Genomic DNA, 144,179 nt, shown 5'->3' on the forward strand with positions numbered 1-144,179 from the left:
ATATAATTCCCATACCATACAATTAACCTGTTTAAAGTGTCAGTGCTTTTTAGTATATTCACAGAGTTGTGTGACCATCACTCCAGTCAACTTTAGAACATTTTCATTACCGCAAAAAGAAATCCCCTACCCATTAGCTATCATTCCCTAATCTCGCCATTCCTCCCAGATCCAGGCAACCAGTAATCCACTTTCTATCTCTATAGATTTGCCTGTTTAGGCCATTTCATATGAATTGAGTAATAAAATATCTTTTTGTGAAAGTTTCTTTTACTTATCAAATGTTTTCAAGGTTCATCCATGCTGCAGCCTATTATCAGGGCTCTATTCCTTTTTAAGATCGAGTAATATTCTACTGTATAGATGTACTACATTTTGCTTATCCATTGCTATTTTTCCTTGATAGAGTAATTGTAAATCCAATGCTAAATAGTAAAAGCATTGTAACACCTACTACCCACCTTCATCCATATAGTGGTGTTTTGTAGCCTACTGGATATGTTGACATATGTGATTTCATTTGAACAAGAGCAATTTTATTTGGAGCTCATAAGAATCCTGGGTGGTGGGTGTTGTTTTATATTTCATAGATGAGTTCAGGGAAGTTAGAAGTTTTAGCAAAGATTACACAGCCATGCAGTAACTGGCAGAGCCAGGACTCAAACTCAGATCTTCAGAGTCAAGTCCCATGTTTTTCCTGATACAGTTGATGGGTGTGTGAAAATGTACAGTGATGAGGGTGTGAAAATTCACAGCATTAAGATACACCTTTTGTGTCTCAGAGGGAGCTGAGAGGAAATAAGAGCTCTTTTCCGTGACCTCTATTTGCCCAAAAGGCAGTCACCAGCATGTACATAACCAGAGGTAGGGGTTCTCGACTCACCAACCTCAAAGCAAATGTTTCACAGCTTCTACTGGGGTTGACCCATTCCTGAGGAAGAAAACAGTTTCTTTCTTAAGGTTCTGTGTTCATATCACCCTGGCTAAGTCTCTGTTTAAGTTTTATAGCCACACCTTTCTTAAGCAGCACGGTTGTCCAGGCCTCCTGGCGGGGATCAGTTCTTTTTTCTGTATTTAAATCCTTAGTTTAATCCCCTACGCTTTGCTGCAAAAACATACAATAGCCTGCTCCCTGAGTTGAGAGAAATGATCCTGGATTATTCCACTTTTCAGAGATGTTCTGAGAACTTCATTTTTGAAAATTAATTTTCATTTTCCCCTAAGTCCAAACCAAAATGATTTGTTAACAGTAACCATTTGTGTACCCAACTCTAGTATGTACAGATATATATACAAAATCTGGAAAACACTTTGGTAGAGGGGGAGGGAAAAGAAGAAAAGAATTTCTTAGTCCATCTCTGGATTTAAATTCAGTAAAATGAGCTAATATCTCCCCTTTTATATGAGGACAAAATCATCTCCTTTCATACTCTTCCACCCAGGAAAGACCTTTGGCTGCAAAACTCAAACCCAGCTGTGACTGGGCATAGAAGGACAGAACCGGTACCAGAGAACTATCCATTGCTCCACTTCTCTCAGAAGCTGTAGTCGACCCAGTAAAGTTCTTCACAGGCACCAGGAAGCTCAGTGGGCTGTAGCACCTTCAGAATAGCTCAATAATTAAAAGCAATACCACACAAAACATGGCAGGGATGCCAGGGATCCGCTGTGTACGTGGCCTTCAGGATGAGAAGAAAGTGGCCACAGAGAATTTGACCATCACCAGGGTGTGCTAGCTCTCAGCCATCCTCAGTCAGATTGGACCCTCACTGGTGTCATTTGCCACCAGCCTTGGGACCCTTCGGACAGATAGACTCAGAGTCCTGTGCACTAAGTTGGGACAGTGCAAGCGTAGCCAGCATTACTGTGCTGGTTGCATAGTGCCATTTCCTTTGATGAAGAGAGAAAGATTTTGATCCATTTTAAGCTCTTTTGCAAAGTCTTTTACTTTCTCCCCCTGAGAAATAATAGAGCCTTCTCCTGGTTCATCTTCAATGGTTGCTTCTGGAGAACCCCAGCAGGGCTTTGTTATGGGTTAAATTGTGTTCCCTCCAAATTCATGTTGAAGTCTTGTCCTCCATTATCACATAATGTGATCTTATTTGGAAAGAGGATCGTTGCAGATGTAATTAGTTAAGATGGGGACATTAGACCAAGATGACTGATGTCTTTATAAAAAGAAGAGTGAACACTGATATGCACACAGGGAAAATGTCATGTGAAGAAGAAGGTAGAAATCAGAGTAATCCTTCTACACACCCAGGAACACCAAAGATTGCCAACACAGCACCAGAAGCCAGGCAAAAGGCACAGAACGGAATCTGCCTCAGAGTCTTCAAAAGGAGCCAACTGTGATAACACCTTGACCTTGAGCTTCTAGCCTTTAGAATTGAGACAATAGGCACCAACTTTGTGATACGTTGCTACAGAAGCCCTCACAAACTAATACAGGCTACTTGCATTGGTTTTTGGAATTACTTCTCATCTCATAGCCTTCCCTGATGCCGCAGGGAGACCTACCTCTTTCATTGCAGCCTCACTTCAATGGGCAGGAAGGGTCCTCTCTTTCCCTTTGCAGCAGTTTCTGCCACGAAAGTGTGTGTTATTTTAAATGCAACTGTAGGGGCCTCCACACAGCTGAGAATACTAAAAAGATGTTTCCTTTTATTAAATTCACTCATGCATCTTTTTGTACTAAATTTTCAAGAAGATGAGGATATTTTCATATAGCAAATAATTGACATAATAATATAGCAAATACTTTTTTAAAGCTTAGAATGTGGCAGCCTGTTTCGCTTACATATATTAGCAACTTAATGATCACAACAATCCTATGAAGAAGATACTATTATTATCACTCCTATTATACAGGTGAGGAAATTGAGACAAGAAGAGCTTAAATGACTCCCACAAGGTCAGTAGCAGAGCCAGGGTTCAAAGCCAGGTTGCAGTCTGGCAGCAAAATCTATGCTCTGAACCACTATGCTAGATAGCATCTCATAAGCAGAACTAGTGGTATTAGTGTGGGTTTTGATTATAGCCCTTCATTTGAGGTGTCAGTAATTCCTGTCACATAGAAATTTTGCCCTGTGTCCTGAAAATGGGATGATGGCACACATGCATTCCACCCCTTGTGGGTTATTTTATGCCATTATGCCATAGGACAAGCAGAACTGGGGCTCTTGAGCATGGCTGCTTCAAAGCTGCGTAGTCCTTGCCCCCACCAAGCATTTCTGCACACATTCTCTATTTGCGAAGCATTGTTCTCAGCCTGTGCACTTTTTATATAGCTTTGTGGATGTCCTTTCTTCCTCCTAGCATTCTCAAGCTTTGAATGAACCTTTTTATAGAGGGAAAGACAACTTTTAAGATATCCCAGAATCATGATGCCATGAATTCTTCTACCCAGGAGTCTCTGCTCAGGTAACCCTGCATATGCTTGGTTTGCCTATGTAAACTTGTCACATCTGTAAACTGCTGTTAAATTAAGCCTAAAGGCCATGACTATTATAGCTATGAGTGGGCCAGTTCAATTTTGTTCTAAGTACAATTCGATGTTGGCACTAAATTCTGGTCACATGTTCTGTTTTCAAGGCTTATGGCTCATGGAGCGTGATTAGCTACTCGCAACTTGACAGAAGTATAGGGCGTATGACTTTTGGGTCCAGACTGTAAGTATTGTAGTGGCGAGAACCAAATAGTGCACTCACTCTGTACCAACTCATTTAGTTAATACTCATTACTGAGTATGTGAGTCAGGCACTGTGGGAGGCCCTGGGAATGTAATGATGAATAATACATAATGCCTGTCTTCAAGAAATTGAAAATCCGGATTAAAGACATTAAAAATCCAGCACAAAGAATTTTCTTAACCATGTGTGAGTAACATTATTATTCTGAGATATTTAAAAGGCAATCCTTAAAAAGGACTTCTATGGAAAACTGAGTTGGAGAAATCGTAAATACTATGGCCCATCTCCCCAAACCCATTCCCTCTCACCCAATTATAACACAAAAGGATCTGAAAAGTTGGCAATAAAAAAAAAATAAATAAAAAGTATTTTATTTAACACAGGTATTCCTAAAGTTATTACACTATGAATTCTCTTCCTTCAAAGAATGTTTATTAACATCTTACTTAAAATATTTACTGGAAGTTGTTTTTAATCTCAGGTGCAGGCAGTATTATGGGATATGCTAACTAGGCAGCGTTGTGCCAATCCCCTGAGGCAGGCCAAACACCACAGGAAAAGTGACCATCTGGAGAAAACTGCAATCACTGCATCATATAGGAGAATGAACCCTGGTTGAAAGAAATGGAGTAGATGCTCTCTTACCAGTTGAATGGGAGCTGGTCATTTGGTCGGGTAGTTGAAAAATTTGATGACAGTAGGGAATTCCGAAAAAAGGACATAGGCATCTTAAACACTATTTTATGTTAAAACACTAACTGTTCATTCATTTACAATTCTTTGAATGCATGTATACTTTCTTTGACTATAAGCTGGCTTTTATTATACCGTGATGCGATCCCCATAATTTCCAGTGGAGCAAGGTCATAATAATTCTAATGAACAAGTTGAATGCAGCTTCTTCCTATAGTCACAACTAGCATGAACACAGTTGGGGAAAAGAACAGCAATAAAATGAGTTTGGCAAGCATACAACTCAACTAGTGGGAGCAGAGCGTCCTGGTGTACTAGAGGGTACCCAGCTGGCCATGAGCTTTTGGTGGGCTCTGATCATCAGGTGATTTGTTTCAAAGCAATGGAAAGCATGGTTTAATCAGTTAAGCAAAAGTTTGTCAAGACAGTTTCTACTATACTGCAATAACTACTCTGGGTGAAGGATTGAGATCTTCAAAGAACATTCTCAAACATTTGAAAGTTGCTGAAGTACCTTCTAAGGAGGGTGGGTAGAATTCATTTAAACACTCTTATCTGAGTGAGGTAGGAAAATCTGAAGGCAGAAGATAATCCGTCCAACATCAAAGCTGAGAGTTGCCGTTTGCTGTCATATCTTCCGTCTTTCCCCCATATCATCCAAATAAATGTTGATTAATTATTTTTAAACAGTACTTTGAAGGAACCTCAGCCTCCTCACACTGTTAGGCTGCCTGGAATGTACAAATAACTGACTCTACTTGAAGGATTTGGTCTCAGCTTGTCAATATATACAATTTAGAACACGCTCTATGTACTTGTCTTTATGCAGATAATTGTAGTTGTGTATATTACTGAGGTTAAGAATATATGGTGTGTTTAGTTAAAAGGTGGAATAGATCCGAAACAAGTCATTTGCATGAGGTGAACTGCAGTGAAACTTTAGGTCTTTGGCTCAAATTAGAATGAAGCATTGCAGTTATAAATACAAGTGAGATAATATGGAGAAATGAAATGGAAATAGTGTCTGTCTCTCCACTCAGCCCAAGGGAAAGGGACTCCAGCAGAAACTGAAGGAGCTGTTTTCATAAAGATCTGTCAGACAACGGTGCTTCAAGGGCTACTGGAATCTCTCCAACACAGAACACAGTAATCAATACTCAGCACCCAGGGGCACAAATACTCAGCACTCAGTATCCATGTCAGTGCCCATGAGGCCAAGCAGGAAAAGAGAGAAGCCTGGTAGACCAGAGATCCAACGGTGGTGCCTGGCGAGCTAAGATTGCTCTGTGGAAATGTGTGAAACATTCTGGGGCAGGTGTAGGTGAGATTCTTTCTAGTTGCTAAGGTCTTTAATAAATAGTTGGGGCAACAAAGTCAGAGAGCTCTGAATTATTACCAATACTGTAACCCCATTTATACTCTCAGGTTGGTAGGCCATGGTGAATTGCATATAAGCACTAATAATGTATTAGTATTTTTAAATAGCATAGCCTAGCCTAGGTTGTCCCCTTAAAGGGAAAACAACTCCTGCCACTCCACAGAGGCTCTATAAAAAAATGAAGTTAATCCAGCTCTTCACCAGATATCCCAAAGAGGTGTTAGCTAGAAACAGTATAGCTCAACTCCAGGAAAAGTTGGGCTATGCTTCCAAAATGGTCTCAAGAACCAGCTCAGAAGAAAGTAAGTGACACGAAAACCTTTCCACATCTAGACAAAGTGGACTCCTTTATTTAAGGCCCAGTGGACCAAAGTACATGTATAGAAATGTGCCAGCTACCAAGGGCCAATAGAAGATATAATCTAGAATCCAAGGTTGACAGGTCCAACCTTCAAGGATGCCATGAACCAAAAGGCCTGGACCTGATGATTTAACATTGATATTGGACTGAACAATGCTCTGGGAACTGCCAGGGCCTGTGATGTCCAGAAACTGTTCTTCAAAGGGGACCTCCCAAGCACACCTACTGAAGACCAACACCTGCACAGTAAATGAATGAACTGATCATTGATAGATTAAATAAAATGTTTACATTACTAAGACATGTTTCTATTCATGTTGGACTGTTTGCTTTCTTTATATCCCTCTGAACACAAAACCTTTCTTTAATTTTTAATCTATCAGTTACATCTGGAAGGTTTTCTAAAACCTTCTAAAACCTGTATATCTAGAAAGTTATTTAAATCTTACATTTAAAAATAGCAGTCAGAACATCTTAAGTAACTTGAAAGATGGAGAGAATGTTTTTGTTGAGTGACATTTATTGAATGTCTACCATGTAATGTGTGACTGATCCTACCTCATGTGTTTACGGCCTAAATTTACCTGGGCTAGTGCCTTGGCAGATCCTGGTCCCCAAATGACTCAGCTTGTCTCTGTTAGATTAAGACAAACTCACGCTCTTTTTGGAGCATGAACAAAGAGATACAACTTCCTGCTCTCCTGTTCTGCTATGTTGAAGAAGGATTAGAGCCCTTTTTCTCCTCTTTTTTTATAATTATGCGAATGAGAAATTTTTTTAAATATAAACAAAAAAGAAAATACTGAAAAGCATTCAAATCTCAATCATACAACCAACCTTTTTAGTCCTTCTGAAGGATTTGCTCATTGTCAAGTCAACAGATGTCGAGAAGCATTTCCTGAGAACATAAAATGTTTCTGGCACAGGGCTATGTGATAAAAGGCATAGAAAAGAAATAGGAACCTTTATCTTGTTAGAGAACATAATGAAAACAAGTATAGCCAGGGACTATGACATGGTGGTGAGCCACTACCAGCAGGATGAAAAGGGAAGAGATGTGCTATTATTCATTTCATAAATAATATGCATTGAGCATCTACTATGTGCCCTCGCTATGCACATGGCTCGTGATCTTAATGAGATAATAGCAGGCAGTCATGAAAAATGACCAGTGAAATATAATCAAATATTATCTAGATGGATATGTGGATAAGGTTTAAGAGGCACAGAATGGAACACCTAAGCTTTCCTGGGGAGCCAGGAGCAGCTGATACTTAAACTGCTTCCTGAAGGAAGAGAGCAGAGTGCAGGGAGCGCTTCCTGAGAACGCAGTATATGCCTGGCATTACATGCTGAGCTCTATTCATAGATTCTCTCATTTAAATCTCACAATAGCCCTGCAAAATAAGTATTTTTCCTTTGTCTTACGGATGGAAGACTGAAACTGAGTACATTATAGAAGTTGTGAACAGTACAGCCAATAGGTGGAGTCAGCTCAAGCCCAGCAGCAGCCTGCCTCCAGGGCTGTGCTTTTGACCACTCCCGATGCCTCTGTAGGTACACACAAGCGGTGGCACTTTGTTTTCAGTCTCCTCTGCCTCCTGCTGAACCGCATTTCCTCCTCATCTTCTGCAGTCAAAAAATCACATGCTTTTGGTGCACCATCCTCTTTTTCTTCTTCTTCTTCTTCTTAACAATGTGAGAGTTCAAGGCTATAAACTACTGTAATGAGCCTCACCTCGGATTCTTCAGCCAGGTTGGCTGTGGATTACAGGTGCTCCACTGCCTATCACGAATGCGACCGAGAACTTAGATTTAAAAGAAATAAAGTTGCATTAATGCTCTCTTGAAGTTGCTTTCCTTGCCTAGGATAAAAACCCTTTTCTGAGCATTCCTTCCTTAAAACTAGATCAATTGTCCTAGCCGCCCGTCTGCTTCCCCTACTCCTGCCTGCCTGGTTTCTTTTTCTTTGCTGTCTTTGCCCTTTTCCTTTTGTTCTGAAAGCCCAAGCACTACTCCACCTTCAAGGGTTATTCAGTCCACACCCCTCGAGCTATTCCAGGTCACATGACTGACTTCTCTCAGTGCACCACTACTCAATAATACTGGCATTTTCCTGCTAGAATGGGGAAACTCTGAAGTACCTCTCCCTGAAGTCAGTGCCACCCTTTTTGTGGAGGTAGCCTTGTGTGGTAAGAAGTGAGCACACATTCGAAACAAAATGAAACATGGGACACACTCACACTCCCAGTACATAGCAGTGAGCTCTTCGGGAGGTCAAATCAGGGAGAGATCAATCTCAGCCTAAACTATGAGAGAAGGTTTCATGAGGAGGCAAAATATGAGAGAGAACTTGAAATGTCGGTATGAAATGAGGAGACACTAAAGGAATAAGATGTGAAATAACAGGCATCTGATTATATTTTTCTCTGAACAATTTACCAACTTGACATAAGAAAATGCAGAAAAGCAAGATGTTCCTCTGCTGCCATATTTCATCCTTGCCTAAGCAACAGCTGAACCCACTCAACAGTCAGAACTTCATTTTGCAAAAGGAATAAAGCCAAAGATTTCTGTTAATAATTGTTCCTAGAATAAGAGACCAGACCATTGAAATTTATATACAGTTTATAGATTTAATATTAAAGTCCTTTACAATCATATCTTTAGAATCTGATTCACTTAGGGAATATAAACATTGTTATTGGGTGAGTTTACCTCTGAATATTTTACAGGATACTAAATATGGTTTAAAAGTTCAGCTCAGGTTTACAATCAGTTAAGAAAAAAAGAAAAAAGGAAAATATGGTGTTGTGTGAAAAAGAAGAAGTAATGTACATCTTTAGAAAAAAGCTTTAGACGGCATGTATAACGATACTATTTGCATAAAATGAGATATATCGAGACATATGTGCTTGTATATACAAAAGTTATTGACTGAAGGATACACTGGAAGCTACTAACGAAGGTTGTTCTGCACAGCGTAAATAGCACGGAGCTAAAATGGAAATCATCCTCCTAGAGCCCCTTTTATTGTATACCTACTTCTCTGCTTGAATTTCTCATCACATGCTTCAATTATCAATCCTGAAAAAAAAATTTTTTTTAAATTTCAACATGTTCTCAAATACCAAACTCTTAAATGTAAGAATAGGCTCTTTGAGTTGGAAGAAAGGAGTTGAAAAGAAGACAGGCTGCAAGGAAAGAAAGGAAGCAGAAGTTGTGGCATAGGTGCTGTGCCTTGGGAATTAAGAAAACAAAACTGGTTACATTTGTCCTTGTGTTTGTAAGACATTTTCCCTGGGACTGGGGTCCCAGTTAAGAGACCACTAGAAAAATAGAGTCAATGACTGCATAGACTTTGTGAGGATAAGAAGGACTATGCGAGGATTCTGATTTCAAAGAAAATCACAATAATGTGGAAAGAAGGGGGTTCTGTTCTGTCTCCACACACATACGGGCCATTGCACTGGAAGGTACTCCAGAGGTCAAACTCACCTGCCCCAATATTTGCTATCACACAAATAGATGCATATAACTATATAACTATATCAATATTCATGTCCTAGGTCATTAACTTCATGGACTACTGCTTACCTATCAAATTTTCCCTCAGGTAATCATGAAACTTACATGAAACCGGCTGACAGGATGCTCACCTCCCCTTTAACAGGACACATCGATGTCGTTGAAGTGTGTGCATTACTGTGTGAGTATTTTAAACACTAAGTCAGGTCTTCATACAGACCAAGAATCTGGGCATTTCATCTTTACATGCCTTTTCCCTTCCCCTCATTCAAGGCCATTGAGAATGGGATGGCAATATTCTGAATTCCCATCATGCACTGCTTCATTCCTCCACACATTTTGGTTTGCCTGAAACTCTACTGAAAGACCCAGTTTTTACTTTTATAACACCGAATCCATCTTTAAACCGACATTTGCTCTGAGAAAAGCATTTCAAAAAATAAAATAGTTTACTTGCAAAGAAGTTTAATATGGGAATCCAAGTTTTAAAAAGATTACCTTAAAAACAAAACCAAGAAACTCTGAAATAACCCCCCTCCCAAAAATTAAACACACCCACATATACACATGAGATGAGCAATGTTTACAGTTAGTCTATTCATGGTGAGGAAACAGAAATTTTGCCACACTATTTTATCTACAAAGGTTGCCACCTATCTTCAGATGTGGACATTGAAATTGTCATGGACATAATTATCTTTGATGCAGTCAATAACTTTCAGGAAAGGGTCATAGATTCATTGACTATGAGGACTCTAACTAGACATGGGGAGCCTTTGGCGGGGGCCTGCTTTGGTTTATCTCAGGATGCAGAGTGCTTTTTAAAGTATTTTCTGACTAGAATACATGACTGTGATTTGCAGACTCACTCATCACAAAGGCGAGGACAGATGCCAAGTATGGCTTCTAGACATACTTAGTGTTAAGAGATAACAGGATCCATCCCAATCACCCTTTTTATGGTCTCTTGCCAACAATGTCCACACCCCATGCTATCCCATCCCCCTTCCTTCCAGAACTGTCAGCAGCAACCACAAAGAAACTACAAATCAGTAGATTTTTTTGGAAGTGTATGAAGTGGGGCAGAATATGCCAACCCAAACACTCCACTTTCACATAAGGATTATTTTGAGCTGAAGGTGACTGAGAAGAAGCAGATACAAAAAAAGCTCTCTGCCCTCCCCCATTTGCTAAAAGCAGGACATAAATTTGTAAAGGTGTCCCACTTCCCCTCTTCCAGGAAGGACAGAAGTTAATCAACAACAAAAAAAAAACACTAGACTAATTAGCCCAGAGATGGCACCAGAGGAATCTGCATAACAAACTAGGCTAACTAGCTCTTATCTTCCATTAGTTCCCCCATTTATCTGCCACCCTAGAAACTAGAAGTCCTTTTCCTTTGTCTTGTCGCTTCTCTACAAATTTATTGTTCTTTCATTAAGATGCTGTATAAGCCCAAGTTCTAATTACCCCTTTGAGTTACTCAGCACTGACTACTCCCTCATTTATGCATGCTGCACATGTTAATAAACTTCTGTTCATTATTCTCTTGTTAATTCACCTTTTTTCAGTCTAATTTATGAGGCCTCACCCAAGAACCTAGAAGGGTAGTGGGGAAAAGTTTTTCTCCTCCCCTAAATACCGAAGTTGGCTAACCATCTTCTTAAACACAGACAGATCTATTCAACTGCAATTCTCTAAATTACCCAGTCTTGGCCAGATGCCTTTCTATCACAACTCAAATATTTTATCATAACTCTTCTCCTTATTAAATGGAAATCTCTCCTGTCTTTATCTAAACCCATTTCTTTTTGTGGCATCTCTCTGGAAATTATATACTCCTGGGGAAAAATAATTTAAAGACAGTAATCAAGTTACTCTTAGCTTTCTTTTATCTTGGGAAATCTATTTCATATCCTTTTGTTGTTGTTTTTAAAATGATCGTGTTTTGTTCTTTGTTAATCTTTTCTTCTTATGTTGAGTTAATCAAAACTGAACAAAATTCTCTAACATGGATCTTACTTATACAATGTATGAAAGAACTACCACATTATTTTTATGGCTTATACTCCATTATAATACATCTCAGAATTATGCTGGCTTTTCACAACAGCACTCCTATGTAGCTTTTGTTATTATTATTTATATTCATTTGTGCCTCCCACCTCAAAAGGTTAACAAGTGTAATGGGATTGAGTGTGAAAAGTGCTCATCAGAATGCCTGGCGCATAGAGAGCACTCCAGAAATGGTGACTCTGGTTATTCTTGATACTTTGGACTAGAGAGTCAGCGAAGCATGGAGGGGGAGGAGTTGCTTGGAATGCATTGTTGAATATATTTAGGTAGTAAAGAGTCAAATATTTCTGCACCCTGCTTTAAGACAACTCATTATATGAAAATTGGAATTTATGGAAGTAATATGTGACTCAGGTGTCTGTTAGGAAGAAGACCCTCGCCCTTTATTCGAACCATCCTGCTTGCTTGGTGTCTGCTGGCCCTCTCCCAAACATTTACACTAACAGCAAACAGTAGGGACTGCAAACAATCTCCCAAGATTTTCAGTTAGATAAGTGACCTACATTTTAAAAAGATAATTCATTCTGACACCACATATTAAGAATGATTGTGCAGGATCCATATATTCTCAATTCTGAGGCAAATCCAAACAGGAGTTGTGTTTCTGATCAAGTTTGGTTCAATATCAGCCAAATCTGAGATATGACAAATAATATAACATGAAACTAAACAGCTATAAACCATTATGCATTTAAAAGAGTAGAAGTATGACCCAAGACTAATAAAAGAGGCATTAATGTATGTATACATCGATCACACAAAAGGCCCCAATGCATTATTAAATGCTCATCTACTTTTATTGTATACAACAATTATACACAACTTCATTATATCATAATTCAGGCCTAAAATGAAAGTAGTATCCAGAATAATTTAGCCGTATGCTTGTGAATCACCTTAACAATTTGTCAAATGAGCCAAGTGTCCCAGGTTTCTCTTGAAAAACTTTACAAAGAAATTTGAGAAGATCCCTTCCCCACCCCACTCTGGATAAATGGCCTGAACCAAGAGGAGACATTCACAACCTTTGAGCTTATAACAGAGCCCTGGGCTGGGCATTAACTCATAAATGTTTCAGGTTGGTTGCATTCTTTCATTTGAAAGCATTTCTTTTCTAAAGTAGTGGCTGACTCCATACTTTACCCTTTACCCTTTAGCTCCTCCTCAATCATAAAGAACCATCAGGGAGCTGCCTTGTCAAGGGAGTTCCTAGGAGACAGCTCCTGTCTTTCTCAGCCTTCACTCCTGGAAAGTGGATGTAGTGTTTGCCATCTATCAGAGCACTTCACACTTCAGTGAAAGGCAATAGAACCCATTAGATTGCCTCTTTAAACTTTACTTCATATGGTAAAAAAAATTATATGTACATATTATACATACTTATTTTTTAAATATTTGTGTGTGTGAATATATGTGTGTGTATGTATGTGTGTATATATATATATTTTTTTTAAGTGCTGCCTACCTTTTTCCTCATCATTCCTCCCACAATACCAGCATACCCCTTACAATGCCCCAGTTCCTCCTCCCCCCAGTAGCAGTCTGCCCAGATTATACCCTATCATTTTCTCTCTTCAGATTTCTAACCAGGTGTGTGACTCTAGCCTCCCCTGATACCAAATGTCCCTGCTCCAGAAGCAAATACATGGTTTTATTGTGTCTGTGCCACAGAGTAGTCAGACCTCAGATTGTCAGAAAGAAACAGTGACTCTCACTTCAACCATCCACACCATTCTCCTCCCATTTAAACATGTGAATAGCTGCTTGCTCTAGTTTGGTCTTTCCCTATGGAATAAATCTTCTCTGAGGGCCCAATCAAGACCTACTTCCCTCATAGAGCCTTTTCTGCTTAACCAGAAAAAGCTTTCAGTTTCCTCCTAGTTACCTTCATTTTTATGCACACATCCTAACCAAACAACTCATTTTATGCACACATCCTAACCAAACAATACTGTATTCATGTATAGTAGTATTTAGGAGTTAGTAGATGTTAGATACCTGACATACATTATATTTAATTCTTGCAATCCTATGAGAACTGTTATATTTAAAATGGAGATAAGTACTTCATAAGGTAGTTATGAAGATCAAATAGAGCCTGGCACATAGTTGGAGGTCAATAATTAATATTTAGTTGATGAATGAATTAACGACCTGAGATCACACAGTATTTCATAATGTGAGTTGCCTTTCCCTCTCAACCCAATACAAGATCGAATGTATAAATCCAGTAAATGGCTGTCTTTCATTTGCAGACCAGCAGCTCACCCCACCCCACTCCACTGAACTACATATTCCATTTTCTAGTGATTCCAACAGATTGAAATTTCTTCCTCCTTTAATTTAAATCTACACCCCTCCAACTTCTTCCCTAGTCCTGGCTCAGCTGCCAAGAGCCACGCAATATAGAATCAGGAGCCTGGGCCTCCATTTTCTTTACTCCACACCATCTAATTTATCCTTGGGGTGGACTCCCACAGGTAGCTAGGAAAGGTTATGCCCCTGCACATCCCACCTTCAACACAAACACGTGAAAGCGAAAAGTCTCAGAAAAATTTATTTCGAGCACATGTTAGTTTTATTTCAGACTTGCAGAACAAAAGACAGCAAAAGGAAAAGACATGTTTACAAATACAGTCTTAGAAAAGGGCTCTCAGAAATAGAAAGAAATGTCTAGGTAAGTATAGCTCAAACTTTAGTTGCTTCGGAATCTCACTTGGAGGACTTGTTAAATCGCCTAGTGTTGTAAACAGGAGTTTCCGATTCAGTAGGTCGTAGGTGGGGCCCATAACTTGCATTTCTAACCAGTTCTCAGGTGAAGAGGAGGATGCTGGTTCTGGGACCACACTTTGAGAACCAATGGTCTTGACTCCAAATAAAATTGTTTAGGCGCAAGACTGATTAATTTTACAGAGCTGTAAAGCTGCCACGCCTTTAGGCAAGTAACCCAGCTTACGCCACCGGAGTGTCCCTGCGTGTCCCTCTAACTGGAAATGCCCATCCATCTGGTTCCCTACACCGGCAAGGCCAAACGGGAGCCATCTGATTGAACAGAGTTTTTGCTTTTCAAATTGGGATGCTTTGGAGAATGAAATTTGGGAGTTGGTTGTTGCTCTCGCCCACCGCCCAGTCAGATCGACATCTTTCTCAGACCAGCCCTCAAGGCGAAGCAGCCCCGGCTAAGCTGCGCGCCGCACCTTCTCATCACCGGGGGCGCGCTCGGGGACCGACCGCGGGATTTCTAGTCCCTGGGGTGAACAGGGGTGCTCTAGCTCCCAGGCTCCGCAACGCGCACGCGCAGCAACGCTTCCGCCAGCCGATCGAGCAGCCTCCTTCCTAGCGATGACTGCGAATGGTCGTTCACACTCGTCCCTCATCCCTCAAGTCCCAGTTTTTGCCTAGTCCGGCATTGATAAATCAGATTATTCATGACAGCGGAATGCTACGAAGTTTAAATCCCTTCGAATTAAAAATAAAAAGAAAACTCTCTGCCGAAACCCGGGATCGAACCAGGGACCTTTAGATCTTCAGTCTAACGCTCTCCCAACTGAGCTATTTCGGCGTCTTTTTTTCAGTGTTTAGGAGTAAGATATTATTCAACTCTTTGCGTCCGCCCGTTCTGTCCTTTTTCAATTGTTTATGGTATTTTTTCTTTGTCAGATTGAATTGGTATATCAGAATTTTTCTGCTTTGCTTTTTACGAGCCATGAATTGTTGCATTGTATACGTTACTTTCGTCAACATGATCTGAATTTCTAATGTCATTTTCAACAACAGGGATCCTGAAGAAACCCGTGTGCAGCTGCTGGATTTGGAAGTCGGCTTGGCCTGGTCGCCCGCACTGGACGGAGCTGGGTCCAGGGTAGCCGTGGCAGCAGCGCAGCGGGGCGAGATCAGGCCCCTTTCAGCTCGCCGGTCCTCCGGATGCGGGTGCCGTCCCCCAGGGCTAGTCCCCACAATCCTGGAGTACGGTGCTCCCGTTGGCAAGCCGCCAGCCCAAGCATGGTAGGCTCTTCCCTCCAACCCGCCCCTACCTGTGACCACACACGTTGTGACGACTGTAATAAAAGAGTGGAGAAGGGCAAGGAGACTGGACTGCAGCCGCCTTGTGATCCTGGGTCCTCGAAATGGCCCCCTAACCTACCACCACTTTGCACGGAGCCAGCCAGGCACACCGCAGGAGCTCCATAAAAGCTTGGCGTGCTCATTAAGGACAATTATCCATTGCCGATACTACTTCCTACACCAGTAGACAAATGTTTCTGAAACATCCGCTACGTGCCAGACACAGACGTTCTGCAATACCCAAACATCCTTTTATTTTCTCTCCGATTAAACTGTAGTTCTCTGAAGGCAGGAATGATTATCGTTCCACCCTTTTAGCCCCTTCCTTAGAGTTTTGCATTTAAGTAGAGGCTTCACAGCCGGTTTTTAGGGATGGACTCATGCCTGCATTTGACTGGGAGGGGGAGGGGCAGCAGAGAAAGAAAAAAGATTGAATATTTGGAAGTGTTTGCAATCGCTAAGGCGCGGGGTCGTTTTCTGAGTTCTGCTGTTGTGTCAAATCCAGATAACAAAAGAACTTGGGATTTAAAAAGAGGTCATTGGCTAAGGAGGTGAAAGAGACCAGAAAGACCTTGGGGATGGATATTGATCTGTGAAAGCTTTGGAGGGCTCGGAGTGGAAGAAGGAGAAATCTGAAGCATCTGCCTTGTGCGGGTCACATGAAAAGAAAGATGAGAAAAGAGGTCTTTTACAGGCTCTCTTGTGTGTCGTAAATATAGCTACCTTTCACATTCTCAAAACACTGCAAGAAAGACTGGAACCTGGGTGACTAGGAAAATGGCAGGTAACTTTTGATGGGATTTGGGTTAGGAGCAGGGGAAGAAGAAAAGGATCTGAGGGGAAATGGAGGAAAAGGGATAGGAAAGATAAGAGAAGGAAGAACACAACTAATAAACTTCATGTTTCACAATTTAATGTGATAAGATCCTTTGTCAAATTACAAGATAATAGAAACTACATTGTAATACTGATCATTTGTCAAGTAAAGGTAGATTTCAGAATGTAAATGTTGTGATGGGGTCATGATTAACGGGTGACCACACAACCTAGTTTGCACAGGACAGTCCTTGGTGTTACATCTATTGTGTTAGACTCCTGTCAAAAAAGTATCCTAGAATGACTGGAAAGAAAACAAAGTGATCACCCAATTTATAAACTGTGGAAAAGAGCCACAGCTTGATGCTACATAATGAACCGTACTAATTTCACCATTAGTGAGAAGATTTTTAACATCAGCTCAATATTTGTTGCTATTTTAAGGAGACAGTTTCCCAGATTTAGTGTCATAGTTCCCAAACTGTGTGGCCAAGTGTCATGGGACACTGCAGTGTTGAATATTTATATTTTCGAGCAAAACACAGTGATATTGGACATCTGTGGGACACAGTACAAAGTACTAGGTAGTTCATAGTTTTAACAATAGATCACTGTACATTTCTTTCAGTGACATCATCTCTTTGTGAAGCTAGGTTTTCAGCAGTTGTGACAAAAAGCAATTGTCAGTGAAAATAAATTTGTAACAAGAAATAAGAGCAGTAGTGGCTAGTCTGCTTCCAAGGCTTGATATCTGTGCAGTACTCAACAGGTGCACACATCCCACTGGTAAGTAATGATGAATGTTTATAAATCAAATAAAAAATTTTCTTTCTATTTATATGTATATGTTTTTCTAAATACTTACAATGTTGTTGGACATAAATGCTTAATAACTTGTTTGGGCCTGAGCACTATAAAAAAACTGTTCTGTATTTCTTTTAGCCTGGGGCACTGGAAAAAATTATTGAGACACTAAGAGCATTATGAACAGAGAAAGTTTGAAAACTTTTAGCTTAGTGCCTTAGTGCTGATAACAGGAATGAAAATTATTACCGTTTAGGAGAAAATCTGGCTTTACTCAGCAAGACTGTAGTGGCAAGAAGAACCATCACAACATCCACAGAGACCATGTGCCAAGGCTAAAATGAAGTGAAAATCTATACACACATCACAGTAAGAGGCAGATGATAAAGAAGTTGGCATTCAAATGAGAAAAATACTCCATGTTGAAAAAAAGTTTTGCGTAGGCTGCAGTCCTGTCTACCAAATTAGTCCATGGATTTTGGCCAACTTTGGTCTAATTACCTATGATAACTGTGAAACTAATTATGAACAGACTTAAGAATGAAACAGCTAAAGAGACTATGTTGTATATAGTTATAACATCTAACAAATTTTTGAACTGCTGTCAACCGATAATCTGTCTTTAACTTTGTTTCTGGGACCCCAAAGCACACACATACAAAAAATAATAGCTCTTATTCAATTTGCCTCTTATTTTAATCCATATTTCTCAAAAATGTAAAAAAAAAAAAAAAGATGGGAATATATCAAAAGGACATAGGAGCCAGTTTGAAGGGGCTCCCACTGGCCAAATCTGGAACAATCTGGGCATCAAAATAAATAAGAATAATGATAGATTATTCACCCTTTGAATAAAATAAAATTCCATGACTACGATAATGAAAAGAGAGGGACATTGAGGGTTTTGGCTTATAGGCGAATGACTTGTGCCTACTGATAAATGTGAAAGGTGTGGTGGCATTGAAAGTTACCATTTTCCAAGCATCACAGTAAGGACAAGTTCAGTCAAAAATCATCAATGAATGCTAAGTCTGAGGAGAAAGTTATATAATGAGTATGATTATTGCATGGTCTCCAAATGTCTCTCTACAGATTGCTTAATAGTTCCAAGGGGGGAAATAGAGTCAATACAGTGAAGAAATTTGACAAACCTTGATCTGGTCATCAAGTTTAACATCACCAATGAAGGACATTGCGACATCACGTGACTCCCAACATGATTCCCAGGAAAAGACACAACTTGTCACTTATATAGTGGTCTAGCTAGGGATGCATAACCTGAATTTAATCATGAGGCAACATTAAACAATTCAAAATAAAGGTTATTCTAGTAAATGAATGGCCTTTTTCTCAAAATAGTTAAGGTCATGACAGCAAATTGCTGAAGAACTGTTCCACATGGAAGGAGGCTCGAGATAGGATAACTAAGTGTAATATGTTATCCTGGACTGGTTGCTATTCAGGAAGGTAAATGCTTTAAAAAATATTATTAGAACAATTGAAGAAATTGGAATATGGGCTTACATAAAAATGTCATGTCAGTGTTACATTTCCTGAAGTAAAAGTATCATGTCAGTGTTACATTTCCGGAAGCTGGCAACCATAGTTAGTTAAGAAAATATTGTTATTTTTAGGAAATACATACTGAAGTAGAGAGATAATCATATCTGCAATCTATTCTCAAGTGGTTCAGAAAAATAAAATGTGTGCAAATACACACAGAGAGAGACAGAGTATGAAAAAAATAAATGAAGAAAAAGTTTTAAAAGTTGGCTAATCTAGGTAAGATATATGGAACTTCTCTGTACCATTTTATGTAACTTATAAAAATTGGAAAGTTAGAATTTAAAAAATATTATTTTTAATGGCATGTTCTTCTGGAGCCAGACAACATCAGCTGGAATCAAAGTTATGCTAGAGATGGAAGAGAACTTAGGGTTTATTTAGCCTGATTTGCAAATTTTACATATCAGGAACCTGAGACCCAGAGATGCTATAAATAACTTAAGGTTACTATCTTAGTCTGCTTGGTCTGCCATAACAAAGTACCACAAATGTTGGAAGGAGAGGAGGGCAGTGCTTAAAGAACAAAAATTTATTTTCTCACGGTTTGGAGGTTGGGAAGTCCAACATCAAGGTGCCAGCCTATTAGGTTCCTTGTAAGAGCTCTCTCCCTGGCTTGCAGATGGCTGTCTTCTCACCGTCTGCTCACATGGTCTTTCCCTGGTGCATGTGTATGGAAAGATCTTTCTCTCTCTCTCTTCTTCTTCTTATAAAGCCACCAATTCTATCAGATTAGTACCCTATCCTTTTGACTTCCTTAACCGTAATTACCTCCTAAAATTCCTATCTCCCAATACAGTCACATTGGGATTTAGGGCTTCAATATATGAATGAGGTGAGGAGAGAATGACACAATTCAGTCCATAGCAGTTACACAATTAATTTGGTGCCGAACTGCTAATCTATAGAACATATTCTTTAGCTTGCACCAAATGCTATATGTATATAGATAGATAGATGTAGATATAGATATAGATATAATATTTTTAAAAATATATATATTTTAAAGAAAGACCTTATTTCAATTAAAAATTGGCATGAGAGTCTAAATCCATAACTGGAATCTGGTGTCAGGGCCCAGCTTTTTCTTGTAGATTCTTTTTTTATGGGCATATCTATGCATTTTGAAGTTCTCTGTGTGTAGAAACTAATACCTTTGCTTGATGGATATAAAACAATTTCTCTAAAGTTACATATTAAAGTTGTAACTTAGGGGAGAAGTATAAAAAAGTTAATAGATTGCCAAATCATCAGTGTGCTGAATTGATCCAAAAGAAGTTAATTTATTTAGAGCCATTAAACCACAAGTCAATAAAGACCTTATTGTTTTTTGTTTTTGTTGAGTCACATACATCAATATAAAGCCTCTGGGTATACTTACCAGGCCAGAAACAATTAAGTAAATTATACTCAAGAACAACCTACTGAGTTTTTCATATATTCTAATACAATCCTCCCACATCCATCAGGCAAATGCCTAACTAACCATGTGAATTTTGCACAATGGCCTGAAGGCCAAAAAACTTAGATTCCAGAGACTGAGTTTCAGAGGTGTGTGTACTCTTTAAATACCTATCAGCGTAATTACTTGCCTCTCTTTTATGATGAAGTGGGCCAGCCTCCCAACTGCATCCCTGCCCATCTCCGCCCCACCCCTATCCAGCGATTATGGGATAAGACTGGATTATTCATACAAAGAAAGAATACAAAATAAATTTAACACAAGAGTTTCCTCTTTAAATTCCAGAAACAAGAAATAAATTAGTCTTTTCCTTTGCTCCAGTGGAGATACACAAGATGGTGTAAATGACCAGTGGCTCAGAAAAGGCCAGGACACAGAAACACCTGTGCTATTTGGCCCTGAGTCCCCTCCAACCTCCCAGGATCCTCAAATTCTTGACTGTCCACTGCTTTCATCCACTTCTCTAGTCTTGTTTCCTTGTATGTTTAACACCCCCAATTCCATGTCCCAGCAATGGCCAATTCCTGACCCCCTTCACTTTTACTCAGGAGCCTTGGCGACAAGTCAGCTCTCCTTTACCCTTCCTCCCTGCCTTCCTTGCACACACAGCTCAGAGTTTTTCTAGAGGATTTTAGTGGGTGGATGGGATGAGGTGAGAGGAAGAAGTAGTGGAGCTTTGCTACTTCCTGTGACCAGGACTCAGGCAGGATTCCGCAGTGTGAGGCAGACGCCTCATCAGACTCGCTCTCCTTTGTCCTGCAGTTGGAACTGTCAGAGCACATTTCCAAGGCTCTCCTAAATCAAGGCGACAGAAGCAGGGCCCTGACCTCGAAATCCACTACTCTCATTCCGGCCCATTCCCATCATTAGCGATTGGAAAAGCTGACTACATCTAGTTTTCCCCAAACACATAGGTTTCGTCTAATTCAGAAGGGGCTGCAGCTCCATCCCATTATTCTACATGTGTCACATTGATAGTCCAGCGTCCAATTGTTCCCTGATAGGCAGGTAGACGAGCCCTATTCAGAATGCACATATTACCCTCTTAATAAGGAGTGCTTTGCATTGGGAATGACTAATGATTCCCTGCTTGCCCCAGAGGAATGCAAAAAATAAAATCGAAGTGTTGTTCCTTATCTCAACCAGAAGTAAACACATCTAATCACATAGGTGCTTATGTAATAATTAAAATGACCTCAGAGCAGCTGAGACACTGGCCTCTACACGATGTATGAGTCAATGAAAGGCCAGATTTCCAATGTCACACAGCTACTTAGAGACAATGGGGGGACTAGAATTTAGGAGTCAGCTCTCAGGCCAGAGCTGTCACAGTGCACCATGCTTGTCTCTGTATTAGATCAGCCTTATGAAAATACAACAGTTGCTTAAATATGTGATCTACATGCATTTTGAGAACCTTGGGTTTTGAGGCAATGGTTTTCTTGACCACACTCAGCACTGAATCTTGCTGCTTGCACTAACCTGACTCATTCTCCCAGCACATGAAGAAACTTTATGCCAATGCTGCTCTTGAGGCCTACTTAATTTCAATTCACTTCCTCCTAATAAAAATCTGGGTTTAGAAGTGGACCTGCTAGGAATCATTTATATTTCCATAAAAATAGAGTCCTTCAACCCATTTTTATGGGTCTCTTGGTGTTCTGTGACATAACGTGTATAATGTCACCTACGAAGGCTTCTTGCCAAAAAATGTTTGACCTGAAACCACTCTAGCCTTTAAGTAGAGCTAATTTCCAGTTCATATGAAATTTTATAAATGGAAAAATAAGTTAGGTGGCACCATGAAGAAATAACTAGACAAATCCAAACTGAAACACTCTAAGACATCTAGCCGGCTGTCCTCAAAATATCAATGTCATGGGAAAAAATAAGAACATTAAAAAGATGAGGAGACAGCTCTATATTTAAGAGACTAGAAAGACATAACCAAAAGTAATGTGTGGGCCCTTATTAGATCCTGGTACAGAAAAAAATTAAAAAGCTATATAAATAAGAGACTTTTGGGGATATAGGGCAGAGAAATCTGTTTTCCCTCTACCCATTTTATGTTTCTTGGCTACGGCCCTGTAAATTAGAGTGACAAAAGACAGATTAGCAAGAGAAAAACAATGAGAAGTTTATTAACATGTGCATGAACATACATGTGAAAGTTCTTAGTGATGATAACTCAATGTGAGTGGTTAGAACTTGGACTTATATGGCATCTTACGAAAGAACAATAAATTTGTAGAGAAGTGACAGGACAAAGGAAAAACACTAAGTTTCGAGGGTGACAAATTGTGGGAAGATAAACTTTTGGAGAAACTAATGATGGATAAGGGCTAGTTAGTAAAGTTTGTTACATAGATTCCTGTTGTGAGCTGTGTACAATTGTCTCTGGTGATTAACTTATGTCCATCCTGGTAGAGAAGAGAGGGAAGACACCTTTACAAATTTATCTCTTGCTTTTAGGCAAATGGGGAAGGGTAGAGAGCTTTTCTTGTATCTTCTCAATTGCCTTCAGCTCAAAATAATCCTTATGCCCGAGTGGCATGTTTTGGGTGCCATATTCTGCTAGCTTTCAGGGAAACATGGAGAAACTTAAATATGTATATTAAGAAATGACGATCGGTTTTCTTAAGTATGAAAATGGTATTATAGTTATGTAGGAGAATGCTTTGGTTTTTAGGAGATTTATGCTGAAGTATTTCATGTTGAAGTGTCATGATGTCTACAATTTACTTTCAAGTGTCTCAAACATACGCATGGACACACATACACAAGTTAAATTAATATAGCAAAATGTTAATAATTGTTGAATCTATATAAAAAATTAAAGAGAAATATTAGTCTTACCTTACAGATTCTAGAAATTTCTGTAGTTTAATGTAATTTTTTATTAATGATTGAAGAACTTTGTTTCCTATCAATGTTTTTAGGCATCAGAATATGACTAGAGATACATTTTGTGAGACTAGAGAGGCTCTTCCCCAAATTCATAATAGGTCTAAGTAGTCTCTTTGTCCATCCATTGCTAAGGTTTGTCCTGTATATCCTAAAACCATATTTTTGGAATTGCCAAATCAGGTCATGTGGTCTGACAAAGGATTTTTTTCTTTCTTTTTTTAATCACATGAAAGCCTTACAAAGTGATAAAACCAAAATATGTGTAGATATGTTTTTTTGCTAGTTTAATATGTAATGAACCATCTTTATTGAAAAATGACAATTAAATGAAATTATACTGTTTCAAGAAGATTTGGAACACAATTTCCATACCTTGTAGTCAATTCCAGTATGATTTGCACCAAAACCTTTCTTTAACATTACAAGGTCAACTTAATAATCTATCATGACATATGTTGGGGATAAAAATGCCTTCCTTGTCTTTTATTCTTAACTTTAATTTCCTTTTTGAATCAGGCTTTTAGTTCTGACCTTCACAATTACTAAGGAAAATCAGATTGCAGTAATTAGAATATTGCAGAAACACCATCTAAAACTATAGTTTGATTAGTCCATTAACTTAAGCAACCACAATTTTAACTCCTGAGAATTTTAAACTGATTTAATTTTAGCTATGGGTTACACTTTTTAATGATAGCTGAAAAAATTTGCAGTGTAAATCGGAGACAGCATACTTATTTAGAATGTTACAAAGGCAAAAGGAAAACCTGCAGAGGAGCAGGTTAATTTTAGGGAAATGTGTATTTTATAAATATTAACACATAGACTTTTCACTTGATATGTGACATCCAAATAAGCTATAATGAACATTTTACTGTGGAGGCTTTTTTGTGAGCAAAGAAAAATTGCTTTATATCTTCACTTAAGTTTATTCTATTTTTTCTTTTTTAATGTGAAAGGCAGAACTGCAGAACCATTAATCAAAGTTTTTAAATTTGCTAGAAATAGAAAGATGTTTCTCAGGGGCTTATTTGGCCAATTTTATTTAATATTTCTCATCTCTGTAAGTTTTATTCAGCATTTTAACCTGAAAATGTGCTTTCCTTCCTCTCTCACCCATATAGTTGGTTCTCACAACTATTTTCATTAAGAGAGCAATGTTTTCATTCCAAGTCAATAATGAGGGATTAAGCAAAGTATAGAGCTGTTATTAGAACAGACATTTATTTCACTGGAGGGCTTTCCAGTGGTTTAGAGCCAAGAAATGGAGACCATGAATTAGAGTTGCTTCTTTTGCTTCTCAAAACTGACCTAATTAAGTCAGGATGATGAAATTGGGGAGTCTTACTTTCTGAATTCAGATAGAAAGATTATGTTGGTAAAATAGAATATTTTCCACCGTTAGATAAAACTTGTCTTTTTGAGAGCGTGTCAATTAAAGCACGGTAACTATAGCTATAAATACAACAGTGTTAGAAATATTATTAAAGCTAAGACAAGATCAAAGAACAATTATTCAATAAAGTTTCTATGAATAAGCACCAAAGTGAGGATTAAAGATCAGTCCTTCTAAACACCACCACCACATAAGTGAAATCATTAGCAAGCACAAGATTTGCAAAACTGGTTTACCTGTTTCTTAAAGTGTTAGGTTCAAGGAAGAAAGTGTGCTTTATGTGGTTAGCAGTGTATGAAAAAGTAAAGGGTTCTGCCTGGGGTGGGGTGGAGAGCAGATGTGTATGTAGAGAGAAACACAGAGTGGAACTGAGAGAGACAAAAAGACAGAGACAAAGAATATGCTCCTTTAAAACTTCACCAACAGAGATGTGAGCGTCCAAAACCTGGGATACAGAGATGATTACACTTCCAGGAGCAAGAAGTCTAGTGGGCCACACAAACCTATAAACAGATGAATCATATGAGTAAAGTATGATGGTGATATAGCAGGCAAAATCTCAACATCTGCAGGTGAGGCCAACTTTGGTGAGTAGGTGACATTTGAGTTCTGTTCTGAAGGCTGACCAGGAGTTCTTCAGACAAAGAAGAAGGTGCATGTCTGCTCTGGCGGAACAGACAGCTGTCCAAAGGCACAGGGCCCTTAAAGGGCCTGGAAGGGCCTGGCGTCCTGAGGAGGCCAGGGTGCCTGTGTGTGAGGGCAGCTGTGGATGGAGCTGAAAGGAAAGAGGAAGCCTGGGTATGGGTCACCCTTTGAAGTCTGAAGCATTAGACAATGGGAACCAAAATATATTTTCTATGTCAAAGAGTGGTTTGATTTATAAAAAGACAAGTCTGGGGAAGTGTGAAAAAAAAAGTCTGAGTGGAGAGGGTCTGGAGGCAGGGAAACCAGTGGAAAGGTGTCACAATAAGTATTAAGGCAGTGGCAATAACAGCTGAAGAAGAAATGCCAGCATTCAGAGATGGTTAAGAAGGAATCCATAGGATTTAGTAATAGACACAGGCAGGAAGTGAAAGAAGAGTCGACAATGGCATCAAAGCTGCTGACTTTGGAAAGGGTGGACAATGATATCCTTTCTCAAGAGTAAGAATACAGGAAGCATAATAATTTGGGGCTGTGGAGGAGATGAATTCTGTTATGTATCTGTAAAAGTTGAGGTATCTTCTGGAATCTGGATGGGTGGTCCCACTATGCAATAGGCACCCTGAGTCTAGAATCTAGAAAGAAAAGTTAGATGCTGGAATATGAAATGTGGGTGTCATGGTCTTCATGAGGATGGGAGGTGAGGATACAGAAATGAATGAGATCACCAAGAGAGAGCTCACGAGTGAGTGAGGAGGCTGACGCAGGAATGCTGGGAACATCATCACTTAAGGCAGTGATTCTCAACAGGAGCAGCTTTGCTCCCCAGGGACATTTGGAAAGTCTGGAGGCATTTTTGGTTGTCATAACTGGGGGAGCGGGTAGAGGCCAGGGATGCTGTTAAACTGTCTCAATGCACGGGACAGCCCCCTACAACCAAGAATTACCCAGCACAAAATGTCACTTTGGGAGTAAGCAAAAAAATAAGAAGCCAGCAAGGAAGAGAAAGGGGAAAAAGTGATGAGTGAGATGGGACAGAGTAGTGCTGCTGAAGGCAAGAGAAGAAAGCATTTTAACAAATGGGGCGTGACGGGGCTGAGGAACGAGGGAGAAAATTGGCCTTTGGCTTTTGCATTTAGGAGATTATGAATGACAGTGGTGAAAACAGACCTGGGGAAGTGTGTAAATTAATGGGACAGAAGTCAAGTTATAACAAGGTACTGAGACATCAGGAGATGAAGACATTGGATACTGAATGGGGACACTCTCTCAAGAGTTTGTTGGTAAATAGATGAGAGAGACAAGAGAAGTAAGGCATAATAATTCTGTGTTTAGGGCAAGGAGATTCCTGTTTTCTTCATTTTTTTCTTGTGAAATAAAACTAAACTAACATTTATTGAACATGTATTATTTATGCACTGTCTGAATGTTTTACATACATTCATTTATTTAAAATTCGCAACAACTACTACTTCCATTTTACAAAGGAGAATGTTAAGCTCCCGTTGGAGAACAGTGAAGATCATGAGGCAGGAAGTGGCAAACTGGGCTTTGAACTTGAAGTGTTGGGAGGCTCTCCTAAACTTGGGAGTGAATCATGTTTGCTCCGTGCAGATGCTGCTGCTGCCCAGCCCAGTGGCTCAAAGGCAGACTCCAAAGTTGGAGATATTAGACACAGTAGCCTTACAACATTGACTAACCCCAGTCCTCATTTTTTATTCATTCCCAGCAGAAGGCTAACAAAATACTAGTTCACTCTAGCTCTCCATTCTAGGTTTAGAAAGGTGGATTTACACTCCCCAAAGAACTCACAAGCTGCATGATTGATTCCTTGCTCAATCTGTCCAAGCAGGAAACAGTCTGGCAGGAAGTCTGTCTGGATGTGGTTGTCACCTTAGCTGAACCCTTCCGGCATTTCGTCCGTCAGTCAGGGAATGGTGGAAAATCACAGGACTCAGGGTCTAGGTATCTAGAATTTTGTGAGCTTGAGCACATTTGCTCAAGGGGTAAGTCAAGAATTTTCAAAGGTGAACACCGGTTTTCACATTGGCTCTGGCCCAGCAAATACAAAGGTGAGCACCGGTTTTTATCATTACATCATTTCACCTCCTTCTACAATAGTAGCGGGAGAATGGACTGAGAATGAGTGAGACCAGAATAGAGTCAGGGATTTAACACCATGATAAAAAAATTGAGATCTCCTTCCCTGTGACATATAAAAAGGAGCTAAGCAGGAACAGAGGAAAGCATTGCTTACAGTTTAAAGGGCCCATCTGCTTATCTCGGTGGTACCAATATATAAAACATTGAAGTTTTCTTCAGCGATATTGTAAAATATATGTACAAAATTAGAGAAAGTTTAGGTTCATTTAAGATTAGGCTAGGTAAGGATAGTGTTCAGAACATAGTCAATAATATAGAATGAATGAATGAATAAATGAAGCAGCAAGAGAGCAAGTAGCAGAATTAAGAGTACTGAGAAAAAGTTTATACTAGTTTGGACCACTGGGGTCCAGACTGAGTTAGGAAGAATAGTAAAACCAATTTGAGGATAATGAGAAATAGACTGTCAAGGCTGATCTGATTGGGGTCCTAGGTAGAGGTAGGATTGGATGGACCCTGAAGCTCATGACAGAGGAGATGACATCAGAGTGGATGCTCCAATTATTGTTATTTTTTTTTTTAGGCAAGGCAACCCTTGGTTGACCTCACAGATTGCAAGGACCTTGTCAGCTTACAATCTCTTATTATTTATTTTTTACACATACAGCACCCGTTCTTCCTAGGTGGTCTCCCATCCAAGTACTAACCAGGCCCGACCCTGCTTAGCTTCTAAGATCTGACGGGATCGGGCTTGCTCAGGGTGGCATGGCCGTAGACAGAGATTCTCCAATTAATGTTTGCTCATGTTGTTAAAAAGATCTGCTTCAAACACCCAGGTTGAAAAACCAAGAAGAATATAAACAGGTAGTTCAGAGAAAAAGAAACACAAGTGGCCAATAAACATACACAGAGACTTATGCTAGCTAAAGCTTCTAAAAGTACAACAAAACAATAGAATTTTTGCATCTTTCAAACTGGCAGAGATTAATGGGTCTATTAAGATCCATAACTGTTTACAGTGCAGGCAGTTTCATTTCTACCTTTCCAATTTTAAGTGCATGTGCTTTTAGCCACAGAAACAGCATTTCTGAGCATTGGTCCTTCAGAAATATGCTCACCTGTGTACAGATAGGTGTGTACAAGGATATTCAATGCAGGAGCTGTTTTAATAGTTGTAACAGGTGCCACTATAAACCACAGACTTCAGACTTGGTTGTGCCTTCACGTTGGTACTGGTAGAATTTCTGCTTTCATATTCCTCTATAACTCTTCAAAACTCTCACTTCCTACTTAGTTGCCTCCCCCACCACAAGAAGAAACTGAGGCCATGATGAATTCCTTCACTTTTCTTCCCTAAAGTCTCTACATCCAAATTCATCTTAACTCCTGCCTAGTCTAGGAGGATGAGGTGAACCCCACCCATCTAGTTCCATCTAAGCCAGTTCTTTCTTCTGGACCCCATCTCTTCAGACACTGGACCCCATTAATTATCCACCCCTAACTGTCATCGATCTTTCCTTCTCTACTGCCTAGTCTTCAGTTTAGAATAGTACATAAGTTTATTCCATGCAAAATAATAATAATAATAATAATAATAATAATAAAGCAGCTACTGAAAACTCTTCTGAAAGGAAAAAACTTGGTTTCCTCCTCTACTCTCTACTATTACCACACTCACACTTCTGGGACACCAAAATGTCTGTTTTTTCCACATTAAGCAATTCTTCAATTCTCTGAGGACACTAACTGGCTGTCCTATAATTCAATTCAATTCTGACACTATCTACCTGGAGTTACCATCAGATCCCACAAAACTATCCCGCTTTAGACATCAATCACAAGTCCAGGTTGTCACCTATGCTTCTGACCAATTGGCTATAAATTTCAGGTCCCTGTGACCCCCTCTTCAGATTCGATAATTTGCAAGAAAGGCTCACAGAACCCAGGGAAACACTTACGCTTAAGTTTGCCAGCTTATTGTAAAGGCTACAACTCAGAAACAGCCAGAGAGAAGAGATGCATAGGCAAGATATAAGAAAAGGGGTGCAGAGCTCCTATGCCTTCTCCAGGTGCACCCTCTCCAAGTGTCTACCTGTTCAACCTGGACACTCATCAAATCTCATTGTTCAAGAATTTCTGTAGGGCTTGATCTCCAGGCTCTGGGTCCGAAAGATTTTACTTTCTAACCACCTTATATTTCTGGTGACCAGCCCCATCTTGAGACTATCTAGCCATCATTAGCATGAACTCAGGTGTGATCTAAGGGGGCTCCTTATAAATAACAAAGACACTCCTATGACTCAGGAGTGCCATCCCAGGAGGCTGGGACAAAGACCAAATTTATTTCTCATACCACACCTTCCTTGACCCTGCACCCTCTTTAGGGCCGGCCCTATCTTGATTTTTCTCAGCTCCTTGAGAGACTGGTCTAAGTTCCATTTCTCCTGTTGATGTAAAATGTCCAAACCAGTAGAGAAATTTTATGAGTTATTTGAACCAAACTGATGACAATTGTCAGGAAGCAAAATATCAACAGATTGCGAAAATGCTCCAGAGAACAGCAGTTTTGCAGCTTATTTTATACGTTAGAACAAAAGGAAGAGATTTAAGGAGGGTTACATGAAATTTACTGGTGGCAGATTAAAGAGGCAAGAGAAAGCTAAGCAGGGGGCGCAGGGGGCAGAGGGCAGCGAGAATCTCTGGGATTGGATAAAAAAGCAAAATAGAGAAACATACTTCTTTTACATCAATGGGTACAGGATAGTAAATAATTAACATCTATAGCACATAGACATGGTATGTGGGGAACAAGACAATAATGAAGGATGCTGTGGTCTCTTGCTTTGGTGTAGGCAGTTGTGACTTGAGGGGGTTTGGAAAAGATTAACATTTCAGAGGTAGTTATCTTAGATGCAAAAAGACAATAGAGGGACTCACTCAAGGCAAAGAATGACCGCTGTTAAGGAAGCTACTGATCTAGGATGTGACTACCTGCAACTTTTAGTTAGGAATTTTTATGTCCAGATGACTACTCGATCTTTATCATCCAGATGCTCTCCTTCTCCCCCATACTCCACTAAGATGACTATAGAAATTTTGCCTGCATATTGCCAGATCCAACAGATGCTTTTTTAAAAGTATTTGCCTCCTTGAACTTTAGGAGGGCACCTGCTTGTTACTGCATGTTTGTTTCTCCCTTTGGCTGCTGTGGTATTATTTCCTCCTGTTCTTCTCTTCCACTTCTTTCACTCCTCTGACCATTCTTTTTTTTTCCTTTACCATTTCTTTTCTTTTTTAAAAAACCTATTTTCCCCTACATTCTCCTACAGACTTTATTTATTTATTTTATTTTTTATGCCTACAGCACCTGGTCTTCCTAGGTGGTCTCCCACCCAAGTACTAACCAGGCCCAACCATGCTTAGCTTCCAAGATCAGACAAGATCATACCACTTCTTTTTAATCTTCTCCCTGGCTCCTCTGGCTGAAACTTACACCTTGGCATTTCTCATGACTTGCCTATGAATCATGAAACCCACCATTAACCGTGGCATTTTGCGTGATCTCCTTGTGGAAATTTTAATCTACTCTCAAGGTTTTAACAGCCATTTAACTCCTAAATATGTGTCTGTAGATCTTGAACCGTGCTCACCAATCTGAGCTTCGGATTCATATGTTAGATGTCTCCACTTGGCTATCCCACAGATGTCTAAAGTTCACCTCCCAAATGTAATTTACCATTCTCTGCTCTTTCCAATGCAACATTCAAAACCTTAAAATACCATTCAAGTCAAGAAACTGCACCTCCCGTGTATAATCAGTCGAGTTCTTTAAAGAGCGCTCACAGCTGCCCCTCACACTACCTGTTTTTGTAGTGCTGTGCTTTAAGCCTTATCATCACCAGGCTGATTGACTGCAAGAGCTTCATAAGTTGGATCCCTGCAGGAGCTCAATCTTGCCTTCCTTAAATTCATCTTTCCATACTATTACAGGAATAAGCTATCAAAAACATAATTCTGCAGACAATAAAAATGGCAAAAGATCTCTTAAAGTGTAAAAACATTCATGATATATTGCTTAGTGAAAAAAAGCAGATTCTAAAAGTGTGTTCATTATGATCCCATATTGGTTTTTTAAAATGTATGCATGTGCTCCATGAAATGAAATGAAGAACAGCCATTTAACTATTAACAGGGGTCATCTTACAGTGGTAGACCATGGGTAATTTTCATTTTTTTATTGATTTAGTTTTCCAAGCTTTCTGCAATGAGTACACATTATTATTGAAATCAGGAAACAGATAAATCCTACACACCTAACAATGTTAATTTCTTCTGTAAAATCTTGAGTTAGCTCTCTGCTGGCAGGATGAAGTCCCAGCATTTTTTCATGGCAGACAAGGCCATCTATGACCTGGCTACCACATTCCTCTCTAGTCTAATTTCCCCACCTCACGTTATAGAGCAGTGCTTCTCAAACTTTAGGGTACATCAGAATCACTGTCCCCCCTTACAGAGTTTCTGATTCTGTAAGTTTGGGGTGGTACCCAGGAATTTGCATTTCTAACAACTGATGCCAATGTTGTTGGTCTGGAGATATGTTTTCAAAAATTATTGTGGTAAAATATACATAACAATAAACTTACAATGTTAACTATTTTTAAGTGTACAGTTCAGTGGCATTATATACATTCGCAATGTTGTGCAACTATCACATAATCACTTTCAGAACTTTTTCATTCATCATCCCAGACAAACTCTGTACCCATTAAACAATAACTCTCCTTTCCCTCTTCTCCCAGCCCCTGGTAAACCTCTATTCTACTTTCTATGTCTATGAATTTACCTCATATAAGTAGAATCACACCATTCCATTGTTTGTATATAACAAGTCTTATTTATCCATTCATCTGTAGATGTACCTTTGGGTTGTTTCCACCTCCTGGCCGTCGTGAATAATGCTGCTATGAATACTGGTGTACAGTATCTGTTTGAGATCCTGCTTTCCATTCTTTGGGGTATATATCTAAAAATGGAATTGCTAGATCATATGGTAATTTTATGTTTACCTTTTTGAGGATCTGCCATACTATTTTCCACAGTGGCTGTATCATTTTACATTCCAACCAGAAATGTGTGAGGGTTTCAATTTCTCCTTACCAACACTTATTTTTGTGATTCTTGAAATGATATCCTTCTTAATGGGTGTGAAGTTGTATCTCTTTAGTTTTTACTTGCATTTCCCTAACAGGCTGGGCACACATTGTGAGAACGAGTGTGCTAGAGTAATACTGATGACCAGTAGTGCCCTGAACACACAGTATTATTTACAACTTGGTACTTTCATTCTGTTATTCTCTCTGCCTGGAATTGTCCTGTTTCCTTTACTAACTCCAGTTCATCCTTTAAGACACAATTCGAATGTCATCTTCAGAAAGTCTTCTCAGAACCTCTAGGTTGGGCTAGTTGACCTCACAGAAGCGTTGAGAGGCTTAGCTCCTGCAGCACCCAGTGTTGTGAAAGGTGCGCTCAGGGGAGGGAGGAGAGAGAGGCGTTGGACTAAAAGGAAGTGATTTTGTCTAAAGTCTACCTAGGGAGCTGATGAGCCCCAAGACCATTCCCCGACGGCAAAGAGCCAGCCAAGTGGCAGCTATAGAGGTCCCACAACTTGGAATTCCCTTCAAGAGTATCTGCCTTTCAGCTGCCAAGAGTTCAGTCAATTGACAGCCTCTGCCTACAGAGCCTTCAGGATTCACTTCAGTTCCTTCTGAGCAGCCTCCAGTTCATGACTGAGTGCAAAGGGGCACCTGGCATTTCTGCCCAGTGTGAGACATTGAGGCACTGATATACTGGGTTCTAAAATGCCATTGCTGTATTCCAGCAAATATATAACACTATCAGTTTGAAGAAGTTCAATTACTTATCACTAAGACAAAGTACTAAAAATTATCTTAAAACATTATAGATTTCCCAATTTCAGAAATGTTTAATAGTGAAGAAGTATAGATCTTGGTATCAATTAAATTTGGTCATTCAGATTGGAGGACATAGGGCTCCAAGAGTTAAGTCCCAGAGAATAAAATGAAATCCACAGATTATCTGAAATAGCTGAGCATTTAGGAACTTAATGAGACCTGATAGAAAAATTAAGAATAGTACCTAAAACAGTGAAAAGAAAAATGAGACAAGTACTACTATCGAGGAAAAAATAAAATTTTATGAGACAGGAATTATAATCATAACATATCTCTTGATTTTGTAATACTATATAATTATAGTATAAATATTAACTTTATTAAAATTAAATATGGTTTTAGTTTGGGGAGTATTGGAAGAAAACGGGAAGGTGAGTTGGTATGCATGAGAGCTAAATCCTCATCTATTATTACAAGAAGCTGATAATAAAAGCAGTATAAGCATGCCATTTAAAAACATTAAAAGGAGATGTCAGAATGAGGGAAATACGATAGAGGAAAATATTAGGATATTAAGAAGAGGAAAACATCAAGGATGACTAACAGGTTCCACTTATTAAAACAGGGACCACTAGGAGCTTAGAATCATATTGAGATTTAAGTGTTCCACAGGCATCAATTTGCAAATATCAAGTAGGCAATTGAACATATGAGATTTTAAACTGGAGATCAGAAAAAGAGAGCTTGCCTAGAGATTTTTTTTTAATTGAACAAAAAACAAAAAAAAGGTTGGTAATCGAAGTCACGGGATTAGATAACATTTCTCAGGGGTATCTGACATTGGTGACTATATGGAGAATTCCTGCAGCAGAGGTGGAATGGAAGGCAGATCGCAGCAAGCTGAGTATAAAGCAGGTGAGGAAAGGGAGACATCTTTCAAAGGCATGTTGGAGACCAAAACTTCACCATAACTCAATCAACTTCTTCATTTCTAAGGTTGCTCTTAACTTTTAAGACTATTTTTTTAAAGCAGTTTTAAGTTTACCACACAACTGAGAGGGAAGTAATTTTCTATATACTCCCTCGTCCTGACACATGCATAGCCTCCTCCATTATCATCACTCGGTAGAGTATTATTATTTTTTTACCAAGGATGTACCCACATTGACACATCATAATCACCCAAAGTTGTCATTCTATGGGTTTGGAAAAATAGTATAATGACATATCCATCATTCTATTTTTATACAGAGTATTTTCACTACCCTGAAAGTCCTCTGTGCTCTATTCATCCTCCCTCCCCAACCCTGGCAACCACTGATCTTATCATCTCTAGTTTTGCCTTATCCAGAATGTCATATAATTGGAATTACACAGTATATTGCTTTTTCAAATTGGCTGCCTCCACTAAGTAATATAAATTTAAATTTCCTCTTTGTCTTTTCATGGCTTGACAGTTCATTCTTTTTAGAGCTTCATAAGTACTGTACTCTATTGTCTGGATGTACCAGTTTGTTTATCTATTAACCGACTGAAAGACATCTTGGTTGCTTCCAAGTTATGGTAATTATAAATAGAGCTGCTATAAACATCTTTGTGCAGGTTTCTGTGTGGACATATGTTTCAACTACTTTGGGTAAATACCAAGGCATATGACTGCTAGATTGTACAGTATGTTTAGTTTTGTAAAAAACTGCCAAACTGTCTTTCAAAGTGGCTGTACTATTTTGCATTCTCACTAGCAATGTATGTAAATACCTGTTGCTCTATATTCTTGTCAACATTTGGTAGGGTCAGTGTTCCAGATTTTGGCCTAATAGGTATATAGTTGTACTCCGTTGTTTTAATTTGCATTTCCCTGATGACAAATGATGTGAAGCATTAAATATTTTTATACTTTTTGCATAAAATTTTGTTTTATATGCTGGTTTTTCGTTATGTTTCTTAATGCCTGTCAAGGTCATCTTCTCAGAGTATATGTATGACAAAGTTAATCATACTGATTAAAGCTGGAAATAAAAGTGTACATAAAAATATGTGCAAGAACAAATGACGCAGAATAATGCAGAACAAATGACATGAGGTGTTTTTATTTTATCATCTACACTCAATGAACAAACTCCACCAAAGACTATTTGTTTTCAGTTGTCCCCATGTTCTGCCTGTAACTTCCTGGCCTCCCTGAGCTCTCACTGCCCCTCCCTTATGCCCACTCCCTGTCTCCATTTACTTTAGAGCTACCGCCAAGAAGCATTTTCTTCCCTACACAACTAAGCCCAGTGGAGCATTATTTCAGTTCATCTCATATTCTAGTCTTTCTGCCCCATCTGATTCATGCTATGCCCAATTCTAGCTCAATCTAACTATTTTTACACATCTCAGAATTCTGAAGTTACAGTGTTCAACTTCAGTTTGTGTTTCATTCCTGTCTGGCAAATCCTCTTACTAATTTTGGATCTGCTTATTCTTTTCCCAGTCTCCACATCCTCGGGATCCCTACTCCACTCCTCTCCCCCTCCCTCAAACACCCGAGTTAATGAACTTGCTTCCTACGTCACACAGAAAACAAGCCATCAGTCATGCACTGAAGCTAGAAAGCTGAGCATAATCTGACTCTTCCTTTCTCAACACAATATCCAATCACTGACTTTTTCAAATCATCTTAGTCTTTAGGGGAGAAAGAAATTAAAATATATATAATCAAGTACTTAAAAATTTTTTCTACAGTAAAATAAAAACACATTACTAGAAAAGCCATACTCTATATTAAATACATTAAAATATTGATTTTATAAATAAAATAATTTTAAAAGGTAAATACATGATAAAAGTTTTCTGACATGAGGTTACTTATACATAGTTCAATGATTTTGAAAATATAAAAACTATGTCTTTGAAAAAACATTTATCAATTTTACAAAATTATCAAAAGTTAAAAAGTGCTTCTATTTTCTTCCATTTTTAAAGCAATTGTAGCACAATATTACACCTTAAAAAAAAAAAAAAAGATGAATTAGGGCATAAGGCTCATCTTTTACTGCCTAAAAATAAAAACTTCAGAGACCTTCTAGGCAGTGGGAAAGGTTAGGAAGCTGACTGAGTTCAATGCCAGCAAAGCTGTCATCTGCCTAGAGCGATTACTGTCCTTGTTCTGAGGCAGGAGGCTGCTTCTTCCCAGCCCACTTCCATGGAATAGTCTTTCTATGCCTACTGGTTCCTAATTGTCAAGAGAAAAGGTTTCTGAAAGAATTTTGATATTTCAATCCTATGCCAATACTATAACTCTTCTAAAGACTGAGGCATTTTGCATTTGAATTTTATACAAAGAGTCATGAATCCAATTACAAATGAAAAGACAGACACTTCATTTGGTTACTTGATTACATATCACTTGTCGAGGTAGGTTAATTTTCTTCTTTTTCTGAAAATTGTCCTGATTAGACAAACGGTGGCTGAACTGGAAAGGGTTCTAATGCCTTTTCGACATTCTTCCAGTTGTGAAAATTCTCTCTGTACCATTCAACTGACAGAACAAACAAAAGGCAAAAATCAAAAGTAAAAAACTAAACATGAGTTAACCAAAATTTGCCAAGTTCCTGCTAAGAAAAGTCTTGCCCAGTAGCTTATCAGCGGGCCAGGGTTGCTAATGATGAAAACAATTTGATTTTGAAGTGATGAATGACATTAATTAGAAGATATTTTATCACCTGAAAATTTAGATTTAAAAATCAACAACTTTTTCTTTTTAATTTCAAAAGTGCTTCAATATTGAATTTGCTAGTGTAAGTGTTTAAGACATTCTGATTTTGAGAAATTCAGGGGGAAGGGAGATAAATCATATGCATTTGTTTTAAAGTTATAGAAAATAAGTGTCATATTCAATTCATGTAAATGTAGCAATACTGCATGTAGCCATAGTGAGACAATATAAGTTTCCTTCTGTATATATATGAAATTATGTTGCTATACTATCGGTAAAGTTCTTTTAGTTAAAAATGGTAAATTATCTTTGAAATTTGCTGTTTAATTTTCAACACAAGTATTTTGTATTTTAAGCTCTGAATCAAAACATTTTTTCTGTTTGAGTATTTTTTCTTCTCATGACTAAATTTCTAAATAGAACTTTAACATATATACACAGACTTTATATACACGTACTTTAATAAATATTTCTGTATACAGTCAGTTGGCTTTCTATTTGTTTGTTTCAATATAAAAAGACTCAAGATATTCCAAGTCTGCAACTGTCTATATTTCATCAAATCTAAGATGTCACTGATCTTAAGATGGGCTATTATTTAAGATACCACGAAGAAAGAAAAGTTGCAATAGTAATTTTAAGATACTAGTGATTGTAAAACATAACTTTCAAGGACATGAAAAGAGTAAAAACTCTGCATCTGAGAGTCAATGAAATAGGTATCTAATCAATGCTGATAAGATATAGGAAGACTGACCAAAAATTTAGTCTATGAAATTCAAGATGCTTAGGAAAAATATTACTATTGCTAGAAATATATAAATGTAACACTCTGAAAAGTAAAAATGATTCATTACAATATTCTGCTGACTTTGTAGCATTCTAAAAATAAATTACTTTTTCTTTAAATTTTTGTACCCTCACCCCCCACCACCCCAAATGACCAATTCATAACATACTTGTTTTCTTTATTCCTTCTTTCCAAGGTACTTTAGGTCTCCATCCTAAGCCATGTATTTTTTCTGACTTCATTGGATATCTCATGTCATTGGTAGGTCTTAGAAGACGAAACAGATTTTAATCAACATGGTGGATACAGATTAAAATATTAAGAGAAATAATGTGTGTCCATGAATCTTCACCATAATTCAAATTTTTCTTTAAAAAATTCTCCCCAATGATATTATAGAATATTTGTAAAATAAAGTGTAAATTTAAAAAAAATCATCTGTAATCCCAGATGCATAATCCCTTCTGCGGTTTATTCTTTTCTTATTTCAGCCACAATGTAGATATAAATGTAGTACATCATACCTAAATGTTTCATGAATGAATGAATAAATATACATAAACTTATTAAGACTCTTGTGATCCACACTCTGGGTTAGCTACTTTATATACATTATATTTAAATTTTAAAATACTTTTTTAAAGCAAGATATTTTTTTCCCTATTTCACACTTAAGGATACCTGAGCTTTAGAAAGTAATAATGGACACTTTATTCTTACGACATGTATAATTAGGAATGAATATTTTAGCAGAAAAATCAAAACAGATAAACTAGTTTCTGGTTAAGTCCATATACTTAATAATTTTATAAGTACCTAAGATTTCATAATCTTTCCCTAATGTTTTAACATATTACTCACCTATCATTAACATAATCAACCCAGCTTTCCAATTCAGACTCTGAATTAGTCTCTTTGATCTGTCAAAATGGAGAAGGCTTTTGAGTCAAATTATAAAATGAGACCAGAGAATAACAATGGTATTCAATAGCTGATTCAAAAGATAAGACTAACAACCTTTTCAAAGCAAGAAAGACAGCTAAAATGAACAGCATTTTAGTAATACTTTCTCTACTATATAACCTAAATTCTATCTGAAGCTCAGAAAGAATTACTTTGTATACTATGGCAGAAAATAATTTTTTTTGGCTTTTGGTTATTATTCAGTATGATTTTGTTATGTATAATAAGAAATATGTATTTAGTCATCATCCCAGTTCCTAGCACAGAGCTCCTAAAACTCTTGGAATTTCCTAAGTGATGAGAGATTAAGGTGTTTTTTGGATATTCATAATAAGCCCCTTTCGACCACACCAGAATTTATGTTAATGAGTGATTTTGGAAGGCCCCTAAGGATTGACAGGGGAGCCAACCATGCGATTAAAGGGATGAAACTCAGCACCCTCAAGGGAAAAAGAGACTGGAGGTTGAACTCATCATCAATGACCAATCAGTCCATCAATTGTGCTTACTGAATTAAAATCCAAGAGGACATGGTGTGGAGAGTTTCCGCTGAACACGTGGAGGTGCTGGGAGAGTGACATGCCCAGGGAGGACACAGATACTCCATGCTCCTCTCCTCCTAACTTGCCTTATGCATCTCCTCCAACTGGCTGTTCTGAGTTATAGCCTGTATAATAAACTGATGATCCAGAAAGTAAACTGTTTTCCTGAGTTCTGTAAGCCACTCTAGCAAATTACCTCTGATTTATAGCTGTTTGGTCAGAAGCACAGGTGACAATCAGGTCTTACAACTGCCATGTGAAGTAAAGGCAGTTTTGTAGGACTGATCCCTTAACTCGTGGGACCTGATGCTATCTCCAAGTAGACTGATACCAGAATTGAGTTAAATTTTAAGACACCCAGCTAGCATCTGAGGACTGCTTGGTGTGGAAAATCCACACGTTTGGAGAAAAGAGTATTCTGAGAGTAGTGTAAAGGAAAACAAAAGTTTTCCCATACACTCATTCTCCCTTGAGATTTATCATTTATGTTCACTAATACATACATACACTCATAACTAATTTATATATCATTGTTCCTTGATTCTAGGACACATAATTTTACACTTCTGAAACTGTGGTATGTCTTTTATTAGGTATGTACCTTTAATGTGCTGGATTTTTCTTCCTGAAAAGCTGTGATATAATGTCACAATGATCTATCTTAGCAAACATATGGTATATATAATTATGAATTTATTACTCATTCAACTGAATAAGCTGAAAATTGTTAATTTTGACTAAATTAGTGATTACTGTCACTAATGTAGTGACACTTTTAAAAATACTATCCTTTTACAATGTATACATACCAGTTGTATTAGTTCTTTGGCAAGCTGGAGAACTGACATTTCAAAATTGGTTCCAATGTTATAAATTTCACCTGGTTTCCCCTTTTTGAGGACAGTGAGAAATGCTTCCACTACATCAGTAGCATAAAGAAAATTTCTTGTTTGAAGCCCTGATCCGTGAATGCAGCTAAAAAGATTAAATAAAAGGGAGTCATAAAATGTAAAAAAGTAAGTTCTCCCAAGCCAGGATACAACTGGGCACAACTCCAGAGAAGCCAATTCCCATGGCGATCCTAGAAATCTCTTACTAAAAACACAAATTCTCATGACTTTTCTAAATTTTATCCATAGTTCTTCAATGATCTCCAAACCTTCTGAGGGTACTCAGTAGAAAAGTGGCAATCATGTAAATGACCATGACAGCTACTTATTAACTTTATACCTTAAATTCATTTTGAAGAAATATCTACAGTTCTATGAATTAAATAAATCCTTTGAAAAAAGTAAAGTTACATACAGATTTTATACTATAACTCAAAGTTCTAGGATAAAGCATTTAAGAACTAAAATTATAAAGATGAATTGGATTATAATTAGTTTAAGAACTATTACACTGATCGTAGAAGGAATTCTTAAATTTTTTGAGACATTCAATTCTACGGCCTTCAACTCTAAGACTTTACGATTTTCAAGAAAGACTGTCACCAACTACTATCAACATACCAGAAAAACATATGGGTACAAAGGTAAATAATAACATACCATTTCCTGTTGTGTTGTAGTAAAGATATAAATTTTGGAATAACCTAAAAGAATATTTAAATATCATTTCAGACTTAGTAAGTTTGCTCAATAATATGAATCTGAACTCATCATAAGATTAAAACATTATTGTTAAGAAATATACATATGGATATATTCCAATTCTTATTAGGAGTTCAAGAAAAAACACATATCTATATAATTTTGATAAGTAAAAACTATTAGACAGCTTCCTATTTCACAAAAACAAGTTATCTGCTAGAAAAATATGAAAATAAAACAGTATAAATAGTGGAAAAATTCAGAAAAAGTCTTCATGAACAATTTGCTTTCGTCACAAATCTCACTTTTGTCTTAGTTATTGCTTAACATATAGCACCTACTTGATAAGTGCTTGCGAAATTAATTAAAAAATAAATTCCAGTGCAATTGGATTCAAAGAAAATTTATGTTAAACAGGGTGAGATAAATTACTAAATTTATAATAAACTTGTTAAAGATATTCCAAAAATTAAGCAAAGTAGTTATTAATACCAGCAGATCATGATACGACCCTTTCCTTTGGGCAAAAAGATTAATGCAACAAGCTGCAAAGTGAAAAACCCAGTCTCTGAATTTAAGCAAAGAGAGCAATAGTTACTTAAAACTGGGCTTAATGATACAGAACCAACTACACAGGCATTTTCAGTCTTTTAACTACATTTCTTTATTTACTATTTGTACTAATTTCTGGAAGACATTCAGTCCTGCAATAAAGAGGAGTTGGGAAACCGTTAACCAGCTGACTGTAAGACAAATTTCTGTACAGGCTCCATGCATCACTCTCTAACTAGCTTTTATATTCCTGTACAGCCCGACATATTTGTCTTACTGCAAACCAGAAGTCTAAACTGCAGTGTGACAGTAGTCAAAGGAGTACTCTACAGTGCTTGAGAATCCTACAAGATACAAGGCATTTTCACATATATCACCTTAACTGGATCCTTCAAAATCCTTTTTAAGATTATTATTACTCCTCAATTTAAAGACAATGCTCAAAGAGTCTAAGGTCATGATAGCTGGTGATTATCAGGTTGAGACTTAAGCTCAAGTCTTCAGTCTCTAAACCTGATGAGATCTGCATGTGGCCTATATAGTATTTATAAATTATGTATAATTACAACATAAATTTTGGACAAATAAATGAAGAGAGATTATTTTAAATAATAAATTACAATCACTAAAACACACTGTGAATTCAGAAGTAAAAAGTACCTTTTCTGGATACTGATGTGGTCCATAAACATTACTGCTTCTTGTGATGACAACTGGAAACTTAAAAGAGTATTCGACATTTAGGTAATGGAAAGGTCCAATAATAATGATTACCTGAAGATAAGCAGTTTTAAACTATAGGCACTTTTGGCTAAATAATTCCACACACCTCAAGGATACAAGTTAAAGAATTTTTTTTTTTTTTTTTAAAGACAGGAGAGGATGGGATTCAGATAAAGGCAGAGGCTCCAAAAGGAATGAAGAAATTTTTCTTTATTGGGACAAGGGGAGGATAAATTCAGGTGTACGCAGATTTGTTAAGTTTGCTAGAAGAAAATTAAAGACATTTCCACCTGATTATTTCAGAGGCCACTTCTAGGACTCTAGGTTTGGTTAGATGTCAAACTTCAACTTGGCTTTCCCTACTGTACTAATCCTTACAAATAAAAAGTCCTACCATGAATGAAAAAAGGACGGATGCTACTGGGACACAAAAGGCAGAGAATCTTAAGCCATTCTTTGGCTTGCCTTTCTGACCCAGTCCCTAATAAGAAGCCAAATGGAGGGGATTTGAGTTGATGATTCATAGTGGGTAAGACTGCCACACTAATACTGTCCTAGCCACCTGGGGAATCTACCTCCCGATCGTGAGAACCAAGAAAGGTGAATCATGCAGAGAGGAGCACACAGCGGATAAAGGAATCTACCCTCCCTCTGTTGTTCTTCACTCGGAGGACTCCTGGGAACCAGGGTACTCCAACAGGGCTTTTCAATACAGCTGTAAGACTACCTGCTATTGAAGTAGGAAAATATATACATACAAATCATTCTATTAAATGATGAACTGAATAAGAAGTAAGTCTTATTTTGTCCACACACTATAGAAAATCATTTTTTTCAATTCTTTAATATATACTTTTCTCAATCTATGTCCTCTATTCAAAAAATGAAATGTCGCTAATGCTAACTTGGAGTTTAACACCTAAGTCCACAGAAAAATGATTCGAGAGTTTTTAAAATCAGTTCTTACTTTATATCGTTCCCAGTAAGACTGTACAAAACCCTCAGCAGCTGCCTTAGATGATGCATAAGGATTTGTAGGTTGTTTGGGTGAAGATTCGTCAAATTCCTAATTTTAAAAAGACAAATTAAAAAAATAAGTATTATGATACTTTCTACGTAGAAAAATCAGAAAACAGTACATACTTAAAATGTTAATTGCTACATTAAAAAAAAAAATCTATTAAACCCTAACTATGTGCCTAACTGGCATTTTCCTAAGCACTTTATATGTAGTAACTTCTTTAAAGTTCACAACAACTCTATAAGGCACGAAGCAGAGAGAACAGAAAGTGTAAAAGCCCTGAGACAGAAGTATGTTCAAAAGAACTACAAGAAGCTTCATGAGAGAAAAAAGAAATGGGAGATGAGGATGGAGAGTTAGAGGGAGGCCAGAACATGTGGAACCTTGAAGGCCACTGTCAAACATAATAGGTTCTGAGCAAAGTAATGTCATGATCTCACATTTTTAAAATCATTCTGGCTATTGTCACACCTGATGTAGGGTGACAAGGGTACAAAAAGTTAACCTCATAAAAACTGCAAAGAGAATTGAAAATGGTTGCTTCTCAGATATGAGATTGAGTATTAAAAAGAAGTTGTCAGTGTCTGCGTTTTCTCATAAGTTTTTTCAAGCTACTTGATTTTACCAATAATAATAATAATAACAACAACAAAACAGAATAAGGTTACTGCAAACAATGACTATGAAAAATAAAGACTGGAAATGGAGCCACCTTTTTACATAAAATGTACAATATTTACAAATGATTAAAAAAAGAGAAAAGATTTCAGTTTCTACACTAACTTCACACTCACTCCTTAACATTCCAATGAGCTTTCCTGAGTGGAAAAGAAAGGTGCGCAGGCAGTATGCTACAGCCTAACTTACATATGCTTTGGCTCATGGGAATGACATTCGTCACACATGTAAGACTAAAACAAACAGATGAGATCTGCTCTTGCAAAATATTGTCAGTCAAATTACACGTAAATCTGTACCAAGCTGTTATTGCCATTTGGGGTGGCATTATTTAATTTAATCAGAAGATACAAAAGAAAAGCATTTCAGAAAGTCTCACAAGTGTGTACAATCAGAGGATGAAATAAGCCCAGAGTAGGTTTTAATAAGACAAGTTTGTTATGTGGTCCATGGTAAGTAGGTGAAGTATACATTTTCTAAGCTTACCTTATCAAGACTGCCTCCATATACTTCGTCTGTGCTAACGTAAATAAATTTCTCCACTCTGGCTTCATGAGCAGCACTTACCAAAACATGCGTGCCATAAACATTGACATACGTAAATTCAAAGGCTCGCACAAATGAAAGATCTAAAAAAGAGAAAAAGCTATAACAATTCCACCCAAGGGACAAAACAAATACAAAACAAATGGTAGACTCAGGTTTAAGGAAAGCTCTATCCACTTCTTTTCATTTACCACAACTGCAATAGTTTTAAAACTAACATAAAACAAAAACAAACAAAAAAATAAAACACATTGCTACTTATGATTCTTTATGCCTAAATTACATAGTACGTGTAAATTCTTAGCACCTAGAAAACTATTAGTGCTAAATTTGCAAGAACCACTTTAAATTCTATAAAGGAAAAAAAATAAATGACACACCTAAATTTAAAATGCTCTAAAATTTAAAAAATTTTGAAACTTCCAGTATCTGGTAACAGAGGACTAGGCTTTTCAGCTCAACCTATTATTGCTAAAAACAACAATAAATGCTGGATAAATTATTTTAAAATAAATTCACTTTAAAGAATCAATTCTCTGTGATCTGCACATGATGGGAACTTTTCTAACTATGGCTCACAATACAGAAGTGAAAGAAAAGAAACTGATAAATTTGACTATATAAATGTTCTTGCATTATAAATGTTCTTGCATGGTTAAAAAGCAACAGAAAAAACTACAAAGTAAAAAGACAAATGACAACTGAGAAAAACATTTGAATTTATCAAAAACAAAGGAACAATATATTCAATCTATACAGAAGTTATAAAACATGAAAAAGAAATAACATTATAGTAAAATGGATAGATGACAAACAAATAGTTTAGACAAGAAATACAAAGGTCCCTAAGGTTAAGATGCTCAATCTGATTATAAGAAGGGAAATTCAAATTAAAAGCTCATAGATACCACTTCTTACCTATTAGATTGAGGAAAGATTTTTAAGAATTGACAACACATTCAGTTGGTGTGGCTATGGGAAAAAAGATACTTTATACATCGAGAGTAAGAATATAAAATGTTTATAACCCCTAAGGAAGAAATGTCTCAATATCTAGGCAAATTACATAAGCTTTTACCCTTCAACCCAGTGTGTTCCCCCAAAATTTATATTGGAGCCCTAAATCCCCAGTATCTCAGAATGTGGCTCTATTTGCCAACAGGGCCTTTAAAGAGGTGATTAAATCAAAATAAAGCCATGAGGGTGGGTCCTAGTCCAATGTGACTGGTGTCCTTAAAAGAAGAAGAAATTTAAACACAAAAAGAGACACTAAGGATGCACAGAGACCATGTAAGGTCACAATGAGAAGGTGGCCATCTATCTGCAAACCAAGGAGAGAAGCCTGAGCGGGGAAAAAAACAACCCTGCTGGTACTTTCCAGCCTCCAAAACTATGAGAGATAAATGTCTGTTGTTTAAGCCTCCCAGTCTGTGGTATTTTTTTATGGCAGTCCTAGCGAACTAATATGCCCTGCAACCCTACTTTTAGAAATCTCTCTCAACATCAACTGACAAATATACAAAAAGACACAGACACAAAGCCATCTACTACAGCACTATTCAAAAGAGCAAAACATAGGAAATAAGCCCAATTATGGTACATCCAGACAATGGAGTAGTATGTAAATAAAAAGGAATGAGGAAAATCTACATTCTGTTATTGAATGATCTCCTAGATATACTGCAGTGTATAAAAAGATGGAGAAAGATGTGTATAATAGGTGTGTATAGTAGACTACCATTTCTTTAAGAAGGGTAGTAGATTATATATCTTTTTTAAAATGGAAAGATAAACTATAAATTAAAGCATATAAAGTTATCTATCGAGGAAAAAGAAGAACACAGTGGAAAGGACAGGGATAAAAACTAGACTTCTTTAAGCCTTTTTTGATAAATTTAGCTTTAGAACTATGTACATATTTTACATAACTGGAAAACAAAATTAAATCAAAAAGAAAAAGCAATTTGAAAAATCAAAAACAGACAAATGAATCTGTGTATTTACTTGGTTATATAGCCAAGAAGAGAATAATATTTTTCAAGTTACTTTAAAACAAAATAATTTGATCATATACCCAGTGAGAAACTACTTTAAAAGGGACTTCTTTCCCCTGCAATTCTTAAAAAGATTTTCAGTTATCAAATTGCTAGAGATAATGTTGGTATTGATATTCATATATTGCTGTGTGGGGTATGATAAAGCAAATGAGCAATTATGATGGTGATATCAAGGACCTAGTTTTTCAAGGTAAGGGAAAAAAGACATAAATGTAAGGTCAATGAGGTTAAATAAAAACTGAATTTGAATAGGATATTTCAATATAAACTCATGCTATGTTTAATCTTAAATAGACAGACAAATAAATAGATTCCCTAGTTCTGTCCACTGAAAAAGAATGTCCAATCAACAGCAATGAATACTTGTAATGACTCTAAATAACCATTTCCCACCAAAAGGAGCTAGAACTCTTTAGAAAAAGGGCTGATTCCAGATTGGGGGGAAGGAAAATTGAAAATGAGACACCAGCCACACCAGAGAATAAAATGACCATCGAAGATTACTAAGGCTGTGTCACAAAGGACTTAGGAAGCAACTAGAAGAGGATCTCAATGGTCAATAGTGGGTCAACCTGAACATAAATAATGATAATAACCACAATGGATTAAAAAAATTAAATGTGTAAAAAATCTATGAATTCATAATGATACTAAAAAAAGGGATGCTACAAAACCAATTCAGTATAATAAAACCTAGTAAGTACATTTTACTTTTGGCTTTTCTGTATCAATTCAATTTCAGAGTAACTCAATAATTTATAAGAAAAACTGCTTTGATGTAGATATTCCAGCTAATAAACGAAGGATGTATATGACATAATTAGAATATCATCATGTTGCAAACCCCTAATACAAATTAATATTGACCATATAAAATAGAATAACAATTTTAGTAGAATTGAAAAAACAAAACAAGATAGACTTCAAATGCTAGATTTAAAAAGTTTGGAAAAGATAAGAGAAATTAAAGTATTTAAGATCCCTGCATTATTTGGGAAGAGGGCAAAGGTTTTGATGGACTTTAGACTTTGATAAGCTAATCATGCATGTTATAATTTCTAGGGTAACCACTGAAAGAATACAAACGAAATAGGTAGCTTCCATACTAGTAGAGGAAGAAAACAGAGTAAGAAAAGTTCCTCAATCAAGCCCTTAAAAAAGCAGACAAGGATTTTTTTTAAAAAGCAAGGAAGAACATTTTTAAAAAGAATTTTAAAAGAAACAAGCAAAGAAAACCAGAACAGGTAAGAAAAACAGAAAGCATATACATAGTAAGACAGTAGAAATAAATCCAAATATACCAATGAACTTAATCCTTAGGGTAAAAATCAAGAATGGTCAGATTGGATTAAAAAAACCAAAATCCAAACACAGGTTGTTTATAAGACACACACACAGCCAAGCCATAAAGCCAGAGAAAGGTTGAAAATAATAAGATAGAAAAAGACATATCGTAAAAATAACCAAAAGGAAGGTGACACAGCTATATTAATGTCAAACAAAATGGACTTCAAGGAAGTACACACCGCCAAGGAAAAAAAATCACTTCATAAAGATAAAAGGTTCAATTCACCAGAAATATACAAGAGATCTGAAGAACACGATCTACCAACTTAACCTGATTAACCAAATTAACCCAATGGATGTGTAAAAACAATGTACCCAACAGGTGGAGATTATAATACACATGGAACATTTACAGAAAGTGACCATATACTAAGCCAAAAAGCAAGCCGAAGCACAAATAACTGAAATCATACAGTATGTTATCTAACTAATACAATTGACCTAGAAATCAATAACAAAAAGGTAATAAGAAAATCCATACATGTTTGGAAATTAAGATATACATTTCTAAGTAACCCATGGATTGAAGGAAAGTCAATTCTTTAAAAAAGTAATGAAAATAATGCATATGAAAACTTGTGGGATTCAGATAAAACAGTATTTAGAAGTAAATTTATAGCCTAAAATGTCTACATTAGAGAAAAGCTGAAAATAAGTTACATATTATCACAAAAAGATAAAGAGACCTAAATGAAATAGAAATAAGGAAATAAACATTTAAGAGTAGCAATTCATTATGTAGAAAACAAGTGTACAATAGAAAAGATTACCAAAGTAAAAGATAATTTTTTGGAACAACAAAAAGGTGAGAGGGTTTGCCTCACTGGTATCAATAATTATTATAAAGTTACAGTAATTAAGACAGTATGGTAATGGCATAAGGATAGACAAAAAACAACAGAATGGAACCGGAGACCAGGAATAGAACTATGCAGGAATGGGAACTTGATTACAACAAAGGTGGCAATGAGGAAAAATTGAGTCTTTTCAATAAATGGTATTAGTTCAAACTAATATTAACATGGGGGAAAAATCTGGACATAAAAGGCAAATCAAAATTTTTATGAAGAGAGTATAAGAAAATATCTCCATGACCTTGGAGGAAGGAAACAGCACTAATCCTAAAGGAAAAAGGTTGATAAACTGTACTACATTGTAATTAAGAACTTAAACAGATCAAAAGAGAACATTAAGAAAGTGAAAAGGCAAATCATGGATTGAACAAAGGTAGTGGCAAAAGGCTTGAATCCAGAATATATAAAGAACTTATAAACACTGCAAGGAAAAAAATGACAACCTACCAAAAAATGGTAGAGACTTAAAACAAACTTTCTGAAGAAAATATACCAATAAGAAAAAAAGGAGAATCCAATAAACAAATACAAAGGTTTTTAACCTCATTAGTAATCAGGGAAAAATAAAACCACAAGAGAAAAACTGACAACAGCAAATGTTGTTAAGCACCTCATAACTGCCAGAAGGAGTGTTCAACTGTTTTATCCTTAACCAAGTAGAAGGATTTGCTCTATCAGATATGAAAGTAATATATTAGTCAATAAATCATGTTATCAGCACAGGTAATAATAAATAGACAAATGAAGACTCATCAAGACAGATACTCATATAAGGACACTTATATGAGTGTGGAAACTGGTAAACTTTTCCATAAGTGGTAGAGGTCCAATTGGTATTCAAATAGAAAAAAATAAAATAGGACTCCTATCTTATACTGTATATAAAAATCAATATCAGATGGATTACAAATCTCAATGTGAAAGACAAAACTATAAAGCTTTTCAAAGATAATATAAGAGATTATCTTCATGATCTTGGGGAAGGATAGAATTTCTTAAAACCCAAAAACCATTAGCCGTAACAAAGGAAAAGGTACACAAATTCAACTATACAAAAATTAAGAACATCTTGTTCATCAAAGCACACTAGGAAAAAACATAAAAAGATAAGCCGCAGAGTAGATGTTGTAATACACATAACAAAGGACTAGTATCTAGAATACATATATAAATAAAACTGCTACAAATCAATGAGGAAAAGGTAAATAATCCAATTTAAAAAAAAGAGAAGATTTCAACAGCATTTTACAAAAGAAGAAATCTAAATTACTAACACACATATAAAAGGGACAGCTTCATTAGTAATCAGAGAAATACAAATTAAAATCACAATGAGATACCACTATGCACTACTCAGACTGACAAGAATGGAAAAGTCTGACAAACTAAGCTTTAGTAAGATCTGGAGCAATAGGTCTCTTACACATCTGGAGGAGTGGAAATTGGTACAATTACTTTAGAAAATAGGTGGACATTATCTCAATGTTGAAGTGTGCGGCTCTTATGATTTTAGTTATGTACAGAGAAGAATGTATTCTTATGTGTATCAAGATATCTGTGTAAGAATGTTCATGGCAGTAGTGTTCAAAATTGTCCAAAGTGTAAAAAATCCAAATGTTCATCAAGAGTAAAATTGATGCACAAATTGTGGTATATACTTAGAATGGAGTATTTATGTCACAATGAAAAAATTACACCTACACCCAATTACATGGATGAATCTATGTGGATGAAAGGCAAAATCGAAAAACCTACATGTTATTTTATATATACATTTTTATAAAATTTAAAAACAGGCAAAACCAACCTATACTCTTTAGGGATAAATACATAGATAGTAAAACTATAGAGAAAACCAAGGAAAATTATAACTTCAAAATCGGGTTAAGACAGTAGTACTACTACTACTACTACTATAGTATGTTCAGCAATATTCTCTTTTGTTTACGTGATGGCTACATGGGTGTTCACAGTATCAGTATTCATTTAACTTTACTTCTAAATTCTTCTGTTATATTTCACAATATAAAATGTTACACAAATTATTAGAACATATTTCAGATGGTCAAAACGGTACTGATATTAACATAATGGTCAACTGTGTATCCAACAGCCAGCTTAAGAAAAACAACATAAAAAATACATTTTGAAGGTCCATCTCTCTGGAAGAAATCACTATTCTGAATTTGGTTATATTCAAAGTTTTAAGATAGTATTCAAGATTACATTTCAACCTATACTAATAAAAATGACCTAAAAAGTGCCAAGTATCTTGATGATAGAGTGGCCACAGGCTTGTTTTTCTGGTACGGCATAGTATATGCTCTTTCAAAGACATACATTAAGTACCAACTTGTTCAACCCATTACTAGACTTTGACTTAGGCTAGTCAGACCCTGGAAAAAAAAATTGCCCATTGTAACTGTAACATAAAATAATACTTACCTACATGTGTTTGTGCAGCAAAATGCAGTACTATATCTATTTTCTCTGTTTCAAAAAGCAGTTTCACAAAGTGAGAATCACATATGTCACCCTATATAAGAAGCAAACATAAATAATTAAGTTTCATTGAGTATTACCATTCATAAGAACCATTTCTGTATGAACTGTATGAACAACAAAAAATGATTAAGAATAGAATTCCTCCCACCACCAGGTTAATAGAGAATATCTTGAAAATTCAACTGAGGGGTCAAGTAAGTATAGTAATGATGGATTTCTTCAGCATCTTAGAATATAAGATATTCAATTCAAAATATTTTTTTGCAAATAAATGTCTAAAACAGTATTTTATTGAACACCAACTACTACTAAGGACTGCGCTAGCTTTTTTCCCATAATGTTCTTGCCAATCTAAGGTCACTCAGTTAACAGGAAACATTTAAAACATATTTTTAAAAGTGTGAGATAACTTTATTGAGATAACATTATTGAAACATATTTAAAGTAAGTGTAACTACTGGAATGACATTTTGAAAAACATAATCACAACTAAGTAAACTTATGAGTACTTTTGATGTTATATGTATAGTTAGTTCTAAAAATATGTATTCTTGACAATCCTTTGGTGACTTAAGGAAACACTTTCATATGGAAGAATAGAATTACAAAATGTTTACTCAGTATATTCTCTAAGATTTGTGGTTAAAAAGAGAGTTTCTAGAATCATTTTTTTAAAAAACCATAAATCGTAAGACAAATAGTTGCATTTGACATTAAAGTTTACCTTTGCAAATTAATAACTTGGCTCTCTGGTTTATACTGTGGACTCTTTTAAGAGTGGTCAGTAAGAATCAGTCTTCCATAGCCAATCAATCAACTTTCATGAGAGAAGTCTGTCTCACGGGCTGTATGGTGGGTTTTTTGGCTATTGGTGGCCTGAGTAACACCCCACTTTAAACTAATCTTTTTAAATACCAGCAAGGTCTTATTAAAGATAATTAAGACCTAAAATTCACAAACCATGTAAATTCAATCAGCTACTCATAGATCTGCTGAGCCATCAAAATCGCATGTAATGTTGTATGTGGTGTCAATCTTAAAGTAGCATTCTCTATAGAATGTGATACAACTGGAAACTAAAAGATCTTTAATTAGCATGCCTTCCAAGTTCATATTACACAAGTCTGTAAAGTAGAAAGATATAATGTCTGATTGACTAAAGAGGCACAGCAAATTTAATAATTATGAGAAACTTTCATACCTGTATAAATTTGTAGTTCTGTTTGTTACAAATGACTTCAAGATTCTTCAAGCTTGCACAGTAATCCAGCTTAAAATAAGTAAGGAGGAGGGACAGTGGAAAAACAACACAAAGAGTGATAATACCTTTTCCTATAAAATAGTGTTAGTTCTTTGTTTTTAGAGCACAAAGTTTTAAAGGTAAAAAAAAACAAAACAAAACGTAACTTTGTTACCTTTTTAAAACACACACACATAAATCATTTTTATAAACCTCTCTTTCAAAAAACTTTCCTGCCCAGATTTTCCTGCCCCTGGTGGCTAGAAATTTGTCTTTCCTTACTGAAAAGGAATTAGTGATTGAAAACAATTATACCTGTGTTACACATATTATAACTCATGACACTTTTTTTTTCCAACAATTAACTCAAATTGTTGATAAATCTGTGTACCGATGGGGGAAAACAATTACTGCCCATGATAGCAAGGCATGTAAAAATTCATAAGGCTTATGGGTTATTCCCTGACTATACATTTTTACCACTATGTTTTATGAAATGAAGATAATTGTATCTTGTGTTTAAAGTCAAAAATTCTGTGATTACCAATCATGGTTTCAGTCTCTCCAGGGACACTCCAATTATTTCAGAAAATTCTCAAAACTAAGTTAATTTAATTGCACTTTAAAATGAAAGATAAAGACATAATTTTCCATGAGGAGGCAGTTATAAAGTCAAATAATAAGATAATAAAATCAAATAAGCAGAGTATGCCAACTCCATGTAAGGTCAATAATCATAAGATTACTAAATATTAAATCTAGGGTGAAGATTTTTTTTTTTTGGTAAAAATACTACACTTAAAACCTTTATGGACTATTATAATAAGTGAAAAAGTTTCAAAAAACTTTATGTGCAATTAAATACAGCATGAACACATGACTACAAGTTGCTAAAATGACTAAATAAAAAACTAAAATATGAGCATGACAGGATTCTAATACTTTTAAAAAAATGTAAATATGTTTCAGTGCATGAAACTCATTTTTAAAACTCACCTTGTCTAGATTTATGATCATATAGTTTGGATAATCTTCTACTAAAGAGACAATCACATGAGATGCACTGTAAGAAAAAAGTATAACTTATTAGAAAATTTTTTTCCCTAAATTCTTGAATGTTACCCTAAGCTGTCAAGTATTAGGAAACTATTCAAAGATACCTTTACATTTTTACAAGAGAACAGGAATATAACCACACTAAATATATACACGCCCACACTTTCCACTAACCTTCTCAACAGTATCAATATACAAAGGCTTACACTCCTTTTACATTATGAAGAGAGAATTTACTGGTTCTAGGTATAAGAAAAAATTCATTTAACCAAATGCTATTGTCCAGGCATGCTGTGTGAGAGTAAAGCAGGATGATAAATCAATGAGTGGTGGTCAGTGCAAATGGACTGCAACTATAATGTGCCTTTTCAGAGACTGTAGGTATAATTATGTAAAATTAAGTTAGTGTGAGCATAGGACTTGTCTATGTTTATAGTAACCCTACTGCAATTGTTTTCTTGGGACAAATATTTAATGGTGTAAATCACGGGGGTCCTAGGCTACACTTAGGTTTCCAAGGTTTCCATGCTGAGTTGAATATCCACAATATAGTGGCTCCTGGGTTTCAAGAACCCTGAAGTATAACCAGAGGCATATCTCATTGAGATAATCCACCAGATTTTAGCATATACATCAAAACGTGCTTCCAGGAACAAAGGAAGCCCTTGATCAAATCATGAACTCAGTTTGTACTGCAGCCCTTTCACAGCATTTTGTAGGAGTACCCTTCCTGGACCAGAACACTAGCACCAGTACCACCTTTTTATGCCCATGCTCCTATTCTCATTAAGTGAACCTTGTCTGCCTGGTACTCCCCTCCAAGTCATTATCAGATCAGAAGAGGTGATTTAATGTGCTAATGTGCTAATGAGCTAGGGGGTTGGAGGGAGAGAGTCCCATGTTCCTCTTCTTCCACTAGACATTGGGAGAGTTTCTTGTTTGTACTCATGTATTCATCCATTCAACAATTACTGAAGACCTTTATAAAATGACGCAGACATTCTTCCAGATGCTGGTGAATAGTCCTGCCTTCATTCAGTTTACATTCTAGAGTGGGGAATCAGGCAATAGGCAAGTAAACACAAAAATGCAAAATAATTTTAGGTAGTGATAAGCGCATTAGTAGAGAGGGGGGTTATTTTAGATAGAGATAAGGCCTCTCTGAGGAGGTGATGCCTGAGTGGATAGAGTGATGAAAACAACTTAAGTAAAGGGGAAGCAACTGCGAAAACCTCAAGACAGAAGGAAGGACCCTCGTGTGGGTTAAATTTGGCAGGCACAGAAAAGCAAGGAGTAAAATGGAAGGAAATCAGAATGGAAAAGTAGTGTTTGGGCACTTGCGAGTCTTCAAGATATGGTAAAGATTTTGGATTTTATCCTACGTCTAATAGGAACCACTAGAGTAAAACTCTGAACTTTTACTTAGTAAACACTTCTGTTTGAGAAACAGACTTTAAGTGAACAAGACCGCAAACAGTGTGACCAATCAGGCTACAGAAGTAGTCTAGGCAAAAGAAAACGGTAACATGGGCTGGTGGGTGGGGATAAGACGTGGCCTTGAAGATATACTTTGAAAGTACGGAGAAAAGACTCGATGACTGAATGTGCTAAGTGTGAGAGGGAAAGAGGTATCAAACGTTTAGTACCAACGAAAGATTTTTAAGTTAGCTGAATAAATAAATGTCCTGTCATATTCCAAAAATCGTTTTTCGGCACCTATATGTACAAGAACTGTATATCGTGGTGGGGAAGGGGGTCGGATGGGTTGAGGCAGCTGGTGAGCTCACTGCAATTGTGGGAGCACTAAGAAGACTGACAGGCACATCTCAGGCCACACAGGAGAGCGGACAGTGCTTTGGGAAGAAGACGTTTTAAAGATGTCGCAGTTTCAAAGGAACCAGATCTTCGCAGGCCGGAGAAGTGAGAGAAGGTAGGATGATCCCGGTCGTGCATTAAGACCCTCCCCTTATCAGACAACCAAAGCTGGTCCCAAGTTGCCAAGGCAAGCAGAGCCGCAGGAAAAGGTTGGGGATTCTGGGGAGCCACTACTTGGCCAGCGACGCCGTTACCTACATGAAACCAGCACCCCCGGTTACGAGGACCCGCTTCACAAAGCCGCTGGGAGGACCAACTGACTCCGCAAGGTCCACAGCCGACATTTCTTAGCTCAGCAGTGCCTGGCACGGTAAAGCGCCAGGCCTGTATACGGTAGGGAAGTTCCACCGCGACTTTTTGCGACGCGTCCTCGCCCCCCCGACACGTTAACTGGGGCAGACGGAGGCGGCTTCCGGAGCGTAGCCGATTTATCCCCGCCCATTGGAGGGCTGGGCGGAGCTCTCCGGCGCGCACGCTCTGGTGGAAGGGGAACCGTGGGGTGTGTCTGGAAAAGTGCGGCGTGGAGCTCTTTCGGACAGCTGTCACCAGCATAAATAAATAAGGCTTTCCTTACGTACACAGATGGTCGGAGTTACCTTCTCATTCTTGAACTACAGTTATCTCCACAGATTACCAGTTAAACTGAGAATAACCGGGGAGTTCTCTTGTAAAGTATAGAGATGCGAGGTTGGAACTGCGAAATGACTTTTTGCTGTTGTTGTTAATATTATTATAGACAATGCAATCTGCTTGCAATCATGATAAACATGTTCCCTAGATCCTACCCTTAGATCTGTTCCTACTATTCTGCCTCTTGCTCAATATGCCCCAGCCTCTGTCCTCCTTGCTTGTCTTTGAATTAGCCTGGCATACTACTTCCCTTAGGCCTGGATGCTCTTTCCCCAGATGTCTGCCTAGTTTTTACTCTTAATTCAATTCTGAGCTTGAATGTCTCTCTATTCCTTGACTACCCAAATTAAAATAGCCAATTCTACCCCAGCCCTGCCAAACCAACTTACCCTTTATTTTTATGCACAGCAGTTATCAACATTTATGTTGAATTCCTTGTTCATTGTCTACGCTGGAGGGCAGGGGCTTTGTTTCCTGATATAATGCCCAAGTCCTAGGACCAAGCCTGGCACAGAATAAACCATCAGCAAATATTGGTGAATAAATAAATATCTAGTAGTTGTTTTTTTATCTGTGGTGACAGAGCCTAAAAATAAAAAGAATGGGAATACCCAGTATATGTAAAAGTGTCATCTGTTACATTTTGGTGGGCAAATTGGTAATATATATGCAAAGTTAAAATATACATACCCTACGATCCCCAAGTCCCATGATATATAGATAAATGCAGAAAAACACAAATATGTTCATTGCCGTTTGACTGTAATGAAAAACTGGACACAATATAAAGGTCCACTAACACCGTTGTATTTTTTTAAATACGATAGGCTGACATATAGCCTATTGACTATGATATGAGGACCAACTTTATTGTAGTGAATATAGTTTTAACTGACCAGACCCCTCCACCCTTTATCATCTACCCAACTTGACCCGCTCCAGGCAAGCCACAGGATGGGCATCTGACTCACCCTAGGCCAACTGAAGCTTCTTCCTGGTTGGAATTGGACTAAGGTTCTAGGATAGCCTGGTTGCTCTTCTTGAACTCTGAAGACCTATAAATTTAGTACTTGCTGGTAGCCATATTCATTTAAATGAACTGAGCAATCAAAAATGTGTCTTCAGTGAGAGGGAAAAACAAAGGTGATAATGAAAGAAAGACAAGAGATAGAAAAAGAGGCCTCAGCATTCAAGGCCCATGGTCTTTCTGAGTTTTGTTCAGGACCAATTTTATTCCTGTTCTAGGTTTGCAACTACCACATATATTTATAAATGCATCTCTGAAGGGATCCACCCTAAATTATTAACAAAGGTTACCTTTGGGAATCGGGTATGGGTAGAGAAAGGAAGAAATGAGGACTTACATTTTTATTTCATATACTTTTGACTGTGAATTTTTTTTCTAAGCTTCATTACTTTTTATAATTAAAATATAATACAATTTTTAAAAATCTCATAATATTAATACCTCCAGTTTATTCCTGGTCTGCCAGAGATACCAGAAAATGCTGGCTATATGATAGGAAGTGTTCCCCCAAAGTCTGTTGTGAGAACTTGCTTATATGTAACAAAAGCTGGTTGGAGAGTGAAAATAACATATACATTTATTCCTGAAATAATTTTAAGCTTCTACTCTCATGGAGACAGACATAGTCTCTGACCAGCTGGAGCTTAAGGTATAGTAGGGGATTCAGATAAATTAACAGACATGCTGATTTACAGTACCCTGGGGTAAGTGCCTGGGTAGGGAAGTTAGAGATTCTGGTTCCAGGGGCATCTAACACAGACTTGAGGTTTAAGAAAGGCTTCTAAAAGCCTTGGGGAAGAAGAGTAAAGTAGAAAAGGAAAGGTGATGTGGAGGTTGAGAAGAAGAATAAGGTAAGTACTCTAGGTAGAGGGATCTGCAAGTGCTATAGGCCAGAGGAGAGAACCTGGAGTGTTTAGCGAATTGACAGAGGCTCGGTAAGGATGGAAATGTGAGAGACTTGAAAGCCATATTCTAAAAAGTTTGTATTATGTACTAAAGGCAATCGAGAATCTTTGAAGAAAAGTCATCCAGGCAAATTGCATTTCCAAAAATTTTCTGTGGTCTACGGTAGAGATGGGCTGTGTGTAATCAATTGGAGAAAATTAAAACTGGAGACAGGTCAGTTGCCATAGGCAACGTAAAACGATGATACATACCATGATGGCCCGGATAGGATAGTGGCTGCTGTTTCCTCCCATTACCACCCAGAAGAGCCACTAATATCTTCAATAGAGTTGATTGGATGTAAGAGTGTATGGGGTCAAAGTCACTATAATTACCAGGTGTCTGGCTTGCTGGATGATGATGCAATTCAAGAATACAGGGAACCCAGGAGGAAAAAAACGGTAGGAGGTGCCGAGAGGTCATACGTTAAACTGTGGACATGTACAGTTAAGTATCTTTGAGACATTAAACTGGAAATGTCCAATAGGCTACATACGCACCTAGGGCTTTGAGGGAGTCTTTCTCTCTTCATCGGAAATGGTAACGTGTGTGTTTCTTAGTTCTTTCGGAATCCCACAAGCCTCTGGAAAGCCCTACGGGCTGGTGGCGGAGTTCCCACGCATGCTCAGTGGCACCACACGCCGGGACAAGGAGGGCAGTAATGTTTCCGTAACCTGAAGCAACAGCCTCTTGATTCTCCATAAAAAAGGCGGGAACTAGTCAACAGGCAGGGAAATGATGGGACGCACTCATGTGCACGTCCCGCCCATTTCAGTCTTTGATTGGTAGGTATCTCTGGCTCGTGGTGGAGGAGCCCGCCTTATTGGCTGTCAGTAGCCTGAGGGCGGGTCCGCGACACGGGTCCCACTCCTTCCTCCCCCGTTCCAGCTGCCGACGTGGGACTGGCAGCCGCTGGCGGTTAGGGACCGCCGTGTGGGTGCCTAGTGGCAGGTGGTGATGGGGGTGCTGCGGCTGCTGGCTGTGGCCCTCACCTGCTGCTGGTGGCCGCTGGGCGGCCAGGGTAAGACGCTGCGAGGCAGCTTCAGCAGCGCCGCGGCCCGAGACGCTCAGGGCCAGAGCATCGGCCACTTCGAGTTCCACGGTAGGTGGGGGGGCGGGGTGAAGGATGAAGGCGCGTGGGCACATCCTGGGGGCGGTGCCTCCTCCCCTTGCGTGGGGAAACTTGGAGCCAGGCGGCCGGACCGAGAATTCACCCAGCTCACCTGGATTTAATTCCAGCGTCGCCCGCAGCCCTCCTGCACCGCAGCTCACCGGAATCGTGGGATGCGTTTATTGCCAACCCCACTATTCTTGCTCCCTACACCCTTGTTAACATCCTCCCCCGCTTACTGATTGTATTCTGCACCTAAAGGACCGCCTCCTCAACCCTCCCCATATAAACATTGAACAGATGACACGTCTGCTGGCTTTTTTTGAGTCTCGAAGAAGCATCATTTGCTCACTTCTGTCTCAGCCTGATCATATATACTAAGGCACTGTAATTATTTGTGAATTTAAGCCCCAGAACGTAGATTTTCTGGGTTCGTTGTTGTTTTTTAAGATCAATTAGATAAAACCTACTTGCAGTAGAGAGGTTTTGGAAACCAAATAAAAGATCTGATTACCTAGTTGTCACTATTGCTAGAACAATTTGGTTACTCCACTACTAAAGAAGTAGGTTTACTATGGACGATAAAGCCTAGAATTAACTTGACAGAAATTCATGTAAGTGTATCCTGGAAGCGTCATAATTTGTATCCTCTCTGGCCCTTCTGAAATTAGAACTGCATTTGATTCTTACCTTATGGTCTCCCTCAAAAATCAATAATTCTTCAGTGAATGAAGTTACAATTCTTATTTTTGCTGTATGTATGTATGTATGTATGTATGTATGTATGTATGTATGTATTTTTACGCCTACAGCACCTGGTCTTCCTAGGTGGTCTCCCATCCAAGTACTAACCAGGCCTGGCCCTTTGCTGTATTTATTTACACCCTCAAAATTTTTCTTGATACATACTCTTGGTACTCTTAATTTGGCTGCTACTATATTTCAAATAATTCGTTGCCTCGTTAAGGTTAGGATCCTTTATTCATACAGTCTTTAGCATTAAAAGATGCAAGATCAGAATTTTTTTCTTAGGATTCATAGAAGATAATAGAAATGAGAAACTTTTCAGTATAGGAAAACAATCTTAAGTATTGGAAAATTACAGAATTGGTAGTTAAGAGAGGGGAACCTGAATTATTTTTTTTAATCCAAAGTTTTCAAAATAGCTTAGAAAAGGAGATTCAGCCCAGTTTTCCAATGTCCAATGTGGGATAGACCTTGGGTGAATGAAATAGAAACTCTAGAAATGGAGTTTTATTAGTATTAGGAAACTTTAGTTTCTTAATCAACTGGCTGTAACTATACTTTTGATTATTGACAGTGATAGCAATGTACTACAATAAATGGCACTGTCTGGACAACGCTTGAAAATCTAGGGTGTATGGAAGCTGTGACATGGGTTATTACTAATGTCTAGAAGCAAGGCTTAGACAATCCCAGTATTTCATGATGATTACCTGGTAAACAGAGGAGAAAAGTAATAAATCCAGATTTTTTCAAGAAAGTTTGAGGAATAGAGCATCCCAAGTATTTTAATTTCTCTCTGTGTGTATACAGACATATAAGTATTACCAGTTTTCAGTGAATTCGAATTCAGTAAAATAATACTAGAACTACACTGAAAATGAACTCTAATAATTCAGAATGTGATTTAAGATGTTAATAGGGCCTTAAAGTCACTTTTAAGACTTTTGATAATTTATAATCTAATCAATTTGTATAGGAGACTTAGACATTCTTTGATACATACTATACATTTAAATTTATTTAAAACATTTAATCAAAGTGATCATTATATTGGCAAAAATAAAAACGATGGTAAGAGAATAGAAAACCTTAAAATGAAAAATGAAAAGCAATCTCCTACTTCTCACCCAGAGTCCATTTCCATAGAGGTAACTATTTTTTTGCCATTTATTTCTGGGCCTTAAATGTAGCTGGTATTCTATAGTAGACTTACAACATATATTCTGAAAGTTCTCATGTAAAAGTCACAGATGTCAACTTTTGTGTCGGGTGTAAATGTCTACCCCAAAATTGATTTATTTAAACTTTCTTGCTATTAACTATGTTTATTTTTTACATTAAAAGTATAATTAAATAGTAACAGCCATGTTGTTAAAAAACAAAAGAAACTTAGCAGGAAATGCCTATAGATTATGAACAAATGTTAAAGACACTGGAGTGGTTGTAAAAAGAGGCAACAATTCTATTATAGTGAAGGTCCACATACAGATGTTGCTGTTCATTCAGTGGAATGTCATCAGTTATCAGCTGAAGTATAAGGAAACACCACACATTGATTTGGATAATTAATGTGCATAATCTCAATTTGCATCTGAATGGAATATTCTAATGTGATATACCTAGTTAAGTGAGAGTTAAAAGAAATTATATTCTTAAATTCCCATTTTGATAAATAGAAGTATTGAATTGTCCTACCATTGCACTTTTGTACAAGATCAAACTAGTTGATAATTTTTATTTTAATGTCCAGGTGACCATGCTCTTCTGTGTGTCAGAATCAACAACATAGCAGTTGCTGTTGGAAAAGAAGCTAAACTCTACCTGTTCCAAGCCCAGGAATGGCTAAAGCTGCAGGAAAGCAGTCATAGTTACAGTTGTAGTGAAAAATTATCCAAAGCTCAGTTGACAAGTGAGTACCTCTTTTTTTCTTTGATTATCAGATATGTTTTTTTCCTCCTTAATATTGAAATACACTGTTTACATTCCAAGATGTTTGATAACACTTTGTCTACTATGTTTTAAGCTGAAGTTTAAGGAAATGAACCTTTTCCTTGATCAAAACATACAATGCCTTTTTCCCCTTTATCATTCAAAATTTTTGAGAATATATCCAGATAATTTCCTTTACTCCAACTTCTTACCAGTGATATAATTCATACCAATATGGCAGATATATTTTGACACAGTGGCAGCATGGAATGTGATAAATTTGTCAAATGCTTATTATCTGCCAGCACTGAGCTAAGCACTAAACACAATGTATTATCTCAGTTAATTGTATAATTTAGCTCATGTAACGCTATTTTGCAACATGTTTTGGGAACACGGGACCTAGTCATATGGTGACACAATGTATCGTTTTGGATGTACCAGTCCCACATCATTTGTAAACATTTAGGTTGCCTCTAGAGAGCCTCTACTTTTATTATCCTAGTTGCCTGAATCTATTCTTCTATTCTCATTAACACTGGCACACTTATTAGGATGTTAGTTATCCAGATTGAATGCAGATCTTTTTAATATAGAGATGAAGAACATGTGCCATGCTACCCATTTTACCTCTTGTAAGTTAGTTGGTTGTCAGAGACATTAGCCATGTGAAACATCCATGAGAAAAAAATAGGAATTATTATTCTTTCCTTTTTCCCCTATATTTCCCCTGTCATGTTCTGCATATGAATGAGTCTCTGAATCTTCTTTTAGTCTAGTCAAGTAAAATACTGCCATTTCTAAATATCCAGTCTAGTCAAGTAAAATACTGCCATTTCTAAACATCTAGGAATAAACAGCATTAGCAGCTCTGATTCCCTCACAAGGTGGCTAGCCAGAATAGTAATGAGATTAGTATCCCCAATCCTGCCACTCATTGTAGGGATCTTTTATTTAGATATTTGTGATGACATTGACAATATGCAGAAGTCTGAACTAATTGATTCAGATATCAAAGAGACAGTTACGTATAGTTATTTACTTCAATCCTAAATTTCAGAACTTACCTGAGACATTTGTGCAAGTGCTCATTATCATTTATCTTTAACTTTCTATACCAATTTGCTCATGTAAGTGTTCCACATATGTATAAAAAGTTCTTGCCTGTCTAAACCCAATCCTTTTCCAGTGTTCTTTGTTTTCGTAACTTGTGCCACCATCCATCTAGGAAACAAGCTAGAAACCAGAGTCTTCTAACACTCCCCTCTTCAACCTCTCTATCTCTTTGCAATCAATAAGTTACCTCTAAATATCTTGAATTCATCTACACTTCTTCGTCTCTATCCCTACCATGTTATTCTAAGCTGCCATAATCTGTCGCCTATACTATTGCAATAGCCTTCCTCCCTGGCCACTGCAGCCATGCTAATTGCCCTCGGTAACCAGAGTGATCTTTCTGAACAGCAAGTTTGATTATGTCCCATTCACTTCCTCACCACACCCTTAAGTACTTCAGTGGTTTCCTCCTGCTCCTAGGACAAAGACAGCCATCCTTAACTTGATCAGCAAAGCCATCATAGTCTGGCCCTTGCTTACTCTCCCAACTTCATCTCACAGCATTGTTCCCCTCCCACTTCATTTAGTGCTTGTTTTATTTTCGTGCTATCCTGAGCCTTTTCACAAGCTTTTCCTTTGCTTGTTCTTCTTTTTCTCTCCTTTCCTCCTCCATCCTCTAAGTTAACTCGAGTTTTTCTAGCCTCTTGTTTTCCTCCACAGCACTTGTTATAGTTACCACTTTACATTTTATTTATTTGTTATAAAAATCAATGAGAGCAGCAGAGCTCTTTTGGTCTATTCATTCATTCATTCATTCATTCATTCACTGAGCACTTCTGTTGTTTCATGCACTATGCTAGGCACTAGTGATAAATCATGGACCAAAATGCAGAAACTATTTCAGTCCTTAACACTAGTAGGGGTGACAGGAATGAACCACATCAATGTGAATAAATGTGATATTACAATTGTGATAAGACTATGAATGTTAGTTACATGGAACTATGAGAATGAGAATTCAGGATACTGAGTGCGGAGTTAAGCCTTTTACTAAGTATTTGTAGGCTGAATTATCATAGAGCTTAATGTTTGAGGGGTTTTTTGGTTTGTAGGTAGTTTGCTTTGTATTTAGCACTTCAATGTCTTTTTCTTTCTCCAATAAAAGCTTACCAGGTAGTTTAAAGCTTAGAGCTATAGGAATCAATTTGTTTTCTTATATCACATGGTCAGTATTATACCAATACTGTATACACTTGCAAAATCATAATGTTTTTATCAGTCACGTATATCTTCAGTCAAGAACTTATATGTACAGGGAAACAGTATGGTAACAAAAGAAAGACAACAAAACTGGGAATCACTGCTAGTGACTTATAACAAAATCTTATCTTTGAGCCACACTTTACTTATCTGTACAACAAGGAAGCTGGACCAGTTTTCTCTTAAGGTTTCTGAAAATCCTAAAATCCTGTGATTCTAATTATAACTCTTTAGGACAGAGTTGCATATATATAGTGCTGTAACTTACAAAACCTCTTGCTGTTGTTTCTTCTTCTATTTTCTCTTCCTCTTCCCTACTCTCTGAGTGTAAAGGTATTCTTTGCAATTATTGGAATGGAAGATCTCAGGAAGCAGGAATTTTTGAGGAAGGAGATTGTTTTGTTAAATTTTGGGGCCTGAAATAAATTAAGTACTGGTGAGATATATATCAGTTTCTACATATTTCATCAATTCCTTTCCCAATAACAAAAGCCAAGTCTTAAGAAAAACTATTTTTTCTAACTTTTATATATTAGTTGTCTTATTTATAGTATTTTATTATTTAGGAGCTTTGGTGCATTGGAGCAAAAAGCATATCCTTAAATTCATGACAGTGTAGTAGTATCACATTTTTAAATAATTCTTTGTAGAAATAATTCTCATTTCCAGGCCATTAATGAGACTTAAGAATTAATAGCCTTTCACCTACTTAGTAATGAGTTCGCTAACTATGCCTAACACCCATATAAATCCTTTCTGCTGCCATGAACTATGAAAAGGCTAGCAGATTTGAAAAATCCTCTAGTGCCAAATGTAACTTGTGAGTATACATTCTCCCAAATTAATGTTTGAGAAATTACTTTTCAGTCTTCTTTGTCCTCATTCAGTAATGTTATAAAACATCAGCTTTAAAAAGATGATGGAAACTTTTGTAGTTTTTTACAGCAAGCAAACAAGACATTTAAAAGCACCGAAAATGATGTTTCTATGTAAGAAAAAAATTTAACGAGATTCAGAGTGATTTGCTGTCAGATTATAAGAGCTAAATATAATTTTGTATATAAAACATATTCAATAGTGTCTTTATACATCATGTGCATAGTTTTGTACATTTGATATGTTTGTAAGTCATTTAAAGGGTGTTAGTATATTATTATTGTGTGTATTTTGTTAGTAGTATTCATTTCCTTTTATAATATAATTGGACAATTATCCATTCAATGCCATTCTCTGCAATTCAAGTGTTGTTAATATTTGAGGTACTAATTACGTCAGCATAGATAATGCATGCTGTGCTGTAGTCTTGTCTCAAAAACAATGAATACACAATTTTTTCAAGAGGCTTGTTTTACAGGCCTGCCGAAAAAGGCAGCAGGACAGAAACTAAAGGCACTATTGCTTTATGAAGTACACTCTTGTTTTAAATTGATGCAAATCTGCATAATTTAAAATGAAATATTAAGAAACTATCTAGTTAATTTTTATATTTTATCTAAGGGGAAAAAGTGCAAATGATAGAACAACAACATAGCAGAGCCTTTATATAATCTAGATTAATCTAGATAATCTAGGATGTATATTTCAAAGGCCTTATATCTGAGCCACTTATTGATTATATATTGAATTTTTATTAAAAGTCTTCAAATCTTTAACAGAAATTAGAATCTTTGTTACATTTCTCTAGAAGCTGTATAGTAAAAAAAAAAAAGAAAGTATAAATGTCAGCTAAATTAAGATAGCCAAAAAAAAAAAAAAAAAAAAAAGTGCTGTGGTATTGTTGATAAAGTCATCTTGCCCAGTTTGCCTGCTATTAATGAAATTCCTAATTGTGAAGTCCAAATTTGAATTCTGACTAGATACATCTGTATCTCATTTATAAAGACAACCTATAAATAACATTTTCCAAACTTTTAATTAGGAAAATTTTCAGTCAATACAGAAAATTGAAAGTATAGTACAACCAACATATTTTGTTGCATTTGCTTTACATTTGTATGTGTGCGATTTTCATTTTTAATGGAGCTATGAAAATAAGCTGTGGGCATCATGAGCAGTTTGACCACCATATTTCAGCCTACACCTTATAAGCATAAAGACCTTATTCTCCATAATCACAATATCATATTACACCTAAGAAAATGAATAATTTCACAATGTCCTCTAAAATCTCTTTCATATGCATATTTCCACAGTTATCTCGAGACATGGCTTTTATTTATTTTAAAGTTTTTTTTCTTCCCTTGAGAAGATCTAGACTAGCGGGCTGTAGGGGCAGTCTGGAGTTGGGAATCGGGCCCATCGTAATCTTGTATTTTAAGAATATATAAGATTTTCATATACCATTTTATTTGCTCCTCACGAGAATCTGAGAGAAATAGGGCAGGTATCTTAATTTTACTACTGAAAAGCAAATTTAGAGAGGTTAAGTAATTTATTTGCTGAGTGATAAGGTTAGTAAGTAGTAGGGCTAAGACTTGCTCTTTTAACTCTTCTCTTCTTATTATACAAAGTGTTTGAGGCACTGCTCTCCTATAACTGATAGTGTTAGCAAGTATCTCTTAGGTCAGATTCATAGTTTTAAATCGAGAAGAGATCGTAGACATCCTTTAGTGTTTCTCAAAGAGGGTATTATTGGCATTTTGGAGGGATTAGGTCTTTATCGTGTGAGACTTTACCTTGGATTGCATGAGGCTTAACATACACAGCCCCTGCCAAGTATCTTCTCAACTATTGTGACAACAAAACTGTCAGTACACATTTTCAAATGCCCTGGAAGGGAACAGAATTACCCTGGATTGAGAACCACTTGTTAGTATAACCACCTTGTTTTAAAGAAAGGAAAAGGAGTATTAACCTTTATTCAGCAACTACTGTATGCCAGATACCATGCATAGTCCCTCATATAACGTAGTCCTAGCATCAGCTATTTGCTCTATTATCTTCATTTTACAGATGAAGAAAGTGAGTGTCATTGCTTATGTAACTTGCCCGAGGTCACATAGAAGGTAAGTATTGGAGTCAGCATTCAAGCACAGATCTATGTGAGGACAACACTGATGAGTCCCCTCTCCCCTGCCACTATGTAGACCTGACCCAGTATAACTCTTCTTATAATTTCTATTGTTCCACTTTCCATACCTTTTTAAAGAATTACCAATCAGAAAAAGATTTTGGAAAATGAAAATCTTTTGAAGGTGTTTGTCATAGTTTTTAGACATGATTTCCTATGTTGAATGCTCCATTTTACATTTAACTCATATAGGTAGTTTCCAAAAATGTCACTGTGATGGTTATGCAGCATTATGAATGGACTTAATGCCACAGAACTGTACTCTTGAAAATTGTTAAAATGGTAACTTTTTGTGTATTTTACTACAATGAGAAAAAATTTTAATGTCACTAACCCACTCAAAAAATCTGAAAATATTTAAAATTAAAATTCAGAGTTTCAGTGAAACCATTCTACTTTCTGGTGTTTCGTAGTACTTTTATAGTGATTCCTTTGGTTAATATATGTTTTTATCTACATTATGGTTTACAAACCATATCCCAATACTACAACAGGGTTTGGATTTCTAAGGCAACAAAAAATAAGAGCTTTCTAACTTAAAATTGATTATATGACCAAAACAATGAATACATTTGAGAATTTTGCTTTGAAAGTGCCATTTTTTTTTTCTCTTTAAAGTGACCATGAACCAGACTGAACATAATCTGACAGTGTCCCAGATTCCATATCCACAATCATGGCACATGTTTTATGCAGACAAGTATACGTGCAAAGATGACAATGAGAATTATCAGGTGGAAGATATATCATTTGAAATGATGTTACTAAACCCCGATGCTGAAGGAAATCCACTTGATCATTTTAGTGCTGGAGAATCTGGTAAGAATATCCATTAAATATATGTTCTAAATACAGAAAAAAATTTATGCATAAATGTTTTTCATATTGTTTTTAGAATATTAAAAATTAAACAAACTTATGTGTCCAACAGTAGGAAATAGTTAAATGAATCTTCCTATAGCATATTCATAGCTATACTATTAAGTTAAAAAAGACACAATTTTATATTGTATGATTTCAAGTATGTTAAAAATATAGAGAATAAACAGAAGTATAAAAATATTAACAGATTATTTCCATTTGTTGGGTGGTAGAATTATAAATAGTTTTATTTTCCTCTATAAATTTTAGATTTTTTTAATGATAACTTAGCATTATTTTTATAAACAGAAAAATGTTAGTAAGTTGAACGATCTAAATTGGCAACTCAATAATAGAGATTAGAAACTGTGCTACTTTGTATGACCATCCTTTCAGTAGGTTGTTTGAGCAAATTTAAGAATTGCCCTTATCGGAGCTTTCAACCATTTTAGGAGTGATCAGTTTATAATGCTTTCCAAAATTAGATTTACTCCCATTAAATATTTCATCAAAATTTTAGTTTGACTATGTACTATACTACTGAAGTGAGATACCTAGCCCAAAGAGAAATGAATGACTTCCTGTGATTCATGATAGGCATGCCATAAAGTATCTTAATAGATTTGTAAATTAACATGTCAGAATGAAAACTAAGATCTGTAGGCTGTCTCTCTAAGAAAAGGGATACATAAGTTCATTACTCATTTAGAAGAGTCAATCTGCTTAGAGAAAAATTCAGTCTCTTTGTATCTCATTGGCCATTGAGGTGGGTAGATAGAGCTAGGGCAGGAGTTGAGGCTACAGTATACAGTTGTTTAGTTCAAAGTGTAATTGCCACAGCTAGAAAAGCAGCTCAAGGAGCATATGTTACAGACAGTAGATCACAAGAGGTAAACTTTTTTAAAAATCCTTTGCTCTGACACACACACACACACACACACACACACACACACACACACACCTACACATAGTGTCAAAATGGGATATTAAATGTTTTAAAATAGTTAATTTTAGAAGTTTTTTCTGTAAAGGAAATGACAGAAGGGTAAGCTACTCAAGTAGTTTTTGAATGCAAATGAACTTAAAGGTTAAATTTCACTTAATGGTAGTTTAGATCAATGTAGATCGTTATTGGAAGTTAAATCAGTCCCACCATTTCTTTTATCTTTTTAAAGGATGTTGGCATTTATTTTTCATAGTTTGAAAAGGCATTGATGAAACTCATGTCTACAAATAGCATGTTGGACTAAATTGTTTATAAGGTCCCTTTTAACCATAAGACTTCATTATTTCATGTGATACTTATTTTTAGGACTGGTCAAGGCTCAATAAGAAGTAATGCTCTGCTGCATACAGTCACTGTACATGGAAAACCTACTGCTGCTAGTGGAATCCAGATCAATAAGCCCTACCCCCTACTGCTGTCTAGGTAGTAGGCCTTTGGCTAAAGAGGTTGTTTTATTTGTTGTATGGATCCATGAGATGCTGCTGGATTCTGATATACTTTTTCTTGCCTCCTTGCCCAGGCTCTCGTTTCTGGTCTCTTTCCTCTTTCCCAATTTGACATGTGAACGTTGACCAAGGACCATAAAGTGATCAGATTTGTGCCCTGTGCCATACTTGGGCACTGAATGTGATCATTCTCACTCTGGCTCATCTTGAACCTTTCCCATCTCTTCTAGTATTATTTTCAACATCCTGAATTATGGCCAGCTCTTTCTTTAGAGTTCACACTAAGCATTATGATTCAGTTCTTATTCCTAATTTGTTCTGACCAATCTCCTGTGACTGATTTTGATTAGATGCTTACACTTAAGTCTAAAATATATTTTTTCAATAGTAGAATGGAGAAAGTTACATTGCTCATGCCATCAACAATATTTAAATGAGGGACAAAACCTCACTATAGTATGTATTTTCATGAAGCATGGGATTCTCTCTATGCAAAGCTAATCTATAGGGATTGATGATTGAAAAGTGCCAGAAGTTCTCAAAAGTATTCAAATTCGTTATGTGGCTGGCTTAATTCTTAAGGATCACATCATTTTATTGATTAAAATGCCTAAAGGCCTTAACATGTGATTTATTCTACATTGCCATAAAATGTGGTTAATTCTACATTGAAATCTAAATCAGTGGTTCTTAACCCAACACACAGATGTGTATGCATCTGGAAGACTTATAGATTCAACTAGAGACTCATAGATTCAATTTTGGAGTGAAAACCAGGCATTTGTAGTTGGTCACTACTCACAGAACCACTGATCTAAAAGTCTGTATTCCACATTGCTTTGGTAATGTGTCGATTTTCAAGTAGAGCCTTAAGAAGGATTCCTTCTACTCCATAGCTCAGGTATGGAATTCATTTCCAGAGAATAATCCCCAATTAGTTCATTTTAGACACTTTTGCTCATTTGTCTAATCTTCTGCCCTGAGTAGGGAAAATTGATTTGTTATGCTTTTTATTGAGAATTGATGTTAAACCACATGTATGAGAGATTTGAATTAGAATAACCTGGTGCAGATAGCTGCAATTAATGTTGCACGTTATTCTGGTTAAATTTTATAATTTGCTTTCTTTCAAACCAATTATGTATTTTATATCTACCAGACTTTGTTTTTTTCTATATTTTACACACTTGTTCTAGATTTTGAAAACATAAAATAAAACAAAATAAGGCAAGTGTGATGCCATTTGACAAAATACTACATAGGAATATCATCCTTTAAGGTAGAATAAAATAAAACTCCTTCTTAAAAATTAGAATCCTCATTAACTCTGTTTGTGTTCTTGTTAGAGACCAAAAGAAGTAGTCAGAATTCTGAGAGTTAAAGCAATATCATCTAAAGTAGACTGGTTTTTATTGGAATAATATTACAAGCTCTGTCACATCTGCCATTTCACTGTTTTTAAGATTCCAGATATGTTCATTCTATTCTCTTGTCCCTTTTTGCCTCTGTTATCCCAACAGATAATGGGTCGGGTCTTCCATTTAGCTCTGGTAACATGTTGCTGATAATACATTGGAGTGCTTTTGGCTTAAGGTAACAGAAAACACTAATGCAAGTGGTATAGACAATAAGGAAATTAATTATCTTACATAACAAGAATTCTCAAGGCTTCTTCAGGGTATTTTCTTCAGTAGCTCTCTATCCTGCTATCCTTTGACTGTCATCTTTGTCCTTAGGCCAGCTCAGTCATGTTCAAAGTTAACAGCAGCAGTTCTGGGCATCACATCTAGATATAGTTGGCCCTCTAAATTCGTGGATTCTGTACCAGCAGATAGATTCAACCAATTGCAGATTGAAAATATTTTTCAAAATCCCAGAAAGTTCCAAAAAGGAAAATTTGAATTTGTCATGTGCCAAGCACTACGCCAAATCCATGTGAATGAAGTGATGGGTAGGCATACCCTGCTGTAGCCTTCAGCCATTTTCAAAGATCCTCATTCTCTCTCCAGCAATTGTTGTTTGAGCATTGTTCACCTGACACATCTTGGTATGCTGTTTTATGTAAGGGATTGAGCATCTGTGGATTTTGATATCCACAGGATTTGTGGATACTGAGGGATGGCTGATGGCAAACCTTCCCAGAGGCTCCCTCATCACATTTTGTTGGTCAGAACTGGGTCATGTGCCCTCATTGTACAACATGAGAAAAATGTAATAGAAGGTGTCAGAAAGAAGGTAAGGGTACAGTAATGAGTCAAAGTACAGGGCTAGGCTTACCTCTTAGGGCAAGGAAAATGGAATTTCTTTGGTTTTGACTAATACAGATATATCTTGAGACATTTGAGGGTGGAGTGGACATTGGGCTCTGAGACAGCAAGCATTGTGGGTAGTCAAGAGTGTTCCAGGTGCTGACCCATGACCCAGTGACTTTCTCCCCTTCTCTTACCCTCTTTTCTCCCATCTCCCATTATTTAGCTAGAGCTGAATTTTTTTTGAAGCTGTCCTGTAAGATTTCTTTCCACCGAATTTTGCCAATTCTTCTTCTCATTAAGTTTGCCTTAAAATCTATACACTTTCTAATAACATAGGTGTTTGTCACCTGTTGCATGCTCATTTAAGAGTATTTTTCATGTGTAGGTAAAATTTAATACCTAGTATCCATCTGTTTTAAAATTAGATTTTAATTTCAAAGTGAACAGATTGCTTTCTTGTGAAGAATAGTGGCAGAACAAAAATAAGATTGATAACTGAAAACAAAAACTTTTTTTCAAGAGATAATTTATTTAAAGGAACACTGAGTGCAGGGCCAATATTTTATCCTTAAAGTTATCTTGCAGATATGGTCAAGGTAAGAATAACTGATGAAAAATCAATGAACAAAGGTAGGACATATGTCCTATTTCAAGTTATTTAATATATCATCTCAAAATTTGTTGGTTATAATGTTAGCTTTTTCTAGAAGATATATTTAAGCTTGAATAATCCTAAAACATTTTTTTGCTGGTGGCATATGTCTCATTTTCAAAAGTGTCTCCCTCTCCTACATTATTCTGATTACTCAGTAAATTGTCTAAGGATTTTCTTTTCATGGTGGATTTGTAACCTAATGGAGTCTGAAACTTTAACTTGTATTGGATATTCTGTAAAGAATTATAAACAAATAAAACTTTAAATAGAATGCTATATTTAATTCTTTATACTAAGAAGGAAAGATGGAAACCAGGATTTAAAACGAAAGCTGGCAAAAAGAATTTTATTGATTCACAGTTATGTTTAACATGTTTTCCATCTTATTTCATTACTATAACAATCCAGGCTTATTGTCCCATTATTTCTAAAACTGGAATACTTTTCTATGTAAGGAATTTTAAAAGAAAATATGCTTTTTCTGTTGCTTGATAATCTCTTCCTGACGTCTAAATTTGCCTTTTAACCTGGACCAGAGAATTGGATTATCAAAATTTATATATGCAGAACAGGAGAGACACCCAGTGGTTGAAATACTTTTTCCTTCCTTTTTTTTTTTTTTTTTTTCACCATGCCAAAAATATGATTGGGATTGAATTGTTTATTGACTGTTTTTCCTACTATTTGTCACTTCTGGATTGCTTTTCTAAAAGTATTTTCCGTGTAATAGAAGTAGTCCCTTCTCTACCTATTGATTGAAGTTTACCCCAAATGAGCGGGTTCACGGTTGGAATGGAAGTGACTGCAGTTTAGACTGTTCATCCACAGATTTCAATAGGGGTGGCTCTATTCAGAGATACTGTCACTATACTCCAGTGTTACTTAGTTGGAATACAAAAGCCCTAATATTAGGGACTAGCTCTAGATGTAATCAAGTAAACGTAAGCTATTAAACTCAAGCTAGCCCTGTGGTTTATTATAAAAATTTTCTGAAAGTTTCAAAAAATGAAGACACAGTCAAAAGATTCTAGATAGCACAGAAAAAGGAGGTGTTTATTTAGAGGATGCATGAAAACTGTTCTGAAACACTACTAGTAGGAACTAGATGCCACTTAATGACTGGCACCATTTTTAATATAAAATCTGCATATTTATTTTGTTCTTGTCCTTACCAACCAGCTTCCTTTGCTCACTTAAAATTTCAGTGTACTCAAAATTTTTATTTTATCGTGGCCTGGTTTGACTTCTTTGTCCCATCCCAATATCAATTCCTTTCAACTTCAATTTCTATTGCCTAATTCTTTCCATGTTCCATGTTTTAATTTCTCAAAAGAATGTGATTAGCCTAACTTGTCTTTGAGAACCCAGTTATGCTGTTGGCTACTGGCTGTTCTGTGGATTGATAGCCATTTGTTACATTCTGGAGCAGAATCACATGGTCACCGTAGTATTTCCTCTTTGACCAGGGCTGAAGACAGTTTACTTCAGAAGGGGGCTCTGGTCATGACAGGTATTTTGAAGCTTTGTCCAAATGGAAATTTAAGGTAATGGTACATTCTAGAACTGTAGTTCTTGTGCTTTAGCTGCATCAGAATCATCTGAAATGCTTACTAAAACCCAGATTGCTCCCAGAGTTTTTGAATCAGTAGATCTGGGACGAGCCCAAGAATGTCCATTTCTAACAAGTTTCTTAATGATGCTGCTGCTGCTGGCCCGGGTATCACACTTTGAGACCAGTTGTCAGGGTATACTATTGTAGACTGACTAAATCTGTTTCTAAGTATCTTACAAAAGGAATCTACTTTGGGGGTAAAACTATATTTAGCCATGCTGAAATCATTATTTTACTGGTTTTGTACAAAACTATAATCTTCTGGTAGTCTTTGGGCTTATGCCCTGACTACTGTGCTTTTTATAGATTGACGTTATTTTAATCTGCCTTCCTATAGTTAGAACTATCCAAAAGTATAAAATTTTTAAGTTTCAATAATTTTCTTTTTTGTTTTTCTTTTACAAAAATGAATGCTATGACTCCAGTTAAAAAACAAGTTCTAGAAGTATATTGACAGGGAGATTTGAAAGCAACCCAATACTCTAACTGGCTTATTTTACTGAAGCAAACTCCTTTCTTCTCTTTACAGGGTTACATGAGTTCTTTTTCCTCCTAGTCCTAGTGTACTTTGTGATTGCTTGCATTTATGCTCAATCATTGTGGCAGGCTATTAAGAAAGGAGGACCCATGCACATGATTTTAAAGGTTCTGACAACTGCATTGCTGTTACAAGCTGGTTCAGCTTTAGCTAATTACATTCATTTCTCCAGGTAACTCACAACCACTAAAACTGTGTTCATCATTACGTCTAATTAATCCTAATTAGTCCACCAAAATTATGCTTGATTTGATTACAAACAATTTTTTTTCACATTTATAATTTACACTAATACTCTCCTCTTCAATTCCTCAGTTACTCCAAAGATGGAATAGGGGTACCTTTCATGGGAAGTTTGGCAGAATGTGAGTATCTTTCTGAGCATTTTCTTTTCAATGTAAATTTACTGTCTGCTTCTTTTTTGTTTTCCTTTTTTTGGAAATTATATTTTGTCATAATATAATTTTTCTGTTCACGGTTGGTTAGAATTCAGCATGACTGAAAACAGGGCTACAGATTTACTTCCCATATATCCTGTTTAGTTCCCTCTCAATAATATGTATAGCTCTTCACAATTTTTAGAGCACATTTATATGCATTCTCTTACCCTCAATAAAACCTCAGTGAAGTGTAGGTCTGCTTATCCCTATTTTGCAGATAAAGACTCTCAGTGGATGAAGCACATTTCTAAATGTCAGTCAGCCATTGAGTGGTAGTGCCAAGGCTCGGATCCATGTTTTTTTTACCCCAAGGTGAAGATTTTTTTCCTATTTTCATCTCTTTTGTGACTCTTTTTCTCTATTCTGACCCAGTGCCAGACAGTACACCTATAACTGAGCTGACCTCACACCTTTGTTTTTTTGTGTTCCTCCATAAGAGGAATGCTTATGAAGTAATTTTTCAGTTAAGCATGATGAGAAAAAATATTTAAAAGTTTCTATAAGTATGACTTTGTAAAGAGAACTTCATAGGGACATCAGGTCATATGTCATTTTTAGTCCTGGAAAAGTTAAGATTTGCTCTAAAAATGTAGATTCTGAATATGGCACCATTTTAGGATTTACTTTTCTTTGTGTTTCCATATTCCTCCTTTAGTCTTGTTACTCTTTAATAGAGTATCTTATGGTAATCTCTCTAATCATTTCAGGACCCACTTTTCCTGACCTTGCTGCCTATTTTAAGATTCTAAGACTTCTAGAACCTTTCATTTTCTTGTGAAGAGAAAGTGTACTGTTCACCTGTTGGACATGAACAAGAATTGCTTCTCCTTTTTTTAATATTATCTAGAGCTCTTAGTTTCTCACACTTTTTTCTCTTACATGACTCAGGATGTTTAACAGAATCATAAGTATTTTAAAGTTGGACAGAACCTTAGAACTAATTTAGCTTATGCAATTTAGGAAATTGAGGTCCAAAGAGGCAAAACAGACAAAAGCCCATCAGTGGCAAAGCTGTTAGTAAACTCAAGGATTTTTGAATTTTTTGTGTCTGCTATATGCAAAACAGCATATTAGTCTTTCTGACATCTTCTTAACTGTAGGTTACAAAGCAAAAGTCTTTTTTCAAAAACTGCAGTAAATCGATGTTGCTCATTTTGGTAGTTCTCACAACAGTTTGGTTAGTTAAATGATTAAAATTTCAAGATTTTAAATAAAATGCCACAGAATGGGATTTTTGTGTGATCTGTGTTTTTTACCTACAATTAGTTATTTTTCACTAACAAATAAGCAGCATTTTACCTATTCTCACAGTTATAGTATTATATCAATATATGCATTACTTAGCATATAAAGAAATGAGCCAGAAAATCAGGTGTTTTTCCTCCCAGATATTTTTTTTTTTTTTTTTGCTATTAGCAGTTTATGTAGGAATATTCCTTTGGCTATAGCTTCTTTATTTAAGTAACCGAGTATATAATAAAAATAATGGGCATCACAGATATTTAAAAATCTATGATGAAAGAAAATTGTACTTGAACTGAAAGAACATGACATCTTACCTCATTCAAATGTAATGACAGTTGATTATCAGAATTCGCTGTTTATAAGTTAAATGTGGAGTATCTAGTTTTAATTTTGATGGCAGAACAGGGAAAATATGCCAAATATATATTTTAAAAACTACATTATTAATAGGACTTCGGCTTATAACTTTTAAATATAAGTATGATACTATAGCTAATTTTATCTGTTTCTCTGAGGATATCTTTATATAAAAGAAGTAAAAATTGTATACGTCAAAGTTATGGATGGCAATTTGAAGAAACTTTTGTGAAATTGTGATCACATATTTATTTCAAAATACAGCATGATGAAAAAGTGATAATCTTTTTTAAAATCGATAAATACTAGCTTCTAAAATATGCATAGAACTTATCGATTGTTGTTTTCTTGTAGCGCTGAACTGGACGCAGGAGGTTTTGTTGCATCCTTTTTAAAGTAGCAGGCTTCCCCTGCAGTGTAAGTGATGGCCACCTGGTGGCAGATCACACTAATTCATGGACTATTTCATTTGTCTTTGGAACTCAGACACCAAAGCCAAGATAATTAATTGGATGTTACAGCAGCTATGCATTTTATTGTCATGCTATTTCTTATTAATAATTTTAGAAAATATTCTTCACGTTACAGTTCAGCCATCAGAAAAAAACATGAGCAACCAAGAAATGAAAGCACCAATATTCTTTACATTGTAGAAATTATGTTTAGAATTTGTTTCTTTTAATAAGCAGTGAGATATAGATAACAGGATTATGTAGTTAGAAAAGCTAAAAAAATGGGAAACAAAGAAATTTAAAGTTACCTTAAAGATATGACACGGGCATGTATATTTATATATATGTATGTATATTAAAATAGGAGTATTGTGATTGTTTTAACTATTTTCATAAATGTTTACGAATTTAATGGTGAAGTTTTAGTTCTTGAGAATTGTATACATAAATACTCTTATTGTTGAATTTCATCAGCTTCTCTTTGAAAATGCCCATCTTTTTGTGGGTAAGAAATAATTATATTCTCAACTCAGAAAGGACCACATTCTTTGTATCATGAAACCTTGGTTGACTTCAGTTTTCGTTTCCCATTAGTTTTTGACATCGCTTCTCAAATTCAAATGTTATACCTACTTCTGAGTCTATGCATGGGCTGGACAATAGTCAGAATGAAAAAGTCTCAAAGCAGACCTCTCCAGTGGGATTCTACTCCTGCATCCACTGGCATTGCCGTATTCATTGTCATAACACAGGTGAGTATTGACATTCACTGTCTCTGCTTTTCAGTATTCAGAAATGCATATTTGAGCATATCTCATTTCAAAATTGAAACCCAGGACCCATGAGGAATTTGTGTCATTTTAAAGTGAATTTAAAGAGTGATAGATCAGGTAACATGTTAATTTTCTGAGTGTTGAAATTAATTGTAATTTACCTAAATTTGAGCTTCCTACCAGCTTATTCAAACACAGTATGTTTAATATTAGGTTAGATTCTCATTTCCTACTTAGTAGCTTTTTTCATATTTTGTAACACATAGTAAGCACTCAACATTAAATGAGTGAATCAGTGAATTTGAGGTTCATTCATTGGCAAGGATCTTTAGGTTCAGTTCTACATTATATATGAAGTAATTCAAGTGAATATCTGAGATCAATGAAAAAGCAAAATGTAGAATAAAAAAGACTGGGATCATGATTTTGAAAACAATTACAAAAACAAATTCGGTCTTTTAGAAAGGTCCTCTGTGCTTTTTATTCCCCCTCTGTAGTGCTAGTTTAGACATTATTCTAGGATTCTTGTATCCCTGTGTACAGGGGTTTATAAAAATTCAGAAGAAAGGTATAAACATAAAAAATTGTACTGAGTTTGCGACCATCAATGGCTGTAAATGAAAATAAAATACATACCTGGGCTTCGTAAAGGACATTATAATCTAAGTTTTAATGCAATATTAAATAAATTGCAAAATTCGTTAAATAAAAGATAAGGTCTCTGCTTTATTCTTCTTTGTACCTCTAGTATTTATTAAGTACAGTAGGTGCCGAGTGAAATAGGTATATTGAATTTACATGATTGAGTTTAGAAAGAGACCAGATCAAAGATAGTGATATTTAGAAAGGAGGTAATGCCAGGAAGGGAGGGCTAATGGGAAAGAACTAAATTAGAAGTGATTAAAATAAGGGCAAGATTCTACCAACTTAACATTTTTGATTCAGGAATTGTGGAGAGTAGTGTTAATATTAAATTCTCATTTCTCAATTAGTAGCTTTTTTTTAATTGAATTTTTATTTCATCGTAATTTAAATTCATTATCATAGACAAACACAAATTAAGAACTGATAAATACAAATTAAGAGTGTATGGGGGCATTTGTGAAGACTACATTAGACATGGCCCTAGTCTTCAACAACAACCCAGACAAGGTGGATGATAAAGGCAACGAGAGACTATATAAATACATTCATATGTTCCACAGGTCATGTATTTGCATACATATATGAAAATGTGGGAGCTCAAATTATAAGAATGTGTCATGGTCATTGGTAGTGTCTTTTCTGCTTTAGTGGAAATAGAAATTGTATGTATTTAAGGTGTATAATTTGATGTTTTGGTATACATATATATATTGTGAGATGATCACAATTAAGCCAGTTAACATCCATCACCTCACGGAGATAGTAGGAAATGGTAGTTCTATAGTAGCACCTCTTTTTTGTAAAAATGGTAGTTCTATAGTAGCACCTCTTTTTTGTAAAAGTTAAGTTTAGAAACGTAGTTTAAATCAGATGGGTATAATTTGGTGGAGTGGAGGAATAACATTTTCAGTAAAAAAGAGCAAATATTCAGCCCAAGAAGGAAATTCATGTGTGCAGATGACAAAGGAGTTCACCTATCAAGAATAGTAGCAGGGATAAAATTAGGGTAGAATATTTGAGAATAGGGAAAGGAAGAGTTTGCTAGTAGCCCTCATAAAATCGAAGCATTGGATTTAATAATTGAGTTTTGATCTAAATTCTTTGGAAGCCACTGAAGACACAATTTTGAGAGCTGAGTTGGCAAGTGAAGGAAGCACAGAGGGCAACTTATGTGTGATGGTAAAAACATTATAGTAATTTAAGTAATTGATGTTTGGTAAAGATGGAGGAAATGTGGACATTGATTTCTACTGAATAGCAATAAACAGAACAGCTTAATGAGGAATTTGCTGAGCTTTTTACTGTTACAGTAACAATATGGGAGAAAAGATGAGCAAACAAATAAGGATAAATAACTCTGCTCTTGGTACTATTAAAAATATACTCTCCTGTACCCAGGGAGGTTACCTTGGAAAAAGAGCCAAGTCTGAAATCAGCTATTCTGATTTGTTAACTTCTGAATTATAAAAAATACTGAGATATTTACAAGTTATTTTGAGATCATAGGCTTAAATGCAGAACAGTTTGATTCCTAATAAGGTGTTGAAGTAAGAAAGAGATGGATTTAGAAAAAAGTTTATATTTATTCTTTTAATCTTTTCAACTTATTTTCGTCTTTAGAAATGTCTTTAGCATTTTTTATTTTTGTATGTGATCTCATTTGATAATCTCTTTTCTGTAGCTTAGGATATCAGCAAGGAAAAGACTGCCTGTGCTTTATTACTTGACACCTTTATAGTCTGATAAATCTTAGAACCTCTTAGGAACATTTATACACTATTAAAGGGATATTTAAGAGTTGAAAAAGTACTTTATTCTAAGTAGGTATGATTTTTTTTTCTAAATGTATTGTGTTTTGCAGAGTATTTTGCTGCTTTGGGAACAGTTTGAAGATACCAGTCCTCACAGCTACCATTCACACCACAATTTAGCAGGGATCCTTCTAATCATTTTAAGAATTTGCCTAGCATTGTCATTAGGCTGTGGACTCTACCAGATCATCACAGTGGAGAGAAGTACACTAAAAAGGGAGTTCTACATCACATTTGCCAAAGTATGGGTTTGGTTAGAAAATGGCTTTTTCTGATGATCAACTTTGTTATGCTTTCTTCAGGAAGTTAATAAGCACGTCGACATTTATTAAACTTATATTATGTGCCAGGCACTATTGTAAGTCCTTCTTGTGTTTCAACTCATTTAATCTTCACAACCTGTGAAGTGTAGATGATTTTATCCATACTTTACAGAACCCATAAAACAGTAGTTTCCATGTAATTTTTGGTTGGTTAGTTTTGCCTGGCTTATGATTTTTTATAAATAGGGATTTTACATATTTTCTATAGTATCAGAATTTTAAAAAAAAATTTTTTTAAATTTTTTAATTAGAATATAGTTTGCATTTCTCAAAAAACAGTTATTAATTGACTGAACTGTTACTCAGAATTTTTAACAAACAGTGAGGAGTTATCCTTCAGCATAAGCAGATGGAACCAGGAAGCTGAGGACATATTGTTGCAGCCGTTTGTTTCACTGTAAGATGTTCATTTTATTCCCCGTCTCTGTATCCTCCTGGTAGTGAGATCTAAAAGCGAATTTCATCTTTTCTTTACGAATTTGATCTTTTCTTTACATGTTATTAAAGGAAAAGATCACGAGAGAGGTTGGGGCGGTAACATTACAAGCCTCCCTCCCTAGAAGGTTATGTTTTTATGTCAGATTGAGACAATCCGTATTGCTTCATTTTAGCAACTTTAAACAACATTCTGGTAAGCTGTTTAAGTCGACCCACCCTAGTCCACAGAGTCCCTGAGCAGTAAGAGGTAGCTGTTGAAGGAGGGCCAAATTCCTTTTTATTCCTAGTGTAGAGCATTTTAAAGCTGCTCCTGCAGCCCTCGGAATCCCCTTCAGGCTTTGGAGTACCACATAGGCAAGAAGATGCCATTTGCTTTTGAATTTTTCACATGGATAGTAGTACTTATTGTTTAGAAACTTAGTATATTTTTTAAAGTTTTTAGAAACAAATTTTTTTCTTTTAATGTTTAAAGTAGTACTAAACTTTTTTATTAAAAAAGTTATTTGTATATGTTATAATTTAATTTTTTGAATAGGTTCAAACATCCACAAGTATTTAAAAAATAGCAAAATGTGTTTCTTACCACTCTGTCATCTACTCAGTTATCACCTTCTCACATATCACTGCTACTAATTTTTAACTTATCCTTCCAGAGAATTTTTAATATATATTCCTATGTGTTACCCTCTGCTTTTATATAAATAGTAGCATACTAAACACATTTTCTACATATTTTTTCCTTACCTTTAATATACTAAGTACCTCAACAGCTACTATTTGTTAACTTATTATTTTATTTCAAATTTAATTTTGCAAAAGAGAATACGTTGCCATGGTTCTAGGAAAAATAGACAAGAGATATTTGAAAACTATAGTGTTAACATGTTTCCTATTCTTACATGCCCAGTTTCACTCTCTTCTGTACTCACAACCCTCAAACAGGTAACCACTGTCAGCCAGTTTTTTGTGCATTCTTACAGAATTTCTTTGTGTACCTACATGCAAATATGAAGTTACATTACATTCTTATTTTTTACAGAAATATTATACTATTGTACCTTGCTTTTCTCAATGATTGACTTGTTACTTAATGTATTTGTAATATATCAAAATGTGTATATATGTAAAGGATTTAAGATTTTATATACTCCAGAAAATACCCATTTGATTAGAAATAAAATATTAATGTCACAGCAATGGTAAATTTATTTCTACATTTTATTGCGAGTTCTATCTAAAGGCCATTTGAGATCAAGTAGGACCTCCTAAATATGCTACTGTTTTTGTTTTATCTGGTACATTCTGAAAATAAAGATATAGCTGCACTTATTTGACTTATTTTTCATTTGTTTCAGGGCTGTATCTTATGGTTTTTATGCCATCCAGGTCTTGCATGCATTTCTGTCATGTTTAATGACTACCAAAGAGATAAGGTAAGTAATATACATGATCAAAATAGTTTGGGGGAGTCTTTACTGAGAAATTATTAAAGTAGGAAAGGCCTATTTATCCACTTAGAAATTTCTTGAATTCTTAAAAATAAAACTTTGAAACGAAATATTGAATTCTTAAAAATGAAACTTTGAACTGGTGATTATATATATTAGAAGTTCAAAATATAAAAGAAAAACTTTTAATTTAGTTGTTAGGCAAAATGATGGAAAATAGCTTTGTTGTTCATATTTTAGCCTGTTTCATAATGCCATATTATAAATAGAGAATCTATAACACACCTTTGTTAAGAAAAATGACTAAAATTTTTGGTTGTGTAATGGTAAAAGTCAAGATAGATTTATAAAACTCAGTCTAGTTGCTTTAACAGACTGCAGACTGGAGTGCCATGCTCAGGTGATATCTACCTTCTTAGGTGAACAGCTCCATCATTTCAAAGTGGAGTTCTGCCAGGACTCCTTTACAAGCAGCGCAGCATGTGCTTGAATGCACAAATGTGTCCTGAGCCTGAGGTATTTACAGAGGGTAAATAGATAGGAAGGTAGTCTACAAAAATAGAGAAGTGACTTGAAGATTTTCGAAAGAGCTTTTAGAATACTCTCCAAGATTCAGGTAGGGGCATGCTTTATTCCTAGTACTAGATTAGCCAGGAACCTGGTTTTTCTTGTTATTTTCTGTCATGTGCACACTCTAAGGAGAGAATGGCATAGCAAATTATTCTTTTGAGTCTATTTTTGGCATCTATATGCTGTTAAAGAAATTTTACTTTTGAATGATTACAGTTCCAAACATTAGTGATATTTTCCTATTAAAAATTTATTGGATAAAATGTACCCATGGTATATAGTGTATATATGTATATTATGATATATATGTAAAAATATGCAGAGATTCATAATAAATTGAATATAATTTCTGTCTTTTTGCAAGCAGTTAAAGCATTCCCTGTCTTTTCTTTTCAGGTTATTATAATAGGTGTTATCCTTTGCCAGTCTGTTTCCATGGTTATTCTCTACAGACTTTTTCTATCCCACAGTCTATACTGGGAAGTTTCTTCGCTCTCCTCAGTGACATTACCACTGACCATATCATCTGGACACAAAAGTCGGCCTCATTTCTGATACTTGATTTTCTTTAAAGGAAAAGTGAGTTGACTCAACAGAGTGCAATAAGGATCCAAATATAGTGACTTTTTTTTTCATACTTTTGGTATGAAAAATTGAACAGAGAAAGCAGAGCATGTTATTTATACAACTGCATTTAAGCAGTACAAAAACTGAAAAAGGTAATAAATGAAATGTTTTGAAATATATTTAATAAACTTTCAAGAAAGAACATTGTTATAAGGTGATTTATGCATTTCCCACATGGAAATAAAGATGAAAAAGAATTGTGGTATTTTCATAAGAAACTCCCTACTTACAACACCTCATCTTATATCAATAGTTAACTCAGGTTTAATAGTCTTATAAAAAGTAATCAGTTAAATGATTATTTGCTTATACATATCTAAACTATAATTATGAAATCAGTGTAGTACACTGATTAAAAACTCTTCACTTTATGCATAAAGGAAAATGCATTTCATATTATAGTTTAAAATGAAAATGGAATTCAGAAAATGAATGTAAAGTATATTCATAGTTAAATGAATAATTTTTTATTTGTGGGTGGGATTTTTCTCCATTTTCTTCTATCACTTTGTCTCTAGTTACAGGTTTTAGTTTGATTGTCAAAGGGTTTTTGACAGATAATTTATGAAAAATAAAATTAGATACATTACATATGTTTTAAGGACAAAGGATTTTAAAATGTGAGCATTTAGGTGAAGGGACAAGCATGTTTACGTGTTTAAAAAGAAAGAAGAAAAAGGTACTGTGTGATACGGTACTAAATATGGTACTAAAATTTTAATCCTGATATAATTCATTTCTCATACATTGAATCCCCAGTCATAATTAAGCCATGTACACAGATTAAATTAACAGAAGCATTTCACATAAATGTTGGTTTCAGTCATCAACTACCCATGAATTCCTGCCCAACGATTCTTAATCAGGATTAAATTTTCAATGAATAATTGAAAAACAAAATACTCACTGGATTTGTTATAATCCATATTGGCACTGGATTCTAAGTTGTTGCCATCTTGAATCCTTTGTCATAAAGCCATATTTTTTTTGTATATGTGAGGCCCCAGTATTGAGTATGCTAGCTGAAAAGTGCTCTATCAAGTGCCTGTTTAAAAAATTGCTAAATGGTTGTCGATACCTGCTGTATAAAGTGAGGATTCCCATTAATAGTCACCGATTGGAAATGGTTCTGTTTCTGTTTGTTAGATTATTTAAGTCTTTTCATTCTGACCTCTGGCTTACTTTTTAAAAATTTTTAAATCTACTTTGAGAGGTATTACATTTTTAAGCAAGAAACTGTGCACTGATCTGGTAATTAAACTTTTTAATTAAATAGTTATAATAACATAATACAACTTAAAAATATCTATAGCTTCATTTTTGTTTTTCCCTTAAACCTAGTCTCGTTGGAAATGAATAGTGTTCTGTTTTATTTTAAAGACAAAATGTATATGTTTGTGACTAGCAAAATGGCAAAGTGGTAAAGTTCAGCCTGCTCATTAAATCATCTCTTACAGTTCTTTGTAAATTATTTAATAAATGAGAGCTACAGGTTGGGACGAGAATGTCTGGGTTATATTTAGGTTTACAGGGTCTGCCGAGTGGTCCCGACCTTTTCTTTTACCACAACTCATAAACACCCTAGTTATTGTCAGTTGTAGTTAACTGAAGTGCAGTTAATTAAGCTGAAAAAAAAAAAATGAAGTCGTTTCATAAATTGTGTGAACTTGCAGCATTGGGAAAGGAATAATCTTTGTGTTACCTTACACAAAGAACATAGGAACTGCAATCAACATATACAATGTATTGCTGTGCTTGCATTTATGAAACTTTAACAGGTATTTTTTTAATTTATTTTTTAATTTATGGTTGAAATTGCTGATAATTTATTTTGTTATTCAAGAGCCATTGTTAAATGAAGTAAAACAGTTGTTAATAATTAATGTATAAAGTTTAGTAATCAAAGTTCACATTAATAGTTCATAAGTTGTAACATAGCATCCCCCTTTTCCTGAATGTTTACATGGAGATATGTCACCACGGATTACAGAAAAATAAGTGTACACTGCAGACTCTAATTAAAGATCAAAATTTTTCTACTTTCCTTTCTTTGTCAGATAATGTTTTTTAATCTATTTTTATATTTTTTTCTTGAAGATGACTAGTCTGTCTATGGCCCCAACCCCTTTTCTTAGAAGCATTTTGTTTTTCCCTTAGGAAGGTGTAAAAGTTGTTTATTTTTAATGATGTGTATAATGATGTTAGCTCCTATTTAATGGGTGCTTACTGTGCATCAGGCCTTTACACTCAACACTAAGCGTTACTGCACTAACCGCTCTTCCTTTAACTGAGTATAAGAAAGAATAAATGATTCCTCTGAAGTCATCTGACTTCTCTTTCATTTTTCTACTTTACTTTCATGATTTAGTGAGCACCTGTTAGGTGTGTATGTTTTTAGTGAGAATGAAGAGCTACCCATAGTTAATTTTAACCGTTGATGTTAGCATTAAACCTGGAATCCTGCTGAAATTAGAAATGAGCTTGAATATCTGTAAGCGTGCACCTCGGCACACTTCAATATTTGAACCTTGGCTTTCAGCCAGACAGCTTTTCTAGGAGTGAGAGATAATCCAGGCAGAAGAGTTTGCTTTAGAAAAATTTTTTATGATCTCAAGTAAGTAAGCGAAGTTCGATCAAAATAGAAGATATGCAAGTCTAAGGCCAGCTCTACCATAATGGGACCAGGACTTCTACATCCTTGTGAACACTGGCCCCCTCGGCATGTTTTCCTTAGGAGGCTGTGCATATCTCTGGAAAGTCTTTGAAAATTTGAAATTACTTGTGGAATGTTCTCTTTAAATAGCTTATTGGTGTCGTATCTTTGAGGTTATTTAGTTTGTTTTTGAGAATTGATGTGATAGCCAATCAATTTGAGACCACATCTGAAGAGTAATACCATTTTTCGTTTCAGCATGAATTTGTGTGAATTATGACTTAATTAATGAGTCTAGTTTTCCTGTGAGATCTGAAAACTAGTGTAGTGCATGCTAGCCTGCACTCTTGTAGTAGTTCTCTAAGTAATATTGCCGCTTCCACACTTGGACATCCTTCTCTGCACAGTTGCAAGGGCATCATGTGCCTTGTCCTCTAGGAGTGTTATTTATATAGAATACCAGGAGGCCTGGAGTTGTGGAAAAAATTGCCCTGATCACCAAAGTCCATTTTCTGCAAAGCAAACCTGGATGCTAGAATTCTTTGTGCTAATCTTGTGCCATTTTTATGTTTGAAATTATAGTAGAGTAAAAAAAAAGTAAATCAGATAAAACTGCTGCTGCCCTGTTAAAAAAAACTCCAGTTGCCTCCCACTGCACTTAGGGAAAAGTGATCCACACTTGTTACCGTGTTCTACAAGGCCCCACGTGACCTGGTCCCTGCCTCTATCTCTGCTCTCATTTCATACCACTTTCCCTCTCACCATGCCCCCACCTCATCATCAGAAAATACCTCATTTTTATCACTGCTTCAGGGCCTTTGTACTAACTCTTCTGCCTGAAATATTCTCTTCCAAATTTTGGCTTTGTTGCATGGCTAACTCCTCCTCATTCTTCAGGTTCCCAGCTCAAATACCTTTCAGAGACCTCTAACCATCTGTGGTGAATTTATATGGTGCACATTTAGATAAGCTGGAGGTATGTTCCTCAGAATTCTCCATGCATAATTCCAGGACGGGTCACAAGAAATGTTTGCTGCAAGATTTAGAATGTGGAAGTAAAGTAGCTAGATCCAGATTCTTCTCATGATTGAAAGGTCCAAGCAAGGTGCCCACTGTCGCTGCTCACTTACCTCGTTGCTTATCTGCTGGCTCCTCTTCTTGGCCGGTGAGCCAACAGACAGGCCCACAGGAGCACCAGCTCCTGCTGTATTGCCTCCTTCAGCTTGTCTGACTCCTGGGCCAGGTGTGTGTTTTACCTGTAACAAAGGGTGTCAGGTTCTGCAGGATGACTTCATTGTTGAGATTGGAGGCTTAGAGTCTGAGATACTGGTGTGAGTCGCACTCGGTCCCATGGGTTTTACTCATCCTAGCAGTTTCCAATGTGTCCTTACTTCCCCTGCTCCACAGCCATCTTCTCTTCTCACCTGCCAGACTCAAAAAGAACAGCCTCCTATAATCCCTATAATAAATCCCTTATTTTATATATTAAAGATGGCTGTGTGTGTGTGTGTGTGTGTGTGTTAATAACTCAGTTCCTTTCCAATCAGAGTCTCACTAATGTGCCATCCTATCTAATACTGCCCCCCATCCTCATTGCTCTGTATCCCCTTTTCTCTTTATAGTACTTACTGCTTTATCTTTGCCAGTTGCCTCTTTCCCTCAATTAGAATGTAAATTCTAAGGGAGTTTGGCCACTGTATTATTTTTTGCTGTGTCTCCAGCACCTAGAACGTTCCCTGATGTACACTAGATGCTCAAATATATTTTTAAATGAGTGAAAAAGATTTCCAGACATGTATTAGCATTATAGCATTATTGTATAATAGAACCTCCCATTGTGACTTCAATAATGCCTTGCCTGTTCTCTATTCACTTACGTGGAACTAAGAATGTGTAAAAATCTTGAGTAGTCAAGTAACTGTTATAAAATCTAATCTTGAAATTTCCTCAATTATGTGAGAAGATTCCTCAAGTTGTCTAAGAGGCAGTTTCCTTCTGTTTTATATAGTACTGTATTAAGACCACAGCTAAAAGCACAAACTTAAAAAAAGTTTGAGTCAGCTAGAGGAAGGATAGTTGACAGTAGTTAAAAGCAGCTGGAGAAGAGAAAAACTAAAAATGACACTCAACTCAGCAACCTGCGGTCATTTACTGTGGATGAAAACAGCTTTTTGCACCTTAATAGACTCTTAGAGCTTTATTGTTTAATATAATTCATGATAATGGCCACTGTAATTGAAAAATTAAATTATATATTATGGTTAGTATCCTCAGAGAAATGTGCAAATGCATTGTAATGTTTCAGTCTTGTTAAACAGGTAGGCACATTGTGCAAAAATCAGGAGGTTGAAGAGGGTAAAAAACTAAATCCTTCTCTGGTCCTCTCCCAGCCACTCATTTCTCTTCTCTGGATCCAACCTCTGTTACTAGTTTCTTGTTTATTTTTTTAGAGATGGCTCTATGGATATATAAACATACATATATATGAAACACAAATTATAGCATACCATACAGATTCAGCAGTTTCGCACATTCAGCAGTTTATTTTGTATCCCTACCCACAGAGTTGCCCATTCTTTTATCGATTACATAGAACTCCATTATGTAGATGTATTTTAATTTTTTTTAATCAGTTCTTTGTTACTGGACATTGTTGGTTTCCAGTCTCACTATTACAGGTAGTCTCCAAACTCTTGGAATAAAAAATTTGCCTGGCCCTCTTTCTCTCTTTCCAGTCCTCTTCCCTTCAAGCCTTCCTACCTTTTCCCGGGATCTAAATTCTTGGAATTTCCAGAGTGATAGAAGTATCTTTGTTATTCATGGTGGAACCTGATAGTTTATGCAAGTGAGATAACTCAGGATGAGGACTGGCCACACCAGAATGACCAACCGTGTAATTAGAGAATTAGGGCTTCCAGTCACAGTGATATCAGCCTGACCTGGGGTGGGAAAAGGGGTGGAGATTAAGTTCAACTTTGTAGTCAATGACTCAATCAATCATGCTCATGTATGATAAAACCCCAGTAAAAACTGGACACCAAGCTCAGGAGAGCTTGTAGTTTTGTTTGTTTGTTTTTGTTTTTGCTTTTCTAAGTGGAATTGTAAGTATTTTTTGTTATGGCTTCTGTGTTCTGTGTCACATGGAAAACCTTATCTCTTTGAGATTGTTTAAATCCCCCTTATTCTCTTCTAGTAATTTTATGTTTTATTTTTCACGTTTAAAGTTTTGATCTACCTCGAATTTATTCTGCTATAAAATATGAACTAGGGATTCAACTTAATTTTTTTTTCAAATGATTGCCCGCTTATTACCACATCATACATTGTGTAACCTACCTTTTCTTTACTGATTTGCTGCTAGTCTATTTCTGGTCCTTTAAGGCTGTTCCAATAAACTGCTGATTCATAATCTAGTATAACACAGTTTTAATTACTGTAGCTTTAAAATAGGCCTTACTGTCTGGTAGGGATAATTTTCTTTTAGTACTCTTCTTCATAATTTCTCTGATTATTCTTGCAATTTGTATGTGAACTTTAGTATGTTTTTCGAATTTGCAGAAGAAAAATAAATAAATTCTCTTTATTATTTTTAGTGGGATGAACTAAATTTCCAAATCAGTTTAGGGAGATTCAGCTTTCTTAACATGTTGGATGTTAATCCCACAGATAGTAGCTCATTCTTTTGGCTCTTTAGCCAAGCATATCATCAATTGTCTGAGTCTGTGGTTGCTTCCATGGTAATCCAAGAACCTGCTTTGAAGTATCTTTCCATTTCTTCAATGTGAGCATGTGTTTTGTTGCTTTTTAAAGACTTCTTTATGTATTTCTTTGTATATTTCTTGATACCCCTGGATATTTTAATGTTTTCTTGCATTATATCTTGCATACGGCTATTATTTTACACATTGAGACTATTGATTTCTGTATTTTAATTTTGCTGCTAGTCACCTAACTGAATTCTCGTACCAGTTGTAATAATTTTCTAGTTAGTTCTCTTATATTTTTTAGTAAACAATTATGTCATCTAGAAATAATGATCATTTTTATTCTTTCTCATTTATTTTTTTGCTTCTCATTTTTACCCCTGTTGCTAGTACCTCCAGAATAATGTTTATTAGTTTTGGTAATATGCAGTAAGATTTCTGCATATGAAGTGGTTTTGAGTAGACTTTGAAAATTTAGAAAAAAAAAATATATATATATATATATATATATATATATATAGTAATTCCTTGTGTAACAAGTACAAAACAAACTACACAAACGTTTTGTAAAAATACAATAGAAAAATTAAAGTGAGATACTAAAAAATTTTCAGATAACCAAAAAGAAGGAAGGGAAGGAGAAACAGGGAAATTAAAAACAGAGAAAAACAAGAATAAAGCAAAACAAGACCTAAATCCAAACACATCAATAATTACATTAAATGTAAATGTTCTAAATACACCAATTAAAAGAGACTATCAGAATTGATTTTTTTTTATGTTTCAACTATATGCTCTCTACAAGAAATTCACTTCAAATATAATGATATAGGTAAGTTAAAATAAAATGATGAGACTAAAATAAAATATATACCCATGCAAATAATGATCGAATGAAAAGTAGAATGATTGTATTAACGTAGACTTCAGAGTACTGAAAATTACCAAGGATAAAAGAAAGGATGAAAAGATAAAAGGGCCGATTCACCCAGAAGACATTGCAATCCTCCATGTACACACCAAACAACAGATCCTCAAAATATGTACAGCAAAAACAAAACCGAAAGGAGAAATAGATGAAGCCATAATTGGAACTAGTAGAAAATCAGAATATAGAACAACTGAACAACACCATCAACTGCAGCTAGTTGACATTTTTAGGTCACTCAACCCAACAGCAGCAGAATATACATTCTTTTCAGGTTGCATATTGACCACTCATCAAGATAGATCACATCCTGGGTCATAAACCATAACAAATCTAAAAGATTTGAAATTATACAAAATATGCATTCTAATCATAACCAGTAATGAAAAGTAACTAGAAAATCTACAAGCATATGAAAACCACTTTTAAATTACCAAATATTTTCAACTGACCAAAATGAAAACAGCATATCAAAATTTGTGAGAGGAAATGAAAGTATTTCTTAGGAGAAAATTTATAGCATTAAATGTTTGTATAGAAGAGAAGTCTTAATAATCTAAGCTTCCAACTTAAGAAAATTTTTAAAAAGTGAAAAATAACCCCAAAGCAGCAGAAGGAAGAAAATAATGAGAGCAGATATGAATGAACTTGATCACAGAAAACCCATAAATAAAAACATTGAAATCAAAAATGGTTTTTTGAAAAGATCTATAAAATTGATAACACTAGCAAAATTGACAAAGGAAAAAAGGAAACACAAATTAACCATATCAAGTATCAAAAAGGAGATACCGGACTCTGCAATCATTAACAGGATGACAGTAAGGGAGTACTGGGTTGGCGGGGTAGGGGGACTTCTACTAACATAAATATGATGATCTAGATTAAATAACCAATTCCCTGAAAGCATGTCGAGATCTATAAAGGATCTGAGATTTCACCCTACTTAACAAGCTAACTAACTTGTTACTACTTCATGAGGCATCAGAGCACACAGACTCCTAGATCAGAGATGAAACACTTTGCTACTCACAACATAACATGCTTCATGAGCTTCGTGCTGATTTGCATTGGTTACACATACCTCCTGAGTCCATGGGGCAATACAGGTATGACTAGATGGATGCCACATGCGATGGATTCATATACCCCTCAAGGAATACTGAATTTGGGGAATTTATTTCTTTTGTAACTGGCTCTGTGATTAGAAGGAGATATTACCTCATCCTGCTCACTGCAAACACAGCCCTGAGAAAGGGTCCAGAAAAAGAATGGTTGGAGCCTTGCATTCTTGGCACACCTGGTCAGAGCATGCAGGGATACACAGGGCCCATTGAGGATTTCTTTTTACAACACCACAGACTGCCAAAACCCACTTGAGATAAATTAAATATCCAAGTAGCACTATAGCAACTAAAGAGTTCTTGCTTAAAAGCCATCTGAAATCAAAATCTTCAGGTTCAGATGGTTTCACTGGTGAATTCTACCAAACATTTAAAGAATTAACACCAATTCTACACAATCTCTTTTAGAAAAATATATGAGGGGAGAGAGAAAGGTGCAAAGGCAATTTAATGGAAAAGCGAATGTCTTCAATAGTGCTGGAACTATTGGATATCCGTATGCAAAATAAATGAACCTCGACCCAAACCTCACGCCTTCTACAAAATTAACTCAAAATTAATCATCGATTTAAATGTAAAACAAAACTATAAAACTTTTAGAATCCATAGGATGAAATCTTTGTGACTTAAGATTAGGCAAAGAGTTCTTAGACACCAAAACTGCAATCCACAAAAGAAAATATTCATAAACTTGACTTCGTTAGAATTAAAAATTTTTGCTCTACAAAAGATACTATTAAGAGAATGAATACACAAGCTACAATCTGGAAGAAATTCACATAGTCAGCAAAGAACTCTATATACAAAGAATGTATAAAGAACTCTTAAAACCCTATAGTGAATAGAAAACCCAATTAAAAATGGACAAAAGTCTTGAACAGGCATTTTAAACAAAAAAATATATGAAGATGACAGATTAGCACATGAAGAGGCATTCAACATAATTAGCCACTAGGGAAATGTTAAAATCATGATGAGATACCACTATATACCTATTAGAATTGGCTAAAATTAAAATACTGAAAATACCAAGTACTATCAAAGATGTGAAGCAACTGGAACTCTCTTATGTTGCTGGAGGGAATACAAAATGGTACAGCCATTCTGGAAAACAGTTTTGCAGTTACTTTTAAAGTTAGATTACCATATAACACAGCAGTCCCACCCATGAGTATTAACCCTAGAGAATGAAAACATGTTCACACAAAAATATGTACACAAATGTTTATAGCAGCTCTATTCACAATCATAAAAAAACTGGAAACAACTCAAGTCCTGAATTGACAGAGTATGATATATCCATACCAAGGAATACTATCAGTAATAAAAAGAAACAAATTATCAATTCACACAACTTGGATGAGTCTCAGAGGCATTCTGCTGAATTAAAAAAGCCAGTCTTAAAAGGTCATATACTGTGTGATTCCATGTAGGTGGCATTTTCAATAGACAAGACTACAGTCATGAAGAAAAAATCAGTGGCTGAGGAATTACAGGTGGGGGAAGGGTATGAGTTTGGGGTAATACCAAGGAGTTTTTCCAGAGTGATGGAAATTTTCTGTATCCTGATTGTGGTTGTAATTACATCAATCCATGCATGTGTTAAGAATTTAAAACTGTGCAGCGAAAAAGTCAATTTTCTGTGTCATAATTTAAAGAACAAAATAATTTTTAAAAACAGATGTGGGATGTTGTCTAACACATTTCAGCATACAAAAATATATTATTTTATTTTCTTTTGTTCTATGAATATGATGAGTAGTATTAATATATTTCCTGATATAGAACCAATATTCAATACAGTTTTGAAAGTTTTATAATGCCAAACTGATGAGACTTAAAATCTGGGATACTTAATAGGATATAAACCTTAGAAGTCTGGAGAATGAAAATATTTAGAGCCTCTCATCTCTTGAGAATGTCTTAGAAAGACAAGATGCACATGTGTTTGTTCTGAAAAGTGTATTTAAAATTAGTTGTATTATTTTGAATTGTTGTTTTGCGCATTGCTTATATTTCAGGTTTATTGCCACGAGATGGTTTAGAGGATAGCTGGTTAGGTATAAAAGTTGCAAAAATCTTTCATATATAGAAGACATTATGATTTTCTGGAAAGAACATGGATTTTGAGCAAGACAGATTAATTTCAAATCCTGGCTCTGCCATTTTTCAGTGATTTTTCTCATGTAATTTGGTTTTGGAGCAGCGATTCTTTTAGCACAGGGAATGGGTCTTACTGAATAGAGTGAGGAGTGGCCAGATGTGAGGATGGGCTCTGATATTACTAACCCATGGGATTGTTGTAAAGATTATGTATGATATTTGTGCGTATTGAGTACAATGTTCCTTATTTATAGACCTGAAGCTTGAGTGCAAAACTTTCAGTGACCCTGAGGTTCTTCCTAATCTATTTGTTTATGATGATAATATGTAAATGTCCATGAGATGAAAGTGTTTGTTTTAAAAGATCATACATATGTGGTTAGAACAGAAAGTAGGTGTGATTGGAATATGTTTAAGATTCTATCTAATTCACACACGACTACATTCCAAATTACACCCACACAAAATAAACTTTTTAATCTCTTGCCTAGCCTGTGAGCTTTAGAGATCTCTCAGAAGATTAGTTTTAAAGACTTACCCAGGAGTTAGTGTTTGTAAAAGGTAATTTTAGAGGAGCGAGTAGATTTTTTTAAGTGGAAAGTAGTTTCTTCTCAGATCCACCAACTGCTATGACTGAAGTTACTTGTCAAATTAGTAAACTATGTTCTTTATTTCCTTTTGTAAAAACATCAGGTTTTGTAGAAATAAATGATATTCAATAGTTGTTAAAATTTAACATTTTTAAACTAACAATTCTTTAAGCTCCTGTAAATTCGATCTTTGATAATTCCTCAAAGAATATAGAGTGGTTTGTAAAGGTAAGCTGAGAATTCAAGATAGGAAGCATCCTGACATAGTAAGGTCTAGTTTTAAACAAGACAGCAAAAATCACAAATTACAGCTATCTAAATTTCAAGATATAAATTCCCTTACAGAGATCAGCATTTCACTGCCTGCTCTTCAGTTTCCAGGAACCTGTCTCTCATATCTGGCCACTCCTCACTCTATGTAGTGACCCCTTCACTGTGCTGAGTCACTGTTTGCTCTAAACCAGATGTTTTTCCCTAGGGCTCTGCTTTAAGTTTGTAAGGCAATATTTTCTGCCCTTCGTCTTCTTATTTTTCGTACTCTACTCTTTATCATAATGTTGTTTTCGTATTTCTGGTTCTTGATGATACACCACTGTCAGCTCACGCTTATGCTGAGTTTCAACAGCTATGACATGTCTATACTGCATTATCTTGAAAGTGTTGGCACTAGTGAAAAACAGAAAGGAGCCAAATTAATAAAACAAAACATTTCAAAGTGTTCCTATGGATACATCCTGAGACCAGGAAGTACACATTGGGTTGTGATGACTCATTCAGCCTGTAATAACCCCTCCTATTCTACTGTATCATTTGTGTACACGCTGTAAAATCCACGCTTGAGGAGAATTAGAGCATCTGATGATTGCGATCACATCACTAAAAGTGTGCCTTTTGCCTATAAAATCTATTCTTAAATGGTTTATTGTGTTTGAAGTGATTTATTACAATCTTTAGGAATAAAATATGAATATTGTTCAAGGGGTGTGGAAACCAAGGTACAAAATGGTATGTTTTATGTAGAAGAGTAATCAGAAAATAGTGAGTATGCATTCTAATAAGGGTAAAGTCACTACAGCAGATTGAAAAGACTTCCTTTTATTGCAAGTTGAGCCTGTGCAGAACTGGACTCAGGCAGTTATAAAGTGGTGCTATGTTCTTTTGCATCTGATTTTATGAGATCTTTATGTGTCAGTGTGACTTTCCTCTTTATGTATTCATATTTTAGTTTTAATGTATTTGCATAGAAATATAAATACCATATATTTTCACATATGTGGAATATAAGGAACAAAAAGAACAAACTAATCAAAAACAGACTCACAAATATGAAGGACAAGCTGATGATGGCCAGTGGGGGGAGGGGTTGGGGGACTGGGAGAAAGGGATAAAGGGTTAAAGAAGTACAAATTAGTAGTTGATAGATGGTCACGGGGATGGGAAACAGGACATAGGGAATGCAGTTAGCAGTAATGTAATGGCTAGGTGGAGAGCCTGAGGAGAGAAAGAGCAATCAGAGGGATCATTTTATAAACTATACAAATGTATAACCAATGTACTGTATACTTGAAACTAATAAAAAAAATTTTAAAAGAGTTTGATTTTTTAATGAGATAAAGCTTCATGGTATAAATGTAAATGTTCCTGTATAGCCCTTGAGTTATGAGTGGCAGAGGAGGAGTCAGGAAAGGAGGAATACCTTCTGAAGTGAAGATCAGCTTATTTTTCACTTAAAAAGAAAGTGCTTTTTATCTCCATATATAGAGAGACTTTTTTTTTTTCCTGGATGATTTACCTATACCTAGCCTTTTCTATTTAGTTCTTCATGTTTTCCTTTATATTTCTAAGAGTTTCACATATAATGTATACTGGAAGTATTTCTCCTAGTTTGTGATTCTCTTTTCAGTTTTGTTTGTGATTCTTTTTTTGACATTCAGAAATTTAAAGTTTTCATGTAGTTAAATGTATGAATATTTCCTTTGGTGTTTCTACCTTTAGTGTCCTTTAGTACCCTAAGATTATATATACAGTTGCATGTTTATTTACTAATTCCACGGTTTTTTTTTTTTAATAATCAATTTTTAAATCTATTTGGAATTTATCCTGATATAAAACAATAGTTCTTATCCAGGGCTATGCATTGGAATTACATGAGAAAAAATTTTGTGCCTAGATCTGATCCCAGTCTAATTTATTTGGAGTCCCTGAGGGTTGGATCTGGCCACTGTATTTAACATTTTTTCTGCAAGTGATTTGTGATGTGCAACCAGAGTCAGGGACCCACTGTGTAAAGAGTCAAGCATGGATCCAATATTTTCTTTTTCCAAATTTTTCCAAACCACCACAGGAAGGTTTTTTGAAGAATATCTACTAATATGAAAATGATCCTGATAAAATAAACATAAGTGAAAACATGTTGATATAAATTTTATATATGTTTATATATATACCGATACTCTCTGATTCTAATTTTACACTAGTGTAGATAGTACTATATAAAAGACTGAAAAAAATACATTCAAATCTTTTAAAATTTATTGGGTGACATTGGTTAATAAAATTAAATAGGTTTCAAGTGTACAATTCTTTTATACATCATCTGTGTATTGCATTGTGTGTTCACTACCCAAAGTCAAATCTCCTTCCGTCACCAAATATTTGACCCCCTTTACTCCTATCTTCCTCCCCACTCCCCCTCTTCCCTCTGATAACCACTAAACTGTTGTCCGTACCCATGAGTCTCTGTCTCTCTTGTTCATTTGTTGCCTTCAGTTTTATAGCCCACATAATATGGTTCTCAACTTTTTCTGTCTGACTTATTTCACTTAGCATGATTCTCGAGATACCCCCGTGTTATCAAAAATGGCAGTATTTCATTTTTTCTTATGGCTGAGTAATATTTTGTATATGTACCACACCTTCTTTATCTAGTCATCTATCACAGGACACTTTGATTGTTTCTATGTCTTGGCCACTGTGAATAATGCTGCAATGAACATAGGGGTGCATATATTTTTATGAATAAATGTTTTCAAATGTTTTGGGTAGATACCCAGAAAAGGGATTGCTGGGTCATATGATAATTCTATTCTTAATTTTTTGAGGAACTTTCATACTGTTTTCCTTAGTGGCTGTACCAATTTACATTCTTACCAACAGTGTATGAAGTTTTCCCCACAATGTCTCCAACATTTATTACTCATCTTATTGATAACAGCCATTCTAACAGATGTGAGGTTTTATCTCATTGTGGTTTTGATTTGCATTTCTCTAATAACTAATGAAGTTGAGCATCCTTTCGTATATCTGTTGGCCGTTTGTATGTCTTCTTGGGAGAAGTGTCTGGGTCCTCTGCTCATTTTTTAATTGGATTATTAGGTTTTCTTGTTGTTGAGTTGTATGAGTTCTTTATATATTTTGGATATTAGCCCTTTAATGAAGCTGTTGTTTGCAAAGATCTTCTCCCATTCAGTTGGTTACCTCTTTGTTTTGTTGATGGTTCCTTTTGCAAAACAGATCCAAATCTTAATGAGAATTATCTCAGGGTGGTGAGATTTAAATTTCTTATTTATTTTTTTCTGCATTTTCCAAATTCTCTACAATGAGCATGTATTACCCTTTGTAATAAGAAATATTAGTTTCAAATTTTTAATTTTAAAAACGATTTCTTTCTAGTCACTATTTTTTAAACAATGCATAGAAGAGTACCGGAAATGTTCCAACTATGATAGTACCATTAGATTAAGTCTAAGTTTGTGAAGGCAGCTTACTTATTAGATGAGGTTGTATGCACTTGCATACATAAGTTTTACCTCGTTTGCTGCTTATATTTTTTGTAAACAAATAAATATTTTATATACCTTTATCAATTTAAATTATAACTGCTTTTAAGTTTAATAAATTTTTGCTTTTTAATATTAACTTATCTCTGAGAATAAACAATTTGGGAAAGACTGATAAAAAAAATACATATATTTTGGCATTTGATTTCCTTGGCCATTAAAGAAGTCATAGCAGCCAATATGGTTTTATCTTAGCATTTTCTCATTTTGCAAAGGGAAATCAATTTAATAAGATCTTGCATTCATATAGGACTTCTAAAGCATTAGAGACTAAAAACTTTAGACGACTTTCAGTTCATTCTCTTGTTTACAACTGACAAGACATTTGAAAGACCATTTATTTCATCAGAGCCTTACAAAAATTTCTGTATTGGATTGGTAGGATTTCAATGTATTTAACTGAATCTAAGATCACTTTGCTTTTAAGACTCACCATTAATTTTACAAAGAAAGAAAAAGTGTTGCTAATCAACTTATGGCACAATGCTTTTCAAACACATGGACTATTGGATACATTCAGTTTCAAGGTCTTAAAATTTTGAAAAATATATGCATCTTAGAATCAGTAAAGTACTTTTTAACTACGAATATGGAAAGATGAGGAGATTTCTGGTCCAATATATCCAGAATTTGAACTTTAATATCCAGATTGTTCTACACTGAACAATTAAATTATAGATGTTATAACTGAGATTAATGAAGAAAGGTTTCATGTGATAGTTTGTTAAGAGACTTATTTAGTCCAATAGTAAAGGGAGTATGGTGAGCAACCAACCTGAGAAGTATCAGAGGCCATGTCTTCCTACCAGTCTACATGTTTGGAGACATTTATTTCTACCATATTAAAGGTAACATTTTTATAGCTAATAAAAGTTCTTCTGCAAAAGCTCTCTGATTGGTTAAATTACTCAGGCACCTACTTTGCCATAGCGTTGGCCCCTCCCTAAGCGCTAGAATAGATGAGGGGATGTGAAATAATTTATCTCAAATATTTGATTAGTTAGATCTGAGCAGAGCGGCAATTATATGACTTCATCAAATCTTAAAATCATAGATTTCAAAAGGAGTCTTAGAGATTCTTTTAAAACAATCTCCTTGCTTTACAGATAAGGAATCCAGAGCCTCTGGGGTAAATTATTTGCTGAAGATCACATGGTCACATAGAAGCAGAGCCTAGACTAGAATCTGGGGCCCCAATTGAATATGCCACTGTTTCATACTCCTGGAGTTCAGGGATATGATGAAAATTATGGTTATTAAGTAATTTTGAGTATACTGACTTTAAACTGTGCTTATTTTGGTATATTTGTTTTGTAAGTGTTTGCTTCACCTCCTTTGGAAAAATCTAAAAAGAAACTAGCTGTGACAACTTACTCATCACTTACAGAGTTCAAAGCAGTGGCCAAGCACACATTAATATAATACTCTCAGCAACCTTGAGAGGAAATGAGTTAAAATAGATTAAGTAATTTACCCAGTGTTACACAATTAAGTGACACAATTGAACGTGTCAGGCTCTAAAGCTTATTAGCTGCTACACTCTATTCTCTTCTTTTAATTAAAACTAACTTCCAATGAAATATTTTGTACTGTATAGAAGATGGACTTACTGGGCCTCTCGTGTTTGCAAAAGAGACTTTGACAGACTTGCCAGAACATTCCCGGCTGCTTTAGGAGAGGAGTAGGAGCGGAAATGCTAGTTTAGGGGATCTTTCACTGGTTCCGTTTGCACTGTGCTTGTGGGGAGGGGAAGGAAAAGGCATTTAATTTTCCTGGGTCACTATGCGGCTGATTTTTATGGCCTCTTTTTCATCAACCAGATTATTCCTCATTTTTATTCAATATTATACTTTTATTGAGGTATGTTAAAGAAAATAAGATTCTTTCCTTACATTGTGTTGTTTTTTAGGCATTTTCTACATTTATACATTTAATATATTTTGTTATATTTATTCATTCCATTATTAACAAGTGTAGTTTTCCAACATTTTTGAGACCCCTTTGCAAATATATAACCTGTATTTCATTAAAAAATGTTGACCATGGCCTCAAAAACAAGTGTGTCTTTGGCAAGAGTTATAAAATACTCCCTTCAGGAATAGTATATAGCATTAACATGTAGCTCTCTTGTTACAGTTTTTCCCTTAAAAAAATTTTAAGTGAAATCCTAAAATTTGAGTTGAAGTTTGTTATGTTCCCACATATCCTGGAATGATTTTATGTACAAATGTCAGTGTAGGATATATGCCTGCTAATCTATTTAAACACACTTGGTAAGACTCTCAGGATAAAGAGGAATTATATTGATTATTGTTTTGTTGGCCCAAAGAACCATCTTGAAATTATTCATTTCATGAAATAGACTTTTTTCAAAAATTATATTTGTTAATATTAAACAGTACATAATTTTTAAGATGTAGCCAAAATAATCTTGAAAAAGAACAAAACTGGACTCACGTTACTTGATTTTAAGACTTACAGTGTTGTTTTTTAATTAGAAATTTCTTTTTTCATATACTCCCCTGCAAAACTAAAAACTTAGGAAAATTTCAATGGAAGACAATTTTAAAATATAATTAAGAAATGAATATTACCAACAAAAACAAACAAAATATGCTCACCAGCCAGATACCACTGTTGATAAATTTGTATACAGAGTACGCGTAGAATATGCCACACTATTTCAATGATTTTAAAACGTAGGTGTTACAAATCACTTTTATTAATTAGATTTATGTGATTTTTTACAAAATTCACTTATTTCACAGACCCAATACAAAATTATGGAACTTTTAGTAGCCTTGATTGGTTTGAGAGATAGCAAAGATAAACTGAGGTATAAAAATGATGCAATGTTAAGATAGACCCCAGGTATATGCAAAATATTTTTTTCCTAGAACACAAATGAAAAATAAGCAAACTTTTCTATAAAATGATTTTTTCCTTGATAAATTTGTTAATTCATAGATAAACATAAGCATCGATGAAAAAATGTTTTAAGAAGCTATTTCACATTTTAATGTTTCAGTTTTATAAATTATTAAGTAATCCACCTAGAGTTAAATATATAAATATCACACAGAAACACATGAAATGGGATACTACATATTATTTCATCACCTTCAGGATATATTAATTTTTTAGCATTGGTTAAAATATCTGAATATTATCCTATTACGTGAACATACCACATCTTAACCAATTTCTAGACATTTCGTTTAGAAATTTGGATCATCTCCAATTTTTCATTGTTATAAACAATGGTGAGTTATTCCTTAAAGATGTGTAAAAGTGAGGAGTCTTTTTCATCAAAGGAAAAGGTAAAATAATGAAAATGCATTTTCACTAAAAGTTTTGCTAGACTGAATTGGACCTGTTTTATTGGCCCTCTGGCTCTCGGTGAGTTCTACATGACAGCAAAGAAGAAAGGATGGCTTTTCATGATAATGGTCTTTCTTGTTTTGGGGGAAAGTTTTACACTCTTATTAAGTCTGTATTTCTTCATCATCCCCAAATTAATCTTCTTCCTTTCCAGTGCACTCATTTACTCATAGTACAAATTTAATAATATTTCTACTTTTTAGGCTTTAGTTTGTTTTAGTTTCCTTTCTGCTTTTAGTATTTCTATTATTTGTCTATGTCAGTAATAGCTGGGTCCTCTGTTGGGTCTTCCCAGGCTGCAGTCAGATGTCAGCTGAGCTATGTTCCTTTCTGGAGCCCAAAGACTTCCTCCAAGCTCATGTGGTTTCTGGCAGAATTCAGTCCCTTGGTTTTGTAAGACTGAGGTCCCCATTCTTCTGCTTGCTGTCAGCCAAAGATCAATCTTAGCTCTCAGAGGCCATCCACAGATGCTTGCTATGTGGTCTTCTCACAAGTCTTCTCCCAACATAGTAACTTACTTCTTCAGAGCCAACAGGAGAATCTCTCTAACTTCTAAATGTTCTCTTAAAGGATTCACCTGATTATATCAGACACATTTTGTTTCATCTCCCTTTTGATGAACTTAAAGTTAGCCAATTAAAGACTTTAACTACATCTACAAAATCTCTTTCCCTTTCTCCTGTAGTGTAACATAATCACGGGAGTGATTTCACATTCTATTCACAGGTCCTGCCCACACTCAAGTGCAGGTCGTTGTGGGTCATCTTAGAATTCTGCCTGTCACAGATAATGTATTATGAATTAAAATAGAAAATACATGAAGAGGGATAATTTTATTGGGATTAAATATTGAGTTTAATTTTTGAGGTATTGAATTTAAAATGACTGTGTGTCACCTGGGAGTAGAATACTGTATTTGGTGAGTTTCTACACAGTACCTATGGGCTCTGGCACACACTGCATGTTTCCACTTCAGCACAAATACTGAAAAATCATCTAAATAACTGTACTCATCCAATTGAACAAAAGTAGTAATTGCATGAATAATAAGAGCATCTTAAAATTTCTTTGCATCATTACATTTTTCCATCTTAGTGTAAAATTTTATATACTTTAATTTTACTTATAGTTTTGTGTATATGTGTGTATCCACACACACATACCTTGAAATAATATAAAATGCTTTCCTATAATAATATATCACTTCTAAGTAGTGTGAGATAGTCCTATGACAGATATATGCACAAATTACTTGTTTTACATATTTCGTCAACAGTATATATTTATTTCCCAATATTTTATGTGCTCTCTGGCTTCAGGACAGAATCAAAAACCACATTTTTCTTATGTTTTGAATTCTAAGAAGAATCATTTTTTCTTTTCCTAATCTAAATGGTATTGGTTTGTTTTTTTTTTAAATTTATAAAAGTTAGACATTTATACAATCTATGAAGTGATCTCCTTGATTACTCTAACAACCATCTGGCTCTACACACAACCATTACAATAATATTGACTATATTATACCCTATGCTATACTCTAAATCCCCATGACTGTTTTGTAACTACTTAAGAAGAATCATTCTTATAATGATATGTTAGTATGTCCTTCTACAGAGTGATTTCATGCAGTAAAATGTAGTTTATGTGATACCTGATATTATATAGTTGATGTCCATGAACATTGCTGGGTTTTATATTTACAGCGTGTGGGTTGGCACTTTATGGGAAGCGACTGTGTTACAGCTACACAGTTGCCCCACAAAGGTTAAAACAGTTGCCAACTGAAAGTAGGCATTGCCTGAAGCCTTTCACAGTTCTCTTTAACTGCAAGAACATCAAACAAAATGGTGGATGGCTTCATTAGCAGCCTGTTTGAATAGCATTTTCTCACTTTGAGATAAAAATGTCCTGAAGAGTTTGTTTAGGTCTACTAATGAATATTTCATCCCAGCTGGAGCAAGCACGCAGGGGAATGTTGCACAAACAACCCTTCCATGAACTCACTCACCCTTTGTGTTCAAGTGTAACCAGAGAGGATGGGGCTGCATATTTGAGAGCACTAACTCCTTTTAAGCATGGTTTCCTTGTTGTTTGGTTTTGTTTGCTCTGCGAAACAACTGAATTCTCACTTGCAGTCTGAGTTTGGTACATGTGAGAAATTAGATCAGTATTTATTTAGTAAACATCTAATTTTAGAATTTTTAAGATTCTCCCTCCTAAAAACTTTTACTAGGCTGAAATTTTACATGGAATAGAAAATTAAAAGCTCTCTGTATAAGTATGTTTTGCTGTGCTGTATGATGATTTTAATTTGAGGTTTTTTTAAAAAAAAAATTCTTTTAAAAGTATCAGCCTTTACATGTTCACAAGATCTGGAGGATCAGGCCTTTCATTTGCATTTTTATATTTTCTTTAGCTCAAAATAGATTTGATTAAAAAACAAAATTTGGCACAAGATTAATCCAAATAGGATTTTATTGCTTCTGCTCTTTAAAAAAATAACAAACAAACAATGTTATGCTTCAAGGTGTGATTAGCACATAAGCAGCTACTTTTCAGATATGTCTCATTTCATTTTATTTTGTATTCACCTAGTGGATTCCACATTTGTGGAATAGTGTGTTGGAAGTATACGGTTTGGTTCGCCCTCTTTGCATCTACAAAGAAACACAAAGCTTAGTACTTTTTTTTTTGCCATATTGCAAAAATGAGTCCTCATATATACAAGGCGTGAGATCTAATTTATCACAAAAATGAATAGGTTTGACTAAAAGTTCATCCAGTGGATATTTGAATTATAAGACATTTAAAGTTACAGTTAAAATACTAAAATTAAGTTGACACACTGCCTCAGGAACATGTATATAGACGCCAAATTTTACACTAGTAGACATGTTTATAAAGATTACAGAAATCAGTACACTTCCCGTAATGTGTAATCTACTTGGGACATTGTTCTTTTTCTTATAGTCTATCTTGGTTAGAAGAGTTGACTTCAGAATGACTGTTGACTTAGTTTTCCATAAATAGCCAGTTTAATTTTTCCCTTAATATGACTTGATTTTTGAATTGTTCACTTTGTTTCCTATAACATTAGGGTCATAATTTAACATGTCTTGAGCACAAGCGAGACTTAAACAAGGCTCAAAACTAGATTAACTTGATCCTTGGATTTATGATCCAAATTAAGCATATGCTTCAAAGACAATTTGTTAAAACATGTAATAAATACATAAAACTCATTACCCAAAGAAACTTTGTCAGCCATATATACGTATTGGATCTATCTGTGAATTATATGCATGCCTAGCTCTCTATATACTTATCCTTTGTCTTATTTATATATGAACATATGTGTATATATATATGCATATATGTGTGTATATGAGTTTATGCCCATACATACATGTGAACACATGTATACAAATATACAAATAAGATAAAGGATGAATACGTAGAGAGCTAGGCATGTGTATAGTTTTACTTTAAATCATAACAGTTTATTTTAGTGTAAAGAGCATGTATGGACATTGGCCTCTTATAATTCAAGGATCCACTACAGCTCTATCACTTAATGAGTTATTTGAATTCCTATACTTTTCAGAAGGGAGAAGGGCCTGTTTAGTAAGGCACCCTTCAGGCATTTAATCCTAGACTGACATTTAATCCTAACTCCCCATAACCTGCTAGGTAAGGTTGATAAAATCCTTACCTTCTAATGAGGACCTGAAAGGCTGGGCCTATCTTTTTATATGTTGATGCCATTGTAAGCCATCCCCAGGCTCTCCCACAAGACATTCTTTAATGCAAGACTAAATGATCACACTCTAATTTAGTATCACGTGCTTTACATGGACAAAGCATGTGAAAAGTGTGAACAGAGCACTTATCTGACTAAATTTAACTATCCAAAATTCAAAAGTAATGCTTTTTTGGACTTCAGACCCAAAACTGGGAAATACTAACATTGCCAACATTACATACTACTAGAAGAGAAATAGAATATCTCAATAATGTTTTGAACTAATTAAATTTAAAATATCGTAATTTAAAATTTTCTTTAGGAAAGAAATAATATCTTTAAGATAATTTTCTTTGAGTGAGCATAATTAGGACTGTTCAGAACAATTGAAACATTATTGCCAATAAAACTGATTCTTTAGTAAAAATGACCCACTATTAAAAGCAAGTTGTTTTATCTTTTTTTAAATCAAATATTAAGTGATTTAGGAACCAGCATTCTCAATGTAGGAGAAGAGAGATACAATGTAATATAGAAGTTAAATAAAACCCTGAAGTACTGAATTTAAATTGGATATATCACTATGAATTCTTGATGTAGTTTATTTTTAATATGTATATATTCCAAGCGCTGTCCACTGGAAGAACCAAGAAACAATGGGGAGCTCAGTAGCCACGAGCACCACTAGTGCCATCTCTGTTATTTCTCACACAAAGGAACTAGAGTTCCTTGGAGAAATTGTTGCCCCAGATTTGGGGCATCATATGTATAAGATGATGACAGAGCATCTTGTCAAACCAGAGAGAAAGGAAACTATCAAAGATTACTAAAGTCTTGTCTAATGGACTTAGGGGCCAACTTGAAAAGGTTCTCAGTAACTAAATATGGAACAATTTGAGCAGCAATTAGAATAGTAACGGTAATAAATTAAAATGCATCAAACATGGTTAAATATGTAAATTCATAAGGATATCAAAAAATTAGTCACCTTGGAAGAAAACCAAATCATGATTTTGAAAATTGATTAAGAAAAAAAATCAAAGATTTATCCTGTCTTTCCTATACAAACTGTACTGTCAGATGAGGAGATGTTTCTTCATACAAGTATCAGCTCATAGATGAAGAAAGGTTAGGATGATAGACTATCTCCATTTTATAACTCAAATAACTAATGGTTAATCTGAATAATATTGCCATAGACATTCTCGTGCATGTTTCCCAGTTCTCTGGGACACACTCGAGGTTCTGGGTCATAGACAATGCACATGTTCAACTTCACAAGATGATCCCAAACTATCTTTTACAGTGGTTCTCCCAAATTATACTCATTATAATTTGCATTTTAAACCAAATTAGCACTTTATAAAGACTTCCATTGCTTTGTAATTATTCTTTACATCTTTCTGTAAAGAAATGGTAGTGGCCTCTTCAATTTTCTATTAGGAAACTACCCCCTACTGTTTTCTCAGCCCACATGGTTTCAGTGGGAGTTAGCTTCCTTCCCACTCCTCAGACGTACCCACGGTCCAGCTCTGGCCCATTCCCCAGGCACAGGTCAGGAGGGACAGATGACTCAAATTATACCTTCGGTTGGTCCAATGAGACCTAATTTCACAATTTTTGTTGGGAATTTGGGGAGAAAGGAGCTTTTGTTGTTTTACTCTGGGGCTTCTGCGCTAATAGGACGTATGCTCAGAGGTGCCGATGGTCATGCAAGTGTATGCATTAGAGCTGCCTGTGAGTAAATCCAGCACAGAAGGAAGGAGAACCAAATGAAGGAAGAGACTGATTTCTGGATCCAGCCTATGCCAGAAGCCAGTTAAATTCCCCAGGCTCCTTCAGTGATATAAACCAGTCTCCACTCTGCACCCCCAGTCCTGACTCACACATGATTTATTCGAGAATTTATCATCCCCCCCTTATGCTAGGTTTAAAGATAGAGCAATGAACTTCCTCCATAAATGTTTACTTACTTTGATTTTTATTTGAATAATCTTAATATTAGAAAATTATAGTTTTAGCCTTTAATAATCTTTAATATAGATATACTTAGTAATAAACCAGTTTTAAACTTCCTCAGAAGCAATTGATCAACATGTTTGTTCAGTACGTTAAAAATATTAAACCAAAACTCTTGTATTCTGGTACAGAATGTAAAGAAGAGATGGTCTCTATTGTGGTGTCATTTATTATATCATCTAATAAAAAAGATAACACAATTGCAGGGGGAAAACCTTTAAGCTCCTAAAGCTGACAATACACACAAGCACAATATATATTTTAGAGAGAGAGCATGCACAGATGTGTGTACATTTCCCAAGAAGGTTCTGGACGAGTGGATGGTTGCAAAGACATCTTTTAAGGGGCCTCAAAGCTAAGGAGGCAAAGTTTCATGATAATGTAGTTGGGAACTAGTGCAAATTTCTGAGAAGAAAAGTTGCATTGTTAGGTAAATATTTCTTGCCTCTGGGATTAAGACGAATTAATAAATAAAAAAGAGGCACGGGGGTTCCTAGAGATATTTCTAGCAAGAAATAATAATTTTGTGAACCAGGATGGAGACTGCAGAAATGGAAAAGAAGGAATGAAGCAAGTCCAAATGTTATTGAAGGAAATAGTCTAAAAATTTGGGAGAAAGCTGGACGTAAAGGTCTGCAAGCTTTCAAGGTGGACGGGCAAGGAGGTTGGCAGTGGGTTAGTGTTTACATATTACTTTTCTTAATGCAAGCTTTTTGTAGGTCAAGGCTTAGGGTTTTAGGATAACTTTGCAGTTTTTTTTCGTTTTTTTTTTTTGTAGATGCACATTTTGTAAATATCTAGTATTATTCTCCTCCCATATTCCAGTACTATGGTCTGAATGCTTGTGTCTCTCCAAAACTCATATGTTGAATTCCTAACCCTGAATATGATGGTTAGGAGCGGGGGCCTTTGGGAGGCGATTAGGGCATGAGGACAAAGTCCTCATGAGTGGCATTGGTGTTCTTATAAAAGAGACTCCAGAGCGATTTCTTACCCCATCCCACGTCTGGACACTATGAAAAGTCAGCGGTCTAAAGAGAGTCCTCACCAGAGCCTTGCCATGCTGGCACCTGATCTTAGATGTCCAGCCTCCAGAACTGTGAGCAGCAAATTTCTGTTTATAAGCCAAGCGATCTGTGGTAGTTTGTTATAGCAGCTCAAACAGACTAAGACATCCAGTAATATAAGAAATTTTGATACTATCTCCATCTGAACTATTAAGGGGCAACACTCTATCACATAGTCCAGGAAAGGAGCATGACTGGGAACATGGCCAAGGGAAACAAAGCTACCTTTCAGGTAAATGAGATGTCTCCTTGTCTCAATGTCCAAAGCTTGAAACACTTAGGTGGCCTCAACTCAGTGATAGTCTGCTGTGCATAGACCGGGGCCTAGAAGGAAGCAAAGGGAGGATTGTGAGGCAGTTCATCTCACCTGCAAACATGGAAGGAAATGTGATTTTTCCACCTTTGTGTGCAGAGTAAAGAAAAGGATTGAACCCTGGTGGCAACGATGACCAGGCATTTTCTTCGTGATTACACTTGACAAATACAGGATTTTTTAATCATTTAAAGATAATTCTATTATAAAGGATTGAAATAATCCAGTTTGGTCCAAACCTTCCTGAAAGAAAGATTCAGACCATTTCTATGATTCGCTTGTTTTCCCTATAGAAACCCAAATCCACCAATAGAAATATTGAAAAGTCTGAGGGCATCACACCCCTAGTCTATTTCAGTGATGAGAGCGTGAGCATCAGAAATCTGGGGTTATTCATCAGTTCTGAGAAAACCCTCGAGATATAAAGCTGGCTTTATGGTAGAATTTATTCTGATTACTACATGAGAAATGAAGCACCGTCTAGAAGTAGGAAAGGAGGAATTCAGTGAAATCTCATTCAACTCTAAATAGTCTGACTAGGTTTTTGTTTTGGGGTTTGTTTGTTTGTTCGTTGCAGTTTCTCTGCTATGAACCTATAAACAAACCAGGCAGACGATTTTGCAAAACAGAGTGTTCATAATCACAATAACAGGAAACAGACCACTAGGGGGGATTGTTAAGCCGTTTTGTGCAAAAAGAATGACTCTTAACTTCTGAAAATGATTGCCGTTTCATTCTTTTAAACTGTCATTAGTCAACTTTAAGTAGGTGCAGCACACCAGAACTGGAATTCAATCTTTGTAAGCAAACTCCTATCTCCACCAGAAGTGATCAAATGCCAGTAAACATCCCTTTCTTGTTTTAATTGCGAAAGGATTAATGCAGGCTTTGAAGAAATAGCTGTTCCCACTACCTACTTCCAAAAGCAGCTGTTCCCACAGCATCTAGGCAGGTGCAGCCCAGAAGCTGGGCCCTGCCCTTATCATATAGCGGGCGGTATATTTGCAGAGTCCAATGTGTGTTCAGCTCTGAATTAGTCAATTTTGTTATCTAAATTCTCCTAAACCCAAAGCCTAACAAGAAAATAGCAAAGAGTAATTCCCCAACAATGATTACAGAGGGACAGGGATCAGAGGGAAATGCGAGAGGCCAGACTAAATGAAGCATTTTTCAGACAAAGAGGCATAACTAGATGAGAGAGAGAGAGAGGCTAAAATGCACATGTGGGAATTGTTTAAACAAAATACCAGTATTTTTTAAATTGCTTCTCCAGCAGGTAAGATATCTTGCTTGCAGTGTGTTAATAATCATTTTCAAATCAGTAACTAGAAGTCACTCCCAAAAGATCCAGGGCTTGGTGTCAGTAAGAACTCTAGGAGGATGCGTTGGAAGAGAGTGTGCTTAAATAAGGCAAGGAAAGGGGCTGGGTGTGTGTGGGGAGGGGGCGTACGTCTAAAAGGCTCACAATTGTTTCAGTCATTAAACACCGATATTTAATTTGAGTTTAGTAATCCAGAGCACTCTTATTTGGGCCCAAGCAAAAAGAGAAAAAAAAGAAAATTAAATAATATAATAAAAGAGCAAGGAGGGGCCAAGGTGCTTTGGGCAAAGAAGGGCAATAAAGGAGTCTTTATAACTGCTGGATGGTGGAATATGCTTTCTACCCCCGCACCCCTGCCAAGCAGAATGTCAAATTCTGTCCCCGCTTTTTTTCCCCTCTTAAAGCATGCTAAAAGGAAAATTCTTCACAGAATCTTAAAGAACTTTTTTGACACAACAGCTGCAAAATCTATTTTCTAAACAAAGATTTATACATATTTATATGAGCTTAATCCAGATTTTTTTTAATAAATCATCCTCAGAACTGCAGAGGTAAACTATATGTAAATACCTCAAGTAATAGGCTTGTAGTGCAAATCACATCATTTTATCTTCAATTTTGCATTCGTTTTTCTGGCTTAAAGGTGCATCAGAGATATGCATTTTAGCATATTCAGAACACGGGGCGTGAAATTAAATGTTTGACAGAGTGAGAAAAATATACAGACTTTGGAGATGCCTTAAAAATAGTAATTTATGCAGATCTAGAGGAGTGAAATCATTTGCAATGGAGTGACCCTCTCTCCAGGAATTTTGTGCTCAGTGTTCTTCCCTAATCTCCCGCTGTATCTTCATTTTTCATTGAACTAGCCAGTTTTCTGCGAAGCCGTCTTGTAGATAAGGGGAGTGCTAAAGAAGAAGAAAGAGGACGCTCGGTGGGTCCGTTTCCATTGCACTTTTACCCAAGGCAATGGGCAGAATTTAACGGATTCCTTCCAACATATGTTTTTGCCAGATAAGTAAACAGTGTGTGTCGGAAATGAAAAAGCATTTGCAATTTAATGACATTACAGCTCTCAGCTTAGGCTGGCGTGCTGCGAGGCGAAAAGCAGAAAAAGAGAGGAGAGTAGAAAGAGAAAAAGAACAAAGTTCATCTTCCCTTTTGTGCATTTTTATCAAGGAAAATATTACTTCTTTCTCCCTCTTGTTCTCTTTTTCTTTTTCGTCTTTTGGCTTTTTTGTCTCACTCATTTACATTTTTTTTCTTTTCTGCCTTTCTGTCCTCTGTTCACTTTTACATTTTCCTTATATTGCCACTGACTCATTTCTTTTTTCTCTCCATTGTGTCTCCTTATTCATCTATTTGGGCCATTCAGTTTTACCTTATAAGAAGCTGTTTATCCTACAGTGTATCTTTTCTCCTGTGTTGTACTCCTAGTGCTATAGCTCAGAGTCAACAGGATTGTCGGAGGGATTAAAACGTTTCATTTCAAAGCGCTGCAAATCTGCTCTCTTGCCTTCGGTCCCTGCTCCTGTTTCCTCTGATACTTGTCATTTTATTTTACATTCATTGCAGTCTTTAGTTTTACCCCCAGACATCACAGCACCCCGATGTCTAACCACTGATACTCACTGTCTTCGCATTGTCTGTTGTTTCTGCAAGGCTCTAGAAATTTAACCTTGAGAACCATCTTCTCATGCCCTTGGTTAGGTTCGGATGGGTATGGACAGTGAACATGTGGTCAGAATTGGTTCTTCCAATGCCTAATGGCCAGGGCAGGGTGTCTTGTAGTGGATGTTTATAATGGGCCATCTTCCAATGGGAAATGAGCCCCATGTACTGCAGCCGTATTTGCTGCTGCTTTTCCTTTATGTGAGAGTGATTACTGAAATATCTGTATATTTGAGTTCTGGATTGTGTAATTGAGTGTGCATATGTGTATGAACTGGACTATATGATAGCTGTACACAGGAGGTCGTATGGAGTTGTTTAAGGCAGTGTACAATAAGTCTTTGAGTACAGGCATATATAAAGCATGACTATCTTTCAGCTTTGATTCTACCTTAAATTCCAGAAGTAAAAGCTGAATGAAAAACCAACATTTTCTCCCTCTGAGGTCCATAGCATTTTTCTTTCTAGGATGATTTTGACTGTACATTTTACAAATAAGAAAAAGATTTTTCACCCAGTCTTCCTTTTGTGACAAACTAGTTAGATGATCAAATGACCCCGTTTAGGAGTAAGGGATGTCTCTGAGTCATTTTTGCTGCCTTAAGTTGTCCGTCTGTCAATCTAAGCAGTTCCTGAAGAAACAACTTTTAACATGAGGATTGGGATTCATCCTTACCTGTTTATTTTTGTAAAACAGTGCACATTATTTTTGATACTGTTATCATGAGCATTTGAACATTAGTACTCCAGATGTTTAACATAAATTCCATTCCAAGAATACACTTGCAAGTTACGTGTTAAACTGCAGGTCGAACATAATTGAAAGGACCTGCAATCAAATTGCAAGTCCTATCACAGAAATACTGTACAGACTTTAAAAAGATGTTTAAATAAAGTGCTCTTGTCTAAAGACATATGCATGTTTTTACCATAAAATTACATCTTCCACATCTTCCAGATCCGGCACTTGGTAAGTAAAAAGAAAATCTATTTGGACATAAGGATGTAAAGTAGCTGGAGGTGGTAATTTAATCAACCAAGGATATATTTCAATGTTTTTCTGGTCTTCTAGGCATTAGCACTTTAAATTCATTATGTCGGTTTGACAGATATATGCAGCCTTAAGGATCAAAAAATGAAATCCGAGAAGTATAGCCTGCTAGAGGATATATATTGAACTTAAGAGATTAAAATGGTATAACCATTGCAACAGAATGGAACATATCTCATTTCTCATTTTTTTCCCTGCTAAGCATGAGTATTTTGCAGATGTAAAATACAGTCTTGTCTAATTATAAAACCTGACTCAAGAGCCAGAGCTTTCTAACTTTTATACCGATAAAGTAGATATTAGAAAGAAAACGTTGGCTTCACATACAGTCTGAAGATGAAGAAGTCTTCTATTTGGGATTTTCTATATCAATAATTTATTAAGGAAAATGACACCAGTAGTTACATGCAGCCTACTGTTAAGAGGCAAGCATCATGCATGCTTTTCCTATATAAGGCAAATAACAAAAGAGCCAAATTATAAAGCAGGTCTTAACATAACTGGAACGTTAAATCTACTATATCATTATGTCAATTTAGTAACGTTAATGATCTGTAATATTAATTCATCATCCTGGAAAATGGGGAAGAGTTGCCATAATTAACTATATTAAGCCACAATTAAAAAGTCACCCGGGTTGTTGTAAAGATTCTAGCGATGATTAGACCGTTTGTTATATTACAAACCTTTCTGACCATGTAAATTTTGTATATAAGACTTCGTCATAAACAGGTCTTCACTCCAAATTCAGATATGTCAAAAGAGCAGCCACCCACGGAGGCTGTGGCACCGACTAGACCCGTATCAGCCTTTCCATCGCCTGCTGCAGTTTAACACTTTCTGACAGGGAGAATCAGCTTTGAAAGAGGCACAACCTTTTAGCATATCTACTTTAATTCCTCACAGGGAAGCAAAAACAAGCTGTCTGGTGAAATTTACATATGTCGGACAGACTCTCTACTCCCCTGAGATTAGGGTCATCGTTGAAAGCCACGTTTCAAACTGCACAAAATGAGCGTTTTGATATTTTAAAATGGAGATCTTATAACGTCTAAGCCTAAATCCAAGTTCCTATCACCAGATGTCTATAAGCTGTTAATTCTCCTCCCCACCTATTTGAAGTCTCTATTGCAGATGGGAGTCTTTAAGGCATGGACAATATCAGGTGAAAGGATAAATGGGACTATGAAAGGGTGAGATGCAGCCAAGATGACAACTGATTTAACTGCCAGTCCAAAGAACTCTTTTTATCCTTGACGGGATAGATCAGCTGGTGATAAAGAACTATTTTCTCTTTCACCTCAACTTCTCTTTACACCCACTGTTACTCTCCCTCCCATTAATGATCATGAGTTCTTTCTCCCTAAACCAACATTTAGCATGTCACTATCTCTATGTATTAAAAACCCTCTAAGTGCATTTATAATCAGGGATGGTCACAGCTGTAGTAAGCTGAGTGAGTTAGGAAGTGTAGGTAGGTGATTACTCGCACACACGTGTAACTGAAAGTAATTTATGAGAACTAAAAAAGAAAGCACATCACCAAATTGTTCTGAATAAGGGGCTAGGGATACATATTTGCAGAGATGCATAAAGGACTACTATGTGTATTGGTGTGGCTCAGTTTTTTGCCTATTAAGGCTAAAGCCCCACTGCAAATCCAAAATCACATCTGACACAATATTGTTCAGCATTTGATCAGTTTTTTCAATGAGTAGAAACTGCAGTGAGTCTTCTCAGCAGATTTTTTTTCCCCCACACCATGTGCCTTTCTGATATGTACTTTTGTAAAGATACACATACACTCAACACTCTGATTTCTGCAGTGTGCCAAATGTCAGCAAAGTCTTGACAGCAACATCAATGTATACTGTTACTGACAAGTCATTTGACAATCTTGGCCTTACTGATTTAAGTAATGATATTTGATTCCAAACTTCCCACTCAACAGGACCTAACAACTTGTTCCCAGAGAAAAATTTCAGTTCATCCTTGTACCCAAGCAGCCAATTTAAACATCCAGCCAAAGAAGAGTCGTTTCCTTTCATGGAATACTGGAGGCTTCATGACTGTTGGCCAAAAAAAAGCCCCTTCAAATGTGGTACTGGATAGGGAAATAGCAGTTACTGCTTCTAATACAAGAGGGCTCCCAAGGAGACTTTCTTCCAAAAGACATTGCCAGAAGAAAAGCAGGTCTCTTTTTAACCCTTCTAGAAATATGGAGAAATTAACCACATCAAACCTACCTTCACTCCCACCTCTCTGGAGCAACTGCCATCAAAAAGCCTGATTTACCCTTCCTCAGCAAATGATGTGTGGGATATAAAGGTGAAAAGACATAGTTTGTTGACACATTTATAGAAATCATAGCACTAGCCTGGCCAAGATGTGGGGAAGGAGAGGGTCTTGCCCAGTCTTCATCCATAGAGGTACATGGGTCCAGCTCTTCTCTGTGTATTTTGAGGATGCATTCAAGGATTCAAAAGGCAGCCAGATCTAGGGTACTTTTCTGAGGCTCTCAAAACACTTTCCACTGTATATGAGCTAGAATCCTTGTGAAAACCTATTACAACCCATTAGAGTTCACAGTCACAAAAAAACATGCATGCATTATGAGCTACTTTGTAGGATCCTTGTTCTGAAAAGACAAAAGTCACTCTCTCAATCCTGCCATTAGGCATTTCTGAATCATCCTAGTGAAAGTGGCCCGTGTCCCCAGACCCGACCACTCTAGTTAGAATGGCTCTTCCTCTGAACTTACATGGATTCTTCTCAATGTGTTCATGCTCCTTTTAGTTCACGCAAGCCGTTGTTTGGTGACCCTTCCAAATAGACCAGCAAATCCTTCAAAGGCGAAGGCCTTAGCTCCCATTTCCTTTATAGCACTGTTCACACAGTGACTCCCCAGTGTTTGCGAGTGAGTGGAGAGGAAGTTTTTAAGAGAAAAGAGAAGCACCTGGATGTGCTGCTGAGTAAGGGTTGCTCTGCATTTTTCGTTTTGTGTAATTGGGACCTTGATATTTTCATGAACTCATAGTCCCAATGTGTGTGAGAGCAACGGTAACAAATACTGGCATTGATTATCAAATAATGGGAACACATAGTGTGCAGACAGCATGGATTTGGGCCTGAGGATCTTCTTCTGGAGCGTTAGAAAAAGTTACTTCTTCCTGTCTTGGGTATGCATGAGCACATCTCACCAGGTCTGTAAGTGTTCAGTGGTGACCGATGCATAGATCTGGGAAGGAACTTAGGAGTCTTTTGTCCAATCCCCTCATGAGGATGCTGGAACTAAGAAGAGTTAATTATCTACTGGCTATCTGGAGAAACAATGACTGGAAGGCAGAACTCTGCCTGTTACTTAGTCCTGTGCGTTTTTTCACTGTATAACTAGGCAATCAGCCTATGTAAAAAATCTTGACTTGTTAAAATCAGACTTTACTTGTAGCTTTTAAAGTTGATCTTTTTGAAACTTTTGATAATATATTTTTGGTCAGTGGGTCAAGAAAGATGAGTTGTAATCAGTGTCCTCATGACTGTCTGCTGTAATAGCATATTGGGTTATGTCATCTAATGTGACACTTGGCTTTCCTGTGACTGTTTCCATTAAGATGCCTTCAAATTCAAACATCAGCTCTTCACTAATCAAAATTGAGCTTAAGAAGATCATACAAGCTAAGCTCAGTTTCTTTTTTCTTTTTTTTTTTTTAACCCAGAGGTATTTGGGTTGGTGCTCAATCCCCCTGCTCTGAGTTGCATTGTGTTCCCCCAAAAGAGGCCAAGGTCCTAACCCCCAGTATCTGTGAATGCGACCTTATTTGGAAATAAGATCTTATTTGGAAATACGATCACATTAAGGTGAGGTCATTAGGGTAGACCTTATTCCAATATGACTGTGTCCTTATAAAAGGGGGAACCTTGGCATAGACAGACAACTCAGAGAGAAGAGGATGTGAAGACACAGAGAAAGCACCACATAAAGACAGAAGATTGGAACAATGCAGCTACAAGCCAAGGAAAGCCAATGGTTGCCAGCAAACCACCAAAGCTAAGGCAAAGGCATGGAACAGACCCTTTCCTCACAGCTGTCGGAAGGAGCCAAACCTACCAATGCCCTGATCTTGGACTTCTAGCCTCCAAGACTGTGCGACAATAAATTTCTGTTGTTTAAGCCATCCAGTTCATGGCACTCTGTTACAGCAGCCTTAGGAAACTAACATAACTCCCAAAGGAATATGAAATGCAAATTTCCTTTTGTGGATTACTTCATGTGTTTTGTTTTTTTCTTTTGCCTAAGGAAGTTCTGAAGTCTCAAGCCTTACATATTTGGAGAAAGGCACTACTGATCATCTTAAAAGGAAATGAAATTTGTAACCCTTAATTCATAACTGTTCAAACTCTGTTTTTCAGGAATTTTTTGAATTTCCAGTATTAGTTCATCTTTATTTCTAAATATAATTTAATAAGTACCTCTAGAATTTGTTATTGTGCTTGGTTTTTAACATGATAGACCTTCAATGAATGAGTTGTTGGTGAATTTAATAAGGCTCTATTTGACCTTTTGTTTGAAAGTGTTATAAAATATATTGTGTGGAACATAGTAGGAGCTTTATCAATACTGAGTTTATAAATTACAGAAGAGGCACATATGCACATGGATGACAAGCCAAGAGACTTTGTAGCTGTAGTTAACTTTATTCTATTTTGGTTCTTTGCAGAATAGAGATAATTTGATTTTCTATTACATTCTAGATTATTTGGAGCAAAAGACTTTGTGATATTATTTGATTGTTTATTAACAAAATGCTACCAGCTAAGTGTTAATGAATTTGGAACACATGGTAAACAAACTTTCTGACACTTGTACACACCCTTTTTCAGGGCGAGGATCACAGGAAGGTTGTACAGTGATATGATTTCTAACACCAAGTAGAAAATTGTAAAACAGAATCTGGTGTCTTTAACTGACCTGAAGGTCTGAAAAGGCTAGATCACATGTGCTACTCAGAGACTACTTATGGGGTCTGACATGGACGGCTTTTAATAGGCAAGGGTTGAGTCACATCCCTCTGCAAGAAAAGTCGGCCTGCCAGTCCCGTGTGTTTCCTTAGACAGCATGCATCTTTCAGGACCCTTGCACATACCGTGACAGACTTGGCCAATTCAGGATGACACAGCCAACTAAAAAACAGAGATTTAACATATACATGCTTTATCCACTAAAGCTTTATTTCAGCTTGTCTTTCAAGAAATTAAGCACATCTTTCTGGAGTCTACAGTTCATATATTTCCTGAGAATGTTTCTCAGATTTTTATATTAATTGAAAAGTTATCATATTAAATTGAAATTAGTCTCTGGTGTGCTTTAAAGCTTTGCTTTGTGCAAAATCAAAGGCATGAAAGAATGATACCTACAAGCCATGTAGTAATCTTCTATCTAACCTCGATGAAATGGGTGAAGATGGTCAAAAGGTACAAACTATCAGTGATAAAATAAACAAGGCCTGGAGGTGTAATGTGCTGCACGGTGACTGTAGTGAATACTGTAATGCATATTTGAAAGTTGCTAAGAGAGTAGATCTTAAACTTCTCATCGTAAGAGAGAAAAAATGTAACTATGTCCAGTGATAGATGTTAACTGGACTTGTGACAATTTTGCAATTATACAAATATAGAATCATGTTGTACACATGAAACTAATATAATGTTATATGTCAATTATATCTCAAATTAATTTTTTTACTTCAGAAAAACAACAAATACTTTCTTAGTAGAAGAAGTATATTCCAAACTCATAATAAAAAATTATATGTTGTTTATCTGGCGACTCTACTCCTCCTTACTCATTACCTGACTGCCTCAGGCTTAGTCTTCAGGTGACTTAAATATAGCTTCCTCAAGGTGCTTCCTGAAGGCCTAACCTAAAGTAGATTATTCTATTATTCTCCTTTGGACTACCCCATTCCCCTTCATCTCATGCACACCAATTTGTAACTATATTTTTATTTTTGTGTTTATTTAATTCAAGCCTGTCTTCCCCATGGAGGCAAAGACCATGTCTCTTTTGTTTGCTGCTATAATACCCAGTGCCTGGCACTTATTAGACACTCAATAAATACTGGTTCATCGAAAGGAAGAATGAATGAATGAATGAGGAGAGGAAAGTCTTACTAAAAAAAATTCCTTGTCTTGCTTTATTTCTAGTTAATTTACACGGTAGAATAGCTAATTATTTAAGCAGGTTTACAGAGAAAATGAGATTCCTCGGGAAATCAATGAAATGGTCACAGAATATGTTGAGAGTAGTATTAAGTACCTCAGATCATATAGTATATAATTACATGCTATAAGTAGATGTTTAAAGAATTACATATTAACCATAGCTTAATCTAATTCAAATAATTTTGCTAATAGATCTGCTGTTTGTTCTAAGGTAGAATTTTGAATAGAATTCTGAAAGGTTATTAGGTCCAATTCAGTTGTTAAAATGGTCAGATTGAAACAATCGGCATTCCCATCTATTGCTTAGAGAATGAGCTACAAATAGTTCATTCAGTTGGACATATAAACCCATCTAGTACATGGTAAAATATGTCTTATAACACATAGTTGTAATATTTCATGGAGAATGTTAGGTTCTCCACAGCCGTAAAGAACTAAGTGCCCAAAATGGCTTACACTTTTAGAGAAAACAATAACTTCAAAATCAAATATATATAAATTATTATCTATCTATCAAGATTTTTTCATACTGCTTATAGCTTTGGCAAGATGAATATTTTCTAATTGAGAATCCAAGATCAGATTCTGACTGATGTGTGAGGTTTTTTTCCTACTTAATGATCCATTACTAAATGTTGGATCACAGCTGTCACTCTAAGAACGATTTCAGAACAGACAGGTTAGGGTTGGATCAACTCAGATGAAATGAAGAGAATGGTTGGACCAACAGTTTAGATGGGATATTGGCATGAGTTTAATTTACTGGAGGGTGGTTCAATTTCATTTCTTTTTAGCTTTGTAGCCATGTGACTAGAGTTATAAATTGGATATCATTCAACAGTTGCAATTGTACATATTTTCTTTTTTTTTTATAATGCCCAAACCGACTGTTAGATAAATTAAAATCTCTCATCTTAGTCCACTTTTACAGAATAATGGCCTCATCATTGATTCTACCCTGTTTTATAGGTTATTATTTTTTGCTAAATCACAAGCTTATACAGAAAAAGATAGGAATGTATGTATTTAAAACCTCCAAACATCCTCCCTTTAACTTTTCATTTTAGCTGTCAGCCTCTATCCAATGTAATACTTTAAGGGAGTATAAGTAAGGAAAAATTGTGAACACGTCATTTAATAATTGCTGAAGTTATTTATTGATATTTTCTATAGAATAGATATGTATAATAAAAGATAGTATTTGGCATTTGGCACATTAACACACACTATTAAGATTAGATTGTGTTTTGGCCATAATCTATGGTTTACATAGCTAAAATATGCAAAATTCCAAACTCATATTTTTATTTTATATTAGTATGCTTTAAATATGGCAGAAATGCATTCTTCCCCAATATTCATCGAAAATGCAAAACAGTAAAATGTGGAAATGGTGTGTTTTTATTCACTGAGGATCTGGTTCAAAATTTTAAAATAAACTTGAAAAATTGAATTCACTTGCTTAGAAAAAGCTATCTAGTTTGCTTGTGTTTTGCTTTGTTTCAGTTTTGTAGAAACAACTGTGGATTCTCCACGGTCTTTTACAGAATCGTGAAGTGGTCTGTGGACAGAAAAAATTCAACCACAAATAGAAGCAAAAAAAAAATATTCAGTACTACTTGATATTTTTCACATTTTTTAACCGGACAGTTTGGCTGTTTTATAAAATAATCTCAAAGCCAATTACACTTTTTGAGATGTAACAGAAGGCATTACAATGGTCTGCCACTCCTGCACATACTGACAGTGACCTGGTTCCACAGGAATATTGATAAGGCCAGCCTGACGATTCTGGTTCTCATCTTTGTCATGCCAGTGAGCTGCCTTTGGCGCAGGATTCCATGTGTCTTTTCTTTCCAAGATGCAGAAAATAAATGGAACTCTTCTTTCAGCAATTGTAGCAACCTGAAGGATGTCCAACGAGCTTTACTCTGTAACTTTTAACATCCATTTACTTTTTTTAGTTAGTATGTCCAAAAATCAAATTAGGTACAGTATTTGGTAGAGTTTATTCAAGGAAGTCGAGTGACATTTGACTAGCGTTTAAAAAAAAAAATCAATAGCTGAGATGTCTGCCTTTGTAAGGTGTCAGAAACTCAGAGGAAGATTGTGGGGTGTGTGTGTGTGTGGTGTGGTGTGTGTGTGTAAGTTTCCTTATGTACCAGTATACATTTAGTAAACAAGCACTCATGGAGAGGAGGCATTATTTTTCTTTGTAAATTAGCAAATAAATTTAATGCGACTGGTGATCTCATTTTGGTGAAACTAAATGGCTGCTTGCAACATAAACATGTGCTCACTGCTCTTTTTTTAATTTAAGTTTTTTTTTATTAGCAATACATTCACAAGGTTTGAAAACAAACAACATAACAGTATACACAGAAAGGTCTCATTTCTGTCCCCCTACACACTATTTCCAACCCTTTGTCCATACCTCTTCTGTTTTCTTCTAGAGTTTTGAAAATGTTCTTTATTTGAAACATAACCTATCAGCACTTTTGAAAATATACACGGGTGAAAAGAAACCAGACAAATTATGATAAAAATTAGTGGTTGAATCTTGAATTTCCTGATTCTCAGTTATTTGACTAGCTCTAGTATTTTGACTCTTAAGTTATGGTTCTTTGTTAAAATATTTAAAATTCTACACATGCCTATATGAATTGAAAGTTATCATTTTTCAAGGGGAAGTTAAATGAATACAGTTACGGTTGTTTTGTCTGGAGAGTTTTGAAGTGGAATTTTCTCACTAGGTGGCGCTCCTGCGCCTGGAGGTCAAGAAGGGCGTTGCCGGCTTTCTGCAGAGGCACAGTGCCCCAACAAGCACACGGTTACTATGGAAACCTACAAGGTCACACGGAGAGAAAGGTCTCCATATTTTCTGCTCTCTAAAGAATGATTGTTCTACTCATAATTCTCCTCTGCGCTATATGTGATCTTCCAAATGGAGTGAAAATTGTGGTTTCCTCTTTAGACTGGGAAGTATGTTACTTAAGGTTTGTACCCAGGCAGGAAAAAGTTAGAGCAACTGTTACTTTGACCTGCGGAGGAAGCGGGGTGGGGGAGGGTGGGGGGGACTGAGCAGGGGGAGACTGGGAAAATTAAACTGGTAAGATGAATTTTTTATAGGGAGTTCCCTATAGCACGTGAATGGTCTGGAAGATGCCCTCCTCCTTTCTCTGAGGACCTCAATGTCTGTTCAGCAACAAAAAGCTTTAAAACATGCTTTGGTGGCGTTATTATCTTCCTTAAGCATTGACATGTATTCTCTACTAAAAAGGGGTGAAGTGCTTCATTCTGTCTGATTCTCACACCCCCATGAGACAAGTAGAACATTAGAGATGTACATAACATAATATTCTTGACATTTCCACTTGCCTCACAACCCTGTCAGAAAGTCAAGAAGTCCAGCAGACAATAAGGGAAGAAAAAAATTTAAACCAAGATAAAACAAAGTTAGAAATACACGCATTCACTTTTCCCTTTTTATTAGATATATTTGATTCAGCAACAATGTTTCATGTATTAATCCACCAGACGTTTTTTTGCCTACCTACTATATACCTGGCACTATGATAGTTGCCCTGGATTCAAAGGTTGATTAAACTAAATCTGTGTTTCAAGCTTGATAAGAAAACGAACTTTCATCAAGAATTCTCTATCTTAATCAAACTCTCAGAATCCTCATAGGAATTACTCTGACTCAGCTCCATGTCTTTTTATACATAACTCTTCCACATTAAAATCTCTCTCAAATTTATCTTTTAGGAAACTGTCTAAAGCAGATTACTTGCTTAAGTCATATGCTCTATTGGATTTGTAATTTGTAAGGGTTTATATGTCACCTTTTCCTGGGAGTACCTCAGGTCATGTGAGTGTCAGCTCATCTTCTGAGAACAATTTCGAGCTCTAGAGACCAATGTCTTCTGGGTCTTTTGCACACAAGTTGTGACCTCAGGTCTCATTGGCTGAAATACTGTGTTTTATCAGGAGAAACGAAGAAAAGCCTAGTGCGGAAGACACTTTGGAAAACAGTGGACAGGAAAGTTGGAGGGCATCAGCTAATCCTTGGGGGGGCTCCTCCAAGTGACAGCTCTCCAGTAGGGTCACGAAGAATGTGGGAAAGCTTCTAGCTGGTGACTAAGGTCATGCCAACTATTGTGATGATAGTTTGCATCTCCAGCTTCCAGAAACAATGCTAATGCACAAGTGGCCCTTATTCATGTTCCCTAGGAAGAAAAAGAAAAAAGAAAAAAAGAAAACCCAACGTCCTCAACCATCTGGTGTTGCTTTTCTTATGAAATGCCACCCCCACCTCCACCCCATGGTCTGTCCCTGGAAGTCAGAGGAAAATGGGAGCAGACAGGAAGGAGGCATTCTCCACTCAAATGACTCTAAGGAAGATTTTCTCTACTTTAATGATAGCATGTGAGATTACGGAGTGCATGATGTCGGGACTCCTTGGGGACAAGGAAAAACAGCACTTAACTCCTGCAAGGATACAGTGAGCTGAGGTGAAATGCAAGAGGGAAAGGCCCTTGAGATGAAATGCACTCTTGGCTAGCACAGAGCAGGGAAGACACTGCCTGGTTGTTTTTGTTAACCCCCTAAAGTCTCTTCAGGACAAAGCCTCTTTATTTCCTATATTCTAATGGAACTAACAAGCAAAAGAGAATGAGCAGAATTGCCTGATGTTTCTCTACCCCTGGTATACTGTGCTTTACTCCAGTGTGAGTCTAGCATAAATGCAAAGAAGGGTAGAGCTACACATTTCTGAACATTTAGATGGAAGTTATAACATACGCCACAACGCTATTGTGTCTGCTTTCCCTTCTGCTTCTCTCTACAGCTGTGCACAAAGGTGTTCTCCACTGTATTCCTTAGTCTTTATGGTTGGACGGTAGTACAATCTTTCCCTATAAATGATTTTCCCTAGCACTTATCCTTCTTTAATTCTAGCTTTTTGAGATGTAGAATTTAACTGAGCACACACGCACATCAAATAACTCCCCTTTATAATCTGGCATGCCAATCACCCATATGTGTTGTCTCAAATAAAAAGGACCACAATGGACACACTATAACAGTTATTTCCTTTGGCCATCAAACTGCAAACATAACCAAATAATAACTGGTATTTTTTGGGAATGGCAGGTGGCAAGTTGTGGTGATTATAATGAGGGGGAGATATAAAGACGTATCTGGAGCAATTCCTGATCTTAAGACATGTATAGTTAAAGTAGAAAACACAAGCACTTCAAAAACTAAATAATGACTCAAGTTCAGCTATGATATTGGGCACTGAGTGTTCTGGGGGCTCTGAGGGGGACAGCTGCCCAGGGAAGAAGCCTCACAAAAGGCAGAAGAACTCGACATGGGCCTCAAAGAGTGGACACGAATTTCAGCGAGAGGCTGGAAAAACCATTTCTGGTGGGTGAATGGTGTGACTAGACAGGTTTTAGTGGAGTCTATGAAAACTGTGGGGAAGAAGTAGGCAATAAACTGGAAATGTGGATTGAGGCCAGATAGTAGAAGGAAACTAAGGCGCTTGGACTTTATCCTGGTGGTAATGAAGAGATAATGAAGATTTTTAATTAAGGGGTTGGCATGATTAAATGGTGTTTTAGGGAGATTACTGTGGCAGCCGTGAATTGGAGGGGGAGAAACAAGTAAGCGATTAGTTAGGAGGCTATTATAATCAGCCAAGCTTGAAGCAGCAGGGGTCTGGGGGCAATGGGAATTGAAAGCAAGGGTGGAGTGTGAGAGATAGTGCAAGGGAACACCCAGCAAGCTTTGGAGACTCTTGGATGTTCAGGACAACGGACAGCGAGCACTGGTATGGCAGACAGGAATGGGACCTGGGAGGGGAACTATCTGAGAGCAAGGGGGAGATTGGAGCATTGAGTTTGCTAGGTTTGGGGGTAACTACGAAGTATCCAAGTTCAAATATCCAGAAGGTAGGCGGAGATGAAAGACTGAGGCTTTGGAAGGTAGCCAAGTTAGGGACCTAGACCTCTTTCTTTTAGAAGTCAATCTGATTTCTTTCCTCAGAACTGCCATTCAATGACTAAGCAATTGTGATAGAATGTGCATAATTTGGGATGTGTCCCTACATAACAACAGGAAGGAAGAATCCAGGTCATTCTTTGAATATTTTAAACTTCTGGAAAAGTACTTTTTAAATAAATCACCCAAGTACTTCAAATGAATATTTTTAAAAGTTAAATTTCCCAGATAATATTTCCAAATGTTCAAATTTCTTCCTTCAGGGAGGCTCAGGCTTAGTGTCTAATAAAGTTCAATTACAGAATAATTTCCATGTTGAATGTGGTGGTGATTGCACTATCTACATGGAGCTCTGTAACTGCTGTGTGACTTCAGATGAATGGTACAAGAGCCCTCATAATCCTCATAGGCCCTTTGCCTAATTCTCTCATGCAAATTAGAGAGAAGAGAGGCTTCCAGATTTCATTTATCAGGAAAGTGCATCCTTCTAGCAAAAGGAACCAGCAAGAAGAGGCACAAGTGTCTTTTAATGTGTGCTGCACAACCAGTGGCACATAGCCACTTGGAATTCTCCCAGACTAAATGCCAACTGGCCCTTTCCTTCAAAAAGTAGAAAATTGTGGCTCAAAATTTGACCATGGTGAAAATAAAACAGCTTTGGACTTCGCCTTTGGAAATGTGAACTCAGCTGCCAGAATCCTCCCCATACAATTCAGATTTAATGGTCATTGTCTGAGTTTTGCTATGAAGTTCGAGGGACCAAATACATCACTGAATTTAGCAGTTATTTGAACATCAAAGGGAAAACATTTTTTTAACCTGAAAACCAAATACTAGTAAATAATTGGCTTCCAAATCTAGAAGAACAATTCGTCTTCATTCACAAATGCATTATTAAAGTAGTATTTGCCCCTGCATGAGACTTATGAGGGGAAATTGGAAGGCTCTATTGTCTTCTGTGAATTTAAGATCTATGGTGTTTTGAAAGTGGTGGAGGGGCGGGGCAGTCTCAAGAGCAGGATCTCTGGCTGTCAAGGGAATTATAACCACCATATCTGGTTATTATCCAGCCATAAAGAGCTGAAAATCTTGTTCACTGTCATCAATTCCATCAGTAGAGCCTGTACTTGCCCTCATCCAGAGGTAAGCTCCACTGACTGCTCCAGGAGACTTTGTCAGCACCTTGAACCATTTCTAGCTGGACTAGGGAAGTAGTGATGTGCGTTTCTCTCCTACAAAAGAAAAGTTGTTAACTAAAGCTCAAGCTCAACTGCCCAAGACCCCTAGGAAGCCTAGAAAGGAATCGAGATCTCTTAGGCATCACCATCTCCCCGCCCTCTACCCCCTCCTAACTCAAGAAGCATCCAAATTTAGCACTCAAAAATTTTCAATCCTATGCATTAAATTAAAGCAATTAACAAAGAATCCCATGTAGGAATTCTGCTTTATTTGTGATCAAACCTTTTTGTTGGAATATAACAGATAATATTAAGTAATCAGCCATCTATAAATAACCCAGACAGACTGGATCAGGTTGGGGAGGAATTTCTTCCACCTCCACCCCTCATAAGATAACAAGTTATCAGTAGAATGTTTTTTCTGAATACAAGGTGGTAGGATTAGATGACTTTTAAGGGTCTTCCCAACTCTGAGATCCTATGTCTTTTGATTAAGATGAATATACTTGCACACTGTGCACTGTCCCATGGGTCTACTCAACTGAAACACTGCCTCTGACCTCCCTGGGAATGGGCTCTGCTCTTGATTTGGGGAAGCTTTATCAATAAATGTCTGCTGGATGCTCCAAGCCTCACAAATGAGGAAAACACACAGACATTTATTTTAGATATTAACTGAGTTGACTCCAAGTTTTCTGATGTACCTAAGATTTAACTTTCTCCATATTTAAATAGTAACTTTTAAATTCTAGTATTACAGTACATGCACCTGTTTTCTCATTAATAATCATTCTGAAGCAGCAGATAAAAAGACACTATGCAAAGAAATCTAATCTTGGTTAATTCAAGGTACCCAAGATCGATAGTTTGGTCTTAGTTCTCCTTGCATAGAAAGACAAAGGTCAAAAAAATAAACTTTTTTTTTCAGTCATTCTTGGTTGAAAATAAATTCTGAATTTCTCTTTTACTAATATGTTGCCCTTTATTATGTGTCAGAAATAGAAATGGTAGAGGGCTGGAATGTGATCTTGATATATGACTTTACTGCTCTTTCTACTAACTGCTGAATTATTATCATTTCACAAAAATTACACCTGAAAGGGTAGAACATGTTTTTAAATCTCATGGTTCCAACTGAATAACCTTTGCTAAAGTTATTAGTAATTTTTTCAAGTGATAAGCTTGAAAATGCTCGATTCCAAGGATCTGTATAACCCTTTCATTCTTCCTCTGCTATTGTCACACACTGGACAGAAAACACAGGAGAACGTCTACAATATATAGAAAGTATTCTGTGTTACTAGATATCAGGAAAAAGAAAAAAAAAACACATAACCTACAAGTTACTCTGGGGAAAAAACAGTGGAGGGTGGGGTAGGATGAAGATACTGTTAAATCCTTAAATTAACAAAAACGAATTCCCTAGTGGTGCCTCCATACATTATGAAAGTGCCACTCCACGAGCAAATTTAACCTCAGGAAGTGACTTAGGCACTGGAAAAAATAGACCATCAAATACAGCAAAAACAAATTACCTCAGACTCAGGAACCCTGAGACCACTTTCTAAAAGTGTGTGCTGCAAGAAGGAGAAGAAAATTACTTTCTCGGAGAACGATGGTGGCAGAGGCTGTGGCAGGGAGCGGGTGCTGGCTTCCTAGCCCATTTACTCTCACCTTGTGAGGGGATCTTATATATACCAAATTGGCAGCCTCTGAGAACACCCTACTTGCTCCTGAAGGTGACTTTATACCGCTACTGTGAAGTGGACTTCCATTTGCTTTGTTTTGAGTTTGAATAAAGATGAGGGTGACTTTCATGTCTGCTCAGTATCCCTGGGAAGCCTCTAGGAGCAGGTTTGTCAAAGTCAGCTGCAGGTTTAACTTGAAGGCACGGTGACAGGACATGAGTGAATTTCAAATCGTTCCAGAAATCCACTTATATTCCACCTTCTAGTAATCAAGAACAGACCCCACTAGGTTGTTTTATCTCCTCGTGTTCCAGCAGGGGTCTCCCTTGGATCCAGGATAGAAGAACCACCCTGTGTCTTCCTTTCTCTTGCCTTTCTGGTCTTTAATTATAACTAGGTCTGATCCTAGTAGGTAGAGAAAGGCAAGATGTTATAGTGGTTAAGATGATGCTCTCAGAAGACTGATTGCCTGGGTTCAAACCCTGACTCTGCCATCTAGAGCTGTGTTACCTTGTTCTAGGGACTTAATTCTCTGTGCCTCAGTTTTGACATCTGTAAAACAGGGATTCATTCATTCATTCACTATGACAAGTGTTTATTGAGTGCTCTGGGCACAGAGGTGAACAAGAGAGTCTCTGCTCTCATGGAATTTCTATTATAGTACGGAGAAAGGAAACAAACAAATAAATTAGGATGTTTCAGTAATAAGTAAAAATAGGTTTATGTGGGAGAATGACAAGATGGCTGCTTAGCAAAGATCTCTCTGAAGAGGTGACCAGAATGACAGGGAGTCATCCATGAGAAGATTATGGGGAAAAGCTTTCTAGGCAGAGGAATAGCAAGTACAAACCCTAAGGCAGAATGAGCTTGGTGTGTTTAAGGCAGAGAAAGGCCAATGTGGCTGGAGCATTATGGGCAAGTAGGAAAGATGATGAAATGGGGCCAGAGAAGGGGATGCTAGTGCCTGGTAGACCAAGGTATTTTATCTTGAATGTTATGGAAGTCACCAGAATACTTTAAGCAGGGGAATGACATCTTATTTACATTACTGTTTTATGGAGAATGGATATGACAGGGCAAGATGGAAGCAGAGGCTAGTACAAAGACAGCAGCAGTGAATCAGGTAGGAGAGTGGAGCTAGAGAGAACTGGATAGATGCTGGACATGTTTGGAAAGAAAGGTCAAAAGAAGTTGTTAATGGATTTGGATCTATGGGATGAAAAGAACGGATGCCTCTGAGGATTTTGGCTTAAGCACCCAAGTACTTAGATGATAGTTTCAGTTATTTTGATGAGAAAGAGTGGAAGAGCAGGTCACGATGGGGGAGGATCAAAGGTTCTGTTTTGGATATGATACTTGGGATGCATATTAGATGTGCGAATAAAGAGAACTGTTCAGCAGAATGTTGGATAAACCAATCTGAGGTCTAGGGAAACATCAGGGCTGGCAACTTGAAGACTGCAGGAATATGTGTGACATTTAAAGCCATGGGATTAGTTGAGAAAAGTTGGACAGAGGGAGAAGACAAGAAAATGCAATCGAGTAAGAAGGAAGGTGAAGCAGCCAAGGAGACTGAGAAAGGCATAGAGAGGGAGGCAGAAAACCAGAGGAGTGTGGTGTCACAAAAGTCAAGAGAAGAGTTTCAAGGAGGGAGCCATCAACTATATACAACGCAGCAGAGGACTGAATAATACAAGGACAGAACTGGCCATTGAGTGGATTTACCAATTTGAGGGTATCGGTAATCCCTAGAATAGCTTCTGTCAGTCTGGTGAGGACAAAGCTTGTGTGTCATGGGCTGGAACAGAGGCAGACCAGGTCTAATGATAACTGGGTCTGTGCCTGGTGGGTCAAGGAAGGCAGTGGTTAAGTGGTTAGTGAAGTCTCCTGGGGGAGCTGCTTTTACGAAGAAGAATAATACAGAATTAATACAAAATTAGGTGTACATGTAAATGCTTATTTAGAATGAGAAATCATAAGATTATAAATTTAAAATGTCTGACAAATATCGCATACACAACAAAATATAGAAAAAACTTATTAATGAACTGCCATATACAACCCTATAATATTTTCTGTCTTTTTTGTCTAACTAACCTTCTTTATATTACAATGACTTTTACATATCATCCATATATATGTATACAAGTCATCTTCTGGAGCCTATAAATATATTTTTACACATCGCTAGAGTGCACAGCAGTCACTAGTGGGATTTTTTTTCTTCTTTTATTTTACTGGTGGAATTTTGAGTATTATTTTTTAATAGGAGTGTAGAAATCTGAACTATTCTCCATTATCACCTGGAGGCTCAGCTAGAGAGGCTGAACCAAATAAGTGTAACCAAAGCCTGCAAAATATGCTGAAAATCAGAGATAGGAAAAGTCCTCTCTGATATTCTATTACACCAGGCTTTCTCAACCTTACACTGTTGACATCTGAGGCCAGACAGTTCTTTGTTGGAAGCTGTCTCGTGCATTGTGAAATGTTTAGCAGCATCCCTGTTCAGTACCCACTAGATGCCAGTAGACAACCAAAAATATCTCCAGATATTGCCAAATGCTCCCTGTGGGACAAAATTGTGCCGGTTGAAAAGTCACTGTGTTACACTAAGTGTGTGTGGTCCTTAGTGGTCCTTGGTTGACCTTTTCCTGCTGTGAACTAGTGGTCTAGTATTATTTGCATTTATCCCAGAGTTCTTTTCAGTTTTTGCTCTTTGACAGAGGCTTGACTTTTATCTCTAAGAGAAGTTATGCAGGGATAAAAATGTCAGGGCACCTCTTCACCCTCCCTGCACCCCATTTCTGACCTAGAATCTCTCCCTGCAGTCAGAACCTTCAGCATGCTGAAAAACTCAGAACTCTCAGAAAACAAACCCTGGCAGGACACATTATGTCAACAGAACCTTAAAGAGTGAGAAGGGATTGAGCATGAAAGGCCTTAACTAATCAATGATTAGGACAAAGGAGTGATTTGTGAAAGTTGAGCTAATTAGTTATTTTTTAAATGACAAAAGCAAGCATTATTTTAGGCAGAGAGTACATTTAACAAATTTTGTTCCAAGAAGTAGTGCCAGTTGAAAACAAACATTAACTTTAAGAATTGTTTAAAAAACATAAGACCAACATCAAGATGAAGAGGATGATATATGAATGTTTGCAGACCATCTTTAAACTTTCTAACATAAAAGACAACAAAATGCAAACCAAATGCCACTGTGAGATACCACTTCACACTTGCTGGATAGCTAGAATCAAAGAAACGGAAAATAGCAAGTGTTGACAAGTATGTAGAGAAATTGAAATTTCATATATTGCTGGAAGGAATGTAAAATGATGCGGCCACTGTGGGAAACAGTTCGGCAGTTCCACAAAAGGTTAAACATAGAGTTAGCCTATCACACAGCGATTCCATTCTTAGGTATATACCCAAGATAATTGAAAATATATGTCCACACAAAACTTGCACATGAATGTTCATAGAAGCATTATTTATAATAGCCAAAAAGTGGAAACAACCCAAATGTCTATTGATAGATGAATAGATAAACAAATATTATATGTCTTTACAATGGAATATTATTCGGCCATAAAAAAGAATACATACTATGACATGGATGAACCTTGAAAGCATTATGCTAAGTGAAACCAACCAGACACAAAAGGCCACATAGTATATGATTTCATTTAAATAAAATGTACACAATAAGCAAATCTACAAAAACAGAAAGTAGATTAGTGGTTGCCAGGGGAGAGGTGGGGATTGAGATTGCTAACAGATACAGTGTTTCTTTTCGAGGTGATGGAAATGCACTAGAGTTAGTGGTGATGGTTGCACAACTCTATGAATACACTAAATATCACTTGAAAATGCCAAATTTTATGTTATCTGAATTAGATCTCATTTTTTTTAAAAAAAGATGCGAAAACCAAAACCTACAATTGAAAGGGTTCCTGGAGGTCACGTGGAACAAACATCAAGTTTTCTAGTTGAGAAATCTTAAAGCTATTGCCCAAGAAATTGTCTTTAAAAACTAGTTTGAAGTGGCTTTCTACTTTATTTAGAACCTACTGAAATCTGAGGAGGACAGCTGGCATTAAAAGCAGTATGATCCCCAAAACTGGGTGATATAGACCACCTCTGTAGCTTCATCATTTAAATAAATATTTGTTGAGGATCTACTATGTGCTATGTACTTTTCCAAGTCCTGGAGGTACATCAGGAACTAAACAGACAAGAAAGTCCTGCCTCTATGGAACTTATATTCTAATATAAGTTCTTCCTTGACAGTGCATTTTAGAAGCTGTCATCACACTAGTACACGTTTAGAAATCAAAACCGGTTTTCTTAAGAAATGGTTGAATGAACTGAGCATTTTCAACTTTAGAAAGAGAAGTTTGAGGAAGAACATGGTAACTGCCTTTAAAAGCTTTTTGGGAGGGAGAGTTGCTTCATTCTCCACTGCTCCCAAGAGCAGCACTCACATTAAAGGGTAAATGTTACAGAGGTGGATTTGGAGTCTCAGAAAGGAGAGAGGAAAATTCACATCATTACATACCTTCTCCGTAGCAGACATTCTGCTGGGTCTTTCTACCTGTGTTATCTCATTTAATTCTCACAATATCCCTACAAGGTGCAATGATCAGCCCTATTTTCAAAGAGGAAATGGAAGCTTAGCAAGGTTATGTAGCTGCCCTAAGATCACACAGCTGGCCAGTGACTGAGGTGATAGTCGGATTTCTCCCGGACTGACTCCACACTCTTGTCACTAAGCCATGCTGTCTTCCCAACAATTAATGCTTTCAAAAATGTTCACGTTTGTAGAGGGGAAGATTTCATGGGATGTAAAGGTGGACCAGATGACCCAAAGCTTCTTTCCAGAAATACTTTGACATTTCACAGTGTACCCACACTGTACTGACTCATTTGTCTTACTCTCTGAAGATGGTTAAAGTGGTAAAATGAAGTTAATAATAATCCACAGGTTGTGTGGGTTAGATGAGCTAATGAATGTGCAGAATCTAAACATTATTCAGCAAATATTTACTGAGAATCTATTTTGCGCCGTGTTCTCTGACACAACACCAGCCTGGTCTTCATGGAACTTTTATTTTGTCTGACAAATAGAGAGTACTCCATAAGATTTAAAGTCCAGCCTTTTCTAGTCCCAAACCCACATTTACTCTATGTAAGACAGGCTACTCTCCCTATTTTATACTCATGTACTCAATCACCTGGCAAAATTGTACTGAGTACCTTCTGTGTGCTAGGCACTGCTCTAGGCATTGAAGATAAAGCAATGAACAAAATGGATGAAAGCCTCTATGAGGCTTGCTCTAGTACTTACGATAAACAAATACAGATAAAATATATACTACATCAGAAAGTAAAAAGTGCTATGGAGAAACGTAAAGCTTGGAAAGGGAATAAGGGAATCTTAGGGATTTTGGAGGTTGCAGTTTTAAATAGGAGGTCACTGAGAAAGTGGAGTCCCAGCGTGGACTTTGAGAAAACGGAGGGCCGAGGAAGAATGAGGGCAAATGCCTGAAGAGGGAGCATGCTTGGTGTGTAAGCAATAGCAAGGCAGATGGTAACAGAGACGAGGTCAGAAAGGTAATGGGGAATCAAATTGTGTAGGGCTCATGAGGCATTGCGAAGACATGGTTTTCGCTGAGTATGGTGGGAAGTCATTGCAGGTCTGTCTGCTGCGTTGAGAACGTGCTCTAGGGAAACAAGTGTGCAAGCAGGGAGACCAGTGTAGGAGGCTGGAGCAGGCAGAATGCTCCCCCACCATGTTCATACCCTACTTCCTGGAACATGTGAATATGTTACATTGCATGGCCAAAAGGACTTTATAGTTGTAGTTAAGGTTATGGACTTTAAAACAGGGAGATTGTCCTGAATTGTCCAAGTGGGCCCAGTCTAAACACAAGAGCCCTTAAAAGTAGAGTTTTCTTCAGCTGGAGACAGAGAAATACAGAGAAAGAACTTAGGGAGATGCCACGCAAGAAAGGGATTTGGTCGTCTGCTATTAACAGGAAACCATGAGAAGCGACTGAATCCTGTCAACAATCTTAAGGAACCTGGATTCTCCTCCAGACCCTCCAGACAACCCCAAGTCAGCTGACACCTTGATTTTGGTCTTATGAGACCCTGAGCAGAGAACCCAGCCAAACCCTCTGGACTTCTGACCTTCGGAACTGTGAAATAATAAATAGGTGTTGTTTTAAATTGTTAAATTTGTGGTGATTTGTTAGGGTAGCAATAGAAAACTAATACAGAAATTGTAATAATTCATGTGAAAGATGATGGTTTGGATCTTGGATATATTTTGAAGCTAGATTCCAAGAGGAACTCCCAATGGTTGAAATGTAGGGTGTGAGACAAAGGGAGGAATCAAGGATGGCTCCAAAATTTTTGACCAGAGCAACCAAAAGGATGGAGCTGCCATTCACTGAGGTGAGAAAGACTGTGGGAGGATCCAGTCTGGGTGGGGAGATTAGGAGCTTGGATGCATCTCTGTAAAATCTGAGGTGCCTATAAAGTTTATAAATGGAAATGTCTAGGAGGTAGTTGGATAGGTAAGTCCAGGTATCAGGAGAGGTCTGGACTAAAGAAATAAATTTGAGAATCATGAGCATGATGACGATTTTAAAGCCATGAGACTGGATTACTGTGGTAAACAGAATTATAACATTACGCCTCATGATATAGCCCTTTGAAATCTCCTCCTCTTGAACGTGGATGGAACTTATGACTATGACGTGATATCATTCCTATGATTATGTCACAGTATGTAGCAAAAGGGATTTTGCAGGTGTAATAAAATTTACTGTATTTGTCTTCTTGGTCTGCCATACAAAATACCACAGACTGGGTGGCTTAAATAACAGAAATTTATTTTCTCAGAGTTCTGGAGGCTGAAAGTCTGAGATTAGGTACCAGCATGGTCAGTTTCTGGAGTGAGCTCTCTTTCTGACTTATAGATGGCTACCTTCTCACTGTGTCTCTACACGGCAATGGAGAGAGAGAGAGAGAGAGAGAGAGAGAGGCGAGAAGCGACAAGCATGATAAAGCTCTCGGACATCTCTTCTTATAAGTGTAGCAATCCCATTTTGAAGTCCCTACACTCATGACTTTATTTAACTTTAATTACCTCTCTAAGGCCCCATTCCAAATACCATCCCATTGGGGGTTAGGATTTCAACATATGAATTGGGGAGAGGGAGAAACACATTCAGTCCATAACAGTTACTAATCAGTTTGCTTTGAGTTAATTTGAGTCGAATGGACCTGACCTAATCGCATGAGTCCTTTTAATCTGGCTCTAGAGGGCAGAGACAGAAGAAGAGAGAAATTTGAAGAAAGAGAGATTGCATGCATAAGAAATTCTCCACTGCTACCACTGACTGCTAGCTTCGAAGTTAAAGGATGGGAACATGTGGCAAGAAATCTGGGGAGCCTCTAGATGCTGAGAGCACTTTCCATCTGACAGCTAGCAAGAGAACGGGGCCCTCAGACCTAAAATCTCACGGAACTGAATCCAGCCAACAACCGGAATGACCATGGAAACGGGTTATTCCCCAGAGCCCTCAAATGAGAACTAAGCCCAGCCGACACCTTAACTTCAGATTTTGAGACCCTGAGCAGAGGACCTAACCATACCACGCCTGGACTTCTGACCTACAGAACTTCGAGCTGAAATAGGTGCTATTGTAAGCCACTTAGTGGTAATTTATTATTCTGTAATAGAACATTAATACAATCACCAAGGGAGTGAGCATAGACAAAGAGGAGGAGATTACCTGGGGCGCCCTAATGTTTAAAGCTAGCAAAAAGATGAGAAACCAGGAAAAGAATATAATAAGGAGTGAACAGGGTCTTACTGGACACTTCTTTCTCAGGTCCGAACAACTGTTGTCAATTTTGGGTATGCACCTGAATCATCAGGAGAAAATTGTAGAAACAAAGAGCCTGAGCTCTAGTCCTGGGAAGTTCGAACTCAGTAGATCTTCAGAGTGACCTGAGTGTCTGTAATGGTTCAGAAGCTCACATCAAGTCTGATGCTCTGCTAGGGTTGAGAAACACTCTCCTATAACATTTCTTGTAGCCTGAGTTCAGGCAGAGAACAATATCAGATGGTAACAGAGACGAGGTCTTGACTTTTGCGAATGCGTGAATTCTGGGGTTTACAAGAGACAGAGGGAAGTAAGAATTAATTATTGTTGTGGGGGAACTCCCCATGCTCCCTTTATAAAGATTTGTATCTTGCTGTTCAGGGAAGTGTTAGAGCAGTGTCTCCATATTGTAAAGTGAAGAAATGACACCTTAGATCCTTTGCAAGAAATGTTAGATGATCACCAGTCCTCTTTTCTTTGTCTTGACACACCAGTAAATAATTCCTAGCATTCCTTACAATCAGGTTGACATGTTGGCCGGGGAAATGTGGACTAAAGTAATGCTCATTGTTCCCAGGCATGGCCATAAAACCCTGCAAGAGCCATGAGCTGTCTTTGCTTGTCAATCAGCTGAATTCAGGGAATCCCTACTTCTTGGCTTTGCAACAAAATGGAAGAAATCTGGATCTTGAGTCACTACTTAGAGAGGAGCCACATGTCCTGCCTTGGGCCAATATGCATGAAAAATAAACTTTTATTGTGTTGTGCCACTGAGATTTTGGGGTTTGTTACAGCAACTTATATTAATCATCCGAACTAATACAAGTTCTTCTTGTACTGTGTGTTCAATGATCTCTTTTCTTCAGCTCCTTATATACCCCACAAAATACAAACGTGAAAGACAAGATATGAGCCAGAAAATTTCTGACTTAATCAAGTATTTAAATGCTAAGATTTAGGTTCCTTTGAAGTAGATCTGGCAGATAGATTTGAAATAATTGAAGAGCCCATAGTGAGACTACACGTAGTAAAAGCAGAAGAAAACGCTGAGAATGTTTAAAGCTACAAGGGCTTCCAATTGTTTGTAGGTCCAGAGGTGTTCAAAGATACTCCAACACAGAGTAGAGTAAATTATTACAAATACTTATTAAGGGCCAGAGTCTGAGCTAGGCACTGAGGGAAGGAGAGGGGGCTGTATTGATATATAAATGTAAGTAAGACACCTCTGTTTTTCACTCAGTTGTGTCAATACAGACACATATAGAGAATTATTAAATTTAATTAAGCTAGTAAGTGCCTAATAGAAGAACAAAAATAACAAAAATACAATGAAAAACAGAAAGGAAAGAAAAATTACAAGTGGCATAAAAAGTTAGCAGGATATGAGCTCTAGAAAAAAATGAGATTTGAGCATATCTTAATTTTTTTTTTAACGCCTACAGCACCTGGTAGTCTGAGCATATCTTTAAAAAATGTGTAGGACTTAGGTTGGAGGGGAAGACAAAGGTAGGAGAATTACAACACAAGTTCCCGAAAGAGAGTCACTTAATGGGATATATGTGTGTGGAAAGAGTAGAGATATAAGATTGAAAAGGTAGAAGGAAAAGCTGGGGCTACAGTTTGTTCCTTTTTTTTTTTTTTACTCCCACAAGCACGAGAAATAAAAAATTCTTTAAAGCTCTGCAGAAGTACAGTTTCAAATCCTGTGGTGTGGTTATGGACCTTTCAGAAATCCTTACAGCAATAGACCTGCCTGGCAAGCTATAAATTTAGAGAGGAGATGGACATATTTTTATCAAAGCCTGAGATGAAAGGCAGGGCTATGAGTATCACAAAGCTTTCCCAAATTTGGCTGCACCTGCAAAGCAATGGGAAGTCTTTTCAATTATGGAAGGTAAAAAGACCGTCCACTGGTTAAGTCAGGGGTGGTTTAGTTATATTTTCTTTCAGATAACATTGTCTCTTAATACAAAGGAGCTCAATTGGTAATGTTTTCTTTTAAGATTGAGGATGTTTAACATAAAACCTAAAGATGTGGTCAATAGCTAGTTCATCAAATAGTTCTGGCTCTCTACCTTCTGGGCACAGGGTAGGATTGTACTCCTGTGCCTTCTTTGAGGTTTGATGTGGCTATGAGACTTACTTTGGCCAAAGAAATGTGAGAAGTGATTTGTATAATTTTGGGTGAGAAACTTTAAGGGCCAGTGTATGATCGTTATGCTGTATTCCCGGCTGAGGCAGTCAGAGAAACGTAGGCCAAGATGGAACGATTAGCACATCCCTGCAAATAAACTTTTGTTGTGTTAAGCCCCTGAGATTAAGGGTTTATAAGTTATTTCCACTTACTCTTGCTCATACTGACTAATAAATCTATAATGCCAGTTAAGAAGATATATAATTGACATTATAATTGTTTCCTACTGAAAGAAACTGTTACAATAATATTAGAAGACAATTGTTATTCATCTGAATATTGGAGAATGTCTTATTCCATGGGGGCTCCTATAACAAAATACCATAGATTGAGTGGCTTACAAACAACATAAATTTATTTCTCACAGTTCTGAAGACTGGGAAGTCCAAGATCAAGGTGCCAACAGATTCGCTGTACGGTAAGGGCCCACTTCCTGGTTCATAGATGGCTGGCTGTCTTCCAGCTGTATCCTCGCATGATGGAAGAGGCAAGGGAGCTCTCTGCAGTCTCTTTTATAAGGGCACTAATCCCATTCATGAGGGTTCCACCCTCATGACATAATCATCCCCCAAAAACCGCCTCCCCCACCTCCTAATACCATCATACTAGGCATTAGGATTTAACATATGCATTGGGGAGGCAGCGTACATTTAGTCTATAGCAGAAAATATTGAATGAATTTCTATCTTTCTGATAAAGCTTGATAAGGGCATGGAGAGAAGTAGAACCAGGAAAGGTGAATGATAAAGAGCATCCAATGAAACAGCAGAAAAACCCAGTGAGTCTGGCAGCCAAGTAGTTTCCAGTAAAAGGGAGTAATTGATTCAGTCAAATGCTGTAGAGCAAGGTAGATAAGAACTGATTGTTCAATTTAGGAAGTCACTGGTGACCTGGATCAGAGCAGGTTCTGGTGGAGTGGTGATGGGGGAGAGGGACAAACCCTGACTTTAGGGAGATTAAAAGAGAAGAACCAGGGAATTAGAGATAAGAAATATAGATATCTTTTTTTTTTTTAACAAATTCATTATCAAGGGGGGCAGAGAAGTGGAATGGTAGCTAGAAGAAAAAATGGTATCATATTTTTTTCTTTAAGAAAGAATAGCATTTTTTTTTTTATGCTGACAAGAATTATTCAGAAGGAAGGAAAAATTTTGCTATTGCAGGAAAAAGAGGAGGGATTTTCTGGAGCCATATCCTTAAGTATGTCACAAAGTATATTAGTTATCTTTTGCTGCATAACCACTCGCCCCAAAATTTAATGGCTTAAAAAAAGAAATATTGATTATCTCATGATTTCTGTGCATTAGAAATCCAGAGGTGGCTTGTTTAGAGCCTCTGGCTCAAGGTCTCTACCAAAGCTACAATCAAGGTGTCAGCCAGGGCTGCCATCATCTCAAGGCTCAACCGAGTGAGAATCCACTTCCACGTTACTTGCTCTACTGGTGGCAGGCTTCAGGTTCTTGCTGGCCTTTCGTCAGAGACATCAGTTTCTTACCATGTGAGCTTTTCCATTAAGCAGCTCACAAAGTGGAAGCTCGCTTCCCTCAAAGCAAGAGCTGAGAGAAAGAGGTAGAGGTCATTGTTTTGAAACATAATCAAGAAGTGCCATCTCATCACTTAGCCATTTTTCGTCTGTTAGAAGTGAATCCCTAGGTCCAGCCCACACTCAAGGGAAGAGATTTATACAAAGGCATGAATACCAGGAGGTGGGGATCGTTGGGGACCCACACAGAAGCTGCCTACTAGAGAGAGGATGGAATCTAGGGCCCAAATAGAAAGGCTGGCCTTGGCTGGAAGCAGGGATTATTGATCTGCAGTCACAGAAGAGAAGGCAGTGTTTGTGGGCACACAGAAGCTAATAGGTATGTAGCTGTGGAGGTGGAGGTGTAGGTATTAGCTCATTAGCACTTGGAGTACCTTGGAAAATGGCAGGAGATAACATGAGGAAACAGTCCCATTTTCCTTGGTTTCTCTGCTGTCTCCTTCAGCATAGCCAGAAGGATTCTAGATTCTAGATCTAGTACAAGACAGTTCTCTACCCTCTCAAATCTTTACCCATGAAGCAACGTAAAGCACCACACCGAGTTTACGATCACTTTTACTTACCTGGACTCAGAAAAATGCCAGAAGACCTATAAGGAACTATGAGAAGGAATCAAGGAGGAGACTTGGAGAGAAGAAAAGGTGAGGCATCATCTGAGGAATCTGCTCACCAGCTAGGTTTTCATGCATAGGTTTCTCACACTTTCCAAAATTCATGCTAAGCCAGAAGCCTTTGCCACTGAATATTCGTAGTTCAAGAGAAATGGCTTTTTGATGGTTTATTTTGTTAAAGCAGAAAAGTGAGACAAACTTTTTTCCTTCACTAATAGCATCCCCAGACCTATCTGCTGACAGTCATGATAGAATGGATTTCAGCTTGGAGAGTGGGGTACACCAGAAACAGCAAATTATCAAGGGGCTTCTGTTTTGATTTTCGAGGATGTCAGAGGAAATCTTATTGTTGCCGAGACTGTAGAAATTTCCTTCTTTTGGTCTCTAGTGAGGGGCAGCAAGGCGAATGAAAGAGTTTAGACTGCGGTGACGCAGAAAGGTCTGGAATCCCAGCTCCTCCCCATCTGTAAGTAGGAAATACCTGCATGGAAGGTTAGAGAGAACCAGGAACATAGCTTCTGGGGCGCCATTCACACAGAATACAACTAGGCCTTGCACTTCTGAGAGGCCCGCCTGGAACAAAGTAGAGGTCAGAAAGAGCAGTTGTTTTTAGGTGATAATCCCCATCCTGGAATGACATATGGTTTTCTGCCTTCATATTATGTAGACGAAACTTCCCAGTGCTCTGTCCAGCTCCAGTGCCTCCCCCCAGGCCCACTCCCCCATCTTTTAGCCTAGGACTCCAAATGGCTTCTCCTTGCCCAGTCCTCACCCTCTTGTGAGAGCATTTTCCAAGCAGGAAGCTCTCTTTAGCCAACAGAGAATCATCTGGAATTCTCCAAACCTCCTCCAAGGCTTGCACCTATGCTTCTAGAACCGCAAGCCAGTTTTACCTTAGGGCAGAGAAAAGGGTTTCCTGTCACAGACTAGAATGGCCTTTCCATTCTAATTCACTGGTGAAGGTGACCCAGGTCCTAGGTGAGCGGGTAAATAGATGCCTCAAGCCCACAGGTGACGACAAGCCATTATTTTCAGGGAACACTTTTCGAGAAAGCCTGCGTCTTTGTGATCTGGGTGGGAATTTGGGTTCTATTTCGTTCCCAAAGCTTTAGCAGGACAGACCTGACTCTTTATCTCATGGGTTGCATTCTCGTAACCTCGAACAAGCCGGCAAAAAAAAAGCTCCGAGAGCGAGTTCGTCCTGGGTCAAAGCTCATCCCCACTCACGGAAACGACCTGCACGGCAGTGAGGTGCCAGGTGCTTCTCTGAGGCCCGCAGGGGCACCGCCCGAGCACGCAGTCCTGAGTCTAGATCTAGTCCTGAGTGTGCGAAAACCGACTTTCCTCTGCTTACACTCACAAAGCTGGGGGGGGGAAGGATGGCAGCCTTGGATGCGACGTGAGGCCCTGGCGTTTCTGCAGCTGCGGGAGTCTGAGGCTTGAGGAAGGCCTCAAGGCCCAAGGAGGCCTGGATCCAGGCTAGTCCCCACGGGCCGGGGCCAAGACACGCGAGCCTCCGCTTCCTTCTGAGCCCCAGGGGTGCTCTGCGGCCACTGGCACCCGAATCAGGCCTAGCCCAGGCCCGTCACCCGGTGGGTGCTTGCGAGGAGACAGAGGCATGGGAGCCGTGGGCGGGGGCGGGTGGTGAAGCTGCCGAGGCCTACGTGTAAACTCAGCTTTGTCACTTCTCAACAGCTTCCAAAAGACGAAGATACCCTGGCTCCAGGGGGACAAAGAGGCCCTACGGCGACTTTTCAGAGCGGAGATGATGGAGGCTTTGGCAGTGTAACCGTAGATAATTAAGTATTCCCCGCGGCCGTCCATCCGCTCGCATACATCAGAAAACACGCCTTCTCTGAGCCCGGTCCCCTCCCTCGAATTCGCAGCTTTCTTTCCCGCAGGTAGATGACGACCTCTAGGCGGCACACCCGAGGACATGTTCAGAGTCCCCTAGTTTTGCGCAGACTCGTGTTGGGTAAGGCTCACCGAAAACTCGGGGAGTGAGGAGAGCATCTCTGTAGGCATCTCTGTAACGGAAGTCGAGGCAGCTTTCTCGGAGGAAATGGGATCCAAAGATCCCGGGGAGTACGTACGCGCGGATCTGTGCCACCCGCCGTACGCTCTGGGGTATGGGGGCGCAGAGAGACAGCGCTGGCTTCCGCGGACCCTCGGTCCCCGTCAGTACCCGGAATGCGAGACTCTCTTGTTCCCACTCCCCGAGCCCCAGACAGGCGAAAGGCAGCGGGAGCGCGCTGCCGCCGAAGGCTCATGTTTATTCACGCAGCCTTCAACAGCCTGTTCGAATACAAACTAATCTGTTCGAATACAAACTAATCAACCGCTTTCACTGCTTACTCAAGTCTAGGCAACTTGGGCTGGAGAAGCGCAAGGAAGCCTTCGTGCGGGGCAAAGCAGTCAGCGCCTCTGTCGCGCCAGCCCTCTGGCCAAGCAGCCTCAAGCAGGGCGGGTGGCTGCCAAGGAGGATTGGGGCGATTACCCGACCGCCTTATTTATGTCCCCAGGCTCTCTACTCACCACTGGGACTGGGCACAAAGCTCCTGGGTTGCCCTGAGATTCTATCAGGGTTGGATTTCTGGGAAGGAAAAAGAGCGTTAGTTTCAGATTCCCTCATTTGCACCAACCCCTCTACTAAAAGTTCTATTATAAGTGTAATTTTTTCTTTAGTTTTCTACTGTGGGTCTGAGGGGGTTAAGTTCGTAGAGGAAAGGGTGGTCCCAATTTCAGAGATCGCTCTTTCTAACGTGACTACTGCCCCAGGGAGGGGTCGCCGGGGTTGAGGGGACAGGAGGTGGGAAGACTTTTTCATGATTCTCCCTCGCTTCCAGATTCCTCAGTTCCGCGCGGCGCCTGCCAGGGCCCACTTCCCACCTTCCTCAACCCGCACCGTCCCTACTCTAAGTTGGGGCTGAACCAGCAGGGGCCTTGCGGAGGAGTCAGGGTTGGGGGAAGTCTGGTGGTCTGGTGGTCTGGATCTTCCACCTTCTGCGTGTCGGTGCCTCATCAGTCCTTGGCAGCACCTTCCCCAGGTGTTGAACCTGACTGAAGGCAAGACGGAGGGTCAGTTGTGCGGCAGTTTTATTTTTTTCTACCCACCACTCACCTTCCGTTTCGTCCAGCACCCACGCTTCCCTGAAGAGATTCTCCATCTCCTCTCCCAGGTTCTACTTGGCGGTGTCTCACTCTTTGTCTCACTCTTCGTCAACTCTGCAGAGCTGGTCTCTGCAGGCACAGTGAAGCCATCTAGGCCACCATTCGGATAATCCAGTTTAAAATATCCTTACTAAAACTTAAGCTAAAAGGGAAAGAATTAGGAAGAGAGTTTGCTCATACGTTTGTTGGCAGGATGAACGTGTTTGCGCACAGTCCTAATCCCACACAATTTCCCCCAATTCCTGATATCCGCGCGTGTAAGACCTCTAGTCTGTTGGAATTTCGGCGATGACTTCCAAGCCGAGGTTTTACCAGGTGGTCCGCTCCAAGCCCGGGTGTGTGTGTATGTGGGTGTGTGTGTGGGTGTGTGTGTGTGTGCGCGCGCGCGCAGGAGCTTTTGGACGTGAAATACCTCCAGGGCAAAAGGGGAAAACGCTAGAGACTCT

The 144,179-nt window shown here is 36.9% G+C and overlaps 2 protein-coding genes, 1 non-coding gene and 1 pseudogene across 6 annotated transcripts; 1 reads left to right on the plus strand and 3 right to left on the minus strand.

Annotated features, from left to right (window-relative positions):
- Window positions 1-15,217: 15,217 nt before the first annotated feature.
- On the minus strand, window positions 15,218-15,290 carry TRNAF-GAA (transfer RNA phenylalanine (anticodon GAA)). The gene has a single exon. It is a non-coding gene; the product is annotated as a tRNA-Phe (tRNA).
- Window positions 15,291-28,144: 12,854 nt separating this feature from the next.
- On the minus strand, window positions 28,145-28,263 carry LOC120582798 (uncharacterized; annotated as a pseudogene).
- Window positions 28,264-36,336: 8,073 nt separating this feature from the next.
- On the minus strand, window positions 36,337-58,723 carry TGDS (TDP-glucose 4,6-dehydratase). 3 transcript variants are annotated; one of them, XM_039837717.1, is made up of 12 exons: window positions 55,638-55,845; window positions 53,505-53,571; window positions 52,470-52,538; window positions 51,209-51,299; window positions 44,446-44,588; window positions 43,228-43,326; window positions 42,198-42,257; window positions 40,944-40,987; window positions 40,203-40,368; window positions 38,750-38,808; window positions 38,058-38,155; window positions 36,337-36,387 (listed from the first exon to the last, which is right to left on the minus strand). In XM_039837717.1, the coding sequence occupies exons 1-12, from the start codon at window positions 55,721-55,723 to the stop codon at window positions 36,344-36,346; spliced, it is 1,026 nt and encodes a 341-aa protein (XP_039693651.1). In that variant the 5' UTR covers window positions 55,724-55,845; the 3' UTR covers window positions 36,337-36,343. The 3 variants fall into 3 exon arrangements, with proteins under 3 accessions (XP_039693651.1, XP_039693659.1, XP_039693642.1); XM_039837725.1 differs by lacking the exons at window positions 36,337-36,387; window positions 55,638-55,845 and adding exons at window positions 36,400-36,921; window positions 58,542-58,723; XM_039837708.1 differs by lacking the exon at window positions 36,337-36,387 and adding an exon at window positions 36,400-36,921 and having other exon boundaries at window positions 55,638-55,844.
- GPR180 (G protein-coupled receptor 180) lies at window positions 58,701-85,757 on the plus strand. Of its 2 annotated transcripts, none has more exons than XM_039837689.1 (9): window positions 58,701-59,143; window positions 61,650-61,808; window positions 67,833-68,033; window positions 74,576-74,756; window positions 74,900-74,949; window positions 77,673-77,830; window positions 80,358-80,549; window positions 82,424-82,501; window positions 83,483-85,757. In XM_039837689.1, the coding sequence occupies exons 1-9, from the start codon at window positions 58,999-59,001 to the stop codon at window positions 83,639-83,641; spliced, it is 1,323 nt and encodes a 440-aa protein (XP_039693623.1). In that variant the 5' UTR covers window positions 58,701-58,998; the 3' UTR covers window positions 83,642-85,757. The 2 variants fall into 2 exon arrangements, 1 of the variants encoding a protein (XP_039693623.1); XR_005647540.1 differs by lacking the exon at window positions 83,483-85,757 and adding an exon at window positions 80,937-81,027 and having other exon boundaries at window positions 58,896-59,143; window positions 82,424-82,497.
- Window positions 85,758-144,179: the final 58,422 nt, after the last annotated feature.

This window comes from Pteropus medius, unplaced genomic scaffold, assembly GCF_902729225.1.
Source record: "Pteropus medius unplaced genomic scaffold, Ma_sr-lr_union100, whole genome shotgun sequence".
NCBI lineage: Eukaryota > Metazoa > Chordata > Mammalia > Chiroptera > Pteropodidae > Pteropus > Pteropus medius.

Bases quoted from the DNA above. Each gene is read 5' to 3' on its own strand.
- TGDS (XM_039837708.1), bottom strand. From the start codon at position 55,723: ATGTCGGCTGTGGACCTTGCGGAGTCAGTTGGTCCTCCCAGCGGCTTT. The intron at 53,572-55,637 runs GTAGGTAACGGC...TTTTTCTTACAG, and splicing joins ACCGGGGGTGCTGGTTTCAT to TGCATCTCATGTGATTGTCT. The intron at 43,327-44,445 runs GTAAGCTTAGAA...TTTTAAAATTAG, and splicing joins ATGGAGGCAGTCTTGATAAG to GAATTTGACGAATCTTCACC.
- GPR180 (XM_039837689.1), top strand. From the start codon at position 58,999: ATGGGGGTGCTGCGGCTGCTGGCTGTGGCCCTCACCTGCTGCTGGTGG. The intron at 61,809-67,832 runs GTGAGTACCTCT...TTCTCTTTAAAG, and splicing joins ATCCAAAGCTCAGTTGACAA to TGACCATGAACCAGACTGAA. The intron at 74,757-74,899 runs GTAACTCACAAC...TCAATTCCTCAG, and splicing joins AATTACATTCATTTCTCCAG to TTACTCCAAAGATGGAATAG.